Consider the following 120,596-nt stretch of genomic DNA (forward strand, 5'->3'; position numbering starts at 1 on the left):
ACCAAGATTGAGTTTCTGGCTCCTGGCTTTGGCCTGCCCCAGCCATGGCTGTTGTGGGCAGTGGATGAGAGATCTCTGTCTCTCTGTATTTCTCTGCCTTTCAAATTAAAAAAATTAAATGTAGAATTACCATGTTATCCAACAATTCCACTCCTGGGTATATACCTAAAGTATTTCTTTATTTGAAAGGCAGAGTTACAAATGGAGAGGGAGAAACAGAGATCTTCCATCTGTTGTTTCACTCTCCAAATGGCTACAACAGTCAAGAGTAGGCCTGGCTGAAGCCAGGACTAAGGAGTTTCATCTGGCTCTACCGCATGGGTGCAGGGGCCCAAGGACTTGGACCATCTTCTGCTGCTTTCTCGGGCACATTAGCAGGGTTGGAAATGGAGCAGCCAGGACAGGAACCCCATATGAAGTGCCGGTGTCACAGGTTCTCTTTTACCCCACTACACCACAACACTGGCTCTTATTCCCAAAAGATTTGAAAACAGGGTTTCAAAGAGATATTTATGTACCCATGTTCAGAGCATCATTATTCCCAGTGGCTAAGAGGTGTTAATAGGGGGATTGGGGCCGCTGCTGTGGCTCACTTGGTTAATCCTCCGCCTGCGGCACTGGCATCCCATATGGGCGCCAGGTTCTAGTGCCGGTTGCTCCTCTTCCAGTCCAGCTCTCTGCTGTGGTCCGGGAGGGCAGTGGAGGATGGGCCAAGTGCTTGGGCCCCTGCACCTGCATGAGAGACCAGGAGGAAGCACCTGGTTCCTGGCTTTGGGTTGGTGTAGCTTCAGCCATAGCGGCCATTTGGGGGGTGAACCAACGGAAAGAAGACCTTTCTCTCTCTCTCTCTCTCACTGTCTAATTCTATCTGTCTAAAACAAAACAAAACACAATTTAAAAAAAAAATAGGGGGATAATAACAGGAAGGGTATGTATATGCAATGGAATATCATTCAGCCTTAAAAAGGAAACAAATTCTAGCAGAGGCTACAACATGGAGGAGACTTGAGGGTACTGTGGTAAGTGAAATAAACTGGTCATGGGATGGGGCTGGCGCTGTGGTGTAGCAGGTTAAACGGTTAAACCACTGTCTGCGATGCCAGCATCCCATATGGGCACTGGTTAGAGTCCCGGCTGCTCCACTTCTAATCCAGCTCCCTGCTAATACACCTGGGAAAGCAACAGAAGATGGCCCAAGTCCCTGGGCCCCTACACCCACCTGGAGGACCAAGAAGAAGCTCCTGGCTCCTGGCTTTGGCCTGGCCTAAACCTGGCCATTACAACCATTTGGGGAGTGAACCAGCAGATAGAAGATCTCTCTCTGTCTCTCCTGTGCCCCCCACCCCCATGACTCAGTTAAATACATCTTTTTTAAAAAATAAATAAACTGGTCACAAAGAGATAAATGCTGTATGATGTTACTAATGTGAGTACAATTGTCAAATCCACAGAGGTGCAGAGAAGAGTGGCGGCTGCTGGGGTTAGGAGAGGAGGAGGAAATGCAGAGTGGTTTATGGATGCAGGGCTTCAGTTTTGCAAGATGAACAGAGTCTGGAGATGGGTTGCCCAACCATGTGGATGTCCTTAATACTGCTAAACTGCACACTTACATGGTGAAGATGATAAGCTTTGTGTTATGTGTAATCTACCACAGTTTAAAAAAGTCCTGTGCTTGTGGTTCTTACAGAGCAGTGAGGAGCAGACAGACAGCAGCACACACAAGTGCCTGCCATCATACAGTAGAAGGTGCTAAGTGCTCTGGGAATAACAGAGGGGTGAGGCAGGCACTGCTGGGGGCAGAATCTGGATGGGTGCTCAGGTGAGACTCACTGAGGAAGGGGCCTGGGAGCATTTGGAGGAGAAGCAAGGAGCCATGCAGATAGTTAGTTGTATGTAGAAGAGTGTTACAAACTGCAATGCAAGCTATTATGTCATTATTGGGGTGGGGGATGAGGCACAGAGAGAGCAGCGTGGGATCCCACCAGCTCCCAAGCTGACAAGCTGGGGAGAAGGGTGTTGGGAACGTCCCACTTGCTGCCTGAAGCTCCCTCTGTGTCTTTGCTCAGTGCCACCCGCCTCCCCCAGCCAGCTGCAGCTCCCCTTCCAAAATATCCAGCCTCATTCAGCTTGTTGGTGACAGCTCAAGGAGGGGACCGAATGTCGTGCGGAGGCTGGGAAAGGACGAGTGGGGGATGCTACCAAGCCGTGCCTGAGCTGCGAAGGCCTTTACAAGTGAGCCCTGCGCGTCCTAGAAAAGGGGAGAAGGAAGTTGGCAGCACCAGTTGGGTAGGATGTGTGTGAGACAGACAAGGAACTGGGTAAGAAGAGCTTTGGCATGCGCACACTGACTAAGAAGGCAGGCCAGGACCTCCAGGGCTGCTGCATATCCCCAAAGCCAAAGAAAATGGGCCTAGACCTGAGCATTTTTTAAACTTTTATTATATTTGCAAGGGAGAGAGAGAGGGAGAGAGGGAGAAAGGGAGGGAGGGAGAGAGAGAGAGCAATTGCTAATTCCCATCTGCTGGTTCACTCCCCAAAATGCATGCAATGGCTGGGGACGGCCAGGCTGAAGCCAGGAGCCAGAAGCTCAATCCAAGGGCCCAAGCACTTGAAGCATTACTGCTGCCCCCCAAAGGTCTGCCTTAGCAGGAAGCTGGAGTCAGGGCCAGAGCTATGGGTGGAGCCCAGATACTCCAGTACGGGGTGTGGGTATCTTAAACCTGTGTCTTAACCACCAGGCCAAACACCTGCCTGGAATGTGAGTGTTTCTTAGTGGGAAGAGGTGGGGTCATAGAGGGGAGAGGAGATGTAGGGGTGTATGGGCAAAGAGGAGAGCAAACATCACCAAGGAAGGAGTTGGAGGCCATAGTGAGGGTTTCAGTAATACTGACGAATCTGCCCAGACTGACTGTTATCAACTGGCTGCCTCCCTCCTGCCGGCGCATGGCCAGGCCGAGCCTTTCAGGCAGCCCTTACATATCTTCAAGATGGAAGAAAATCAAAATCAATCGGGCAGGCTGTAAGAGACCTCTGGAAGGTTAGCTGGGGTCTGCACAAGCTGCAGGGGAGAGATAAGGGCAATGAAGAGAAAGAGGCCAGTGTGGTTGCCAACCAAACTAAGGAAAACAGAGGCAGGCTAAAAATAGAGTGGGGGCAGGGAGCAAGTGAGCCAGGCCAGCAAGGCAGGGAGAGCCAAGGCAATCGATGCCACCGCAACTCTGACCCAGTTCTTCATCTTTCAGCTTCGCCGAACTGACAAACCAGGGGTGGTGGGAAAGCAGGGGAGGACCAGTGCAGAGGGGAGAGAGCAGGGGGAAGTCGCTGGGGCCCTAGGAGATGGTGGAGAAACAAGTCAGTGTGTCAGTGCTAGGTAACACGCGCTAGTTATAGTACTAACACATTCGTGCTAGAGCCGGATACCCCGGAACAGGCTTCAGAGCTTATGGAGGGTGAGTCTAATTTGGAAGGAGGCTTTGCCACCCAGACAGGCAACAGGAGGGGGCTGGCACTGTGGCTCACTGGGTTAACCTGTTGCCTGCAGCGCTGGCATCCCATATGAGTGCTGGTTGGAGTCCTGGCTGCTCCACTTCCCATCCAGCTCCATGCTAATGCGCCTGGGAAAGCAGCAGAGGGTGGCCCAAGTGCTTAGACCCCTGCACCCACATGGGAGACCAGGTTTGGCCTGGCCCAGCTCTGAACCTGACCCGACCTGACCGGACTGTCGTGGCCATTTGGGGAGTTGAACCAGTGGGTGGAAGATCTGTCACTCTGTTTTTCAAATAAATAAAATAAATCTTAAAACAAGAACAAAAAGGTAAAAGGAGGCAACAGGTAGAGTCAGAAGACGCTGGGCTGGAAAGTGACTCAGCACCTGCATTCCACACCTCAGGAGAGGATTAAGGTGAATTTGTCATTTCAGTGGAGGATTTTCAGGGCAAGGAGGGTTTTGGTTAGACTTCAAGAAATCCACCCCATCAGGTAGATGAGTGAGATGTTAAAACATGCATATTAGCACACTTATGGTGGTTTCTCCTTGGAAACCTCAGAAAAGGAGAAACCATCTATGAAAAAGAATTGTGGGGGTGGGGGAGGGGTCTAGGATTTTCATGACTCTACAGCAGGCGTGGGGAAACTTTTGTCGGCCAAGGGTCATTTAGATATTTATAGCATCATTCACGGGCCATGCAAATTACCAACTTAAAAATAAGCCTGCTATAGATGGATTGAAATTTGAGTCCTGCATGTGGTGGCCTTGGGAAGGCCGGACCAATCAATTTCACAGCCCATGGAGGGGCGCTCCCCACCACTGCACTACTGGCAGGGTCTGAAGGGGGTTCATAGGCTGGAGCCCAAGACAGGGCTAGCGGGGAGCACCTAGGAGAGTGGGAGGTGCGAGGCACATGGGGTCTGTGAGCCTGGAAAAGCAGCCGGGACAAGGGGCCGGATTCTTACAGGCATTTACATAACTTTGAATAATGAATAAGCCCAGCTCTGGGGTTCCTTGTCGGCACTGCTCATCTGCATCTTTATTAAGCTTTATAAATGATTCAGCTCCCCACCCCTTTCCCAGCCCCTGCCCAGCCTGCCCCAAGCATCATGGTCGTTGATTGCTCATTATTTTAGACTAGATTTGTTTCACCAACATTCAGTGAGGCATGGAGTAGGGGACACAGGAGGGAGGAGTGAATCCAAAAGGCTAGCAGAGCTCAGGGTGGGAAACTGAGAGGAGAACGTGCCGCCGCGGGCCTCCTCCTCCTAAATGTTCCTGGGGCCGACATCTTAAGGCAGGAGCAGATTCCCAGATTTCCCAAAATGTGCTGGGTTCAAGTCTCACCCAAATCCCTGGGTTCCCTACATCAGTCGCCAAGCCCCCTGCAGGCCCCTCAGCTCCAACAAAGCCTGAGCCACTTGAGCAGCCAAATGACGGCTACAGCCCCAGGGGAAGTTCTCACTTTTTCCTGAGGCAGGAATTTTGCTATTTTCAAGCAAAAAAAAAAAAAAAAAAAAAAAAAATCTGCTATGCTTGCAAGGCAAGAATGAGCACCAGGCATATTAGGGGAGAACAGGCACTGAATCTGTAGGGGAAATGAATTCTGTGTCCACAGAGTTCCAGCCCACCCTGAAAGAAGAGTCTGGGACCTGGGCAGTCAGCCTGCAGCTTGTGTGGGCCAGCAGGTGAGGGCTGTGTCCCCCACCCCCGACCCCCGCCGAGTGCAAGCGGGCACGTGGGGGCCGGGCCCCTTGAGCTGACTAAACAGGAGAGAGGCTGAAGAGCTTGGATGCAGAGGAGCTGGCAGGAAAATGATAGGGGGAAAGTTGAGCATTCTTCAATCCTGTCCGCCCATCAAACCACCTGCGGAGCTTTAGAAACTGTGCATGCTTGGGCCCCACCCAAGACTCAGTAAATCTGAATCCCTGAGGTTTGAGAAGACCCTGGGCACAGAATTTTTTTAAAAAGCTCCTCAATCTTTTTTGGATACTGCTTTGAACAAACCAACTTTTATATATTCTAATATGTAATATATTAAAATCAGAGAAATTAAAATATTGACTAGATATTTGATATTAAGGAATTATTGATCTTTTTTTAGCTGTGATGAGTATTCTGATTTAAAAAAAATATTTATGTATTTATTTATTTGAAAGGCAGAGCAACAGAAAGAGAGGAAGAGAGAGAGATTTTCTCTCTGCTAGTTCACTACCCAAATGCCCACAACAGTTAGGCCAGGCTGAGTCCAGGCCAGGAACTTCATCTGGGTCTCTCACATGGGTGGCCAGGACCCAAGTACTTGAGCCATCACCTGCTGCCTCCCAGATAGGTTAATAGGGAGCTGGGTCAGAAGCACTGGAGTAGCTAGGACTGCCCAGGATAGGCTGTGGGTGTCCCAAGTGGTGGTTTAACCTGCTACACAAGGCCTACCCCTGACTGTTTTTTCTTTTTTAATTTTTAAAAATATTTTATTTATTTATTCGAAAGGCAGAGTTACAGAGAGAGAAGAGAGAGAGAGAGAAAGAGTTTGATCTTCTATCTGTTGGTCTGCTGGTTCACTCCCCAGTGGCTGCCATGGCCAGGGCTGGGCCAGGCTGAAGCCAGGAGCTTCATCTGAGTCTCCCACGTGAGTGCAGGGGCCCAAGCACTTGAGCCATCTTCTGCTTTCCCAGGTCATTAGCAGGGAGCTGGATTGGAAGTGGGAGCAGCTGGGACTCGAGTCGAGTCGGCACTCATAAGGTACGCTGACTTCACAGGTGGCTGCTTAAGCCACGATTTCGGCTTCCTGATTTTTTTTTTTTTTTAATTTTCTTTTGAGGGATACTCAAGTATTTCTTGATGAAATGACATTGGACCAGTGTCAACTTTAAAATAATCTAGCCAAAGGTGTGGGGAAGTGGTTGGGAGTGTGGATGACGCAAGATTCACTGTTGGTAACTGTGTCCTGCTTGGTGGGAACAGGTTCTCTCTCTAGTCCTTTTACTTTTTTTTTTTTTTTTTTTTTTTTGACAGGCAGAGTGGACAGTGAGAGAGAGAGACAGAGAGAAAGGTCTTCCTTTTGCCGTTGGTTCACCCTCCAATGGCCGCCGCGGTAGCGCGCTGCGGCCGGCGCACCGCGCTGTTCCGATGGCAGGAGCCAGGTGCCTCTCCTGGTCTCCCATGGGGTGCAGAGCCCAAACACTTGGGCCATCCTCCACTGCACTCCCTGGCCACAGCAGAGAGCTGGCCTGGAAGAGGGGCAACCGGGACAGGATCGGTGCCCCGACCGGGACTAGAACCCGGTGTGCCGGCGCCGCAAGGCGGAGGATTAGCCTGTTGAGCCACGGCGCCGGCCTCCTTTTACTTTTTTTATACCAACCCAAGCAACAGCTCCTTGAGTGCTTCTACATGCAGCCAGGGAGCGTACCAGCGAGCCAGGTACCAGGGGGGACAGGAGCCACCTTGGAGGATGGGGCTGCCCTGGCACTTCCAACACGAAGGCTTAGAGGAGAGCAGGCTTGCAAGACCCTAAACGAGGAGCGGGCCCTGGCATCCAGTGCCCTGGGCCCAGGCGGCACAGCAGGGGCCACTTAGGAGAAAAATGAGCAGCAATTGGAGACTGGGAGGCCTGAGGGCTGTGCTAGCTTCTTCCCTGTATCCCACACAGCCTGTGGAGACCCAGAGCCCCTACTCTCGGGACACCGAGCCTGGTGCCCAGGGCCGAGGCAAGCAGCCTTCCTGAAGCACCCAATGCAAGCAATTGGCCGGGCTCTTCTCTCTCCCTCCTGTCTGGCTCCACAGGGAGCAGGACTCCCATCACAGCCAGCACCCCGCTTGCCATCACCACTGCTTCCCTAAGCTGTCACTCCCCTTGAAGGGCTCATCTGCCTCTGCCAGGGAAAATTAGCTCAGCTGACTCCATCAGGGAGATGAGGGCAGGCCAGACGCCAGGTCACAGAGTCACGGGCGCCCCAGCAGCCCCACAGAGTCAAGGAGAAAAGACCTTTGCTTCCTTAGCCCTATTCACTTATCACTCCCCCACCCTGGACAGGTCGGGGCGCCACCCCTTGGCTCACCGGCAGATCTCCTGTTCCTGTGCTTGCCCAGGCCAGGTGAACGCCCCACCTCACTGCAGAACCCAGCCCCGCCTGGGGCACCCCCAGCCCTGGCCTCTCACTGCACTTGGGGCCCTATCAGTCTTCTCTGCTCCATTACCTTCCCCTGATGGCCTCCAGGGGCTGGGGAGACGAGAGGATGGGAGGGGGTCTGTTGAAGAAATTTTTGGAATCGGTGCCTGCGCATCACCCGCTGCCATGAGTTATTTCAGCGCCGATGTTTGTCTCGAGCTGATTATTCCAGCCCGAGAACAGGTGGAGCAGCCTGCGGTGGCTTATTCGTCAGCCAAGGCCATCTGTTCCCAACAAGCTGAGATTTGTAGCTGATTTTGCTGGGGAGCAAGGAGTGGGGGTGGGGAGGGAGATGGCGATTCGGGATGCCCCGGGACTAACTCCTCCCAGACCTTCCGGGGCACCCCCTCCACTACGGATACCTCCTCACTTCCTCAGACACTCACATGTCACCTTGCTCAGCAACAGGCTCTTTTCCTTGGAACTAACGCTTCTCAGATGAAATGAAGTATTAGAAGCAGGAATCTGTCAGCCAGGTACAAAGTCTGGCCAGTAAGCCAGGTCCTCTCTCTTACGGTTCTTAGGGGGGAAAAAGTACAAAACCATGACCCACATATTCTAAATGACCCTCTCAATTCTCGTTCCAGTTTCACCATCAGTCAGTCCCTTTATCAACACAAATGCTCTCACCTGCAGGGCTCCAGGCTGTGAGGGAAGAGAAGGTCGGGAAGCTCACCCCACCCCCACTAAATAGTCCCTTCGAGTTCCACCTTCCAATCTGTTCCTCTTCCAGCTTCCACTCTCAACCATGCCAAGAGACGCCTTGCAGCTTTAAGACTGGCTCTCCCTGAGCAAGGAATCTAAGCAGTTTCTAAGCAGCTTTGCCACCTGGTTTACCCCCCTCGGCTAAGATTTCTATCTATGAAATGCCAGGAAAGAAGCTACTCTTGCAGTCACACTAATACGGCAATTTGGGGCTTATTTTGGTGCTGGTACACATATCTGTACTGACTTAAAAACAAAAACAAGCAAAACAAACCACAACACCGGGGACCAGTGTAGCCACACAGCAGGTTAAGCTACGGCTTGTGCTGGTCCGAGTCCCTGCCGCTCCACTTCCAGTCCAGCTCCCTGCTAATGTGCCTGGGAAAGTCCCAGAGGATGGCCCAAGTACTTGGACTCCTGCACCCACATGGGGGCCTGGGTGGAGTTCCTGGCTCCTGGCTTTGGCCTGGCCCAATCTGGGCTGTTGTGGCCATTTGGGGAGTAAACCAGTGGATGGAAGATCTCTCCCTCCCACTTTCTCTCGCCCTCTCTCTTTGCCTTTCAAATAAATAAATCTTTTATTTTTTTAAAGATTTATTTTATTTATTTGACAGGCAGAGTTACAGAGAGAGGCAGAGACAGAGACAGAGAGAGGGGGTAGCCTTCCATCTACTGATCCACTCCCCAAATGGCTGCCACGCCAGGAGCCAGGAGCTTCCTCCAGGTCTCCCACATGGGTGAAGGAGCCCAAGGACCTGGGCCATCTTCCACTGATTTCCTAGGCCACAGCAGAGAGCTGGGTCAGAAGAGGAACAGCAGGGACTGGAACCGGGGCCCATATGGGATGCCAGCACTGCAGGTGGCGGCCCCACCTGCCACTCCACAATGCTGGCACCATAAGTCTTTTTTAAAGAGATTACATGACAGCTTCCATTAAAAGCACAGATTCTTCATCTATGACCTCCTATAGTTTTCCTAGGTCCCTAGTTATTTGTCGATCCACATTTCCACGTGTGCTTCTGTCATGTGTACACGTAACCTTAGAGACTCGTGAGCAGAGCTGAGGCTGCCTCAGTTTCTGCTTGGTTCTCTAGGCTTAGTTCTTCAGTCTCTGTCCTTTTCTGCTATTAAATCCAGTCCAGTGGCTGAGGTCACAGCTCACCAGAAAGAGCAGACCCCACAGATGAGCTATGGGACCCTCCAAGACAGAGCAAGACACCTGTGCTTCCAGTGTAGCCCCCTCCAGGGAGCGCCCACTCACTAGGGCCACTCCCACTCTCCAAAGGATGGGGGTCCCATGGGAGCCAGAAGTAGCCCTTGAGCCAGGGTCCAGATGCCAGGCCCCAAGGTCAAGACGAACCATGAGAACCAGGTCAGCACATACAATTTTACGTTTGCCTGGCTGCCAGTCCCTGGCCTTGGAAAGATCGGATGCTTCAGAATCCATGGGCTGCTTCTTCCCTGGAAGCAGGATCTTTATTTTTTTCCTCACTCTTTAAAAAAAAAAAAAAAAAATCCTCCACTTTCAAATTCCCTAGCGTCCTCTCTTCCCAAATCCATTTGCTTCTTTTCCTAATCTAGCTGGATCATAGATGTGGCACAGAACATATAAAAATTTATTACAATGTGGAAGCTCTTTGACTCTTAAGCCACCTCAAATATAATTTGCCTGAATGATGTCAAAACTTAATATCCTCTTTAAACTTTTTTTTTTTTATAAAACTGTCATAGCTGACTTTTGATATTGAAAGCAAATTCTATCTTCACATACAAGTATTCCGCTGGGAGAGCTATGTCACCGAGTTCATGCACAAAGCACACGTTCCCCTAGAGAGATGACCCGTCACTGGGACATACGCTATAGAAAAACTCAATTTCTCTGTAAAATTCCTTCTAAACAGATCTAGTATCCTTAATTCCAAGATAGCTATTTCTCCGGAAATCTCTCCTTCCCGATCAAATCACAGAGAAAGGTCGGAATTGTTCTGTTGTGGTTTCGTAAAATTAGACTGAAGCGAATATAGCTTAAAATAAGCATTCTGGGCCGCGTGGAAATGTTATTCATATTGTTGGCACAGTGGGGGTGACGTGCCAACGCGATAATATATGCGACGGAATTTGTAAAGAGCGTGGCAAATGGGTGGTAGGTGTCTCTCCCGCAAATTGCCAAGAAGCGTTTCTTCCTGAGGCCCGGCAGCGAATACCAAGCGCCCAGCGTCTTCTCTCCCGCCTCTCCCTTCCTCTGAGAAGCCCCACACGGCTTCGGGACGCCGGCCTGCTGCTGGAAGCGAGCCAAGGCACTTACGTGGAAGATGACGTCATCAGAGCCTCGGTTATGACGGAGGCCAAAGGAGAGCATGCGAAGTATAAGAGCGCGGCCCACCGCATGGCTGTCACCCTCCTCGCCGTCTGCAGGACACTGCTGCCCGGCTGGGAAGGGCTCCTCAGTCCCAATCATTGCCGCAGCCTCACCTCAGGTCAAGGGCTTTCCAGGACCTCTTAAAAAGGCGGGAAGCAGTATTTCCGCCTCACTGAGTGGGTAGGGCCTCATGCCTCCGCCATCATTAAAAGGGCAACGCCATGGATTGGGGCCCTTGTCAGCTGTTTTAAGACAGAGCTAACACTGCCCTCTTAAGGGGCGTGGCTTCCCAGAATTGTGGGAGGGACCTCAGACGGGGGGCAGGGCCAGAGAGCGCCAAAGCGTAGACATGCAAATGAGATCTGAATATGGTAATGATCTCTCGGTTCCCAGTGAATTGCAAGGACCTGCCTGGACTGGCATGGCGGAGCCCGCAAGGAGAAGGAAAGGAAATGAAAGAGGATGCTGAGGGGCTGGCGCTGTGGCATGGCCGTGAGGCCACCTCCTGCAGTGCTGGTATCCCCATATGGGCGCCGGTTCAAGTCCCAGCTGCTCCACTTCTGATCCAGCTCTCTGCTATGGCCTGGGAGGCAGTGGAAGATGGCCCAGGTTCTTGGGCCCCTGTGCCATGTAGAAGGCCAGGAGGAAGCTCCTGGCTCCCGGCTTTGGATCAGTGCAGCTCTGGCTGTTGCGGCCCTTTGGGGAGTGAACCAGCGGATGGAGGACCTCTCTCTCTGCCTCTCTCTAACTCTGCTTTTCAAATAAATAAATCTTAAAAAAAAAAAAAAAGAAAAAAGAGGATGCTGAGGGGCAGACAGCTGGACAGAAACCAGTTCCAGAGAGACCACACACTGGGAGAAGATGTTTCTCATCCAGTCCGACAATGTTGCAGCTACACTGGTGCCGCCTGGGGTGGGGATGGGGGGGTCTCTCCTGCTCTTTACCAGGGGTTGATAAAAGGTTTGGCTGGGAGATCTTACTGTCTGCAGTAAGGAGTTCTGAATTTAGGAGTCAAAGGATCTTGCCAGAAGGTAGCTTTGTTTTTTTTTTTTTTTTTTAAAGATTTATTTGAAAGTCAGAGTTAGACACAGAGAGGAGAGGCAGAGAGAGAGGTCTTCTGTCTGCTGGTTCACTCCCCAATTGGCCACAAAGGCCGGAGTTGTGCCGATCTGATGCCAGGAGCCAGGAGCTTCTTCTGGGTCTCTCACATGGGTGCAGGGGCCCAAGGGTTTGGGCCATCTTCTACTGCTTTCCCAGGCCATAGCAGAGAGCTGGATCGGAAGTAGAACAGCCGGGACTTGAACCAGCGCCCATATGGGATGCTGTCACTGCAGGTGGCGGCTTTACCCGCTATGCCACAGCACCGGCCCCGGTAGCTTTGTTTTACAGATGGGGAGACTGAGGCTGCAGTGCTAGCTGCTGAAGCAGCACTCAGTTTTGCAGGTTTTTGCTTTGTTTTTGCTATTGCAAGTGCACACCACTCTGGAGGCGAAAGCCAGCAGCCCCTAAGGCAGCTGAACTTGGTACGGAACCAAGCACATAATGACTGCCCACCAGGCTGGAGGTTTTGGAGAAGAATAGGCCCTAGGGGAGGATGAAAGGAGTTGGGGTGGCCGCCAGTAGCAGGCAAGGACAAATGACCGTGGACCGGTTTGGAATGTGTTGGCATATAAAAGGTGATGGAGTGTTCCAGCTTCCCCGAGAACCGGCTCAGAGGAAATGAAAGGGGGAGCAGAAAAGATTCGGGTTAGATTGAAGGCAGCGCTTTCGCTCAGGGATGATAATGGGGCCCTTTACTCAGTAGCCGACGGAGGCCATGGACTCAGCCCCCTTCCTCCCACTCCTGCAAGGCTTTGGGGATCTGTCTTCCTCGGGTCCCATGTGGCCAGCCTGGAGGACAGGGATAAACGAGATGACTTTGAAAAGTCCCCACATTTCAGGTAGGAGATCCTGAACCTTCCCGGGCCCCCTGGGCTGTCTGTGGAGGGTGAGGGGTAAGGACAGCCGTTGCTCTGGCTCCGGGGCCCTGGGGGGGGAGAAACAGCAGTCGTGGCATCTCTTGCAACACGCTCCCTGCCAAATTGATTCAAATTGGCTTGGATATGAACATATGATTAAAGGAGCGGCGCGATTCATTTATCAGGAGAGATTAAAGAGCAGCATCTGCGCAGCCTAGCTGGGGGACAATTAAGGAGCAAATCGCTAAGTGTCTGTGCCACCAGGCATGGGGGCGGGGCAACTGGGATAGTATGCCAAGGGGACACAAGGACAAAAGGAGGCAGTTCAGGGGTCACTGCCCACTGCCCTCCTCTTCAGGCACGCCGGGGAGTCCCGCGGGGCCTCAGTTCCTGCCCACGCTCTCCGTCAGAAGTCAGAGTGATCCTGAGGGTCTGTGATTAGAGAGGAGGAGCGAGCGAGGCAGGTCTGGAGCCTGGCACAGGACAGATGTGCTGTTTCGTGGGAACCACACGCATCTTAGGGACCAGAGCTGAGGGCAGGAGCTTTCAGATTCTCAGGGCACAGCCAAAATGCAGATGGGCGTTGGTGGCCCTGCAGGCCTCTGGACTCTTCTGGGGAGTTGGTGCCAAGATGAATCATCTCCTCCCAAGCCTGCAGCCCAGCGCCCCGGCCAAGAGGCTTTTGCTTGGAGGACGTGAAGCCACGTCCTCTGCCTTCCCTAGGTGGCCTGTGGCACAGCCCTGCCACCATCCATCTTTCCCTGCCTCAGGACCTTGGCTTCAGCTCTTTTCTTCCTGGAGTGGCTGTCCCAGCAATATCTACCTGTGCCGGCATGACCCTTTCTTCATGCCCCAGCTCAAAAAAAAAATCCTTCCCCATCCCCTCTTCCCACCCTAAGAGAATGTCTCCCTCCAAAATATGCCCAAAGCAACTTCTTTGTTCTTTTGTAACATCTTATGCAATGACTCCACAGGAGTCTGCTTCAGCTCCACTCCACAAGTGCCTGGAGGGCAAGCACTATAATTTATTCCCCTCTGCCCACCCAAAGCTTGCACACACTGGCAGGTGCGGTGCCTACTTTGTGTGCCTGATCTCATCCATCCCTGGGACCCAGAACGGTGCCTGGACCCCAGCAGGCAGCTGTGAAATAGTTCTCCACTGCTGAGCAAATGAGTGAATACATGTTCGGACTTGGACAAAGGCCTAGGTCAGGCTAACGGAGGCTGACGTCGGACTTTCCCTGCCACCATGCAGAGGCCTGCCTCTGTGCGGGTGAACAGCAGGGAGCAGGGAGGTTGTCACACTAGTACCTGGGGGAAGCTGAAAGTGCACTGAGATGTTTGGAAGCAGAAGTAAGAGATGTGAGTGACAGAACAGAACATGAGCCAGCAGTTTAAAAAAAAAAAAAGCTTCACTTTTACTGCCTTCTCTGTTCTATCCTGGGGCGGCAGGTGGGGCAGCCCTCATTCAAGATGGAGCCTTTTCACAACCCTCTCCCACTCGTGTTGGGGTTGACTTTCTACCTTCGTGCCTTTCTTGTCTCTTTTGGAGGGGCTGCCATCACTGGGGGTTACCCGCTGAGACCCCTGGACTCCTGCAGGGGTCCTAACAACTCACGCCTCGGTGCAGGCAGGAGACGAGGGGTTGTTTGTTCCTTGCCCTTCCGCAGGCGCCAGGAGCCACCTCTTAGCTGCCACCCAGGGCCAAGGCACGGGCTGGGGCGCGAAGACGAGCACCCCCACTCTATTTAAGTTGCTCTGTGACCAAGGGGAGCTGAGAGCTAGAGACAGTTCGGCCTAATTCTGATCAAAAAGTCACCTTCGGAATGACTAAAATTCAGCCTATAAAAACACTTCCTAACGAGAAGGGTTTAATTCCCTTTTTAAAACATTAAAGACAGAATCTTGGTCAGTGGTAAGATGTAGCTGTTGGCTAGACCTCAGCATGGCCTGGTGCAGGCCGGGGAGGCCAAGGCTCTGTCAACCTGAATGGCAGCTCACAGCTCTGAGCAGTCCCTCATCCCACCGCCTGCCTCTGCCTGCCCCAGATGAGCTGCCAAGGCACTCTGCGGGGCGCAGGCCAGAGAGCAGGGGAGTCCCACGCCCCTCACCCCAGGAGTACATCGGAGGGTCCTTGAGCCTGAAGGAACAGGCAGGAGATTGGCGTCACCAAGGGGAAAAGGGCCTTTATTTCCATACCTCAGGTAAGCAGGGGAGAGAGCACAGCCCAGTGAGTCCAAACCGACTGCAGGAGAGAGGGGGCCAGCAGATGGGAGCAGCACCAGGCACTGCCCTTGGGCCCCCAGATCTGGAGGAGTCAGTGGGACAGCTGGGGTGGGGGGCAGAGGTGCATGGGGGCTGGGAAACTGGAAGGAGAGAGACAGTGCAGGCTCAGGTCACAGGGTGAGGACTCGCGTCCTGCCTGCCTCTGCACTGCCTCTCCAGCTCTCAGCTCCAGGCTTTCCCTCTCAAGTGGAGCTTAGGGCCCAGGAGACCCGACGGACGACGGACGGTGCGGGAGGGAGGCAGAGCTCGGCTAAGCCCCGAGCAAGCGTGTAGGTGGAATGGGTTTTCTCTTAAATAGGTCATTGCACTTCACACGCTGCTGAGGGGGGCCGGGGTGGGGGCTGGCGCACTGCACCCGTCTGTGTGGGGCTCGCTTGGCCCCAACCAGAAGCACCTGAGGGGCCTCCCCAGCCGCCTCTTCACTGCCGGTCCCCAGCTCCGCCCAGCAGCCTCTCCAGCTGCACAGAGAAAAGGCCGCTCTCCCAAGAGTAAAGACGGAGATGAGATTCCCCGGTGGTTCCCGGGGGCCCCAGCTGCCGCCGCGGCCCCCTCCCACTCCCAGGGATGCAGCTGTGATGGAGAGGTTGGGGATTTAAATTAAAAAGTAAAAAGACAGCAGGCACTGAGAAGAGAAAGCCCTCACCCACGCCTCCCCGTAGACCCAGCAACTGAGCTCCGTCCCTGAGCAGGGGCTGAGATGGAGGCCAGCGTGCCAGCTCCACGCAGCGCCAGACCACCTGCCCAGCACAGTGGCCCAGGGTGGAAGCCAACAGCATGGCATCTTCGAGGCAGGGAGGAGCAAACAGTTCTCTTTTCAGAAACTCCTCTTTCTCCCACCTCTTCTGTGTGGAGTCGTTTAACACCCACAGCCTGGAAAGTCTCTGTGACAGAGAGGGTCCGCGTGGCCCCCTGCCAGTTCCGGGGCTGTGGAGCGGGAGAGCTGTGAACCGCTTGCTTCCCAGGTTACGCGTGGGTCTCCATGAGCTTGGCCTCTGTGTCGCTGTCGCTCGTGTAGTTGTGGGAGTACCGGGCTCTGGAGGTGCTGTCGAGAGCGTCGGGCTCCTCATCTGACCGGTCATGGGCGGGGGACTTCCAGTAGCCGGTGGGGCTGCAGGGCAGGAGGCACAGGGTTTGAGTGAACAACCTTCCTCCCCTTCAGCACCAAACCCCGTGGCTCTGGGGGGGCGCCCTCGAGCCTGCCAGACCCCCCACCAGAGCCACACAGAGCCCAGGAGAAACCCTCCCCACTCCCCGCTTCACTGAGAAAGACCCTCCCCAGACAGTAAGAGGAAGGGGCACGCTGTTTGGCGAAAGCTTTAAAAAAACTCCCAGGGAAGGGATGCTGGCAAACTGTGGGGCTCAGACTTGAGCTGGCTTCAGGTTCCCAGTCCTTCCCCTTGGCCGCTCTGATTCGCCAGCTCCTGGGTGGAACTCAGGGATTCTGTGTTTCCAATGCCTGAAGAGTCTGCTGCAGGCGGTCCGTGAATCAAACCGACTTAGAGACTGAGGGTCTCCGTGGCTCCCACTGATCTAAGGTAGGGGCTCTCTCAGGCCAGATGTTCCTAAAGAGGTTCCAGTTCCTTCTGAGGAGGAGGGGTCTTCCTGCTTGAATACTCCCAGACCCCAACCCCTTCTCAGACTCTGCTCTTGGCCCTGGCATCATCCACACACCACAAGGAATGGCAGCTCAGGTAGCAGGGGCTGGCAGGGCCTATCTCAGGGGGCCCAACGGGACGGCCCCTTTTCTTGGCACAACCACCGAGCTCCATGGAGTCTTCATCCAGCCACTGGCTCCACAAGCTGCAGCTGACCTCTGTGTGGGGGAAGCACTGTCCCCCACAGGGAGCTGGATCAGGGCACCCGACCAGGGAAGATGGCACCTCGCCTGCCAGTTCCACTCACCTCCTCACTTCTCTTCCTAACTGCCTCCTCCCCTTGCTACCTCCACTGTCTCTGCCAGCTCAAGTGCCCTGGAGTCACAACATCACTGCAGAAAACACAGCCCTGGCTCTGCACAGGTCCCTGCAGCTGCAGCCTGCCCTGTACTCTGACAGACAGCAGGGCACACACCTGCCTCCAGATCCTACAGAGCTCCTTGGGCACACAGGAGCCCCACTGCCCACAATGCTGACTTAGCAATCTTAGGAGAGCCTTCTGTTTCCTGGCCCTTTTAAAGTTTGTATCCCCATTCCCCAAGAGAAGGAAACAGGGCTCTGCCAGAAAGAACCACATTCTTAGCTTTTTCCAAGGTTTCCGTGAGGTGGCACGGAATCCTGTGTGTGAGACACGAGCCTAGGCACTAGCTATGCCGTCTTATTCTTCACAACAGTCCTGTGAAATATTACAAGGAAGCTGGTTCAAAGAAATGAGGGATCTTGCCCAAGGTCACAGAGCCAGGATATGAACTTGAACCAGACTCAGTCCTTCAAGTCTTTGGAGGGCACCACTCCCTGGCTAGGCTGAACGACCTCGGAAGAAAACAAGACTAGGCCTGAATTCTGGTGCTGGCCTGGGTGAGTCCCAAGTGGTAAGACAGGTCTCTCTCTCTCTCTCTCTCTGCGTCCCGGGGGGGGGGGGGGGTGGCTGATAGAATACATGTTCAATTATGCAAAGTGGTTCAGGAATGGGGCAGTCTGGTTAATAGTTATTGCACTTCTCATGAATGAATTACCATTTTTAAAGGATTCAGAATAGCACAAAACACATTTCATACAGACCAGACTGAACAGGAATGAGTCTCACTTTGACGGGCCAAAGGCACTTAAGGACTCTGGGTGTCTCTGGGACAAAATTACGAAGCTCAGTGATAACTGTGCAGCATTGGGGAAAAAGCGGGGCTATTTTAGCTTTGGGGTTGTTTGATTCTAAATTAGCGGGACCCAGGTCTTGTTTTCATTTTTTATGCAGACCTTCTGGGCACTCGGTATGGGAAGTGTGCTGTTAGGCAGAGGGACGCCTGGCCTATAAGGACAGAGCAGGGCTGCTGGAGCCTCTGCCTCAAGGCCTGCCCCCTTCTCACAGCGGGTCTACAAGGCCTGGATGCACGGCCGGATTTCTACGCTGTCCCTGGCAAGACGCAGAGGAGTGGCCTGGGCGGCCAGAGAGAGCAAACCTCACGTCTCCCTCTCGGCCGCTCCGTGGAGTCGTCAGGTCACCCTGGGGTGCTCTCTCGCCAGTCTCCTCAGTGGCTTCTACTGCTGCAGCCATCAGAGAGCCAAGAGCAGGCAGCTCCCTCCTCCCCAGGGCAGGAGTCGGTGCTGGCAATTTGAACATTTTAACCGGTGCTGGCAATTTGAACATTTTAACCGAATTGTTTAAAAAGCTTTCCTCCCCACAAGCCAGTGTCTCCTGCTCCGCGTGCTGTCACAAACAATTTGGTAAATAAGCTAATTCCTGCTGGGAGAGCCCAGGGTGGCAGCCCCCCTCCCCTCGACTGCTACGGATGCAGTGTTTGGCTGCAGCGTTCATGTTTCGAATTCTCGCTGGTCCCCCTCGCCAGATGGGAAGCTGAGCGATGGCTTTGGGGGAGGGCAGAGCCGGAGAATGTGTCGGCGAGGTACTCCCTCTGTGCCTCCGTGGTTGGCTAGGTTCTCACGGGGCACTCCTCTGCCAGCAGGGAGCCCAGCTCCTGCTCCTCCTCCACCTCCTCCTCGGAGGCGCTGTCCAGGTGCAGTCTCCTGGTGACTGCAAGGGACTGTGCTGGTGGCTGGTGGCAAAAACGGGCTTTCTCTTTTTTTGTTCTTGCTGTGGGCTCAAGGGTTACAGTGGGCTGAGGGCATTGGGGTCTGGAATCTGCCAGTCACTCGTGGGTGTGGGACGGCCCAGCGAGGCCTGTGTCTCCCCCTGGAGGTGAGGGTGGAATGCACAGGAGGGTCAGGCCCTCTAAGCTCCCTAGACAGTCGCCTTGTTCCATCAGCTGACTTCCTGCACCCCAGGGTGTGGGGCACTCAGCCGGGCTGAGAGGGGAAGGCAGAGATGGGAGAACAAACATTGTGCCTCCTGTCTTTCCCACCAAAGAGCTGACAATGGCTGGCTCCCAGTGCAATGGAGATGCTTCCTGCTCTTCTCCGGAGTGCCCTGCAACCATCTGTCACAAGGAGGGCAGTGATAAGGCAGTGCTGATTCCAAGGGGTTGGAACAAGTTGGCCACAAGCCTGTTCTGGGTTCGAGTTCCATGTCCTCCCATTCCATTCCCTGTCTCCAAATAGCTCAGGTCACATTCACTTGGTCTCTTGTGGTAAAACACATCCAAAGGCAGAATACTTGTCCAGCCGCCCCACAGCACAAGCATGCGACAGGTGTGCGTTAGTTCATGCGTGTGGGAAATAAAAGCCCATGCCCCAGGGGGCTGCACTCCAGGGTCACACCTCCTGGGGGGCAGCAGGCTCGCCCTGGAGGGTACCAAGCCCAAACAGCCTCACATAACCAGGGGGATCCAAATGCCACCGCCTTCCAGGGGAACTGGCAACAATGGGATTCCAGTGAGTCAGGCTCTGCCTTTCTTTCACAGTGGGGGTGTGGGCATAAAGGGCCCAACTATGAGATCTCCCCCCTTGACGGGGAGGGGAACCGGCCGGGGGAGGCAGGAGAGCCAGGAGGGGGCTGTCACTCAGCGGGTGCTAATTTCTATCTGTTAGAACTTCATGAGATGAGCAGCACCGAGGTGACGCCCATGTGTGGGCTGTGGGTGGGAGGGCTGGGGAGCGAGGCAAGCATCTCTGGGTCTGCTGTGGGGTGTGGTGCCGCGTGGGCTGCAGCCTGTGAGTCTTGTGCTCCAAGGCTTGCCAGAGAGGAAGGTGGCTTTGCAGGACGGGAGGTGGGGAGCTGAGCAGAAGGCCCCCAATAGCTTATGGCCACTGAGGCACCTGGAGCCAGCCCGTCAGGGACACAGACAAAAGCGCCTGGACGGGTGCCGCCTGGCACACAGTCACATCACATCCCCTACGTGCTGTGCACCGGGCCACGTGGAGACACAGCTCAGGGCAAGGGTAGTGGGGTTAAACAAACCCCATTCAGATCCTGGCAACATCACTCCCAGCTGTGTGAGCGCAGCAAGTGACTTAACCTCTCTGTGCCTCAGATTCTTTGTCTGAGTGAGGGGCTAACGAGACCTCCATCCTGGGCTTGTGAGGTTAGGTGACCAAAGCGAGGCAAGGATCTATGCCGTCCCCAGCCCACTGTAAGGACTGGGTGGGTGGGAGCTATGAGCACCACCTGCAGCGCGGTCAGCCGATCCAGCTCATCAGGGTTCCAAGTGACGAACCCGCTCAGCTGTCCCCACCCCACACCCTGGGTGCCCGAGGTAGCCGGGAGGCTCTCGGAGGCCAGGCAGCCCAAGAAGAAGGCAGGAGGGGTCTGAGGTGGTGGTGGGCAGGGCAGGGAGCGTTAGTGCACACCGGTGGGACACGCCATGCCGCACTCCACGCCAGGTGCCACCTACTGCACTAGTCGCTCTCGGGCCGGTACAGGTACCGCATCATCAGGCTGTCCACCTCTTTCTTGCGCTTCTTCTCCGCCTTCCTCGACTGCCGCTGAGCCTGCCCAGCCTCCTCGCTCTCCGCCCCCGGGCCCTTCTTCACGCTTGAGCGGCTGTGGCTCGAGACCGTGGAGCCGCTGGATGAGGAAGAGGAGGAGGAGGACTCCGACTCGGTCTCGGCTCTCTTCCTTCTTGACTTGGACTTCTTCTTGCTCTTCCGGGAGCGCCCCTTCTTCCGCCGCTTGTGCTCCGAGTCCTCAGAGCTGGAGCTGGAGCTGGAGCTGCTCCTCCTGCTCCTATGCTTGCTCCGGCTCTTGCGGCCGCCGTGGGACCGAGACACGTCGGCTGCGGAGGCCGAGCGGCGGATGCTGGCGGCTCGCTCTGGGAGGTCCAGCTGGGCGCTCCGGGCACTCTGGATGCTCTTCCGGTCATCGTCTTCGGAGTCGGGCTCCAGGCTGCTCCGCTGGAACGGGACGGGTTTGTAGCTCAAGACCTCGTTGATGGCAGCCTCCAGGTCGGGGTCCAGGTAGGAGTGGCGGCTGATGGGGCGGACACTGGCGCCAAGAGGCTCGTCGGCGGCTGAGGCCAAGCCGCGCGGCTGCGGCGGCACCGACAGGCTGCGGGCCAGCGACGGGTGGCTGTACTGTGACTGCGCCTCGCTCAAGGCCACACTGGCTCCGTCGTCCCAGTCGTCCAGGCAGCTCCGGCCCAGGGACAGGCGTGAATCAGGGCTGTCCCGGCCCAGGCCTGAGACCCGGCTCAAGGAAGGGCTGAGGGTCCCAGGCAGGCTGTCGAGGCGGGAGGTACTGCGACGGGCACTTGGGGAGCCTGACAGCGAGAAGCTCAGGGAGGAGCGGGCCCCGTCCTCGCCAGAGCCCCGGCGCGTGGCTGAGGAGGCCCGGCTCACGGGCGCAGAGACGGCCGAGGCACGGTCGAAGTCTAAGCCGCAGCGCTTCTCCAGCCCACGGCCGGCTCGGCTCCTGGCCTCGGAGAACACTGAGCCGCCCTCATCCGGCTCCCCAGGCTTCCCGGCTGTGGCCGGCTCCTGCCTGGGCCCAGCACGGGGCCTTCTGGGGGGCCTCTCGGGAGAGGCGGCGCGCTCGCTCAGCGTGGTGAAGAGCGAGTCCTCATCCCCGGTGCCCCCGATGGAGTCCTTCAGGGTGAGCCGTTTCCGATAGCTCAGGGAGCTCAACACAGAGGCCGGCCTCTCCTCTACCCCCTTGCCCTCCTTGGGGAGAACATTAAGGGTCGATCTGAGGGAAGGAGGGCCAAGCAGGAGAGAACCAGGAGAGAGAGAGAGAGGAGAGAGGAGCAAGCGTTAAACCTGGAGAGTAAAGACCCAGGGGGCGGGAGTGAAGGGAAGGGAAAGCAGCCTGGCAGAGTGGTGGTGAGAGCGTTGGAGGAAATGAAGCAAAATAATTTGCGTCAGTGAAAATAGCTTCATGGAGAATGTCATGTAAATTAGACTATTGTTCTATTTCATCACTTTTCCCCCTCTAAAACGTTTAGTTCAATTTATTTCATTGTCAACTACCTGGAGCCTCGTGCCACGCTGTGGTGAACGGCACTGGGGCGGGGAAGGCGGCACTATCTGCAATAACAAAATGCTGTTCGGCCGAATAAATTAAACCAATTAGAGGGGGCCGCTGGGTGCTTGGGGTGAGGGGCTGGACTTGGGGAAGGGACCTCCGGGGAGCTGGGGAAGTGGGGAGAGGTGCTATTTTCTACCCAGACCACCTGCTGTCTCGGAAGGGGTGGGAAGGTGCTTTGCAGGATCAGAACTAGCCTGAGCTGGGGGGACTCTGTGTAGGGGACAGCAGGGGAGTGGCCAAGGAGGCTGCCATCCTGGCCAGTGGCTGGGGTTGGGGAAGGGGCACCTTCCAGGGGCAGCCGTCTGCACGAACAGAAAGCCATGACTGGGCAGCAGGGAGCAAGTTCTTCCAGTGAGTGGGAGGTTACGGGAAGCATGGGGTGGGAGGGAGATGGCAATGAAAAGACTGGAGGAAGGAGAGAATGGGTAGAGAGAGACAGCAGTGAGCCTGGGGCTAGAATGGGCATCAGGGCAGCCTGTGTCTATGCTGCAATTCCTATTAAGATGGAGAGATCCAGAGCTGGCCAGGGCCAACCCTGAGCAGGTTCATGGGAGCCAGAGTCCCTCTTGTCTCACCCCAGACTCAATTCCAAGGGCCCAAAGCGTCGGGTAATTCAACCAACATTTGCCGAATGGATAAGTAAGAATGAAGTTAAACCTACACCAGCCAAAGCCTCCTGCCTCAAAGGAAGCGTTACCTGGGAAGAATAAGGGGGCGCAGCTCCTGGCTAAGAACTGGATGAGCTCCAGGTGAGTGGCGCAGATGGTGTGAGGCCTGTCCCTTGGGGACCAAGGCACCACTCATCTGTTCCTGGTGACACGAGATGGCTTTTTCCTCCCAACTCAAGGCCATTGCACTCACCTGGAGCTCTTTAAGCTGCCGTCATCGGAAGCTGCCTTGGACGGTCCCTTGTTTTTCGACAACCAGGACTTGACCCCGTCGACCCGGTCCTCCAGCTCCGAGTCCACATCTGAGTCTCCCTCACTGTCAGGAGGAGAAGCAGAAAGGTAGGCAAGGCCAGGCAGGAGGGAGAGCTGAAGGGGGACAGGGTGTCATGGGCAGGGGCGGGATGCAGGTGGCATGCGTGTTGTGAGTTGGGGAGAACGGGCAGTTAGGAGGAGCACACCATTCCAAGGAGCCTGCCCCACTTGGCAGGCCACGCTGTGAGACCACAAAGACCTGAGGAGCAGGGAGTGCCGCGCAGCCGGGTGTCAGTACGACCAGCCCAGGGAGAAGGAGAGGAGACCACCCACTCATCAGTTACAGGAGCATGGTTCTTGGTTAAAAAGGGGGCACCCTGGGCCCTTCAGCGACTTCTTGAGGCTTACTCTGCTGTTTCTCAATGCCACTCCCTAATCTGTGGCTACGGCTGCTACCATGTTCCACGCCTTTGATCAAGAGCTGGGCTGCAGCTTCAGGTGACTTCAAGTTGGCTTGAACCTGGACGTCTCCCTGGCTGATTCCAACACTGACCTGGGCACCAGGTTTAAGCCCAGGTCATAGCCTAGACCCACCCTGCAGCCTCCCTGGACCTTAAGCACACAAGAGGACAAGGGGGGGGGGGGATGCATTTCCCAAGGGACTAACAACAGCTCCAAGAGACCCAGGCTCAGGAAGTCCCAGATGGGGGCTGTCTCTCCAAGTCTCTCTGTCGCCCCCACTGTCAGGCAGCCTCCATCCGTGAGCCTCCAGCCCTTGTTCTCCAGTGCTGCTCCTGGCCACACTGACCCTAGCACTTTCAGGAATTCTGAGGCTGGAGTCAAGGGAGCCCCTCACGACGCAGGTGGGGTCTGGAGACAGCTTCTGACTGTGAATGTTTCTAAAATCCTGCAAAATGCCTGCTCTCCAAGTTCGCCTGCACGGATAGGCTAGGATTTCTCCTTGATGTAAATTTCCTTTCATCTGTGTCAACAGGAGCAGCCCCGTTCCTGAATTATGTTCTTGAATAAATAGTCACATGTGCTCATGTGCGCGCACACACACACACACACACAGAAAACCATCAGACCTTGTTTTGGAAACTGTGAGAGGGCCTGACCCGTGTGATTTTGTGTGTGCGTGGGTGGGGAGCAGAGGGGATAAGCAGGCATATTTTATGGGCTTCCGTCACACACAGAACTGCAACAAAGACGAGGCTGGCTGATGCCCCGGGTAAACAGGAGTTTACCAGACAGCCCCGAAACCACTAATGCAAGCCGTGTGCCCGTGTGAGCCTGGCAGATTTACTGCAGTGCATGGGCCCCATGGAACGCCAATACCACCTGATTTATACACCCGTGCAAAAAACCTCCCTCTCTAGCTCCGGAGCCTGTAATTTATCACCGCCGTTCATAACCATATTGATTGCCTTTAGAAAGGAGGTGCTGTATGCATCGCAAAATCTATGTCTACATGTTAAAAGCGTTTCTGTATAAATCTCCCTTAATACTGCCCTGTTTACGGCTTTCATTAAGGTTATGGCAATAACAACTGTATCTCTAAGTAAATCGAAACATTATTTTTCTGCCCGCCTTAGCACACTGGCTCGATAACTTGGAGCTGGGGCCCAGAGCTGCTGCAGAAGGAGCCGCGCCACCTCTCTGCCATCAGCGGGAGCCCGCTTAGCAATGCACGTCCCCACGCGCCTGCCTGAGTGCAGGCTGGGGCATGTGTGTGCGCCTGCGCCTGCGCCTGTGCACTCAGCAGTGGTTTAGAATGTGCTCTTAAGTGCACATTTTATCAGCCCTCGAAGCTCCCACTGCCCACGGATGGCAAGGCCAGGACCCACTGGGGATAAGATGGTTGTGCATCCAGAATCCAGAATACGAATTTTCCTCCTTGCACTCAGAGCAGCGAATGGGTTGGGAAGCTGGCCTGCCTGTTCTCGCCTTGCCTTCAGCAGCAAACATCTAGACAATGTTTGGGTTCTTTTCCTTAAATAATCAGGCCCGTAAACAAACTCCAGGGGCAGGCAGGCTCAGGGGGCAGTTGAAATTTTAAATGGCCGGAATTAAACCTCGCGTCAAATACAATTTATGTCCGGGCTCATGTGCTATTAGTTAACTGGGAGCCGAATCGCGGGGGAACAAACAAACGGAGACAGAACGGCAGGGGATATTAATTGTGTGTGACAAGCGGGCTCCAGCGGCCCTCTATCACTGTTACACACTATTACATTTATCATTAGCTCTCCTGGAGTCCTCTGCACGGCCGCCAGCCCATCCTGACCAGGGGAGGAGGCCTGCCAGGCGAGAGCGAGTGGGGGAGGAAACCCAAGGCTACACGAGAGAAAACCAGCTCCAAACACCAACCCGGCAGCCCAATCTGCCTGCAGCCCTGTGCCTCTGCACCTGCTGGCCAGCTTCTGCCCAGAGAGAAGGGAAAGACAGGGGCGGGTTTCCCTGGCTTCCTGCCGCCTGACAGCACTAAGGCAATGCCTGGGTCCCTCTGTCCAAGGTGCCCTCAGAGAGCCAGGTAAACACATCTGGCCCTGCTCCCTTCACGGCCACGGCAGAGCAGCGCTGATGAGCTGCCTGAAAGCTCATCCTCCCCACAAGGGACCGTCTGAGCCCCCTCCTCCCACCCTCCCGTGCCAAGAGAAGATGGTGGACCTCTGAAGACAAAGCACACCTGCTCCTTTCAGGAGGCGCCAGCTGCAAAGGAGCCCAGGGATGCCCACAAGGCCAGCCTAGACCCCCGACCCCCACCCTGCCAGAGACCTGGGCCAGGGAGGCAGCTGAGGATGGAGAGGGCTGGGCTCAGGGAGGCAAATGAGGCTGAGCTCCCTTCCCGGTCCTGCCGACCAAGTGTAGCTCTGCCCTAGCCAGGGTCCAGTCTGAGTGTTAGTGTTAGAGACCAGCAAGGGAGGAGAGTGTGGGCCGTGGGGCCATGTGCGTGTGGCATGCAGCGGGGGCCCCGCACAGCACCCAGTGTTAGGGGTGGTCAGACACCCGCGAGGAGAGGCAGAGAGCGCATGCGCTCCGGTCCTCACAGTTTGTTCTTTCTTTTCTGATACTTGGTCACCATGTCCTGCAAACTGGAAACAGAAAGAAAACGGTGGGCAAGGGGGCCGGAGGAAGGGACAGACGGAACAATCAATGGGCAGGCCGAGGCGGACCCTCAGCAAGAGATGGCTTTGGCTGGCCATGGATAGGCAGGGGGAGGAGTGACTGTGCTGTCTTCAGAACCCGCCAGTGCAGCTCCCCTGCCCCTACCGAGTAGGTTCACTGGGCCACCCCAGCCCTGCCTGCGGGATGGGGGAAGGTCTCCAGAGCTTCTCCAGGGCCTGACCCCACCCCGTCTCTGCTGGTCTTCCTACCTCTCGACTCCATCTGCAGCCAAAGACTGCAAATCTGCCTCTCTCTCCTAAACCATTCACTGGGTGAGTTTTACGAGAGCAGGTCTCTGGCATGGTAACAAGGCACCATCACCTTTAAATCCTACTCTCCCGAGAGAGCAGGCGCCACTGGAAATGCGGCTAAGCGGGGGGATAACTCATCTCGGATAGGCGGAGGCGGGGAGCTGGGTCCTCAGGAAGTGTGGGGAGGGGTCCGGGAGGCGCAGGGACAGCATCTGTCTCTGTTCAGGAGATCTGGCAGCCGGGGGAGGGTGGGCTGGTGGTGGTGGTAGGCGGGTAGTGGGAGGTGATGGGGAGACAGGGGTTCTGCCAGGAGGCCCGATTGCAGAGGCGTCAAGAGACCTCGAGGCAGGCTGCAGACGCCACAGAGGCTGCCCCCACCTGTTGATGAGGTCCTCGTTCTCATCACTCTCCATCTCATCCTCGATGGCAGCCTGCAGGTCCCCGATGCGCTTGAACGCCAGCTTCAGATCGGCCTGCAGGCTCTGGTTGGCGGCCTCCAAGCTTTCCAGGTCCATCTCCTAGGAGGGAGGCGGACAGTCCAGGGTGCTGAGCGCCGGTGCCTGCCCCTGCTGCCCCACAAGAAGCCTGCTCACATCTCCCCTGCCTGGAGGAGCTGGGTGGGCACTGCTTGAAACCTGCACAGCCGCTCTGCTCTGTGATGCTGGGCTGTGGGGGCCTAGCCCTCCCTGCTGGAGTCTCTGGGGCACCCCTGGCTCCTTGGCTGCCCTCAGGGCTTCCTGGACAATCCTCTGGTCACACTCCTCCCCTCTCCAGTCTCTAAATGCTCATTTCTTTGCATCCCTACCCCCCAGCAGCCTGCGGGGAGGTGGACACTCAGCAGCCACTCGGGGTGGAGGTGGGGGCGGGCATTACCAGTTCATGCTTCTTGCGGCTCGCCTCGGCCTCCTTCCTGGCAAGCTCGCCCATCTCCTCCTTGGTGTCCCGGAGCTGCCGCTGGAGCCGCTTGTTCTGCTCCTTCTCCCTGTTCTCGGCCGCAATGCGCTGATCCCGCTCCTCAGTCAGCTTCTCCATGTTCTCCTTGAGCCGGCTGGCCAGGCCCTGGACCGACAGAAGGGGCAGGCAGGCCCATCAGCCAGGCAGAGAGGGGCTGAGGCAGGAATCTGGGTCAGGGAGCCTGGGCTCCAGCACAGCTGGCTCCTGTGCTCAGGGGTCAGGGCCTCGCTGAGAGCCGGAGGGCCAGAAGGAGACCAAGCAGGGGCGGGCTCTCAATCCCCACGACTCAGACACCTGAGCTCGGTGCCCGTGCCCTGCAGTGGGATGCTGAGCAGGAAGAGGCTGCAAGACAGGGGCAGGCGGGCTTGAGGGAAGGAGCCTGCATCTGGTTCTGATCCTCTCATCCCACCAGCAACTGTCCCCCAGCCCCCCACCCCCACCCCCACCCCTAGGATAACGGAGCCAGGCTGTGTGGACTGCTAGGGGCCGTTTGTATTGAATGCTCGATAAATCTAAATCATGATCATGCCTTCCCAAGGGACAGCACTGAGGGAAAGGACTAGGCCCAAGAGCAACAGACAGAAGTCCAGCAGGTCGGCCCTGTGGCCACCAGCCCAGGGGCTGCTTCTGCCCCTGGACATCCCTCAGGCCTCACTCAGTCTACGCAGCCCTTTATGTAAAATGGGGATCAGAATATCACCGGCCATCCTGGGGCTGGTGGGGCAGGAATCGAACTACCAAGCTCCAGTTCTCTCCAGTTCTCCTGGGCACGGGGTCCCGACTGGGGAGGCTGTCACTCCGCTCTCCTCCCGTTCCCACCTTTACCCTCGCACCCGCCCTGCAGACCAAAGCGCTGACAGGGAAGGCAGCAGGAGGCTCGGCTCCAACCCTGTGACCACAGCTCCCAGGCCGGGCTGACACAGCCCAGACCCACGTCCCTGAGCCCAAGAAGCACAAGCAGAAGGGTGTAACCAGGGGCAGGGGGAAGGGCGGGGTGGGCACCTGGCTGCCTCACTCCTCCTCCTCCTCGCTGCTGCCATGTCAGGGAGGGAGGGGCCCAGGCAGAGAGGACAAGAAAGGGCTGAAAGCACCGAGGAGCAGAGCTGAGGGAGAGCAGGAACAGGGCGGACAGAAAGGGGAGTCGGGCTGGGAGAGGAAAAATACGACGAGGGGAGAAAACGTCGGGCAGTGGCAGGGCCAACCAGAGGAGAGGAAAAGGCAGAGGCAGAGGCAGGAAGGGTGGGAAGAAGTGAGGAATAAAGGGGATCACAGGCAGGGGAGGAGAGCGGCGAGATGAGAGCAGACTTCAGCCCTCACAGACGCGCTGCCGCCCGCTGCATATTTATGACCCTGCCAGGGAGCAGGGGGACAGGCAGGGGGGAGCGCGTGTGCAGGAAAATATGAAGACGAAAAGCTAAGCTGCTCTGGTCCCTCGGCAGAAAGCAAGCACGGAACCGGAATACAAAGCAGGCAGGCTCCGTGGCGCCCAGAGAGGCCCCCTCCCCGGCAGCCGGCCCCGCGGCTTTGGCAGGGGCCTCGGAGGAGTGCCCAGGGCCTGCCCAGCCTCACGGAGCCAGCCTGCATCGCTCCAGCAGTGGGGGCGGCTCTGCTCCCGCTCCCTGTGGCCGCGGACCCACCTCCAGCCGCTTCACTTGCGTCCTTTCGAACTCCAGGCGAGTCTCCAGCTCCCGGATCTTCGCTTCCTGCCTGCTCACCAGGGACTTGTCCACCATGGATTGCTCCAGGAACTCTACCTGACTCTGGAGCGCTTGCAGCTGGGGAGGAGGGGGCAGGATGGGAAGAGATAACTGAGCCCAGGAAGGGAGGAGGCGGAATCGGGGCAGGCGACGTCACCATGGTGACCAGGAGGCCGGGGCAGGGAGGGACACATGGCGAGAGCACAGGGAGGCGGCTCTGGGTCAGAAGCGTCCCCCACTGGCCCCAGTGCTTGGCACAGATCTTGCCTTCTGAGAGAAAGGAGAGGGCTAAAGCCCAGAGAGGGAGCAGACATGTGAAATGAGGCAGCAAAGCCAAAATGTCTGCTGTGGTGATGTGGCTCCACGCCCAGCTCCTTCCGTGGGTTTACGCTGCCCTGTGGGCTGCCCACGGCAGAGAGGAGCGCCCTCAGTACCGTGAGCCTGGGGCTGTCCCCACTGGTGTGGCCCTTCACCCCCTCTCCAGCGAGAGAGCCCCCAGTGCCCACCTTCTCCTGAAGCTCCTGCTTCTCCTTGTTGGCCTCTTCTAGCTGGGCTTGGAGGTCATTCATCTGAGCCAGGTCCCGGGAGGCCTGGGGAAGGGGTGACAGCGTGGGGTGCAGGGTCCAATCCCCAGCCCCTGCAGATAGGTTCCCATGCTGCAGTCTCCCTGGAGAAACGGCTGCACGGGGGAACCGGGGGAGGGAAGTGGGGAGGCCCGGCAGGACGGCCATTGCGGCTAGGGTACCTGAGCCACGGCCGCCTTGTGCTTCTTCATCAGCTCATTCATGTCCTCCTGATCCTCTTCCAGCCGGTTCTGGATCTCATTCTTCTCACGCTGAAGCCGGCTCAGCTGCTCCTCCAGCTGGACAGAGGCAGACAGATCAGAGGCATCGGGCCCGGCGTGCCTGCCCAAAGGCTCCAGGTGGCCAGTCGGGGCCGCCTCCCATGCCACTCCAACAGGTAGGGGAGGGGCTGGGATGGGGGAAGACGAGGGCGCCAGGCCCACCCCTGGAGCAGCTTCCAGGATCCAGGGTGCTCAGAGAGCTGCTGCTGTTGTGCCCTGGGCCAGGCAACGAGGGGAGGGGCTGGCTCTGCAGCACGGGCAGACCCTGGGCTTCTGGGCTAAATGACAGCTGCTTTCTGGCAGCTCTTTGGAGGCTAATGAGAAGGCAGAAAAAGCCTGCCCAGAACAAATGACCCATCATCCCGGCACTGCCAGCCCAGGCCCCGACCTGCATGCACTCTGGCTGTGTCAGGCCCCATACGTAGAAGGGCCCCTGGAGTCTGGGAAGCTCCCTGGCTCGGATTCTCTGTCCCCTGGGACTGCCCATCCCCTCCTGGCCCCCAGAAGCCAGTCCACTCCTGGTGGGGGAGGGGACGAGACAGCCAACAGCAGCTTCAGGAAATGAATGAATCTATTAGCCTGTAATTCCAAACCAAAATGACTGCGTTGGCTCCTTCTCGGCCCCATCCATCTTGTTACTGGGCTGTGGGGAACTGGGGAAGCCTCTGCCAAGAAATTTATTAACTCGGATTTAAATAAAATGGTAATTTTATAACAGCCTTTTTTAACACAATTAAGGAATTTGAATTACTCACCTGAAAACTGCTGAGGAGCACGAATGTCACGGGCACAAGTTAAGCCCCTGAGACTGGCATCTCTCAGCAGCTGGGTGCCCGGGGCCGGGGGCCCTCAAAGCAGGCCGCCCAGCCCCGCCTCCTCCCCTGCCCCGTGCCCTGCCTGAGGAGGTACCAGGGGCAGCATCCCCAGTGGTGGATCCTCTGCCGGTGGATGGGCCGTGGGAGAGGTGGGAAATTAAAAGGGAGGCATTAAATAAGAGCTCTAATTAGCTGCCGCCTGGGCTTGTCAGTGGGCTGGGCAGGGGAAGGGGAGGGCAGCCGAGCCATCCCGTCCTCTTATCGGTGCTTCTGCTAATCTCCAGGCACCTGTTTACATCCCTCAGCCACATTAGCTGCTTTTATTTATGGTGTCGGGGCCTGCAGCCAAGCTCCCACAGGCAGGTGGTTAAGCAGGGAGATGGGTCCTGGCTGGCTCCCTCTTCCACCCGCCCCTCGACAAGGCCTGTGTTCCGGGGGGGGAGGGGGGTGAGAGGGGAGGCCTGCTCTCCTGGCAGAAAGCCTTGGTGTGAAGGGACCTGTTGGGGGGGGGGCGGTGACAGGCACCGCCATCACGGCTCTTCTCCCCCTCAGTCCCCCGGGCCCAGCCCCATGCCCCCTGCATGCTCACCGCAGTCTTGGTTTTGGCGATGTCATCGATCTGCAGGTGCAGGTCCTCAATCTCCACCTCCATTGCTTTCCGTGCTTTGACGGCTGCCGCACAGGTGAACTCTGACTCCTCCAGCTGGAACCAGGGCCACCCCCACCCCAGGGAGAGACGTTAGCCATTCCCTGGGGGCAGCAGGCTTGGCAGGCTGCTGGAAGGTCAGAGGGAGCCCAGTGGCTCTCCTCCCCGTCCCCCTCCAGGCTTTCAAACCACAGGGCCGCAGTCGTGCTCTGATCATGCATGGCATCTCCTCCCATGATGGGGACCGGGCCCCACCCCCGCCACCCAGGACTCGGTCAGGCCGCACAGCATGTACAGACCCTCGGGAATCTGCCTGCTACAAGTGGCTTCTCCCTACCTCCCCATCGCCCTCCTTCAAAAGCTACCAAGAGGAACAAGGGGGAGACAAAGAGAACTGCGAAAGTGAGGCCTGCCACCCCTGGGTGAGCAGCCTCCCCTCAGTAGGGCACCTGGTTCTTGAGCTGGGCGATCTCCCGCTTGCTGGGCGCGCTGTTCTTCAGGTGGTCCAGCATGACCTGCGCGTCCGCCAGCAGTGCCTTGGTGCGCTTCAGGTCTTTCCGAAGCCGCTTCTCCGACTCCAAGTCTCGCCGGCTCACCTGGGTGGGCACCAGCAGTGAGGACGCCCTTCTGTCTGCCCCAAGCCCACCCCTTACCTCAGCCTCATTCTCAGGGGCCCCCATAATGAGCAACGGCACAGGGAATTGCCAGGATCAGGCCAGCCAAGGAGAATGGCCTGCGTGTGGCAGTGGACAGGGACTGCCCCACCCCCAGTTATGACAATGAGTGCTGAGAGCACCCCTGCCCCTGTGTTCAGCTTCCCACCCCCAGCCCCCCGGCCACAGGTGTCTACCTGGTCGCTGAGTGCAGTGAGCTTGCTCTCCAGCTCCCGCTTGTCCCGCAACACCTTTTGCTTATCCTCGTATTCTTCTTCCAGCTGCACCTCCATCTGCTTTAACTGGGGTACCAAGGGCACAGAGACCCATCCACTGAGTGCCATGCATTCCCCTTCCCTCTGGGTCCCTCAGTGGAGCAGGGCTGAGCATGGACGACCCCAGAGAGGTCAGAACCTGAATTCCAGTTCCCGGGGGTCCAGAGCACCCAGCCACTCACAGTGGCCCCCTGAGCCAGGGTAGGAGTTTTCACTGCAGAGTGGACCTGTGGGACTGCTAGCACAGGGGTGCTGCTGCCGCCCGCCATAGAAAGCTGGTGGCTCTTGTTCCTCAAGGGCCCAAGCTTCTCTAGACTCTGCCAATGCCAATGCCAGCATCCCGAGATTCTTGGTCCAGCATGGCAATGGGAGACCACATGGCTAAGGTAGGAAAACCAAATCCCTTACTGCTGGCCCAGTGCTGTGGCGTAGCATGTAAAAACGCCGCCTGCAATGCCAGCATCTCATATGGGTGCCAGTTAGAGACTTGGGTGCTCCAATTTCAATCCAGCTCCCTGCTGGTGACCTGGGAAAAGCAGTGGAAGATGGCCCAAGTGCTTGTGCTACTGGCTACTGGCCCAGCCCTGGCCATTGTGGCCATCCAGGTGTGAAGCAGTGGATGGAAGGTCTCTCCCTCTCTGCCTGTAACTCTTTCAAATAAACAAATAAATCTTTAAAACAAACAAACAAACCAAAAAAACCCCTTACTGGGGTGGATACTTGGCATAGCAGTTCAGATGCTGAGTTAAGACACCCACGTCCCATACTGCAGTGCCTGAGTTTGATACCTGACCTTGCTCCTGATTCCAACTTCCTGCTACTACAGACCCTGGGAAGCAGAGGTAATGGCTCAAGTAATTGGATTCCTGACACCCACGTGAGAGACCTGGATGGGTTCCTTGCTCCTGGCTTCAGCCCTCCACCAGCATTGCAGGCACGTGCGGAGTGAGCCAGGGCCTGGAAGCTCTCCTCCCCATCTATCTACCTTTCTCATTCTCCCCATCTCCCAAGTGATTAAAATGAAATTAAAAACCCTTACTTTGAAGCAGTGTGGGGGAATAGGTGTTGGTGTGACAGGTAAGTGCCCAGACACCTCACCTTCTTCTGGCATGACTGCCGGGCCTCCTCCACCTCCTCGTCCCGACTCTCCATCTCCTTGGAATGGGTCTGCCTCATCCGCTCCATCTCCATCTCTAGACGCAGCTTGGCCTGCAGTGGTTGGCGGAGGGGTCAGGGTCCCATCCCCAGCAGCCCACTGCCCCTCCCCTGCCTCGGAGCTCTCCTGGGTCTCAGGAGCAGGTGCACCCAGCCAAGGCCCTTTGCTCGCCCCTTGCTTCCCTGGCAGCAGGCTTCTGCCAAGAAGTGTGGCTCCCTTTACTAGGTGTCTGGCACTGGCCCAGAGACAGGCTGCTGGAGGTGGGCACTGTTCTGCAACTTTTCCATTTGGCCTGCAGGCTCTAGCTCCCTGAACTGACTTGAGGGCTCAGTGGTGGGCCAGTGGGGCGGCCCAGGGCTTGCAGGCTGCTGCGCATCCCCCACCCCTCACTACGAGAGCTTGATCAAGATTTGTTTTTGCAGAAAGCTCTGTGAGAGCTTAATTGTCTTCACACTGTGGCTGGCACGGATCAGGTGCTCACTCAACATTTTGCGAGTAGGTGAGAGAGAGAACAAGCAGCTGAATGGATATGGGATCCTGCCCTCCTCTGGCCCACACCCAGGGCTGGCTGTGGGGCTGCTGGCACCTCTGGTGACCCTTCGTCCCTCCCTTGGCCAAGCCCTCTAGCACCTGTTCCAGCATCTGGATCGTCCCCGCCTGCTCATCCAGCTCCTCTTCCTGATCCTTGACCTTGGCCTCCAGGTCCCGGAGCTGTTTCTTGACCTTGGCCAGAGAGGCCTCGTCCTTGGATTCTTGGGAAGAAATGTCCTGGAGCTCAGCCTCTAGTGAGACAACCTTCTGGGTAAACCCTGCGATGTCCATGTCTTTTTCCTGGGGCGAATGAGAAGACCAGGTTGGTGCTGGGCAGTGGGGGGGGGGGGGGGGGCGGGCTGGGGCGCAGAGCACAGGTGGAGGAAGGCCCCGCCCACCTCGAGCTGCTGCTTCAGGCTGAAAGCCTCAGCCAGGAGCATGTCCTTCTCCCGCTGCAGCTTCTCCCGCTGCAGCTTCTCCCGCTGGGCCTCGTCGTGCGCCTGCGAGAGCTCGCTGTCAAACCTGCAGGGGCGGGGGGCGGCTCGGTCAGACACCCAGAAACAGTGCCACCAACGTGGGCAGGACACACGCAGGGCTGGGGGTGCGTGCAGCCCTGATTCGGGGCTGGTGGTGAGGCGGGGGTGACGTTCAGAGGTCACAGGTCAGGCTACGGTCTGGGATGGGGGCATGCCATTGAGGGAGCCCTTTCTCAAGATGGACTAAAGAACCCCTGGGCTGGAAAAGGCAGAGGCGCTCTCTTCAGGACTCAAGGCTCTACATCTTCTGTTTCAACAGAGCAGGATGAGGGGCCAGGGTGAGGGCAGAGTGGGGACCAGAATGGGTGGAAGTGGATGCCCTGCCTCATCCCGCTCACTCTCCACAGTATGATTCAGCAACTGTAGACGAAGCTGCTGGCTCCTGCACCTGCCTCTGGGCTCCAGGCACTGGCCAGGATCCCCTGCCCCAGCAGCACCCTTGTCCCCAAGGGGACACCCATGCCTGGCTCCAGCAGTCCCCAGCAGGCGGTGTGCTCCAGTGGGCACATAGTTCAGGGCCTCTGTCTCTGCTCTTCTATTCCCACACTCCCATCTCCCGCCCAGTGACTCCAAATAAGGAGCAAATGGCTGAGGTTCCTACTAACCCCTTCCCTGAATAGTCAATCAGGTTCCCATGGAAATCGAACCACCCCCCTACCCCCACCCCCACCCCACATCAGAAGAAAGCAAGAAAACTCCAGGTGGCTGAAAACTAATAACCTGCCCAGCGGGGAGCACGGCGACACGGTAAATAGGGCTGGCACTGGCACTCGGGTGCCGGGAAGGGGGTCCCACAAAGGGTGCCTGCCTTTGGGTAAAAGGGCAGGTGGGGGTGAGATGAGGAGGAGGGAAGCAGGTCCTCCAGGTGCCTTCCTGCTTCCCTTCTTCCCAGGTGGCCACCTTGTGAGGAAGATGGCAGTGCGTCCAGGAGGCCAGGGGTGAGCTGGAGTGCTGGGAGGGCTGTGGGTGGAGGGCTGCCCCTCCCCAAAGGCTAAGGGCATCTCTACTGAGAAGCCGCCCCTGCGGAGGGGAAATGGGGCTGCTCCCGCTCCTCGGGGCCCTCCCGCTGTTGCCAGGGTGTGTGGGCTCCTCCGTGTTGCTAATAAAGGCGCCCCATTCCCATCCACAGTCAGGGAAATTAATTTAGATTGGATTTTCTCCTGTGAGGCTGCCCCCCTCCTTGTGTCATTACCGTAATGAGATGGAAGTGGCGCGGTAGTTTAACGACATTAGTCGGGAGAGTGTTTGTGTGGCTGAGGCAAGTGCAGAGCTGGGTGGGGGCACGGGGCAGGGCCGGAGGCAGTGACGGGCACATACGGGGGGAGCATGTCAGAGTGGAGGCCTGCACAGGCCTTCGAGGGGGACCTGGTCTGTGTCTCCCCTGGAGGTTGGGAGTGAACCCTTGGTCACCTGCCAGGACCTGTGACCGTGCCAGCCAGGCCCCTGGCCAAATCCAGGCCCTCCCATGAGGAGGTGGAGGGAGCCCTGTCTGTGGCTGCTCTCTGGGCCCAGGACGGAGGCCCACCCACCTCCTCTGCTTCTTCTCCAGCTCATGGTTGCGGACCTGCTGGCCCTCCAAGTGCAGCTTGGTGTCCTGCAGCTCCCCGGTCAGCCGCTGGCACTTCTTCTTGAGCTGCTGCAGGGCCCGCTGGCTCTCGTCACTGTCTGCCTGTAGGTCCCCGAGCTAGGGTCCAGGGCAGGTGCATGGTCAGCGGCGTGGAGAGGGAGGGGACACTGGGGAGGAGGCATAGAGCCCAGGGCCTCCCGGGAACCCGAGAAGCTGTCCCCGCACTGAGGGGCTCACACGCCGACCTTCCCCGCTGCTCCTGGGGTCTGCCTGCCTCCAGCCGGTCACCAGGCTGGCACACGGCCCCAGCCCTGCCCGTGGCCTCACCCGCCTCTCCAGCTGCCTCTTGCTCTGCTGCTCCACCTCCAGCTTGTCCTCAAACTCCTGCTGCAGCCGCTTCTTGGTGAAGTCCACCTCCCGCACTGCCCGCTCGTACTTCAGCCGCCACTCGCCACCTGCGCGGTTGGGAGCGGGCAGAGATGCTGAGAGCCCCCAGGAAGAGACAGAGGGGGAGGAGGGCAGGGCAGGAAGGAGGCCCCTGGGAAGGTGGCTTCTTCCCAAGGTGGAAGCCATGGGCCGCCCACCAGGAGCAGACTATAGGGGGTGCTGACTTCTACCCAGTGACTGCTAGGCCTCTGGCCCCGACACGTGTCCTCGTCGTGACGATCCCCTGCATTTACCTGCACCTCTACTTTCTCATCTGTTCACTGCACCCTGATCTTAGAGGGGCGTGAGGGCCCAGGGGTGGGCACCAACGCGGGCCTCGGACCCACCCGTGTCATCGTCGTCCACCTCGCCATTGAGCTCGGCCGCCCGGATGAGCCGGGCCTCCATCACCTCCATTTCCATCACCTCCATCTGCTTCTTCAGGGCATCGTACTGGCTCTGTGGGGTGGTAGGGAGGAGATGGCCATTTCACACTCACTCAGAACTACTCAGACAAGGTCCCAAGCAGGCTCAGGGCTCCAGTTCCCCCGGGAGGCCGGGCTAATGGTGAAGATGCCAAGTGTCTCTGGGGGGAGCATGGGGCAGTGGGGTGTGGCGGTCACAGCCCGCTGTCCTCAGCCTGGCCCTGCCCTCACCTGCAGGTCCTTCATCTCCTTCTCAGCGCGGAGCCTCTCGGCAGTCTCGGCGTCCAGCAGCTGGGAGGCGGACTCTCCTGTGTTACGCTCATCCGTCAGCTCCGATGTCAGCTCTGAGATCTGGGGTTGGGGGAGGGAGACACCTGCAGCTACAGCGCCCGCCTTGCTCAGCCAGAACACACGTGGGCAGCGCTCCTGGGCTGGGCTGGGCCAGGCCGGGCTGGGCCAGGGCCAGGCTGCAACGGTGGGCCTGTCTTCCTGGTGCGGCTGGCCACTCACCCGGGTCTCCAGCCGGTCGCTGTTGAGCCGCAGCTCGTTCCGCTCCTTCTCCACCTTCTCAAGCTTGCCCCGCAGCTGCTGGATCTCCTCCTGGGGGGGCAAGGAGGCAAAGTGGCCAGAGGCACTGCGAGCGCTTGGGGCTCTGGGTCTGCACCCCTGCACGGTGACAAAGCTAAGGAGACAGGGACCAGGACTCTAGCAGGGAGGCGTGTCCCCAACAGGAGGGCTGCTGCTGCCCAGGGTTCCTGTCCCCAGACTCTGAGGATGTCCCAGATTTTCTCCTAGGAGATGACCCAGGGGCTTGGCCAGCGCCCCCAGAGGGACGTCTGTTTGACGGGCAAGGTGCAGGAACGCAAGCTCTCTGCACGAAACTGAGCAGCACTGGGGTTGGGGGGAAGGAGCCAGACCCTCGCCCCAGCGTGTCCTCACAGACTTGGCTGCCCAGGGCCGCTCTTACGTCCTTGCTCCGGATCTGCTCCTCTGATAGCTGCACTTCGATGAGGGGCCGCACGGTGGTGAACAGCTTCCACCAGGGCCAGTCCTTCACCCCCCGGTTCTTCTTGATGTTCTTCTGGACGCAGCGGATAGCCAGGTCCTGGATCTGCAGTCGGGTGGGCGTGGCACAAAGCAGGGCTCTCAGTGCCCCCGGGCCCAGCCTGGCACCCTGGCCCCCAACCCAGAGCCCCTCCCAGCCCCTGCCAGCCCCCAGCCACCCGCCTCTCAGGGTGGGGAGCACTGCACTGGGCACTCACCACCCCACCGTCATTAGGATCATCTCATCTGCTTTATTTGCTGCCTGATTATTTCCAGCACCCTGGCCTAGCTGTGCTATAAAACCTAATCTTGCTGAAACACAAGAGGCGGCAGTACTGGCTGTTTTATGGACTTGCTAATAAGAAAAGGAGTCGCTGACACAGCTCCTTAATCTTCATGGAGCAGCCTACGGTGCAGAGCCCACCTTGGCCTGGGCCCTGCTCCCCTAACCCTCGACACAGCCCTCCCAACCAGGCCACAGGGCTCTGTGCTGGGCACACCCACCCACACACCACTAGCACCTGGGAGCTGCCCGTTCCCTGCCCTGGGCCGGAGCATGGAGCCCCTGGGAGTGGGAACCTCTTCTCCCCAGGTAATAACCCAGAGCCCCAGGATCAGCCTCCTCCCCCTGCATTCCTGTGAAGGCCAGCTAGGCCCAGGCAAGGCACCTTTCTTTTCTTGAAGTGCTGGCGTGCGAGGTAGCCCCTGCAGGCCGCCTGGAACAGGGTCAGGTGCCTGCTGGTCTGTTCGTCCCGCTGCTCCTCCAGCCGCGCCAACGTGCCCGCCCGGAAGAACACCTGTGTGGAAGCAGGCAGGTGAAGACAAGAGCCCGGGGCCGGGGCAGCCCTGCTGAGGGAAGCGAGGAGCTGCAGGAACAGGCAGCTGGCCCTGGAGGCTGGCAGGCTGGGGAGTGTGGCCCTAGGTTGGGAAGAGCCTGAAAATCCACTTGTCCAGGAGAGGAGGGAGGAGCAGGAAGAGGCCCCGGGAAGGCTGAGCCAGAGGGAGGCTGTGATGGGAGGTTTGGGAGGGGAGGAGCGAGCTGTGAACGCTGACTTCCAAGAGATGGGAGGAGAGGAAAGGCACAGGGAGACAGACACCTGGGGCACGGAGAGCCATGGCTTCTTCCCTGGGGACTGCAGCGACATGGCCTTGCCCTGTGCCACACCCTACCAAGGCCTGCCCACCGCCCACCGCCCCACCTGCAGGATGTCAGGGGCCTGGGATCAGGTGGAGCGGATGGCTGTGAGAGGAAGACCCAGGGAGTAGCTGCAGAGGAAGAGGAGGGCACACGGCCGTGGGGGGGGGGGGGGGGGCTCCTGCATTCTGACCCCCACCCGCACTCAGTTTCCTGTCAGGCGGGCTCCTCTTTCACGTGCCAGCGCCCCACCCCCACACTCCTGGGGTTTCACCTTGTCATGAAGAAGCCAGCAAGGTGGGCGGGGGTTGGCAGGCAGGGGGACCTGTCATACAGGTTTGGGGGCTGGAGGAGGCAGCTGAGCGCCCCCACGCCCAGCCTTTCCTCATGGCACTGAGTCAGGTTTCCCCACTCGGAGGAGAGGAGTGAGGGGCTGGGAGCAGCGGGCAGGTAAACAAAGGACTCCCTCCGGTGTCCTGGGAGGGGGCAGTGACTCCACCTGGTGCAGAGAAGGTGTAATGGCCAGGGGAAGCCAAGGCTTGCCAAGGACCCCCGCAGGGCAGAGGGATCTGCTGCGAAAGGCACGCCTCTGGCCCGGTGACCGCCCCAAATCCACAGCAGGGCTAAGTGGGGTCTCCCAGGGTCTCAGGCCCTACCTGAATCCCCCTTTCCTTAATACGTGAGTCTGGATTCTACCTGTGGGGGAAGGGAACATCAAGTGCCCCCTGGAGGTGGGCAAGCCTGCCTGGCGGGCACACAGGGCTACCTGAGAAGGGCAGGTGCCAGCACGGAGGACAAGGAAGGGCCCGCAACACAACGGGAAGAGAGAAGTCCTGAGGCTACAGCAGCGAGCCGCAGCTCTCTCCTGAAGCTGAGGACCCTTCTGCTCATCGGGAGCACACTCAGGCTCGTCTCCTCCCCAGCACACCCATTCCTACACAGTTTACAAAGTCAGGGGCCCCCAGCGCCCCATAGGCCTTGCCCGAGCCCTCAAAATCCCGTGGGCGCCGATGAAGACCCCCTCCCTCCTCTGAAATAAGGTGACAGACACACGGGGGCTCCCCGCTCCCCAGCCAGTGCTAACCAACAAGACCCAGGCTTTCTTTCCCAGACCGGATGTCAGCAGCAAGCATCCAACTCTGCACCCTGAGCGCCAGCGGGCCCTGGATTCTTGGGTGATCAGGACACAGAGGGCTGGGATGGCAGCTGGGGAGAGGACCAGCCCAGACAGGCCTCCTCCTGCCTAACTGGTGCCTGAGAACCTGGGCCCTGGCTTGGGGGAGAGGCCACCCCCGGTGTCAGCTGGCAGCAGCCAGGTGGGAGAGTTGAGTGAGCCAAGCCCGGAGAGGCTGGACAGCTGAACAAACCCTTGACTGCAGACGGTCCCAGCAAGGAAACCCAGCCGGCAGACCTCTGAGCTTAGAAGGGCAGGGCAGAGAGAAAGGAGGCAGGCACACGGAGAGGCACAGTGGGAGAACCCAGGGACTCCAAATGCGGCAGAGAGTAGAGAGCAGAGGACTTTGTAACGTACAAGCCTGTCTCGCAAGATCCTGCTGCCACCTCACACTCCCCATGGAGCCTTCAATGCAGAGTTCCTTCCCTCTGCTACCAGGTAGCCAGGTCCAGACCCCTCTCCCTGGCTCCCCACTGGCCTCCCCCCCTTCCACCCAAGCCCTCAGAGCACATACGCAGATGTCCCAGCCTCGGGGTGGGGGTGGGGGGCCACGCAGGGTCCCCGCCTGTGGGCAGACAGCTCCACTGGCCCTGGGTGGCAGCGATGCAGTAGACTGACACCAGGCAGGGATGGGCGGGCCTGCCTCTCCAGCACCACGTTCCATTCCGATGAGGAGTCTGGCTCGTGGGCAGGTAGTGGCAGCACAGCCTCACCACGTCCTGCCTGCTCCTCTGGGACCCTGGCAGCTTTGGCAGCTCCCAAGGGTGCTCTGCCCTCTGCAGCACCGTGCCCATGGCCTCCCTGCTCCTTCTTGCCCACCTCCTCTGAGCCTAGCCCTTCTGTCTTCCCTACTTCCTACACCAGGACTCAGGCCAAGTTCAAGCCCATCTTCCAACACACCCCTTCCTGACATCACAGAGGCTTTTGCAGCACTTAATGAACCAGTTATCCAGAGAGTGGGGGTAGCTCCAATTTGCTGCCCCTCGGAACATCTGCCTCCCTGGCCTGTGGCCTGCAGGAGGCAACCCCGAGGGACTGGTAGGGGTGGAACTGGGGGGCCAAGACTGAGACATGCCCACCAGGGAGGGCAGGCCTGGCTGCCTCTGAGGGGCGACTTACCCGGCTCAGGCCTGAGCAGCAGCTGCTCTTCTCCAGGTCCAAGGACTCCAGCAGCTCCTCCACGGCCTGTGGGGAGAGACCTCCGTCAGGGAGCCCACCGGGGCGCCTCACCTCCACTCAGTGCTCCCCCTCCACCCAAACCATCTGTTATCTGTGCCACAAGCCCTGCTGGTGAGCTCTGCAGTGCCAGGCACCGAGTCAGACTCGGGCAACACGGAGACGACTATGAGAGGAATGAGCTTTCTTGTTGGGAGCAAGTGAACCTGCCAGGTATGGAGAGGAGGAGGTGCTTCGGCCAGACAAGGGGACCCTGGAAGGCACCCTGGAGGAGGCGCTGGCTGTGCTGAGCACTGTGCTAGATGAAGTCGGGCCGAGGGCCTTTCAGGCCCAGGGACCAGCGTGAGCAGAAGCCTGGAAGCACAAGGAGCAGAAGGCATGGAGGAGACGCTGAGCAGTTCACTTTAGCTGGAGGCAGGGGTGTGGAGAGGGGTTCAGGTACAACCAGAGAGGTGGGCTAGGGGCTGCTGGGGGCGGGGGTGCTGCGTGCTCTGGGAGCCCCTCAAGGTTGCTTGCTCTCGGACAAGGACGTGATGAGACTGGCATTTTGCAATCCCACTGGCAAATGGCTGGAAGACAGTGAGCGACTCCTTAGGCAGTAAGGGAGGGAGGCTGCAGCCTGACCCAAGATGACAGAGGAGCAGGCGCCTCACCTGATATGGGAGGAGGAAGCCAGGGTCTCACGGAGACCCCTGCCTTGGGGATGCGACGGACAGTGGCACCACTCCCCAAGGCAGGGAGGTGGAGAGAAGGAGCGGCGCGCATGGGGCTTGAACCTGCTGGGCCTGAGTTCACCCCGTGCCCAGGGAGAAGAGCACAGCCCTGGCTGGATGGGAATGCGCGCCTGGGCAGAGAGGGGCCAGGCAGAGGTGCTGACCGCGAGCCGCGAACAAGCACGCGGGAACTGAAGCGGGGCTGTGGACGCGGCTGTCCGGGGAAGATGGGGCGGAGTGGGAAACATTCGGGCAGCAAGATCCATTGAAGAGGGGGAGCTTTGCCGTGGGGCCAAGTACAAGAAGAGTTCAGAGGGAGTAAGGACGGGGCGAGGAGAAGCCAGCACAGAGGCAGAGCAGGGAACACACAGCCACATGAGCTGAGACTTCAGGGAAGGGCGGCAAAGCACCCGCTGGCGGCAACACCGTGGCAGCTGCTGGGGGTGGGGAGGGTGGCAGGAGGAACATCCGGGTCTGGGGCGGGAGAGACCGGGCCCACCTGCCCTCTGCTTTCAGAAAGCTCTGTCTGCAGAACTCGTCACCACCAGGAGAGGTGGAGAGGCCGAGGGGACGAGCCATGGCTGTGAGCAGGTCTTGGGACCAAAAGAATGGCTCTGGGAGGCCCGAGCAAGGGCCACCGCTCCCAAGAGGACAAGCGCGAAGGAGGCAGAAAGAGAACCTCGCTTTATCTGAGCCCAGGGGCAAGGTCATGCGCCAGGAAGAGGCCCAGGGACGCTGGGCTGTGCAGGCTCAGGAGAAAGAGAGGAGGAAGGAGTAGCAGGTGAGGAGCCGGCAGCCCGGCGGGAAAGGGAAGAGGACGTGGAGGACTCCGGACCCGCCGCCATTCAGGCTGCACGGTTTCCCCCACAGCCCTGGGGATGCCCAGGCTGGTCCTTGGGGCAGGGTCAAAGGGTGGCTGCTCTGGGAGACACGGAGCGTGAGCAGCTGGAGGGTTGGACCAGGACGGCGAGGCTGAGCAGCAAAAGAAGCGAGGTCTTAGGGAGGTGACAGAATAGAGCACACGTGAGATCCACACGGACTCCACGAGCAGGCGGGCACGAGGCTATGGTCAGGGATGGCCACGCTGCCATCGGGGACCTCGGAGGCAAGGTGCCCAGTGCAGCCACGAGCTGGAGGCTGGGGTGAAGCGGGTGTAAGACGGGTCGTCGGTCCCCACACCACCAGTGACGGGCCTGCTGAGGACGTCTCAGGCCTTGGTGGGTGTGGGCAGGGCCTCAGGGGCACTTGGAGAATGGCTGGGCATGGCTGTGGGGCTTCCTGGCCACCTGTGGGGGGGAGCCCCTGGCAGTGCTGGGTGCAGAGCACAGGGAAGCAGGGGCCCTGCTCAAGGAGCCCTCTGCTGCACGAGGAGCTGCTTCTGGGGTCAAGGCGGCAGCATAGGATGCACAGATACCCCGTCCGCAGCCCGGTGGCCTTGAGCTCCTCCTGGCCCCAAGGGGGCTTCCACACCAGTCTTCCTGCCAGGAGGAGAGCTTGTCCCAGACAGGACGGCTTCCTGCTGTGGGAACCTGACCCCACCCCTGAGCCCAAAGCTGAGGGGCCTGGTGCTGTCCACAGGGCTCCCCAAGCACTGGTCCTAACTTGGCCCCGGAGCTCCCGTCCAGTCCTAGGGTCCTCGCCCAGTGTCCGTCTCCACACGGCCACCGCTGGTGCCCCATCCTTGCGCTGGGCACCTCAAACCGGGAGCGTGAATGAGGCCAGCCTAGCTGTGTGGAAGGGCAGCTGACGTAAGGGTCTGAGCAGAGGGACAGGGGTCAGCTGGGGGCCTACCCGCCGTTCGTCCACCACGATGTAGTTGCGTCCGTGTTTCTTGGTCAGGTGTGGGGCCAGGACTTCGAAGCGACGGCGGAACTCGGAGAACACCATGTGGTCAGGGTAACCTGGGGGGAACGGCCAGAGCCGGGTCAGTCGGCACCCTGTCCACTCCTGCACGCCCCGCCTGCAGCTCGTGCACGCGGGTACCCTGGACAGTGGGCAGGCAGGACTGTGGGGATGAGGCAGGCCCGCAGAGGAGCGCTGAGGAGGAGGGGCCGGGTTAATGAGGGTGCCCCACAGTGGGACAGGTTCAGGGCGGGAATAGGCGCCTCTGTGAGGAAGCAGTTCCGAGTCAGCGAGGTGTGCAGACCAGCTGGAAGGAACGCTCTGGGGATCCTGGGTGGTCTCTAAGGTGCTGCGGAGCCCCCAGCTCCGTGACTCTGATGCAACCCAGGCAGAATGGGTCTTGGGGGCTCGATGAGCAAATGGCCTGTGAGTGGCTAAGAGGAAAAGTGCATGGGCTGCCTCTCAGGGCCTGGGATGACCTCAGGCCAGTCACTCAACCTCTCTGGGCCTCAGTCTCTTCCTCTTTAAATGGGCGCCCAAGCATTTATCTTGCATGGCAGTCAGGGAGATCAGGTGAGAAAATACAGGGACGGCCCAGCATGGCTCACCTGGTGGGCACTCAGCATGTCCCCTGCAGCAGGATCTGACAGGGCTCCCCTCCCTGCCCCACCTTGACCCTGAGCCCTGGGCCAGGCAACCAAAAGCACGTGTAGATTCTTGTTCCCTAGAGTGACTGGGCTTGGGGGGGTCAAGAGAAGGTGACTCACAGTGGTGGCAAGTGGGCGGTGACCCCGGGTCACTCTGACCTCACCACCGCCCGCGGTGAAGGACCCGGAGGCTCATGGCTACAGCCACCGAATTCCAAACCAGGAAGGGGTCTTAGACCAGACCCAGGTCATCTTTCAGACACGGAAACGGAGGCCTGACAGGTGGAGCAGCCGGTTTGCCCAAGGGCACAAAGGCCATAGCTGGAGGCAGAACCGAACCCCGAACCCTGGGCTCCTAAGAGCCGGTGGGGGGAGGGGGTGTGCCTGGCTCCGGGAAACCCTCCAACTGGGAGATGAGGCTGATGCATGTGCCTGATAATTGAAACAGGAGGCGGGGGCCGCTGAGGGGCCAAGACAAAGTGAGCTATTGATTGTATCTGAATTGCAATTAAATTGATGGGCCAGGATAGCGGGTCTGGACGCCTGGCATCTTAATTAATCATCAGCGCTATCGACGGTGGCTAGGGGCCGGGGGCCGGGGGAGGGGCTGCTGCCGCTGGCCTCATCGATCTGCTTGTTTGAGTAAAGCACATTGATTTTGGTTCAGAGTGGTAACAGCCTGGTTTTGAAATAATAAACACCAACTCCATATCCAGACGTGGGGACAGATCGATGATTTATTTAGAGCAGGACAGGGAACCCGCTTCCTGGCTTCGGCTGCTGAGGAAGAGGGACCATGCTGGTGGGGATGGCCCTGGGGAATCTGGCTGGGGGGTGGGGGTAGGGGACCCTGCCTGCTCCTCCAGCTGAGGACAAAGGAGGAGACACCCAGCAAACCCACTCCGAACAAAGCCTCACTGGAGGCGCCAGATTCTGCAGCCGAACCCCACAATGCCACTCATGAGCTGAGCTGTGCAACCCTGGGCAAGCTACTTAACTGCTCTGGGCCTTAGGCTCCTCACAAGGCGGTGAGGAGGAAAAGAACTATGGAGCGGGAGGGTCTAGAATCAGCCGTGCTGGCCGGGAGACAAAGGCCTGCAGCACGGTTCCGACCTTCACGTCCTCTCGGCCCCCTCGTCCAGAAGGGCCCATGAAGCGGGCCTATGTGGCCTTTCTCAGGAACTTAACAACGTCAGATAAACTGAGCAGCTCATTCTCCCTGGGCAGGTGGCTCTGAAGGGGCATCGGGTCTGTGGGCACAGCTGACCTGCCCACACTCACACATGATGGGGACTGAGGGCCAGGGCGGGTGTCGGGGAAGAGAGGGAGTGAGGGAAAGCCACAGAGAAAGGGCTGGGAGTGGTGAGAAGAGAGGCCTGCCGGGGGAGGCGGGCAGCAGAGCGGGCAGGACGGGGCAGCACCCCGCCAGCCCCAGGGCCCGACCCTTCGGGAGGAGGAGGGGCAGGACCAGCTAGGAATGGGAGCCAGGGTTGCGAGGGAGGGCGGCCTCACCTTGGCGGTACATGCGCATGGCGTCCAGCAGGCGGGAGCCACGGAGCTGGGCCCGCAGCAGGGGCACATCCAGCCGCAGGGGCCCGGCCTCACAGGGGTCTCCCGAGGGCAGGTCCAGCTCACTGCTGCTGCTGACGCGGCGGGAAGAGGCGGAGCGGGGCTCCCCGGCCCAGCCCTCGGCCACGGGCAGGAAGCAGTGCACGAAATGCATCCTGGACTTCTTGATGGTGTCGATGAGGGCATCCTGCCGGAGAGGAGGGAGAGCTGTCAGGGCAACGGGGCGGCTGGGGCACCTCCCCTCCTCACAGCACAGCAGGTGTCCTGCGCCGGCCAGAACACGCAAGCTAGACACCCCTGCTGGGCTGCAGCATGGAGTCACAGTGGCGGTGTGCCCACAGCTCCCGGGCCTGCCTGCCGGCCTGGCTGGGTGGGGGTAGGGGTCACAAGGGCCGGGACCAGCCCACTCACCACCTGCAGCTTGATCTGGATGCACAGGGACTTCTTCTTGACGGCAGCCATGCCCGTGGTAAAGGTCTTGCGGACGCTGGTGGCCCGGCGCAGCGCCAGCTGGGAGCCGCCCTCTAGCCCCGCGATGGAGCCGGACAGCACGGTGGTGCCGCCCACGCGGCCCAGGAACAAGCTGCTGATGACCTTTCTGCCAGAGGTGGGGGGGGGGGGGCAAATGTCCCATTCAAGGGGCAGGAGAGGCAGTGCCTTCTCCTAGCCCCGGGACACCAAGCAATGCCCCTATGGCCGAGGCCAGGGGCCTGGGTGACCGGGCTCGTGCTGCCGGGCCTGCACCACAGAGGGACTGCTTGGCAGGAAGGGAGGAGTGTAGACGGGCAGAAGCCAGGGGTGGGCGGGGCTCGGGCAGAAGACAGCTGCCTCTTCTCCCTTCTGGGGAGGGCAGGGGGCTGAGGGACTGTTTCCCACGCAGCAGGAGAGCGCATGGCGTCATTTACTTAGGACATAACCAGCTGCCTCCCCTACCAAGCCATGAGCCTACACAGGACAGAGATTTTTGCTTTGTTCACTGCTGACAGCCAAAGCCCTAGAGGTCCCCACCATCTACGGAATAAATGAGTGAATGAATGAATGAATGACGGCTCATGGGGCCCAGGGGTTTCTAAGACCGCTGCTGCCTTCCCTGAAAAAAGTGGGGTGTTACTCAGTTGTAAAACTCCAGGCACCTCTGGCCACCTCTGCCCCCGCTGCCACTCCAGGAGGCCATCCCTGCACCATCAAGGCCACCTGGCCCCACTCTGGGCTCTAGAAGTGGAGGCCCCTCGGGCTCTGAGCCACCTCTGGGGAGCAGGGAGCCCTGGAAGCAGTTGTGGTGGGGCTGGGGAGTAGGCGGGGCTCTTACTTCTGGGAGTCCTGCAGGAGCCGGGGGGCGTTCTGGGTGGCCGGGTTCTGCTTGGTGTAGCCCAGCCAGCCAGCCACGTTGTACTCCACCCAGTTGGTGCCATGGCTGTGGCCCAGGAGGAAATGGTGAGGCTTGCTGCTGCGCAGGAGGGGGCTCTGGCCTGCGGGCGGGAGAAGCGAGGTACTGACGGGCAGGGCACAGAGTCCAAGCCTGGGGGGCGTGGGGAGGTCTCAGCCGTGTCTGGAGAGGAAGCAGAGGCGCCCCCTGCACCGCTGCCCCCTACCTTTCTTGTCGCCTTCCTGGGGGCCGTAATAGGAGAAGAGGCGCTCCAGGAGGGCGTCCTCCGTGGCCCCAGGAACCAGCGCCTCCTCTTCCAAAAGCCACAGCAGGCCCCTTGCCTCGTCCGTGCGGGCCAGCGAGCGCACCTGCGGAGAGGGTAGGAAATCCCAGCTCATCACCCAGGCCTGTGCGCTGTCCCCAAGCTCATACACACGCCCGAGCTCCCGCCACTGGCTCCCTGCTGACACCTGGTGGGGGAGGCGGCAGCAAGGGGAAGGAGAGGCCTGGAAGGAGCTCAGAGCGCAGAGGCCCACCGCCACACAGGCCTCCTGTGACTCAGCTCCAAGGCCACCAAAGAACGAAGGCTTCTTGCATCCAAGCCCACGTCTGGAGCTTCTCTTCCATCCTCACGCCCTTGCAGGTCACCCAGGGCTTAGGTGAGCCCATACTGCCTGCCCTCCCTGGCAGAGTAAACGGGACAGGGCAGGGGGTTAAGCTGCTGCTTGGGAAGCCTGCATTCTATATGGGAGAGCCTCAGAGAGTTTTCGGACCCACGTCTGAGCCAGCTCCCTGCTAATGTGCACCCTGGGAGGCAGCAGGTGATGGATCAAGTAACTCGGGTCCCTGCCATGCACATGGGACATCCAGATGGAGTTCCAGCCTCCTGCTTTTCCTCCTGGCCCACCCTGGCTGCTGTGGCCATTGGAGGAGTGAACCAGCAGATGGAGGATCTCTCTCTCTCTCCCTCTCTGTCTCTCATGTATGTGTGTGTCACTCCACCTTTCAAATAAATAAAAATAAACTTTACGAAAACGGGATAAAGCCTGCCAAGCCCTGTGCAGGTGCCTGGCACCACGGAAGCTCTCAGTAAGTGACGGCTCTGGGGCTGACGCCGATCCCTGTGCAGGAGCCCAGGAGGTGCTGGGTCACTGCAGGCGGGAACTCTGCAGGGCATGAGCTCAGGGACCCAAAACAGAAGACAGGTGACTTCGTGGGTGTGGAAGCCAAGACGGCTGAGCCCAGGGCAAGCTGGGAGGCAAGTGCCCTCCCCCAAAGGAACAAGCACCACTTGGTGGCCGCCAGCGCTATCCTGGAAAAGCACCGTCCGTGCTGCTAAGTCCCAAGTTTTCAAGAGAAGGCGGAAATCTTGGACTCAGATTTCTAATACCCAACGGAGGCCAAGCAAACCAGGCCTAGGGCTGCACCTGTCCCATGGCACCTCAGGCAACAAGGACTGAACCTCCCCTCGATCTATTCTTTTTTGTTTATTTTTAAAGATTTTATTTATTTATTTGGAAGTCAGAGTTACAGAGCGAGTGTGAAAGACAGAGAGGTCTTCCATCCACTGGGTCACTCCCTAGAGGGTCATAACGGCTGAAGAGCCAGGAAATCCATCCAGGTCTCCCATGGGGGTGCAGGGGCCCAAAGACTTCTGCCACCTTCCACTGCTTTTCCCAGGCCATCGGCAGGGAGCTGGATTGGAAGAGGAGCAGCCAGGACATGAGCCGGCGCCCATATGGGATGCTGGCACTGCAGGCAGCAGCTTTACCTGCTACGCCACAACACAGCCTCCCCCCCACCCCCATCCAGCCTGGCCTCTACAGACAGGAGGAAGAGGGAGCGAGGAAAGAGCAAGCGTCCTTCTCTTTGACCCCAGCTGCCCACATCCATGCTCCCAGGGGAATCGGCACGGTTACCAGGGCCGAGTGACAAAGCCGTCAGAAGGGACATGGCAGGCTCACGGCAGTCCCCTTCTCCAGAGGTGCAGCTGCCCGAGTCCAGGGCCCACCAAACAAGGAAGGCCCACATAGGGGAGGAGTGACTGAGCCCCGTTCAAACACACCAGCCGGCCCCTGGCAACGTCCCCCGTCTCCTGGGAGTGGCAAAGGTTCTCAAGGGAGGCCAGCACAGGGGCCCAGGTGCTGGGAAAAGCAGCCCCAGCCTCCCTGGGGAGATGCGCTGCTTGCACATGGTAAGCATTTGTCCCTAGAGGCATGCACTGTCCCCAGGGCCCTGCCACTCGTGCCAGCCAGGCAGGTCCGTATGCAGGGAAGAGCAGGAGGGAGGAGAGCAGCTGGTTCTCACACACAGCACCTGCGCACGGTCCCCACCGGAGGACCATCCCCAGGTGTCCCCAGGCACCATGATGCTCATACAGCAGGTGACAGAGCCAGCCCTCTGGGGGAGGGGCATGAGCTCGCATTCATGCAACCCCCCAAGGCTGCCTGACAGCCGGGCAGCCGTCTCCCTGTTGGATGTGCTGCCTCCTGGCCCGGCTCTGCCTGGCTGCATCGGCTCGGCTCTGGGGACACACGGGGAGGGTGTGGCTATGTCCTTGGGACCCTGGAGGCTCGGCCAGGCACAGGAGGGGGTAAGAAAGGAGGGACGCCTTCCGGCCCAGCTGTGGCATCCACTGCACTGGGCAGAAGAAAGTGTCACCTTCCCAGCCAGATGTGAGCGCCATAAAGTGCTTGGTGGCAGGGCGTGGCTGCCAGGCCCTCCCTCAGCTCACAGCGGCTTGGCAGCAGCTTGCACAGTGAGGGTGGCAGAGCAGTGGGGACAAGGACAAGGGGAGCTCAAACCCCGCCTACCAGGGACTGATGGGACGCCTGGTCCACGACGGCCACTGAGTCATCGGTGGTGGGCTCCAAGTCGTCAAATGCCACCTCAATGTTCTCCTAGGAAGGAAGGAAGGCACAGCGGTGCCGAGCCTGGGGCCACGGTGCGGGCGCAGCCCTGCGAGCAGGCTGGAGGGTTCCTGGGGTCGGTGCGGAGCTGTGCTTCAGCACCCCAGACTCAAACGGTGCCCCGCTCCCGAGGCGACATGCGCGTTCTACAGCTCTCGAGCTCTGCGCAGACCAGGCTGCCGGCCCACTCCCCTGTCACTCGCAGCAGAGGGTCAGAGAGGCAGGGAGAGCCCGCCCGCACCCGCCCGGCCCCACACAGTCATCCCTGGACACAGACGACGGCCGCTGATACTATATGTCCTCGTCCTCGACACTCAACCCAACCCACCTCCCTCGGGAGGTGGCACCCAGGGCTCCTCCCAGCCGGGACACCCTTTTACAGAGGGGCCCTAAACAAGCAGCCAGCAGTAGGAAGGGAGGCAGGAGCGCCGGCTCGCACACACTTGGGGCAGGAACCGCGCTGTGGCAATGCATCGAGCCCGGGGTGGGGGTTGGGGGTGACGAGGGGCTCCTGGAGAGCAACTACCCCACAAGGGAGGAGGGCGGCCAAGGCCAAAGGTCAGGCCCAAGGGGCAACATGACCCCCACTCCAGAGAGCACAGGACAGGAAGGAAGAGGGCGCAGGGACTGGGAGGCAAGCGGCAGGTGAGGCAGGGCCCCCTCCACACCACACGAACCCTCCCTGGGGGGCCGCAGCCAGAGGGGCCCGGTGGGCGCTCAGGGCGAAAGCTACCTCCTTGTATCTCTCCAGCTCCTGCACGAAGGTGCGCTCGTGGAAGAGCTTCTGCAGCCGGTCCTGGGCGTAGTTGTGACACAGCTCCTCGAAGCAGGCTCCCCGGGCCGACCCACCCTGCTCGGGGTTCTGGAATCCCGGCGTGTCCACGATCATCACGGAGCACAGCGAGTGCTGGCTGGACTTGAGGGCCCTTCACAGAGACAGCCGGGGTCACAGCTGGCCCCACTGCACCCTGAGCCAGAGCCCAACCCTGGCCGGGCGCCTGGCTCCCCAGACCTCAAGGACAGCTAGCCCTCTGCTGGGGCGGGCAGTGGGGGGGAACCTCTGCTCCCGGCCAAGGCCCCAGCACACAGGCACAACCCCTCCTCTGCTGAGGCAAGGTGCAGCGGCCCCTGGGCCTTGCCTGGCACAGACCTGTTCACCAGGGAGACGAGGAGGGTGAAGAGTTCGCTGTAGAGGCCGGACGCCATGCCCTCCAAGCACTCCAGTGCGCTCAGCTTCGGGCCTGCGGGGGAAGGGGAGCAGCTCTAGGACCCCCAGGCTGGGAATGCGCCTGTCCTACCCAGGGCCCAGCCAGCACGGTGCTGGGGCCAGGCTTCTCCCTCTGACAGAAGCACCCCTCACTTCTGCAGTCTTGCCCCCCGCCCCAGATGGCTGCGAGCCGGGTGAGCCTGCCACTCATCCACCCCCAAGGGGCCCCAGGTACCGGTTCCATCTCCTCGGCTGCTCTCCTCCGGGCCCTGGCGGAAGGAGGTGGAGCGCTGCAGGGTCCCACCCTTGTGCTGGTGCTTGAAGATGGCCGAGGACAGCTCCTCCAGGCCGCAGCCCAGCAGGTACGCAGCCTTCTGGGCCCACTCATGCCGGGCAAACTGCTTGCGACCAGCTGTGGGTGGAGAAGAGGGATCTGGCATCTTTTTTTTTTTTTTTTTTTGACAGATAGACAGTGAGAGAGAGAGACAGAGAGAAAGGTCTTCCTTCCATTGATTCTCCCCCCAAATGACCACTATGGCCACATACTACGGCGATCCGAAGCCAGGAGCCAGGTGCTTCTTCCTGGTCTCCCACGCAGGTGCAGGCGCCCAAGCAGTTGGGCCATCCTCCACTGCTTTCCTGGGCCACAGCAGAGAGCTGGACTGGAAGAGGAGCAACCAGGACTAAAACCCGGTGCCCATATGGGATGCCGACGCCACAGGCGGAGGATTAACCAAGTGAGTCATGGCACTGGCCCTGGGGATCTGGCATCTTGAGTCTTTCTCCTTAGGACCCCTGATGACCACCATGTACTTTGGCTCCCCCGCCCCATAGGGACTGGTGGGCAAGCATCTTCCTGTGTCCCTGGGCCAGGTGGAGAGGAAAGAGGTAGTTCCATGTGCTGCCACCAGAGGGCACTCGGCTGCAAAAATCCCTTCTCCAGGACACCCAACTTGGAGGACAAAGTCAGAGGCTGAGCCAGCCCACCCAGGATGTAGCTACTGGTGGGAGGGGTGTCACCAAGAGGGGCCCACACCTCCCTCCCCCTTCCTGGGATGCATTAGGACCCTCCCTCTTACTCTCCTCTTACTCTAGGGGAGAAGACAAACGCCCTCAATGGCCCAACAGTAGGAAGGCAAAAAAGCCGCAGGGGACAGGGAGCAGCCCACACAGATCTAAGTGGCGCAGCCAACATGTGTCTAATCACAGCAATTAGGGAAAGCTAACAAGAAACAAGGGTTTACCTTCAGCGGCTTCTGTAAGGCAAAGGACCAGCATGCAGCATGCAAAGAAAAACAGTGTGTTAGCAAACAGTCATCACAGGCCACGGGCCCAGGGAAGGGCCGGAGGGGGCTGGGGCTCGTGAGGATTAGCAGGCAGGAAAACGAGGCCACATTCAGACTTGACAACACGCAGAGAGAGACACACACACTCACAGAGACACACACAGATACACAAACCATTACAGAGACATTCAGACTTGGGAGACATTCAGCCTGGGGAGGCCGCCTCCCCAGGCTCCTCAGGCCCCTCACCTTGGCCAGGGGCACAATCCCAAGCAGAGAGAGACACACACACACACTCACAGACACACAAACCATTAGAGACCCATTCACAGACACATCCACTCACACACATATGCACCCCCCCACAGAGACACACACGGAGAGACCCAGACACACACACACACACACACAGAAAACCATCCACAGAGACCCACTCACAGACACGCACAGACGGTTGAGTGTTATGACAGTGACACAGGCAGAGACTCACAAGGACACTGCAGCACACACACACACACAGCCCTGGGAACAACTGGGAGCTCAGGATGTGACAGTGCTTGGCAACACGCCCCAGAGCCGTCCACCCGTGCGCAGAGCCGAGCAGGGGAAACCCAGGCTGTCACCTCAAGATGCCGCCTGCCCAGCAGCCTGGGGACACTTCCACAACTGCTTGCCAGGGATGCCACCTGCTGGCATCACAAGGAGGCCAACCCTCCACGTACCACCACAGGCTTCTGTGGCCCAGCCCCTTTGCAGCCCCAAGAAAGCAAAGCCAAGATGTGCTTGAAATACCACCTTCCAGGGCAAGCTGGGTGGGGAACCACGGGGCTCTTCCAGGCCCCACCACACCCAGTCATTCCCAAGCCCCAGCGCCAGTGCCCCAGCAGCAGCCCATTCATTACGTGGTGCCTGCTGCCCTCTAGTGGCTGCCACCCTGATGTGCGCGAGGAAGAAAAGCTGATACCAGTGGAAGATGACGCAGGAAGACAGGCCTCAGGGAGTCCCAGGGGACAAGCATCTCCATCCCACCTAAGCCCCAAGGAGGGCACCCCAACAGGCTCCAGGACCCCAGTGCAAAACAGGCAGGAGAAGCAGCAGCTACACCTGGGCCTTAGAGAAGCCCCCCAGCTAAGAGGCTCCCCTTCCATGCTCAGCCCTGGGCTTCTCCCCAGATCAGTCCCAGCGGCCGGAAGAGAACAAGCCCAGCACCCCCAGAGAGAGCCCAGGGCAGCATCAAGACAGGGCCAGGCAGCCCCGACACCCCAGGGCGGGCCACGGTCGGTTACCCGCTGGCTCCTCGGGGGCTTCTGTCAGGAAGGGAACAAGAAGTCGAGTTATTGTAGGGGACGGCCCAAGACAGCGCCCATGTCTCCTCCCAGCCCCCGCGGCCTCACCCTTCCGGCCCCTCCCAGTGCGCCCTGTCGCTGCCAGCTCAGGCCAGGCCTGGGGCTGTCATGGTCATTGGAAGCCTTGTACTCTGACCAGGGAGGCCAGGAGGGGGCACAGGCGGTGGAGGGGCAACTGTCCCAGCCGAGGCTGTGCTGGGTGGCTGGGGGAAGGGCCAGCGCAGGGCGCTCGCTGGGCTAACCTTTGGTGGCGCCTGCGGCCCCCAGGTGGTAGACGGCGGCCAGGATAAGCCAGCAGGCCTTCTGCTCGTCGGCGGAGATGCCCAGCACCTTCATGGCCGTCTGCAGCTTGCTGAACTGCTGAGCCGCCTTCTGCTTCTCCTCAGGCTGCGGGGACAGCGGGGGACACGGCTCTACACCTCGGAGGGGCGGTCCCTCCCGGGGAGGGCTGGGCTCAAGTGCAGCCACCCCCAGAGCACCGCAGACCCCCTCCCCAGGCTCCCCAGGCCCCTCACCTTGGCCAGGGGCACAATCCCAAACACGTTGTTCTCAGCCAAGTGGTTCAGGTGGAGCTCTGTCCTAGGGGTACAACCAAGGCATCAGCACGAGGCTTGGGCCTTAGGCCAAGACTGGATCCTTCCCAGGGCACAAATGGGCAGACTCTGCTTCCAGACCCCGAGCTGCCTGTCATCCCTGACCGCCAGGCCAGCTGCTGCCACCCTTGCTAGGTGGCCTGGGTGCCTGGTCAGAGCGCGGGCCTCCCTCCAGCCAGAGGCCCACTTGGGCTCAGGGAACCTGCCTGAGGGGGAGGACAGCCAGGACAGGGGCCAGGCTAAGCTCTGCTACAGACGGGTGGGAGGGGTGGCGGCCTGGGGCAAGCACAGCAGGGGGACAGAGTGGGGGGCAGCCCACCGCAGGCAGGGAGGGTCAGTGTAGACTCGGAGACCAGCTTGGCCCCATGCGAGCCGTGGGGCTACAGGCAAGTGGGTGAGCACCCCACCCTTCCCCTCCAGACCCCAGCCCCAGGAACATGGAAGGATGTCCTGGTGCTCCTCCTGCACAGCCAGGCCCTGGTAGCCGGAGCCAGGAAGTTCCTGGGCCACGTCTCATTCATCCTGGGCCACGTCTCACTCATCGCCAGGGCCTGGCTCAGACACACAGCCAACAAGTGGTCCCAGTCCACAGACTGGAGGCTAGAGCACCTTCCGTGTCCCCTCTACCCCATCTCACCTGAGGGTGCTGTCCCCACAGGCCAGCAGGTAGTAGAAGACATTGAACGTGGCCTCGCTGGAGGGGCGTCGGGCCACGCGCAGCTTCTCCAGAAGCATCGTCTGCGGCATGGATGCAGGAGTGAGGTGGGCGGTGCCGGTCGCTGGGAGCCAGGCCCTGGTGGCCAGCAGCCTGTCTTGCCCAAAGGCCAGGCCTCCCCAGACCAGACAGGGTAGAAACCAGAGCCAGGTGGGAAACGACAGCCCAGCTCACAGAGGGGTCCCTAGCGCCTGCCCAGACCCCCAAGGACAGCCTTCCTGGGAGCCGGGAGCTGGGAGCCTGTGCCGAGTGCTCCAGCTTGGGCAGGAGGTGGCCTTGGCTGGGCCTCACTTCACGGCCAAGCTGGTCTCTGCTGGGCAGAAGCAGCCCGAGAGAAGGAAGGCAGTGAGCGTGAGTCTGAGAAAGTGGGTGCTGCCAGCACCCCAGCAGTGGGCGGGGGGTGTGGTGGGGGAGAAGTCGGGTAGGAAGTTGAGCCGGGCCCCATGCAGGAGCCGTGGAGGGCGGAGCAGCGGGGGCAATGGGCAGTGCCCAGACACCTTGTGATGGGGGAAAAGCCCAGGGAAGAGCCTGCTCCCTAGGACGGCCCCTCCCCTACTACCCCAAGGCCTGGGTGTATCCCTCACCTGGATTGAGGCCGAGGCCACTTGGCCAGCCTGGTCAAAGTCCAGGGACAAGATCTGGGAGAAGCGCGTGGCATTGCTGTTCATGCTGGTGGGGCAGTTCCCGAAGGCTTCCAGGAGGGTGTACAGAGCCTGCCACTTCTCCACTGCAGGACACGGGCCGTGGGTCAGGGCGGCCAGGAGCCAGATGCGTTCAGCAGACGGAGAGGCCGGGGAGAGACAGAGCCGGCGTCTCGGAGGGGCCCCCCGCCCGCTCCCTCCTCCTCGTCCTGGGTGTCCCTGCCTCACCAGAAAACACCTTGCTCCCGCTGCCCGCGATGGTGGCCAGGTATTGCACCAGGTGCTGGCAGCTGGTGGTCTTGCCACTGCCGCTGCTGCCCAGCAGGACGATGGACTGGTCCTGACGGCTCATCAGCATTGCCCTGTACGCCGCCTGGGCCACGGCGTAGATGTGGGGTGCCATGTCCTCCCGCCGACACCCCTTGAACATGTGCATCACCTTGGGCAAGAGAGGGAGGCTCTCAACTCAGCCCCAGGTCCACGCCTGTCTGCAGTGTTACCCCAGGGCCGCTCAGGGACTCTAAGGCTGGGGCCATCCTGGAAACGCAGACACCTGCCCACTCCTGGACTCCATTACGAGTGAGGAGGTCCTTCCGCCCCCTATCTCTGGAAGTGACCCCTCTTCTCAAGGTCAAAGGGGCAAGTGGCCAGGAGCCCAGAAGAAGTCAAAAGAGCAGGGCAGGTGCCAGGCAGGGTGGGGCCCTGGGGTCAGCACCTTCTCGGAGTACACGGTGGGGGCCCCACGGGGGCTGAGGACGAGCAGGCTGGGGCCGGCGTAGGTGTGCAGCAGGCTGGCGCCATAGCGCTGGCGCAGAGTGTGCAGCACGCTGGACTCATTGAGGTACACCAGCGAGGCCAGATCTTCCAGCCGGTCGCAGGAAGGAGCATTTGCCTGTGTGACAGGACCAGCAGGTGGGTAATGGAGACGCAGGGGCAGGGGTGCCCAGCCCGGTGCACCTCCAGTGGCCTCCTGCGAACCTTCTCTACGTCATCCTCATCCACGTCCAGCACGGTGCCATCGTGGTCCAGCTTCACACGCACCTTCCCCTCCGGCAGGCTGAGCTCCTCTGATCTGAGCTGAGTGGCTGCAGGGCAGGGACCTCAGCTGGGTACAGACCTGGGGAGCTTCGTGGTGCCGCCTCCTCCCAGCCACACCGTCAGCCTCTCCCTGCTCACTCCCAGCTCCGAGACCAGAGTCCCAGGGAGCAGTGCCCCGGCCCCGAGACTCACCCAGCGAGAAGCCGTCCTTATGGGCCAGCCACACTTTCTCCGTCTCACACCAGGCCTCCTCGGCTGCGATCTGCTCTTCAGTTTTCGCCTGCCAGAGAGGGGGGCACACAGTGAGACCTGCTCTGGAAGAGCAGGAGAGAGGGGAAGGGCTGCAGGAGGAGCCACTGGGAGAGGGTGACAGTGAGGTGGCACACACAGAATGCGGGGACATCCGAGATGTCAGGGGAAGAGGCTGGGGAAGCCAGGAGGCGATGGCGGCTTCCGAGGAGCCCTGCAGACGGGAAAACGGGGCCCCAGGGAGCAGGTGCCAGGGAGAGGGTAGGCCCCAGAAAAGCGAACATCCAGGCTCTGCCTTGAGCCACCTCCCTCTCCTGCCTGAGCCCAGGCCATGAAGTCCCAGGCCACAGCAACTGGGACTTCCCAGGCCCAGCTTCCCCCTTCCTGCAAATGACAGGGCCTGTTCACCAAGACCCAAGGGACAGCTGACTCCCTGGGGCTGTGGGATGAGGCAGGCCCTGAGTGCCCTGGCCTGCCCAGGAGCAGAAGACAGCCTCCTGGTCCTCCTCCACGTCACGGTCAGCAGAGGGCCCAGGGCAGGAGGCGGCCGTCACACAGAGCTACACAAGGGCAGGAGGCAGCATGGCCAGAGACACGGGCGAGGCAGCTGTCAAACACAGGCAAGGACTTGATGCCACACAGATGGGCATGAGGGGTGGGTACAGGCACTGCCAGGTTGTAGGGCTATCAAACCCAGCACCCCTGTAAGCAGGACACCCGAGCTGGGGAGACCCGGTGCCAGCGGAGGCAGGACAAGAGAGGGTCCGCCTCCCATAGCCCATCAGCTCCCCTTGTTGTGTGTGGACAAAGCAGCAGAAGGTAACCAGTGCCCCCAACCCGAGACTAGTGCTGCCCCATGCTCTCGGAGGGTCCCTGAGAGTCCCTCCCCACAGGCGTCTCTTCCTCAGTGAAGGTCAAGGCCAAGGCCCAGATGCTGCTTCCTGATGCTGACCCTGGGCGAGGCGAGGGGAGAAGGGGAGACAACACAACAAGTGTGCTCTGGGTCCCATTTCTTGGAGTCAAAAGAAACAGACCAAGGTTGCACTCCCAAGCTGGATTCCGACCTCCTGGCGGCATACAAATCCCTCTAGGGCTGGGCTTGCCCCACCCACCCCTGGATGAGGGCTCGGCTACACCAGTGCCTCCCAGCCCTCTGCCTATCACGGGCCCCGGGAAAGCAGCCTTCAGCAATGTGGTCCCTGGGCAGCTGCCAACATTTTGGTGTGTTAAATAAGAACATGCTGTATTCAAAGAAATGCAGCTTCATTTGAAAAACCAGTACAGTGTTGTACTTCTTTCAGAGCGTGTGACTGGGGACGCTCTTGTGGCCACGTGTTTGGGGCTCACAAACAAGGTGACATCACAGGACCACAGCCCGGTAATTAACTCCACAAGAGGGAATCCAAACGTGGGATTCTCACACTGGCCAGGAGGTGGAGACAGAGACTATCTCATCCTCAGGCCTGGGCTGGGGACGAGGCAGGGACTTGGCCTCAACCTAGGGCTTCAGCGGCTGAGAACCAGGTACACAGAGGCCCGCTCGAGCAGGGACGCTCCAGAAGGCCTTGGCGGGGGAGGGGCGCCAGACACAAGGAGGGAGCCTGCAGAGGAAGGAGGCCTTACACTCCAGCACGAGGCCCGGGCGCAGATGCCAGCCCAGGCACAGGCCAGGGCCGGTGGGCGGTCACCGGAAGAAGCAGAGGGCTCCGGAGCAGGCCGGGAGCACCCTACCTGGCTGTGGGCGGGAGAGGCAGCCTCAGGGTCCAGCTACCAGCAGCAAAAAGAGAGAGAGAGAGAAAAGGGGTGAAGACAAGCACACCGCTGGTTGTCCCCTTCAGCCAGCAGCCCTAGGCCAGCACCGGGGGTGTTCAGTGCCAGGACTGAGAGCTGGCCGAGAGGAGAGGAGAGGCCAGAGCAGGGAGGTGAAGAGGCCCTTGTGAGCACCCAGCCTCTCAGGAGAGGCTCCTGCATGCCATTTACTCCGGCCAGGGCTGGAGTCTGCACCTCTGCCTCTAGCCCGGCTCTTCTGGGCTGGCCATGCTGTCCATTCTGAACTAGGCTCGTTTTCCCTCTACCCATCAGGCCCCTTGGGAGCCTCCTGCCTTAGCTCCAGGGCATTTCTCAGCATAGCTCTCCCATAGTCACCAAACATCGGCACAAAGCTGTCCCTGAGCACCAAACACCTGCCCAAGGGTGCCACTCCACCCCGGCACCACTCACAGCCAAAGGCCACCACAGCTCAAGTCCAGGGACCCTCCCTCAAAGCCCCACTGCACCCTGCAACACCCCCAGGAGGCACTCTGACCCCACAGCCAGCGGGGGTATCACGTGGTGCCGGCTGCCAACTACCCAAGAGCTGAGGGACCACAGGCAGCCCAATGGCCAGCCCTGGCCTCCTGGTCACCACCTGCGCCCTCCAAGGCCATTGGGAGGCAGAGGGGGATCCAGCCAGGCCTTGAAGCTTGTAATAGGTCCCACGTGAGCCTTGAGGGCCTGGGCAACAAACACGGGGTGCATCAGCTCCCTGCCTCGCCGCCCACCAGGTCCTGGCACCAAGACTTGCCCTTGAGGTATGAGAACAGGCCAGAGAAGGAGCCTGGATCCCCAAGCAAGAGGGCTCCGTTTCCCCTGTGCGCAGGGCTGGGTGCTCTCTGGAAGGAGACCCTCCACAGACACAGGCCATGTGGGGGGCCCAGGGATCGCCATGAGCCTCCCCCCACAGTCAGGTTTTCCTGCACACGCGCACACACAGCCCAGCCACCAGCCTCCAGAGAGGAGGGCCAGGGACTGAGGACACACACACGACAGGTGCATTACAGAAGCTGTGAAGATCCTCTCAAGCCGCCGGTGGGCCTCCTCGGCGGGGGTCAGCAGGGCCTCTGGGGCAGCTTCCGCCTAAAGGTCAAACCACCATGAGTCCCGGCGCAGGGAGCAGGGGGGCTCAGCATGCTGGGATCGCAGCCCAGGAGGTCACTGAGACCCAGCGCCAGAGAGGGGAGCAAGCCAGGTGGTGAGAAACGAGGAACGGGGCCTGGGAGTCTGTCCTAACCGCCTGGAGTGCCAAACGGCCTGGTTTTCCCACTCACCCTTCTCACTCCTGCCCCAGGCCCAGGCGACAGTGGCTGGGTTCCAGCTCAGGACATGTCTCAGTCCCCAAATCCGCGAGAGGAGGAGGGACAGGGGAGCCAGAGGGGGCTGGCAGCCGGTCCAGGGACAGACACGCAACACTCCCTGGCTACCTGCAGGTTCTCCTAGGGGCTGACCGCTGGCTCCCGCCCTGCCTCTTCCCGGGTGCCCACTGTGAGCCAGGAGGGCTGGGGGAAGCTGCAGTGCTGAGGATGGGGCACCAGGAGGACCCCAGGAACTCTGGGGCTCAGGAGGAGCCACCAGGCACTAGGCTTGCAGCACCAGGCATGTGCTTTCTAATCTTTGCAGCAACCCTTTAAAACAAGTATTGCCCTCAGTTACGACTCCAAAATCCTCACAGCGGCCCCCAAACAAAGCATTTTCTCTTAACTATTTTGGAGGCAAAAGCTGTTTTTCCTCTGTTCCCACGCAGTGTGCATTTGCATAGGTTTTGCTTTAGAGACACGAATGTGTTTGTTACAGGTTGCTGCTCGCTGCGCACGCTATGACACTCTATATTACATCAGTCACTAACTTCCAAAGTACTTCCAGCCCCAAGGGCTTCATAGAAGACCCTGCTGAGGTCCCGCAGGGGCGAGTGGCTGGGGACGTGGGCCCAGGCCATGCAGCGGGAGCCAGCGCCATTGGCTTTCTACCCCAGCACTGATCTGCTAAGACTCTGATCCTCAGCTTGGGCTCTGGGGCCTTGTGCTGCCACCGTGTGGCTGGGGACCAGGCCCTGAATCCCATGGCAAGTGTCACAGGCCAGCAGCATGCTGGTTAGCAGTTCCCATGGCACCCCGGGTGCTGGCACTCAGGTAAGGGAAGCCATGCAGCCCCAGCCGATGCCACACGGCGTGAGCCAACCTCTCCATCATGCGGGATTTGCTGCGGAGGCTTGGAGGGGGGTGCCTGGCCCTCAAGCGAGGTGTGGGGGGTCACACGGGAGGTTAGTGGCACACTCGAATACCTCCTGCTGGATGCCAGGGGCCGGTGACTTGGACTGCGCCTCTCCGGGGAGGTTCGACTTCCGGGCTGAGTCTGCCGGCGGCACCGGGGAGCCCGGCTCCTGGCTGGGAGGATTCTCCCCCTTCCCAGGAGACTGCTTGCTGCGGGGTTTGTGGTCCTTGCCTTTGCCCCGAGACATCAGGCTCCGCAGGCCCACGGAGAGCTCATCCTTGGCAGTCTCCTTCTTTGCTTCAGACTTGGACGGAGCCGGGGGAGGGGGAGGGGGAGGCGGTGGCGGCGACTTGGGGCCAGGGGCTGTCTTCTCTCCCTTCTTGCCTCGCGCTGGGTGCTCAGGGGACTTGACCCCTCTGCCCGGAGGCTCCTTGGCACTCCCGGGCTCCTCGCCGGGCAGCACCTTGCTCACCACCTTCCTCACTGCATTCGCCACCCGCTTCCGGGACAGGCCCTGCGCCTCCTCGCCTGGGCCCTCTGCTGAGGCAGCCCCCAGCCCGTTCATGGCAAGGGCCGCTGTGGGGCTCTTAGTTCTCTGGGGAGTCTCGGAGGGCCCCGGGCTGGTCGGGGGCTGGGGACTCTTAGCTGCGCCTGTGCTGTCCTTGGAGCTGCCCTCTGGCTACGGTCACACAGATACAGGGAGACATTAGCATCTGAGCCCGCAGCCCTGGCCACCCCACGCATGGAGGAAGTCGCAGGGCAGGGCCTCTTTCTTTACCCACCAGACAACACACAGAGCTAAGAGTTTACCCCAGAGGCCGCTTTGCGCCTTCCAGCTGAAGGTGCATGATCAGGTACAGTTGCCACCTGCTGTCTATCCCCAGGCTTAGCACGGGACTGTGCAATGCCAGCACAGAGTGTCCAGGGCCCGTGAGGCACCCCAGATCACTGGCGTGATGTCAGGGCGGCAAGCAAGCCCCCTTCCCGGCAAGCCCACTCCCTTGAAGCCCAAACACAGCCCAGGTCATGGGGAGAGGGCAGACAGCCCATTCCCATGGCTCCGGGGCTGCCTGCCTGCACGCACCCTGCTCTCCCCATCATTCGCTCCGACAGTCAGATGTGGAGCTGGCCCATCGGAAGAAAGCAGTGGTCAGGCAGCTCCTCCTGGCCCCGAGACACCCCCAGCTCCCCCCCAGCTCCTGGGCTCTGCCTCTGTGTCCGCCCCTCACCTACACTTTCGCAAGCAGCAGAGACCCGGGCTGATGGGCCAGGAAGCGCCCACCGCAGCCTCCTGTCTCAGCCAGGCTCTATGCAGTGCTCCTCCTGCAAACCTCTCGAGTGTTTAGAGCCCTACAGATGGAACGACGGGCAGCAGAGGCAGCTGCGGCCCATGGCTCCCCTCTGCCCTAGAGTGGGGCTCCAGGCTCGGCCAGCCTCTCAGTGTGTGGGCACGCAGGAGCTTGGAGCCACTCCACCTGCTGCTGCCCTTCCTTCCCCGACACGCTGCCAGGGACGGTCCCCAGGGATGGCCACAGGGGAGGTCAGGCTGGCGAATGGTAGGGCAGGTTTCCAGCCATGTAGCCTGAGGGGCACTAGGTCAACCTGGGGCTCCTCGCTAGCCAGGCAGTAATGACCTGCCACTCACTGAGGGGCGTTGCTAGGGCACAGCCAGCATGCCTGGGCACCGGGCTCTGTGGAGGGAGACTGCTCACGCCTCTTTGGATCTGGGAGAGGCCACCCCATGCCCTGAGCAGAGCTGAGTCCAGGGGAGGCCTCAAAGTGCCTCTTCCTGGACCTCTTTGGCCACGCGTTCTCACTGGCACGCCAGGGCACTACGGAGCTGGCCGCTGCCCTTTCCTTCCTCCCATTCCCCCAGGGAGGATGACAGTGACAGTAGCTGGTGGCACTTACACACAACACCTACTACGCGCCACTCTTCCAAGCACTTTGCACATCATTTCCACATATCGCACTCATCCCTCCCCAGCGTGTCTCAGACTTGGCCTTTGCCATCTCAGGCCGGCCCTGTAGGACTGTGTACACACGAGGAGGAAGCCACGGTGCCTGACCAATCAAATCATCCAAGGAAGTGGGAGTGGGGTGGGGGGACTGCAACAGGCACCTTGTGGGGCTCAGAAGCGCCCATCTGTTTTGTGACCCGGCTCTGCCCCAGAGCCCTGGGCACGGCCAGCCCCTACACCAGCGGCAGTTCTCCAACTACACACTTCTAGACTCGGCTATCCAGGAACCAGATCTCCTCATTTGCCTTAAAAGTCCAGCTTTAGTCAAGGCCCACTCCTGAGCACAGTGGCAGCTGCAGGCTGCTCCAGGTCACGGGCACCGAGCAGCTGACGGGGTCCTGGAAGGGAGGGTGGCAGCTGCAGGGAGATCCTCTGTGCCCTTGTCTTACGCCACCAGGGCAGGCTGAAGAGTCCCAGCAGCTGTCACTCAGCCCGCAAAGGGCTCAGGAACCACAACTAAGGGTAGGCAACTGCAGAGGGTCCCCAGGGCACCTTCACATGCCCCAGGCCAGCACCGCCATGCCGCACTTGCTGTCCCTGTACTGGCATTCCTTCCAGCCACACCACATCGGGAGAGCCCCTGGCAGGTGAGCCTGGAGCTGGCGGGGACAGGGGTGAGCCCACCCCACCAGGACAGGGAGACACACACACGCGCGCACACACACACACACACACGGTCTCGGAGAAGCACTTACAGCCCCTTCCTCCTTGCCAAGGGGGCCAGGCTTTGGCAGGATCTTGTCCTCCTCTTTAACCTGGGGGAGCAGACGACAAAGGAGTCACTGGCAGGTCAGGGCTGGCAGACAGCACTCGAGGGGCAGGGAGAAGACACACAAGGGGCCTCGGTTCCCTGAAGAGGAAGAGTTCCCAAGTCTTCAGGGGCTAGGGAACCGGGGCAAGAGCTGGCCCACCCTGGACTGGATCTATCTACAGAGACTTCAAGGATGGAGTCTCTGCGGGGGTGAAAGTCCCAAACCCTGGCCCCAGTGACCTGCCACCTCGCCCACTGGGGCTGTCTCAGGAAGCCCACCCACTAGCGACATTATAGCAGGGAGAAAGATCCAGCTAGTTCAATCATGCTACACTACAGGTCGTTCATAGCTCAAACAGAGCACATGGGAAATGAAACAGAAAGACCTTTATTTTAGTGCAAAAAAAAAAAATCTGAAACCCATGCATATGAGGGCGTCCTGAAAAAGTTCATGAAAAATACGTTCTTTTAATAAGCCCAGCATGGGTGCCCTCTGGGCCCGCAGACATCAGAGTAAAGGGGACAGGTGGCCCCCATCAGGCTGGCGCTGGCCCAGCCCTGCTTCCAGGTCCTGTGTGGGTTTCCCTCGCTGGGAGCCCGAGAGGCCCAGCTCCCCGCTCCCGCCCACAGCTGAGCTCTGGCTGGAGGCAGGAAGTGGGGCACCAGCGGCATTCAGGAGGCCTGCAGAACTGCCAACCACACAGTGGAGGGAGGAAACCCGGGCGAGGGGCGGGCTGTGGAAGGAGAGATGCCTGGGGCCTGGAGCTGGCCCTCCAGAGTCAGAGGGAGGAACCGAGTCAGGGAAGTAGCAGACCCCATAACTTGTCGGGAAAAGGGTCCCATGACGACGTGGGGGCTCTCAGGGGTCTTCAGCTCCCCCCAGCTCAGAGGGCCCCCCCTCTCCCCCTTACCAGCATCTCTGCCCCCAAAGCACTGGCAGTCCTGGGGGGCTTTATTTCTATTCTTGAAGGCCTGGTACCAACCCCACCCCATTGTCAGCAGGCCTTTCTCTCCTGGTGTGATGGAGTAGGCACAGGAGAAACCCTTGATTCCTAAAGGAGACGATCTTTGGAAACATACAGAACATTTCCATTATCCACCTGGGGGGATTCTCTATTTTTAACCAGGGTCCATGGGAAATTCTGAGCTCCAATTAGCAGTGCCTGGGGCACTGGCCAGCAAGGGGCTGGGCTGCTTTGCCCATCAGCTCAACTTCTGTCATGGCCACGGTAAATATTCACCAGACAGGACTGCAGCAGACAAGGGGAACAGAGGGGCTGGTGGGACGACAGGGGAGGTCTGCACCTGCTGTCCCCACCGGGCCACCCATGGGGGGTCACAACATGCGTTAGCTCCAGACACACAGGTTAGAGGAAGAGCAATTCGCAAGCCACACAGACGCACTCGCTGCGGCATGCGGTGCTGAGAGCTCGGGCTGGGAACGGCCCAGATTCAAGTCCAATCCATGTCCTTCACAGTCTCCAAATGGGACCCCAAATGTCCGGCCCTCGCGAGGCACTGGGGCAAACCCCAGCTGCCCCCCAAAGTGTCTGGGACAGCAGGCCCAGCTCTGAGCTCAGCTCTGGATTTAGCCTCAGGCTGACTCACCGGTCCCTCCCCTGCCCCGTGGGCTCTGGGGGTTGGAGCTCAGGGCCTGGCCGGGGACTGTGCACAGGCACAGGGGCCTGCCCAGGGCTGCTGCAGCCTGGGTCACCCTCTGGAGCCAGCGGGCAGCTAGCTTGACTGCCCTTGTCTTGGTCCCTTCTCCCCTGCCCACCTCAGTTCCAGACTCTTCTAGAGGCCTCAGGGCCAAGTGGTTCCCAGCAGCCCCGCCAGAGCAGCCCGCAATCCAGGGAGTGAGTCAGAGCAGCCCGGCGGGCAGGAGGGGTGTGCAGGGTGAGCCTGCAGGGGCATCAGAGGGACAAAAGGCGGCTCAGGTTACTGTGGTGGCGCTCAGGGGAGGAGCGTGCGTGACTCAGCGTGGGAGCCCATGAGGGCAGAGGAGTGAGTTCACCAGCCCCCATTCTCCAGCACCCCCAAGCACACACACAGGCCCCATCTATCTCCAGCCCAAAGCTCCCCCGCCCATGAGCCCATCTCCTGCTGCAGCCACATCATGCCAGACGCGGGGAAAACATAAAGATTCTGAAATCCAACTTTCCTTTTGCTCCCAGAAGGCGAACCTTGACGAGAAGGCCATGGCGCCAAAGGTAGCCTGGCACCCTGGGCCAGAGAAGGAACGGGGGGGACAGGGTCTCTCAGGAACTCGGGGTCTTCCTAAAGGCCAGGACCTGCTGAGACAGACACTGAGGCGACAAGGAGAAAGGCGGGAGGGAACGGAGGAGGCAAGGTTACGGGAGGGGCAGAGGGAAGAAGGAAGGCACAGAGCACAGAGCTTCCTGCCTGCCCCTGGAGGCCGTGCGCCCCTGAATAAGCCCCGTGACCTCTCTGGGCCTCTCTGGGCTGGACCAGTCCAGAAAACAGTGGAGTCCTTTCCAGGCACGGCACCCAGGCACGCTGTGGGCAGAGGCACTTGGGCCCTCCACACAAGAAACCAGGGGGTAGGGCTGCAGGCCAGGAGTGGAGCTAAGGACACTGCTCCCCTCACCCAGCAACTCTGCTGTCCACCGGCAGCCCAGTCACCTGCCAGGGCCAGAGGCCTGGGGAAGAGTAAAGCTGCCCTACATGGGCCTCCTGACCCCCAGCAAGGGGACTCTGCCTCTGTCCATGGAGAGGCCTTGGCCTTAAATTCAGTGGAAGTGAAGAACTGGTCCATTTAAAAAGTGTTCGGTGGGGCCAGCGCTGTGGCTTAGTGTGTAGAGCCACCACCTGCAGTGCCAGCAGCCCATATGGGCGCTGGTTCGAGTCCTGGCTGCTCCACTTCCAATCCAGCTCTCCGCTATGGCCTGGGAAAGCGGTAGAAGGTGGCCCAAGTCCTTGGGCCCCTGAACCCACATGGGAGACCCGGAAGAAGCTCCTGGTTCCTGGCTTTGGATCAGTGCAGCTCCAGCCGCTGTGGCCAATTGAGGAGTGAACCAAAGGATGGAAGACCTCTCTCTCTCTCTGCCTTTCCTTCACTGTGTGTAACTCTGACTTTCAAATAAAATAAATAAATCTTTTAAAAAACAAGTGTTTGGGTTTTTTTTTTTTTTTTCTTTTTTCTTTTCAGACACAGAGAAAGCGAGCATTCCCATCCACTGGTTCACTTCCTAAATGCAAGTGACATCCAGAGTTGAGCTGAGGCTAAAGCTGGGAGCCAGAAACTCAATCCAGGTCTCCAAAGTGGGTGGTGAGAACCCAGTCATTTGAGCCACCACTGCTGCCTCCCATAGTCTGCACGGGGGTCAGGGCTGTGCTGGGTTAATGGAATCCAGGCTCTTCGAGGTGGAAAACAGGCATATTTCATCTTTTTTTTTGTTTTAAAGATTTATGTATTGTTTGAAAGAGTTGGAGAGAGAGAGAGAGAGATCTTCCATCTACTGCTTTACTCCCCAGACAGCTGCAATGGCTAGGATTGGGCCAGGCTGAAGCCAGGAGCCAGGAGCTTCTTTCAAATCTCCAATATGGGTAGCAGGGGCCCAAACACTTGGGCTGTCCCCCACTGCTCTTCCAGACCATTAGCAAGGAGTTGGATCAGAAGTGGAGCAGCTGGGACACAAACCGGTGCCCACATGGGATGCCAGAATTGTAGGCAGCTTGACCTGCTATGCCAGAGCATGGCCCCAGGACACAAATGGTCACTCTCGGTTCATTCTTCTAACTGCTCATAATGGATTTATAGTTTAGAAATTCGATAATTTTGTTTTCAATTACGTTTTTAAAGGTTTATTTATTTTATTTTAAAGTGTTACCAAAAAAGAGGAATAGACACAGAGAGAGAGCTCTTCCATCTGCTGATTCACTCCCCAGATGGCCAAAACAGGACCAGGTCAGGCAGAAGCCAGGAGCCAGGAGTTTCCTCCAGGTCTCCAAGCAGTTAGGCCATCTTCCACTGCTCTCCCAGGCAAATTAGCAGGGAGCTGGATCGGAAGGAGAACAGGAACCCTTTCCAGCCAATGCTTTCAAGCATCCTGGGTGGCCTTGAGAAAATCTCTTCTTATTCCACTGTTAAAGAGGATTCCCTTCCTCTGCTCTTTTAAACACTGGGTGTGACTGGGTTAACTATGTTTATTTGGGGGGGGGGGGACAAAAAAGGAAGTGGAACAGGCAAGACTCAAGCCAGCACCCACGTGAGATGCCGGGGTCACAAACGCTGGCTCCTCGATCAGATATTTTTAATTTGCCTTGTTGACTTCCGTTTCGTTATTCAGTACGCCAGTGATGTTAAGTTTGTTAAAGGAAGCGCCAGCGTTGTAGTGTAGTGGGTTAAGCCACCGCCTGTGACTCATCCCATATGAGCACCATTTCAAGTCCCAGCTGCTCCACTTCTGATCCAGCTCCCTGCTAATGCTTCTGGGAAAGCAGCAGAGGATGGCCCAAGTGCTTGGGCCCCTGCTACCCATGTGGGAGACCTGGATGTAGTTCCAGGCTCTTGGCTTCAGCCTGGTCCAGCTCTTGGTATTATGGTCATCGGGGGAGTGAAGCAGTAGATAGAAGATCTCTGTCTCTGTCTCTGTCTCTTTCTCTTTCTCTGTTTCTCCCTCTAACTCTGCCTTTCAAACAAAGAAACCTTTTTTTTTTTTTTTTTAAGTGCTGCATGAACTCATTTGCTCTGTGATCTCTTGCTCAGCTTTTCCAACTGTGCAGGGTGGTTCTGCAAGGCCCCGGCAGGAAGGACGCTGGCCACCCATAGCTGCCCTGCTCTTCTGTGTCAGGCGCCCCTCACCAGCACCACTTTCAGTACAAATTTGGGCTTCTCCCCAGAGAAAATTCTCTCTGCGGCTTCTGTGTAGAACTTCCCAGATATTTTCCTTCTCTTCCTTATCACTAGATTTTAACCAAGATTTGCTGAGGATCAAGAGCAAGCTATCAGGGCCGGTATCACGGTGCAGTGGGTTAAGCTGCTGCCTATGTGGCCAGCATCTTATATCGGAGTCCTGGTTTGAGTCTCGGCTGCTCCACTTCCCACCCAGCTCCCTGCTAATGCACTCTGGGTGGCAGCAGCTCAAGCACTTGGTCCCCTGCCACCTACGAAAGAGACCTGGATGGAGTTCCAGGCTCCTGGCTTCTACATGGCCCAGCCCTGGCCATTGTGGCCATTTGGGGAGTGAACCAACAGATGAAAGAGTCTCTCTGCCTTTCGATTGTGTGACTACTTTAAAATTTACTTTATATGAGTGAAGTTGAACTTCTTTTCATTGGATAATTGTTTATAGCCCTTGCCTATCTTCCCAATGGACTACAGTCTTTTTACTTTTTAATTGTTGAACTCCTTATTTAGTGGAGCCATTAAGCCTTTGATTATATTAAAAGTGTTATCCCCAACCCCAACACCCCACCCCACCCCACTTCGCTCCGCAGTGGGTTAAAGCCCTGGCCTGGAGCGCCAACATCCGGTATGGATGCTGGTTCTAGTCCTAGCTGCTCCTCTTCCAATCCAGCTCTCTGCTGTGGCCTGTGAAGGCAGTGGAAGATGGCACAAGCCCCCTGCACCCTCCTGGGAGACCCGGAAGAAGCTCCTGGCTCCTGACTTCAGATTGGCTCAGCTCCAGCCGTTGCGGCCATTTGGAGAGTGAACCAGCAGATGGAAGACCTCTCTCTCTGTCTCTACCTCTCTCTGTAACTCTATCTTTCAAATAAATAAAAATAAATCTTTTAAAAAATTATCTCCAAAAATTTTAAAAATAAATTTTTAAAAAGTTGAAAACAAAAGAAAAAGAGCAAGCCATCTTTACCCAAACACTACAGGGAAGAACTCCCAAGATGACAGCCATGTCTCTGCTATAGTCAACCTAGCACTGGGGACTAATGGTCTGTGCAGCCGAGGGCCCAGGGCCACAGCCTCTCCTCCCTGACAGTGTCCACTCCAGAGAGTCCAGCCATTTCCAACAACTGTAATTAGTGAAGCTAGAATGCTTACAACAAGATGGGCCCAGACACAGTACTTAATGCTGATTTTCTAGATAAAATCTTACAAGGATCCCAAGCCATGGGAACTATTACTATTCCCATTTTACTGCTGAGGGGAAAAGACTCAGGAGGGGAAGAAGTCACAGAGCTACTGTGGGTTTGAGCCCAAGCTGGTCACCCCAGGGCCTGTGTTGCTCCACGACTGGCCCGTGGTTCCTGGTGGGCTAAGCAAGCAGGCACCCTGGGGATGGAGTCATCTCTCGCGGCCACATCTGCACGGCACACTTGACCAGTGCCAAGGCTCAGTGGGAGGGGTCGAGTCAAGCCAGGGCTGACTGTGCAGTGCTTACAAGTGGGCAACTTTCCAAATGGGGTTTCTGGACTTGCAAAGGGAGACCCTGCCACGATCATGCGCCGTACTGAGGCTCTGAGCACCTCCTCCCTCGGAGGGGAAGGAAGAGCAACCACCACTCGAGGAATACTAGGGAGAGGCAGCACGGGGAGAGGCCCTCCCCACTTGCCTCCTCATCTAATCCTCCCGCTTTCCGGGTACGGAAGCTGAGACGGTTGGCTGCACGGTGAGTGCCAGAGCAGGGGTCCTCTGCACAGTCCTCCCGTTCCCAGCTGGTCTCTCCTCACAGCTGCAAACTGTGGACAGCAAGCCTGCCGCGGCCAGATCCCTGAGGGTGCGCTACAAAGCGGGTGTAATCTCTAAATTTAGCAACAATAGATAGCAAACTCAATGCCATGGGTCTAGAGGGAGGGCAAGGACACTTTCAAAGTGCTTAGCAGCTCTCTGCGGGATCCACGATAACCACAAAATGCAGCATCCTCCGGTGTGACCGTCCCAGCCTCAGGAATGGGCCTCTGATGTATGGACTTGAAGAAAGAAAGAAAAATACCTGCAAACCTAAGCAAAGAATTTTTTTTTTTTTTTTTGACAGGCAGAGTGGATAGTGAGAGAGAGAGACAGAGAGAAAGGTCTTCCTTTTGCCGTTGGTTCACCCTCCAATGGCCGCTGCGGCCGGCGCATCTTGCTAATCTGAAGCCAGGAGCCAGGTGCTTCTCCTGGTCTCCCATGCGGGTGCAGGGCCCAAGGACTTGGGCCATCCTCCACTGCCTTCCCGGGCCATAGCAGAGAGCTGGACTGGAAGAGGATCAACCGGGATAGAATCCGGCGCCCTGACTGGGACTAGAACCTGGTGTGCTGGCGCCGCAAGGCGGAGGATTAGCCTGTTAAGCCACAGCGCCGTCCTGGCAAAGAATTTTTTATGGATGTATCTAGATGACAGCTCCAAACTGGACAGAACCCAAATGCCTAGAATTGGGGAACGGTTAGGTAAACCACGATACATCAGCTCAACACATTGTTATACTGCCATTCATAGTGACAAACTTGTGGACAATGCAACCATATGGAAAATTCCACATCAAATGACATCACCAGAAAGACTGGAATCTAAACGGTATGCAAATGGTGCTCATAATAATCTTGTAAATTGTGTGAATTAGACACAATGGAGACAGTTGGCATCCGTTTTGTTATGTGTTTGTTACTTACCGCTTATTTTTATTGTAAAGATTGCTAAATAGTCAATAAAAGAAGAAATCGCCAAGGAAGTAATAGCTGGAAACATTTTGTTCGCAAAGAGGAGAAGCCCAAGAACCACACTGCGGACCGTGTACCCCGTCTCTGTCACTCCCAAAGCACCCACCAGGGCGACCTTCCCTCCTTAACCTTCCTCTGGGCCCCTCAGAGGACAACACCCCCGACAGGACGACAGGCCGCCCCTTAGGCAGGGACACGTGCAGAGAGGCCCAAGTGCTCACGCTCGCATGCTGTGAACCCAAGAGGAGCAGGTAATTCTGCGAGGGCCCTGGGAAAGCTCGGCCTCTCCCCTCTGCCACCGCTCGGGCTCCTCGGCTTCTCATGCAGAGAGAAGCCTGGCCTTCTCTCCCCCCTCTCTTTTTTCCCATTCTAGGCCCAGGGGGCAGCTCCCAGGGAGCCCTTTCCCTGTGCAGCCCAGCCTGGGGCCAGCTGTCTCAACTGGGGAGGTGGGGGGGGGAGGGAGGAACAGTCACAGTGGCCAGTCACAGCAGCTCTTTCCTGAGCACTTACCACGGGGCAAGGCTGAACCTGCCACTCGCATTCTCCCCGTTGGGCCTCGCAACGTCCCTGACTCCTGCTCACAGGTGAGCAAAAGATAGCTCTGGAGGGCTAGTGACTCACCTGGGGCCCGCAGCCATGGGTGGCAGATCCAGGATTCATGCCCTGGCCTGTCCTCCAGCCAGAACCTCCAAGGCCCACCATAAGGGACGGAGGCCAGCCCTGCCCCCAGCCTGCCTCCCGTCTACCTGCACTGCTGTTCTTCCGGGCTGGGGTTGCCAGGCCACAGCTCCCCTCCACCCCTGACCTGAGTGTACTGCACAGACAGGAAGGGGAGCTCTGCAGGGAGTGGCCAGTGGAGGAAGGGGCAGAGTTTGGCATGTTCACCCCAGCCCCATGGTCCAGCCCCCAGCCAGGGCCCTCCCCGCCCCAGGGCGGAACAGAAAGCAGTGAGTGCCTGCTGTCACTGCCGGTCTGCCCGGAGGAAGCAGGTGCACTGGGACGGCTTCCTGCTGCCATTGCAGTTGCAGAAGGGCCCGGGTTTCCTCCAACGGCCAGGCCTGCCAGAGGCCCCCCTTCCCTGGGGACCCTCACCACCCTGCTGTAGGGCTCCCTGCCATCCGCCTGGCCATCGTAGTGCAGAGCCCTGAATCTGTGACCTGCCTGGTGCCAGTGGCCTGGAATCTGGGGTGGGTGGGGCGTGAGGCCGGCTAGGAAGCACCCACCTCTCAGGGCGAGAGCTCTCTGCCCAGCCCCTCTGCCCACAGGCACCTTGGCACTGGAGCCAGTTTTAGGGCCAGGGTGGGGCAATCCCTGGGCACAGGGAGACACAGACACTCACATCTTGGGCTCCTGATGCACCTCCGCTCCAAGCCGGCCTGCACTCTGCCAAGTGCTGACACAACCGAAAACCTTACCCTTGGTGGCCGGGAGGGGTGGGGGGAGGGTGTGGAATGATCTGGGAGGCAGCTATGTCTCTCTTCACTTTCTTTTTAAAGGAACTTACTTCTCCGGAGTAATCACTACTGAAAAAGAGACTCACGGACAGCCAGGGCAGCCCCGGGTGCCATCTGTGTCCCATCCAAGTGCCCCACGCACAGCAATGGAGGAGGCCATGCTGGGGCAGTGAGCTAGGACCCTCCTGTCTCAAGCCCATCTCCCCTGTCTGGCAAGAGGAAGAGGGGGTGGGGACACTAACAGCAGCAACACAACCCAGGGACAAGACTTCCCAGGGCCCGGGGGTGCTGGGCTGCAGGCTTGGGAAGAAAATGGTGTTCCAAGGAATGAAGGCCTCCCAGGCACTACAGCATGTAAGGCAGGGTAGCGGGTGCCACCCAAGAAACCTAGGTGTACAAGGCAGTGCCCCCTCCCAAGCTCCCGAAGTTATGTATCAGGCACAGGAGACCCAGGACCTGCCTCCTCCTCTGAGGGGTTTGGAGGGGCTGGGTACTCCCCTTCCCACCAAGAGGCTCCCGGAGGAGCCCCAAGCAGCCCCACCCCTTCCTCCCCACCCACTCCAGCCACATCTGGGGTAAAAAAACACAAAGGCCCCTCCTTCCCTAAATCAGGAAACAGCATGAGCAGGGGACATTTCCGGGGTGGGGGTCAGAGGGACACTCACCCGCATGGCCTGGCTCAGAGCAGCCCAGAGCAAGGAGTCTCCTCTTGCTGCTGCTCCGTTAGAGCTCAAAATAGCTCGGCCGGCCGCAGCCCCGCCCCGGGCACCGCCCTCGCCGAGGCCCCTCCCGCAGCCAGAGCGGCAGGACCCCGGCAGGAGCCGGTGCAGAGCGCGAGCGGCGGGGACCAGGTACGCAGGGTGGAGAGGGCGACACAGAGTGTGTGTGTGTGTGTGTGTGTGTGGTGGGGGGTGGCAGGGAGGAGTAGGCTCTTGCAGTAAGGGCACGGGGTGGGGGCAGGCGGTGTGGGAGGGTCAGGGAAAAGGACAAGGGGGGTGGACTTTTCTACTGACACACACCCAAACTCCCCGACAGCTGGGCTGATATGGTCCCTAAAAATAGCAGGGGAATTTGAGACCAGCAGCCCCCGGCCCCACAGGCCAAGACAGAGACAAGCGTGGTGCAGGCACACACCCCAGCACGCATGAACACTCCATCGCTGCCCGGCGTTCTTGGGAATACATAAATCACAGGCCTGCTCCAGCCATCTGATTACTGTGGCAGAAGCCGAGACAGCCCCTAACGTCACATCCAGTACAACGCACAGGAGCCCCTCCACACTGCCCAAACCGCAGCCACAGAACAGGGTCCGGTGGAGTCCAGCGGGAGTGCAGCCCACACGCTCCGTCAGAGGCCACTGTCCCCGCCTCGCTGTCGTAAGCACACAGTGATCATGCTGAGAATCAACTAACCCCCTCTGTCTACATCCCTCTCCCCCCAGCACGACGGCCAGGCACTGTGTGGACATGGAGGGCGGGGTGGGTGGGCCGCAGCCCTGCAGACAGAAGCCAGGGAGCATCAGCTGCCAGGGAAGAGCCAGAGCTCATCTTGGAGACAACCCCTGTCCCAGCCTGCCCGTTAGCACCAAGGACACCCAGGCCAGGGCTGGGAACCCCGGGCAGGCTGAAAAAACAGCTGGGAGCAGGATGGGAAGGAGCCAGAAGACAGGACCTGCAAGAATTGGAAGCTGTCAGCGCCACAGAAGGAAGGAACCGTCACTGCCTCCCTCGAGGAAAAGAAAAAGGGTGGGGTGGGGCGGAGCTAGGAAGCCCTGGGGCTGAGGTCGCTTGTGTCCAGGCTGGCAGGGACCCTGGGCTCCTAGGCCCCGGCCAGCTCTAAGAACCAGTGCGTCCTGAATGCGTACTACTTTTTCCAGGAAAAGACGAGTCAGCATTGCCGGAGAGGACCGAAGCCAGCTCCCCTCCCACCCCACACTGTGGACCCGGCGCTCGAGCCTCCGCCTTCCCGGAGCAGATGATCTGGCCCTGCAGGGCTGTGGGCAGTGGCGCAGGTCTCCGTATCCCCACAGCCTTCTCAGTGTAAAGGTGCCAACCGCGGCAGCTCAGTGGAACCCTGAGGGACTTGAAAACAGTGACGGCGCAGGTGCTTGTCCCAGCGCTTAGGACCCCTCAGCGTGACCACATCCCCTGTCAGAGTCCCTGGGTTCAGGGCCTGGCTCCGCTCCCACTTCCAGCTTCCTGCTGATGTGCACCCCAGGAAGCAGCCGGATCTGCTCACCCCGTCACCCCATCACCCGCGTGGGAGGCCCAGGTTGATTTCCAGGCTCCTGGCTTTGTTCCGGCTCAGCTCTGATTATTGCAGGCATCTGGGGAATGAACCAGCAAGTGGAAGATCTTTCTCTCTCTCTGTCCCTCTCCTTCAAATAAAATAAATCTTAAAAATACTAATACAGGAATTAGTCCATGCAAAGCTCTAAGAATAGTGCCAACATGTTGGTTTTCCATAAAATGGTAACAATTCGTATCCATCTGGATCATTAGGAGGACAGGAAAGAGAGGCATCGTTGTCACAATTTCCAGGTACCTGAAGCCCAACCCTTAAAGACAGTATTTTCTATTGTAAGTAGTCTTCTAAGTTCTACTACTTGGACAATCATGAACGTAACAAACATTTTGTATACTCTTTATTTTCTTAAGTGAAACACTCTAAATTCATCTGAAGGACTTCAAACTCTGGGTGTGCCCTCTTGCACCTAACCCACTTCCCCTCCATCCTGTGCTGAAGCGCTTGCCCCCACCTGCTGCCCCCGTGACGCCTCCCAGCAGCCAGTGCCCTGCCCCACTGATGCCCCACGCCTCTCTCAAAGGGCACCAGCCCCGTCCGAGGCACCAGTCACCCCAACACCTCACACGTCCCCATATACGGAAGGGCTGATACCCTTTGTGGCCGTTTATCTGCTTTTTGGTTTCTGGCCCCACGCCGTCGGGCCATCAGCTGTCACTCTGTCACTCCACCTGTCGGCACGCCTGTCCCATTTCCTTCTAGCATGCTATTTCTGCCACAGGCTGGAGAGCCCGACAGCCAGGTCTGCTCAAAGAGCAGCCGACGCAGAAGGAGCCAGAGCTTCGCGAGCCTGCAGGTCTTCCTGCAAACAGAGGGCCTGGGGTTTCCCAGGAAGACTCCGTGTCCTCTACTGTGGCTGCCTAGGGGGCCTCCCAGGCCCATGGCCACCTGCCCAGCCGTGCCCAGGAAGGGACTTGTGGGAGACCAAGGCATTACTCTATCTGCAGTCTTCTGGTTTCTTAGTAACCACATGCCTACCCTAGCCGCCTTGCTTTTTCATTTAATTTTTTTTTTTTTTTTAATTTGGAAGGCAGAGACAGAGACAGACAGACACACATAGATCTTTCATTTACTAGCTCACTCCCAAAGTGCCTGCAATGGCCAGGCCCGGGTTAGCCCTAAGCAAGAAGCTCCACCTGGTTTCCAGGTGATGGCAGGGACCCAAGTCCTTGAGCCGTCACCTGCTGCCTCCCAGGGTGTACATGAGTAGGAAGCTGGAATCGGAAGCAGGGCTGGGACTTGAACCCAGTGTCCGCACCAGATGCCTGCCACCACACCTCGTCTCCAGTTGGATGAATGAACCTTGTCCGTTCTGTCTCTGAGTTGGGCATTACCAAGGGAGAGCATTTTAATCCAGTTTCATGTCTCCCAACACAGAGCGCAGGGCTTATGTTCAGAGAACCTGGGCCCCGGCAGCCCACTCCCCTCACACCTGGCCACAAGCAGCCCCTCTGCTGCTCAGGGCATGGCCCATGCTTCAGGAAGCCCAAGTCCTAGCTCCGGGGCCATGCGGGCACTCCCACAGCCAGCTCAGCCCCCCAACCCCCCAGCCTCTCTTCCCTGGCTCCGGGGCCATGCGGGCACTCCCACAGCCAGCCCAGCCCCCCAACCCCCCAGCCTCTCTTCCCTGGCTCCGGGGCCATGCGGGCACTCCCACAGCCAGCCCAGCCCCCCAACCCCCCAGCCTCTCTGCCTGCCTGCACCAAGGCCATCAGCTACAAGCCAGCTGCCCCCCAGGCCAGGTCCTCCCTCCTTCCTTTCCAATGCGGGCTCTGAAACCCAGGGCCCGCCTGGAGCTCTCATGCCAACAGCACAGCCTTGACAGCCACGCACGCCAGGGTCTGGGTCCCAGCTGGGCCTCCTTCTCGCTGTCAGACCTAGGGGAAATTTACTGACTTCTTAGAGTTTTCACTTTTTTTTCTTTTTTGCTTTGCAGTATGACACCTTCCTTTTGGGGTTGTGAGAATAGACAAGATAGTACATGGGGGCCGGCATTGTGGCGTAGCTGGTAAAGCTGCCGCCTGCAACACCAGCATCCCAGGTGGGCTCTGGTTCGAGTCCAGGCTGCTCCTCTTCAGATCCAGCTCCCTGCTAATGCACCTGGGAAAGCAGCAGAGGATTCCCCAAGTCCCTGGGTCCCTATACCCATGTGGGAGACCCAAAAGAAGCTCCTGGCTCCTGGCTCCTGGCTTCCGCCTGGCATAGCCCTGGCCATTGCTGCCATTTGGGGAGTGAAACAGCGGATGAAAGATACCTCTCTGTCTCTGTCGCTCCTTCTCTCTCTCTGTGACTCTACCTTTCAAATAAATAAACCTTTAAAAAAAAAAAATGACCACAAAGTGCAAAAGCAGTGATGCTGGCAACTCGGATGTGCCAAGGAGAAGCCACAAGGTGCTTCCCTAAGTCAAAAGGTGAAATATGGTAAACTGAGAGAGCTCAGAGACCACATGCACATAACTCTTGTTACAGTTAATGTTATAAGCACTGTATTTCATATGATTGTTGTTCCTCTTAGTGTGCCTAACTTATTTTCACATAGCTTTATTTTATTTTTTGTTGAGAGACAAAGACAGACAGAGAGAACTACCATTCTCTGACTCACCCCCCAAACACCTGCAATGGCCAGGACTGGACTAGACTGAAGCTTGGAGCCAGGAACTCAATCCATGTCTCCTGTGAGTACCAGGGACCCAACCACTTGAGCCACCACCTGCTCCCTCCCAGGGTGAGCATTAGCGGGAAGCTGGAACTGGGTCTAGGACTCAAACCCAGACACTCCGATATGAGATGCAGGCATCCCAACCGGCCAAACACCTGCTCCTCTGTGTCTGATTTATAAATTAAATGTGATCACAGGTGTGTATGTATAGGAAAATACATCATGTGTGTAGAGTTTGGCCTTACCCATAGCTTCAGACATCCACTGGGGGTCTGAGTGGCTGTACTACTCTGTCTACACAAAAGCACAGTGTGTAGTCACGTACAACTACAAGAAAGTGCGCATACAATAGTCATGTGGCCTCTCACCCAGCCCTAGAGCTGAATGGGCTGAGGCTGGCTGTGCACATGCCCTCGCCCCCCCTCCCCGGCATGAGTGCATGTTCCGAGTGCTGACTGACTTGTGTCACATGTTCAAGCCTGGCCCGGGAGGGCAGGGGCCATCTCCTGCTTCCTTTGCACCCTATCCCATTGCTGACACTGGGCACGCAATGGGTAGTCAGCCCAAATCCACTGGATTTCAACAACCGATCTGAACGGGTGCGAGCAGAATTAGCTAGGCGGAACAGAATGGGGAGCAAGAGGACACCCACGGAGGCGACAGCTTCAACTGCTCTGCCCTCCCCCATGCTGGCGGAGCAGCAGAGCGGCTAAGCTACGCTGGGAGCTGACCAGACAGCAAGCTCGGAAGGGCCGAGGAAGTGCTGTGTAATGCCCGAAGGTGGACGCTGTGGGGCGCACCACGCCTGCCTCCTCCTCAGTCTCCCCGCACTGGACCGCTTGCTTCCTGGGGCTGCGATCCGTTTCCCGCACCCACCCAGCACCGGTCCCTGCGGGTACACGCTTGAGCCGTGAGTGAGTGAAACGACATGGAGGAGACACAGTCCCTGGTCCCAACAGACACACAGGGGCAGCAGAGGGCACAGGAGCCACAGACGTACCCTGCGCACTAGAAGTCAGGCGAGCCAGCGCTCAGGGCAGGGACAGCGCGGCGGGGCCGGTGCGGAGTGGAGATCTGGCCCGATTACAGACGGGAGGCCAGGTCAGTTGCTCACGGCCAGCGTGGAGTAAGGCTGAGAAAGCAGGCACGAGGGGTGCAGCCATGAGGTCACCAGGGAATGTCAACACAGGTGGCGGGACACTAAGCTTGCACGAAGCGTAGGCCGTGACACCCAGCCTCCCTCTGCTCTTCCTGAAATCAGCTCACTGAATTGAGGGTGGTGCCAGGCGCTACAGGGTCCCTGAACACGAGACTCAGGCGGTCATTTGTCTCCTCCATGGACAGCATCCTGGTGTCCAGTTTGCTCTTGAGGGGTTTCCCAGGAACCCCAGGCCCGGAGCAAGAAGGCATTTCCACCAGACGGACAGGGGCCTGCTTTGCCATAACTAACATTCCCAGAACATGCTAAACTGCTGACCAAAGGATGGCCATGAGCGGCACAGACCAACTGGGGACCTGGACCTGAGTAGAACAGGCCCTTCCCAACGCCACCTTCAGTCTTCAAAAACTGTTACCCTTAACCCCTCTGGGAGCCCAGGAATTAAGCAATGGCTGCTGGGTCCCAGGCTCTGTGCTTTGCAACAAACACCTACGTTGTTCCCGGCCCTGGTCCTATGACCAGCTTGCTGCATGGCAGCAGGTTGGCTCAATGTAAGGGTTCTACAGCAATTCCTCGAACCAGTTTTGGGGAGTTCCATAACAGACACAGCTAGAAAAGCAATGAGACCCAAAGCTGGAGAGGCAGGCGGACCCGGGGAGCTTCTGCTGCCTACGAGCTGGTCCTCCATCCTCATGTGACTGGTGCTGGCCAATAGGAGGAACCCACTCCGGGCTCCCTGGTTCATGGGGGCAGGGGACACAATCAGCAGCAAGAACGTGCTTTGGGATTGCTGAAATCCGGGTCATACTTCTCTTCCCATATGATTTATCTCAGCCTAGAAGATGAGCTGAGAGACAGGAAAGGCCTGGGGCCTGGTCTCTCTGAAACTTCCAAATAAAGCTGAGCCACAGCCAGTTCTACCCTGTGGAGCTTTCTGTCACTCGCAGCTGGAAGAGTTGGGAGCGGTCCACGGACAGAGAGGCCACGTCCTGGGCAGTAACTGAGGCAGCACCGGGCTCCCTGTCTTCCTCCCAAAGCCCTGAGCGGTAGGTGCCGGAAACAGGACCTGTGGCTGGGGAAGCAGAGGTTAACACGGCTCAGAGTATAACCGGCAGGGTCCAGACCCCAGGCCGCTGCTCCTATCCCCACCTGGGAGACAGAGGGAGTCACGGCAGGTGTCTGGGGGGCATGATGCTGCTGACCGAACAGGGGCACAAGGAGACCACACAGACCACCAAAAGTCAAAATGATGGCCAGAGGGAAGTGGGTTATGACGGGAGAAAGAGTCTGCTGGGCTCAACGGCTGCCGGGGTGGGGGGGGGAGTGGGGCTTTGGAAGAGGAAGCAAAGACCTGAGGCTTCGATCCACCATGCAGAACACGGAGGCTGAAGCAGAAGCAAGGGGCAGTTTGGAAAACACTGAGAATAAAGCTCTATTCAATATCTTAACAGAAGATGCTCCTCCAACCCACCGGTCCCTTGTGGTCCCCGTAAATCAAAACTCCTTTAAGAAAAAAAAAAAATGGCTATGGACACGGTCTCCCTGCATGGGTGCTAACTGCAGGATATTCGCACTACCCATTTGCAAGGTATGGGCTGTCCCTAAGTGAACTGTGCACCTACAGAGGTTGGGGTGAGTCCTGTTTTAAGCCCTCAGTCCTCAGCAGTGCGGTAGGCACCACCAGGGGCCCCATGACCTCTGCAGAGGCACCTCGGCCAGCCAGTCCACCTGTCCGCCAAGAGAGGGCCAGGGCCAGGGGCCTCCCCTTTCCTGGGGGAATTAGCCTTAATTCCCATGTGTGTAATGAAATGTCTCCTCTTCTGTGGAATCAGTGTCAGCAGACAGTGACTGGCACTCCATGTGGCACCAAGCTTTACATTTGTTTGAGATTGTACTGGGCAGTGATGACCAGCAGATCCTGAAGTGGGAGAGCAAAGCCTTGGGAGGAAACCTGGACTGGCCAAAGGCGCACGCCCAGGGCTGGGTCCAGACACTCATCACCTCCCAAAGACGGGGGGGGGGGCGCGGGGGGGGCGCGGGGGAGACGCGGCCCCTCCCAGACCCACACGTCAGGGGTGTGGGCGGGGCCAGACCGGCACATGCGCCTGGAGTCCCGGGATGCGCCACCCTGTAGTGCCGCTAATGCCCAGCAGAGGGCGACCGCGCACTTCTCGTGGAACCGCCGAGGCCGCGGATTTCACCTCCGCCGGGCGGGCCTCCGGGCCCCACCCCCAGGAGGCGTCCCCAGGGAGCTGCAGGCCCGAGGGGCTGCGGCCACAAGATGGCCTCCCGGCTCACTGGGGAGGGATATGGCACGAGGAGGCGGGGATGGGCTGGACATGCACTTTGTTCCCAGCACCGCCCTGTCCACAGAGCCTGGGCATTCAGTAAATGCTACTGATGGGGTCAAATGAATGAACGAATACATGGAGCCTGCGGGAGGCCCCGGGCCTGTGATGTGGGCAGGGGACCAGGACCAGCCATCAGGAGGGCTGGTGGGCACGAGCTGGCCGCAGAGCACTGCCCGAGGAGTGACGGCTGCGGCGTTGGGGCTCAGGCACTGGCAGCCCCTCGGTCCCCCAGCTCCTGCCCAGGCACGGCCCCAGGTCTGCTCCGAGCTTGGCGCCACATCACCCCACCTTGCGGGCACCTTGAGGTGACCTAGGAGACTAGGTCGCGGGGCACTGGAGGCCGCAGGGACTCCCATGGGGGCGGCTCCACTGGGCCTGCTGCTCCCTGGCACGGGGCAGCAGGGGTTTTCCTCACGGCCCCGGGGATTTCCAAACTGCCCCCGCACAAACAGCTGCCCCAGGGCCCAGCTCCGGGAAGCAGCGTGGAGGGCGGGCGGCGGACCGGGGCCCTCGGCGCCCCTGCGCCAAATCTCACTTCTGAGTCCAGCAAATACCGCGACAGGAAGCACTGCTCTCTTTTTCACGCAGAAGCAACATGGGAAACCGGGGCCGGTCAGAGGCATGGCTTGAGGCGAAAGAAGAGCGAGGCCCTCCTGGGGCTCCCCTCACCCTGCAGGGGCTCCTTCCACTCAGACATTCAATTGGGGCCTGAAGACCCTTGCGTTCACCTCTGGAGGCCCCACGTGCGCTTGTTTCTAGAACTCTCTTAAGTCAAAAGACATCACAACGCCAGTCTCCACAGAAGCAGGGAGGAGGGGGAGCGCGCACCGCTGCCCCCGCCAGATCGGCCCGGGCATGCGGGCACCTGCGTGCCGGGTGAGGAGGAGGAGGAGGAGGCAGGCACTGCCCGGCTGGGGGTGGCACACAGCCAGGGGCCTGCCGGCCCTGGGGCTGCAGGATTCCAGAGCTGGTGAAGCAGAGAGACCGCGGGCCCGGGCAAACCTTCCTTCCCCACAGAAAGGGGAGAGCGAGGCCGGGTGCCCAGCCTGGCCAGGCCTCTGCAGGGGCAGCCCCTGTCCCCCCTGGGGCCTGTCCTGCTGCACTCTGCAGTAGTGCGGCTGCTGGCCGTGTGTGGCTATCGAGAGTGAAGCTACAACAGTGAGTGATATTAAAGGACAATTGAGAATTCTATTCCTGCGGGATTGAGACACCAGCGGGAACTTTCCGTCCCGGAGTCCTGGTGCCGGTCCTGGCTCTGCTCCCCATTCCAGCTTTCTACTGATGCAGACCCTGCGACACAGTGGTGCCGGTGCTAGCAGCTGAGCCCCTGCCACCCTCGGGGGAGACCTGGGTGGAGCTCCTGGCCCCTGGCTTCAGCCTGGCCCAGCCCTGGCCACTGCGGCCATATGGAGAGTGATCTAGTAGATGGAAGATCTCTCTCTTTCTCTCTCTCTGCCTTTCAAATAAACAAAAATTTTTAAAAAAGGATGAAAATTCAGTTCCACAGGGGCGCCAGCCACACTCGAAGCGGGTGGCTACAGTATATGTCCATCTGGGCCATGCGTGCCCCTGGACCACGTTGCCAAAGCCTCCTTCAGGCGATGCCCCACCCCTTCTGGGCCCTCCCCACACCCCACCCCAGAGTCTGGTCGGCCCCCCTACCTCCCTACCCCCCTGCATCCTGCCTTATGCCCTAGACCTCAAAAAGCAGCAGAGGAGGGGGGCTGCGGTCACAATTTCCCACCCAGCCTGCGAGCCGAAGCCAGATGCCACGGGGCTGAAAAGGCAGGGCTGAACAGGAGGCTGCCCCCACCCAGGGCGGCCCAGGGCTGGGAGAAAGCCCCTCAGTGCCGTACAATCGTCCCTTGTTCCTGCACTCTCTGGGCCACGCCTGGGTAAGACATCTGGAATGTGGTGGCCTGAGGGCTTCCCAGTCCCGCAGCAGCACCCATTTGATGTCTGCGTCCCCAGAGAGAGAAGCCCCAATGCATCGCTGAACTCTCAAGCGCAAGTAAGGTCACAGGAGCCTTGTCGGGGGCAGCCTTGCCAGGAGCCCTGCCATGGGGCACAGGACTCCTCCCTGCATGTACGCGGGGTGAGCCAAGCGAGGAAGAGGAGTGGGGGACTGGTGGAGTGGACGCTGGCATGCGTGGCCTGCAGGCTCGCCCAGATAAGTGCCAACAGCCTGGATCCACAGGAGAACAAGGACCAGAGCACGGATCTGCCCACTGCCACAGCGATCACAGAGGCTCCGCCTGAGAGGTTCCACTCCGGGGGTTAGAAGTCCAAGCGGGAGAGCCGGGGCAACGTGCAGAGAGTCAGGAACTGGCCGTCAGGGTTGGCCCTCTGCTCCGAGCCCCGGTTCTGCTGAGCCTGACCGAGACAGGCTGTCAGGAGCAGGACAGGCGTGAGGAAACCAGGGGAGCTGTACAAGGACCAAAAAGGATGCACTGGTTCAGTGGGAAAACAGTGGCTGGGGAGAAGCAGGCACTCCATAGCTCCTGGCATCAGCTCAGACTGACTCAGGCTAAGTCACAGAAAAAGCAGGTTGAACACTGCATTGAAAAATAATCTTAAAAACTGGCATCAAAGTACAGATCAGATGGGAAATTCAGCAAAGCCATCCCTACCCCTGAGATGGCCTTGAGTGACCTTGGCCCATTTCCTTGTCTCCACCTGAAAGCCAGCCTGGGGACAAAAGTCAAGCAGCCCTGCACCCCACCCCCACCAGCAGAGCTGAGTCATGGACAGGAAGAGAGCAGGTGTCCCTGCCACCAGGCACCGAGTGCTCCCAAGGTGTCAGAGACAGGCTAATGAATGTGCAGCTGAGGCTCGCTTTCAAGTCTAGAGTAGTCTTTCCGTAGTTTCAATCACCCACAGTCAACCGCAGCCCAGAAACATTTACATGGAGGGGCTGGGTCGTGGTGCTGGGGGTTAAGCCGCTGCTTGCAAAGCTGGTGTCTCATATCAGATCGCTGGGTCAAGTCCTAGGTGCTGAGTCCCAGCTGCTCCGCTTCTAATCCAGCTTCCTGCTAACGAGCCTGGGAAGGCAGTGGAACATGGTCCAAGACCTTGAGCCCCTGTCACCAATGTGGGAAATGTGGTTGGAGTTCTTGGCTCCTGGCTTCAGCCTGGCCCAGCCCTGGCCATCTGCAGCCATTTGGAGAGTGAACCAGTGGGAGGAAAATCTGTCTCTGTCACTCTGCATTTCAACACATTTTAAAAAGATATTTAATGGAAAATCCCAGAAATAAACAATTCATACATTTTAAATAACTTTTAATGATAATATACTATCACATTCTGCTTTATTCTATTTTGCTGTTACTGTTAATATACTAAGCTTAATGTATAATTAAACTTTATCCTAGGTATGTATGGATAGGAAAAACATGGGATGTAGGGGGCTCAGCACACTCACAGCTTCCAGCATCCACAGGGGATCTTAGAATGTAACCCCATGGATAAGGAGGGACCACTGTACTCACAAGGCATAATTTGGAGGCACTGCTCTAAGTGACTGACAGCTGGACAGACAGAGATAGGTTCATTTAATCCTTAAAACCACCATGTGGGACTGATGTGGTGTAGAGGCTTGGGCCGCCACCTGCAATGCTGGCATCCCATATGGGTGCTAGTTCGAGTCCTCGGCTGCTCCACTTCCAAACCCACTTCCTGCTAATGTGCCAAGGAAAGCTGCAGAAGATGGCCCAAGTACCTGGGCTCCTGTCACCCACACAGGAGACCCAGAATAAACGTGTGGCTCCTGCTTCCTCCTGGCCCTGCCCTAGTGGTTAGGGCCACTTGGGGAGTGAACCAGCAGATAGAAGATCTCATTCTCTCTTTCTCTCTAACTCTGCATTTCAAATAAATACATACGTCTTTATTTTAAAAAAAAAAAAAAAAAAGCAACCATGCAATGGAAGGACTAGAATTATTCTCATCTTACAGATGAGAACAAGGCACAGAGAAATTTCGTCATTTGTGCAGAGTCACTCAGCCAACAAGCAGCAGAGCCAAGACTCAGATCAGGCAGTGGGACTCACCCCGTGCATGAAAAGGCATCACCCCACCACGTGGGTAACCCTGTCTCCTGCCCGTGGGACCTTCCCCCGCTTTCTTCTCCCCAGCAAGCAGAGAGCAGCCCCTACAACCAAAACCAGCCCTGGCACCCTCCCACCCATCCCCGTATCCGCCAAGGATCTGCTTCTACAGCAGAAGTGAGGAAAATGGGCAGGGATGAAGGGTTGAGGGCCCATTATAGGAAGGGTCCCTGTCAGGAGCAGAGAAGAGAGACCTCAAAACCAGTAGCCTTCGGAAGACACGGGGCCGGGTGGTGAATCCATGACCCTGAATGAAGCAGCAAAATCCTGCCTTCCCCTCTCCCGGAGCCCAAGTCCTCTGGTTGAAGCCAGCCTTGCTCTGGACAGAGGTGAGGACACGCTAGAGACTGGAAGCTGACGGCGGGAAAGCTTGGCAGAGGCCTGGGGAAGAAGACAACTCAGTCTAAACTGGAAACTGCGGGTAGTGCTGAACCCCCTTCATCCCATGGTTTTTCCTATTCATACATACCCAGGATGAGGTTTAATTTAGATATTAGGTCACTATATTAACAACAGTAATAACAAAATAGAATACAATAGAACGTGATAGTATATTATCATAAAAGTTATTTTTAATGTTAGGAAGTGTTTATTTCTGGAATTTTCCTTTGAAATATCTTTTTTGAATGCACTGATTTACTTCATTTCATTTGCGTACATGCATGTGTGAGTGCACGCATGTGTGCGGTACCCAGGCCACAGGTCATTCCCAGGCTAGGTGTCTGTGGTTCTTGTCCCCAAGCGGAGGGCAAATAATGATGTGTGGAGGAGAGACCAGTAAGGCAGCTCTGGGAGGGGAATACAGACAGGCATCCACGATGCACAGCGCAGCTCATCTCCCACAGTGGAGGCGAGGGCGTGGGGGGGGGGGAGCCAGGTTAGCACCCCTCACCTTCTCTAAGCTACAGCCTCATCCCTGCCTTCTTTTTTTTTTTTTTTTAACAGGCAGAGTGGATAGTGAGAGAGAGAGGGACAGAGAGAAAGGTCTTCTTTTTCCGTTGGTTCACCCCCCAGTGGCCGCTGCGGCCAGTGCACCGCACTGATCCGAAGGCAGGAGCCAGGTGCTTCCTCCTGGTCTCCCATGCGGGTGCAGGGCCCAAGGACCTGGGCCATCCTCCACTGCCTTCCCGGGCCACAGCAGAGAGCTAGACTGGAAGAGGAGCAACTGGGACAGAATCCGGCGCCCCGACCGGGACTAGAACTTGGTGTGCCGGCGCCTCAGGCGGAGGATTAGCCTATTGAGCCGTGGCACTGGCATCCCTGCCTTCTGTCTCCTGTCCCCAACCTCACCTAAAACAGAAACTCCTGTCACTGTGCAGAAATCCTGAGACCAGACTCCCGGGCCAACGTGCGTGGGGTCTCTGCTGGGCAGAGCCAAGGGCTCGGGTACGGGGATGTTTGCGGGTCACTGGATTCCAGGAAGTCAGACCACAGCGGTCCCCAGCTTCTCAGGCTATGGGCCCAGTTTCACTCTGGCCTCTATTGATCTTGACTTGTGGCCAAGTGCAGGAGACTCGCCCTCATGCTGTGTCTGGGTCCTCGGGGCGACCTACACGCCTGCTGAGGAGGGTGCAAGGCTGTGCCAGGCTCAGCACAGGCCAGTCCCCCCGGAGCCTGGAGTGCCAGGCACACAGGCTGCCAACCCGGGCAGCTCCGGGGAGGGCGAGGCAGCCGATGCCAGGGCTTCTGCCGTCAGCCCCACCACCAAACCGGTCCACCAGCGAGGGAGGCGGGGCTTCGGAAGAGCAGGAGGCAGGGCCCCCAGCAGGAAGAAGCCACATGGGACACAGTATCAGGCCCTTCCCTCTGCCTTGTCCCTACACATTTCCACTGGACTCTCCAGATCCTCACTCCCTCGGGGCATGAAACTGGGGGCCCCAGGGAGCCCTGGCAGGTGCACGCTGCTGGCCACCAGCTCGTGCCACCTGGGGATGGGACTAATCTGTTCACAGACGTCTTCTCCTCCAGCACAGGCCTCTTGATCCCAGGGACAGCATCTCAGCCTTTCTCCTGCATGGGACCAAGCCCACAGGGAGGCACGGAGCAGGTGCAGAGAGAAGCCCCCCCAACATTCACCCGGCTGTGCCCAGACTCCACACCTGGCCCTCCTCCCCCGCTTACACTCAGCCCTCTTTCCAGAGCCAGGGGCACCTCCCCGTCCTGTTGCCAGAGAAGAGGGCCGGGGAGGTGCCCTGGGAAAAACCTCCTCCCTGTGTGTCCCCTGCTCGCCACAGGGCCTGGCAGAGAGAGAAGCTGGGGAGAGAGGAGGAAGTGAGTCAGCTCCTTGCAGAAATGGGAAGGGGAAGGAGGGGCCAGCAGAAAGGACATCAGGGGGCAAAGGGCACAGGGACCGAAAAGGTCACAACGGGGGAAGCAGGCCCCAGAGGCGCTCCGAGGCCCACAGAGCAGAGGACGGTTATGGGGGACAAATTCAGCAGTGCCACTTCCCGCCAAGGTTGAGGGGCCCCTGTAGGCCCCAGAACCTGCTTCTGGCAGACCCGGCCCCACCTGAGGATGGAATCCAAGGCGCTCCCTTCCTGACTCATGTGGGGCTGGAGGAAGTGAGGCCTCCCCTCTCTGCCGTCCCAGGCCTCCTCCCACTGCCTCTCCTGAGTCCTGCTGTGCCACAAGCCCAACCTGGTCCCACAGAGAGGCAGATGCTGTGTCTCCTGCAGGGGACTGCAACGGGGGTGAGCCCCCCCAGAAGGGAAGCTGGGGCTGCCCCAGCCACGCCCCTGCCCTCACAGGGAGCCCCTGCCCGTGGGAGCTGTCCCCAGGCTTCAGCTGGGATCTGTCATTCTGACCCAGGACAGCGGTTGCTATGCAGATCCCCAGGCTGCTGACAATCCAGCAGGCAGGCAGCCCTGGGAACTCGGCCCAAGCGAAGAAAGAGCCTTACCCCCTGCTGGCCACACTCCCGCCCCTCAGAGACCTGCAGCTGGACGCTGTGGTTCCTGCGGAACCCTGGGTCTCCTCATCCAAGCCTGGCGCCCTTACTGGGGCTCCCGTGCAGGGCAGAGGGCAGGCTGTCCCTGAGACCCCTCTTCCCCAGGGCCTGGATGCCTACAGAACCCATCTCTCATCCACACCTGTGGGATGCCAGTTCTCAGGCACACAGGAAACAGAGTCTGTGGGTGGGAGCAGGACGTGGTCATGTCCTACAGACAAGGGACCAAGGCCAGGAGCCAACACTGAGCTAAGCGAGGTGGACCAGGCAGAGGACAGGAAACGGCCCTCACTCCTTCAACAGATACCCACAGCTCTCAGGCTGCAGCTGCTCAAGTCATCGGATAACTAATTATAATCCTGAGAGGGGTGCGGTGTGCAGTGGGAGGACCAGGCAAGGGTGCCCGGAGGAAGTGCCAGGCAAACTGGGGCCAAGGTGTGTGGGCGTCCACGCCAGGCAGGGCAGAGCAGCTCAGACGGAGAACAGCACGGCGGGGAGAGACAGAGAACCCACCACCCACTAGGCCCTCTGCTGGGCTACAGTCCCCGTCTCTGACCTCGCATGCACAGAGGGGAAACCACAGAGCACAGACCTGTGCCATGCAGAAGAGCCTGACCTGGGTCAGAGGTGACCCCCGGCTGGGTGGGGCCTGGCCGCCGCAAGTGCCAGAGAGATCAGCGAGGGCCAAAAAAGGCGAGAGGGGCAAAGTCCTTGCCTCTCAGCCCAGATGAGTCAGGGGCAACAGGGCATCCCTCCTCCACCCTGTGGGGACCGCACCCAGATGCTGCCGGGGCAGGTGCTCCTCCCTTGCTAGGGCTTCCCTCGCCTTCCTCCACTCCCACCAGACCGAGTCCTGCCTGCTGCCACTCGGGCTCCCCGGCTCCTGCTCCGGCTGAGCCTCTGGAGCACTGAGCGCCCGCACCATCCAGAGGGCTCCGCCCTCCTGCCTCCCGTTTCCCTGGCGGGAAAGGCCTCCTGACTCCTGACCGGGGGGGGGGGGGGGGGGGGGGGGTGTCACAGGGCTGTCCTGATCCTGCCTCCTCTCTCCTACCCAACAGGCCAGCCTGGGTCCCAGCCCCACCACCTTCGTCATGCCCTCCTCACCTGGGAAACAGCCAGCACAGTAATGCCTACTTCAGTGCGTGGCTGGGGAACTCAGCAAGTAAACATCAGAATCCTGCCTAACACGGGGGCGAGCGCCAGCCAGCTCCTCGCCCCCCATTCCTTCTCAGGCCTCTGAGCAGGCTGGCCTTCGTCAGCTCAGCAGGATCTCACGAGTCCAGGCTGCTTGTGAGAAGGCCGCGCCAGCACCCTCCGCTCCTCCTGGGCCCGAGCGAGCCTGTGCCAGGGCAGCGCAGCCCCTGACTGCGAGCAGCGCATGGGGGGACAGGAAGGGACCAGAGTGACGGCCCAGGTCTACGGAAAGTTTCCCAACCAGCTGGGGCCAACAATTAAAAAAAAAAAAAAAAAAAAAAAACACACAAAGCACAATCTTGCTGACACTGTCCCCTGTGCTGAGGACAGGAGTCGCTGCCAAACACCCTGCGGATGGCTGCCTGCCCCCCAAAGCTGCACGGCAGGGGGTGCAAACGCCACTCTTTCACAGTGCCCATCTGGCGTGGTGGGCACCCACGGTGCTGCCAGATGCCTGGGGCACATTGGTACCCGCTGTGCAGGACTGACAATGCAGGCGCCAGGCAGCCTGCAGGCGGCAGGGGAGCCCCCACCTCATCTGGGTCACCAGTCCCGCTGCTCCCCGCCCCCCCACCCCCCTCCCAAGATGCTGCGCTCCACCCCAGGCTGCAGGGAGGGGAATCCAGCAGCTTAGTGCAGCGGGGTGGCGGGAGCCCTGCTGGCAGGCAGAGCGCGTGCTTGTGGCTTCTGGGAAGCGCTGTAGAGATTTGCAGCATTTTTAAAATACTTGTGTTCCCACCCGCCACCCACCCCACTTCACCCCACTCCAGGCACCCACCCCCAGTCAGGGTGTTTGCCTATCTGGTATTTCCCAGAACTGTTTCAATATAAATAAGAGAGATTAGAAGGGAGCAGAGGGCAGGGTGGCCAAGGGTGCAGGGACAGTGGGACAGTCTGGAGAGGGGGGCTCCCGCCAGGGCAGGCCACCTCTGAGACCCTGCCTCCAAGCTGCCTGGGCAAAACAAGCCAATGACCATGACATGTGCCCACACCCAGCTCCATGTGGCTTGGGCACTGTGCCCACCACCCACGGCTGGGTGGCCAGGGCACTTTGGACTGCAGTTTGCCCAGCCTCTCCCAGGGCAGAAGGCAGAATGAGGCTTCCGGGGCCATGAAGAGGGGCCTGGGAGAAGACAAATGACATTATCCATCGCTCTACCTGCCAGCCCCGTGTGCCCCGCTCATGCAGGACAGAGACCCCCCCCCAAAATGCTTCCAAGGACCTTTCACACTCTGGACCCCTCCCCACAGACCCCTCATCACCACAAGGACTGAGTTAGAGTTCCATGCCCAGCCCCCAGCCAGGGCTCTCGTGCGGCCAGACTCTCTGAAGCCAGAGGTGCCTGAAGCTTTGGCATAAAATGAAGCAAAAATTTCCTGCTTACAACAAAAACAAAAAACAAACCCAAAACCCCTCCGAGGATCATTTGGAGTAAAATTAGGAACAGAAGCATTCTAGAACACCGAGCCCGGGCAGCCCCCAGCTACGCCACCACTGCCAGAAGCCCAGCACTCACGCCCCGGCCCGGCAGGCCTGAAGCAGCTCAGCTTCCGGTCCCCACTCTGGACGACAGCCACAGCACTAGGGACAAGGTGGCCCAGGCTCATAGCGTTTTCCCCCAGGGGTCCAAGCTGCCACGGCAAAGGGGGCTCACCTGCCCCCATGCAGGCAGCCCCCTGCAGGGCCACGATGGGCAGCCCAGCAGCTTGAGAAGCTGGAGAGGATGGGGACGCAGCGTCCACCTCTTCTTCCCTCAGCTGCCGTCCTTAAGCACAGAGCCACCGAAGCAGCAGGAGGTCCCACCGGACACACCCTGAGCAGGACCCAGAACAGGGGACACTAGCAAAATCACCTACCCAGCTGGCTTTAGCGACAGGGCAGAGGGAAGGGAACCAGTGAGCATGAACACTTAAGCCTGCCAAGGTCTTGGAGAGCTCACCACGCACACATGTGTTGTGTGTAAAGAGCCACAAAGCACAGCACACAGGATAAAACCAAGTCTCCACTGAGCCCCAGAGATAACTGGCGTGAGGACGGGATGAATCCTTCTCCAGCTCGGGGAGGAAATAGGTCCACTTCGCGGAGCCCAGGGTCACCTCCCGAGGAGCCACCTTCCTGAGGCGGACCAGGCCGCTTCCTCCCTCCTAGCCCACTGTGCGCCTCCTTCCTGCCCCATACCGTGTACCTGTTCAGACTCCTGTGATCGCAGCCACGGGGACCTCCGCACCAGGCCTCAACCCGCCCAGCCCGCCTCCTAGAGCCTGGGGTGGGGGTATCTTGGACCCAGCCGGTGTTTTCAGATCCTGGTCTTCACCAACACCTCCCTCTCCTCCTCAGACTCAGGAAATCCTAGACCTGATCCAAATACAGAAGCCCCCCACCACCACCACCAAAAAAAAGGAAAGAACAAAGCCTCTCCCCCCAGCCTGGCTCCCACACCAGTCAGCCAGCTCCGTGATTCCAGTCCATCTCTTCTCTCCAGGCTCACGGATTCTACCAAGTTCAGGCCTCCATCCGAGTCCTGGCACAAGCCACCTTGCTCCTCTCCCCATAGCTACCCTTGCTGTACCCTAAAGCACTCTCCATAAGCGGCCAGAGAGATTTCTAAGATCTGTTTCAATCATTCCCAGATTCAAGGGATTCCTTGCCCTTAGTCCAAGTTCCCATTGCCTGAGTGGCCTGGCCCCTGCATCGCCTCCCCCCACTTTAAATATTTACTTGAAAGGCAGAGAGGGAAAGACACACACAACACATGCACACACACACACACACACACACAGAGAGAGAGAGAGAGAGAGAGAGAGAGAGAGAGAGAATCTTCCTACTTCTAGTTCTCCAAACAGCCACAAAAGCTAGGTCTGGGCTAGGCAAAAGCCAGGAGCCAAGAACTCCATCTGGGTCTCCCACACAGATGTCAAAGGCCCAGGTACTTGGGCCGTCCTCCACTGCCTTCCCAGGTGCATTAGCAGGAAGCTAGATTGGAAGCGGAGCAGTTTCCAGTCCCAACTGGAAAAAGCGCATGATATGGAACCCAAGCGTAGCAAGCTGCCCAACCCGCTGTGCCACTAATGTACCCTTCTCTCTCCAGCCTCTAGGCCTGTGTCTCTTAGAAGCTTTCCCTTCCTCCTGCCTCCCAGCCACTCATCTCCTACCCAGCTGTCAGCTTTCGCTGGCCCACCCCTTCCTGGAAACCCCTCTTCTGTGTCACCTGGAGCCCTGGACTGGCCCCTGTCACTGAGTTGTTCAAACGCACTGTTGTCGCCTGCTACTTGACCACCTCTCCCCTCAACTCCGAGTTCCTTGGGGGCCAGGATGATGCACTGCTCATTGCCAGACCCCAGGACCTGGCACATAGCAGGTGCACAGCAAGTGCTTGTGTCACAGGGAGGTGGCTGCAAGGGTGACTGGCAGAAAAAAGAGATGCTTCTCTCAAGCCTGTTGGCAGACCTGCCAGGCCCCACGTCTATCCAACCGCTGTGGCTCACCCCTCCTCCTGACACAGCCTCATCCAGCAGCTATGGGGACACAGAAAGGAGACGCAAGCCCCACACTCTGGACCCACACCACGTGAGAGGGAAACACGAGGGCTGTCTCTCCCTTGGGCCTCCTGAGCCAGCCATGGAGGGAAGCCAGAGGCCCTGGTCCTCATCCGTGTGCAGGAAGAGAACAGATGGCTAGTCAATCCCATGGAGCTCCCTGGGGACAAGCAGTGTGTGGACACAGTTGATGGATGGCCTGACGGTCAGGGTGGCCGCCAGGAGCTGTCCCTGTGGAGCTACTGTCAACAGGGGACCGTGCCCAGCAGCCTGGAGGAGGCAGAAAGTCCTTGTCTTGGTCCAGAACTGGGAGCAGAAGTGACGCCAAGAAAAGAAGCAGGAGTAGGAGTGTGAGGAAGAGGAGGGGACGGAGGCTGAGGGCCGCAGAGCCGGCTGCAGCACTCCCACGCCAACTCCCGGGATCTGGCCCAGGAAGCTGGAGATGCTGGTCCCACCCTGCCCCCTCTGCTGGTGGCACGAGTCCCCGCCCACCATCTACCCTGGGGGCGGGGGCGATGCAGGGCTTTTCTCAGCCTGTGCCTCTTGTCCCACTAGATGGCTCTAGGACACGCAGGGGCATGGAGTTTTCTACTGTGTTCCCTGCAGGATCTCCAGGGTGATACCTGGGGAAGAAGTCCTCTGGGTACCAGCTAACCCTGTCCCCTGGGGGCCAGAGTGAGCCAGCATGTCAGGCAGCAGGTGTTACAGGGAACCTACCAGGCCTCTCCAGCCCACCACCCACCTCTCCAGCCCTGAGCTGGGAAAGGAAATGTGAGCTATCAGGGCTGTAATGAGAAAGTGCCAGCAGCAGCTGGGATGCCAGGCCCCACAGAGACCTCACTGCGGTTCAGCAGGGAAGCTGCAATAAGCTCCCCAGGGCAGTCATTCTTTACAAAGAAAATTCCAACTGTGAAAAGCAATGCCAGCCTGGGAGAAAGCAGATGGCCATGGTGATAGGTTAGGATCTTTGGTTCTGAGATAAAGACCTCCCCTACCTGCCCTCCCAGCTCCTTCCCCCTACACCCCCAGCCAAGTCATGGCTCCTGGGTTCAGCCTAGCCTGGTGGCCAACCCACAGTAGGTGCTCCACATGTGTTTCTGGAATGAATGAATTCAGGTCCTTTCCTGGATTCCACATCAGCTCCCTCCCACTCACAACCACTCCCTGACCTGCAAAGCTTCCTAACCCCAACTAGCCTCACGGTAAAGGAAGGCCAGGAGCCCAAACCAGCGCTTCCTGCCACTCCCAGTCCCCCAGGCCCCACATGCCGCTAGGGTGAGTGGCCATCCTTGCACCCACTTCCCCCTCCCTGGGAGAAAGCTGGGACCGGACTCTGCCTGCTTCCTCTGCACTTCCTTTTGTTTCTGGCTTTGACACATCTGGCCAGTCATTTAGTGCCGAGAAATCTTAGCCAGGCTGTGTCCCAGTCAGGCTGCAGGTCTAAAGTCCACAGCTAGGAGGAAGGGATGGCCAGAGAGGTCAGCTCGTCCTTCCTGCACTATCACAGGCAGGACATTCCAAACTGAAATCAAAAAAGCTTTCGAAAAATGTATGTATTCGGCGCCGCGGCTCACTAGGCTAATCCTCCGCCTTGCGGCGCCAGCACACCGGGTTCTAGTCCTGGTTGGGGTGCCGGATTCTGTCCTGGTTGCCCCTCTTCCAGGCCAGCTCTCTGCTGTGGCCAGGGAGTGCAGTGGAGGATGGCCCAAGTGCTTGGGCCCTGCACCCCATGGGAGACCAGGAGAAGCACCTGGCTCCTGCCATCGGATCAGCGCAGTGCGCCGGCCGCAGCGCGCCAACCGCAGCGGCCATTGGAGGGTGAACCAACGGCAAAAGGAAGACCTTTCTCTCTGTCTCTCTCTCTCACTGTCTACTCTGCCTGTCAAAAAAATAAAAATAAATAAATAAAAATTAAAAAAAAAAAAGAAAAATGTATGTATTTAGTTATCGAGAGGCAGAGAGAAAGAGCTCCCAACCACTGGTTCACGCCCCGAAATGTCTGCAGCAGACTGCATCGTGCCAGGTCAAAGCTGGGCGCCAGGAACTCAACCCAGGTCTCCCACGTGGGTGACAGGGACCCAACTCCCCGAGCCATCACCTACTACGTCCTGGGGTCTGCATTAGTGGGAAGCCGGAATCGGGAGCAGAGACAGACTTGCATGTGGAATTGGATGTGTGTGTTTCAACGGGCAGTTTAGCTGAGAGGCCAAACACCTAGCCCCTGCTTCTCCACCTTGCACTGCTGTTTTGTGTGGGCAGGGTACTAGGTGGCGTCTCAGGAATGCTCACGCTGTGCCTGTGGGCTTGGTCCCTGTTCTTTCCCAGAGCTCTGCTTCTCTGCTTCGGGAGCTGTAATTCGGATGCTAGGAGCCAAGCGCTTTTTCCTGTATCGGGAACAGACACTCCGCTGCGCCAAACCCTCCAGGGGTGTCATGTCCCTGGAATAAAGTCTAAATGGCAACCACGATGCCCACGGCCCTGCACGATCTGGCCCTCGCCGTCTCTACGACCTCACTCACGAGGAAGCCGTCTCCCTGGGCGTCCCAGATGCTCGTGACAGCCCTGATTGGAAATCGTGTGCCCTTTTTTTTCACCTCCAAGACCTGAACAACATGGCAGTCCTGTATTCTGGTGTCCAGAGTGTCTCTCGTGGCCAGAAGTGGCACACGCTAGCCTACATAGCCCCATTCAGGGTTCAGGAAACACAGTGCCCGAGCCCGCCGCCCTGCTCTTGGTATCACGAAGCTGAACATTCTGCCCACAATCGCCAGCCCACATCAAACCCCTCCAGAAGGCTCCCAGATGCAGCTGAAGTCCAGCCAGAAGCTGGCCTCGCCCCGGACACTGGAGAAAAACATCATGCCTGCTTCCATCCATCAAGTCACCCTGACACCCACAACACAGAAAGCCAACAGCAAACCATGGGCCCGGCTGGGCAGTGAGAACTCCACTGGACAGTGAGCTTTTAGGGACTCTGGGGGACCTGTCCCCAGCTCCTCAGCAAGGCACAGCTATAGACTCCTCGGCACAGCCCCAGGAGTGGTACAGCTTCCCCTCCACTCTACCCGCCAGGCTCCAATCGCAGCACCCTCTAAGTACGACAGCGGCACTTGCCAGTGCTCCTGACCCCCACTCACCCCCGGTGCCCAGGGCAACACTCACATCGGCTGGCTCCCTGCGGGCTCCCTTGCCGCTCCGCAGCCAGCTCCGGCTCAGCTCGCTAAGCTCCGGGATGGGCTGCACCTTGAGCCGCACGCTGTCCCCGGACTGCCGGATCATCTCCACAATCTCATCCCTGGACTTGCTCTCCACGTTGTGCCCGTTAATCTCCACCAGCCGATCTCCTGGCACCAGCCCCAAGGCCAGGTCCTTGGTGCCCGCACCAGGCTCAGCGAAGTGAACAACGCGCCGGTAGGCCTGGCCCTCGGGGCCGCGATCCAGCATGGTGGTGCGGCGCAGCGAGAAGCCGAAGTCCCCGGTGGGCCTGCGCTGCAGCTCCAGCTCCCGCAGGGCAGGGGGGGGGCGGGGGCACCACGGGCGGCAGGCGCAGGTCAGCTGGGAACCTTTTAGTCACCAGCTCAGGGACGCGCGTCCGGGGTCCTGGGCGAGGGATGCCTGGGCCCGGGTACTGCACCAGCTGTCCCTCTATCGTCCTTGCCTCCACCTGCGGCGAAGGGGCGGCCGAGTGCTCGGAGGGGGTGGAGGTTTCTGAGGCGCTCTCGTCCCGGCTACGCTGGGAGAAAGAGAAGCGCTTGACAATCATCTGTGAGTTCTGCTTGGCCAGCGAGCCGAACTTGGCCGCCCGCTGCAGCACAGAGCCCCGGAAGCTGCCTTCCTCCCCCTTGAGGTCATCGCTCGAGCTGGCTGTGCTCAGGTGGCCCGAGTCCAGGATGACGCTGCCCCGGTTGCTGTCCGAGTCGATGTCGGTGAGGTGCAGGTCGGAGCCACTGGCCACCTTGATGGGGATGGGGTTGGAGATCTCCAGGCGCGTCTTGGATTCGCGCTTGGAGGAGCGGTTCAGGTTGAAGAAGCCGCGGCGCAGGCTCATCTCCTCCAGGCTCCGCAGCTCTGCCGCCGACATGCGCTCCTTCTTCTCCTTCTTTTCTTTCTTCTCCTTCCGCCCGCCATCTTTGTCCTTGTCTTTCTTCATTAGATTAAACATGGTGAGGGTGCTGTTTTAGGGGTGGCACCCCCGGAGGACTACGGGTGCTTGCCACAGGGCCTGTGTACCCCACCTCGCTGCTGCAACAGAAACACACACAGAGCAAGGTTATTTGAGCAGTCACTGCCTGCGTCTCCAGTCCGGAGTGCAAGCTGTCACACAACAAAAGCTCAGCTAACTAAATCCCCACAGCATTTCTACAGCTGGGTACTGTTATCATCCCACTTCACAAAGGAAGGAATCTTGAGGTCTGGACACAGTGGTCAAAGTCCAGACTTCCAAGCCTGACTTCGCCTTTAAGCTCCGAGAGACCACGGCTCGGGTGTGGCCTCAAGACCCCTGGCCTCCTGGCAAGAGGATGCGTCACATCAACCTGGGACCGGAGTGAAGGTTCAGATGTGAAGGGGAGAAGGCACCATCACACCCACCCACCACGGCCACAGTCCCGAAGCAACAGACACCACGTGCTCTGGGGCCCCCTAAGCCTGTAATCCTCGGGCAGCATCCTCAGCCACTGCCTAACAAGACCTCAAAGGAACCCGCGCTTATTCAGTGCCCAGTGCCAGGCACTGAACACACAAGCTCTCATTTGACCCTCACAGGCTCCATGCAAGGCAGGACCATTCTCTCCTTTTTTTTTTTTTTTTTTTTTTTGAAAGATTTATTTATTTTATTTGAAAGGCAGAGTTACAGAGAAGCAGAGAGAGAGAGAGAGACGTCTTCCATCCACTGGTTCACTCCCTAGATGGCTGGAGATAGCTAGAGCTTTGCCAATCCAAAGCCAGGGGCCAGGAGCTTCTTCCGGGTCTCCCACGCAGGTGTAGGGGCCCAAGGACTCAGGCCATCTTCGACTGCTTTCCCAGGCCATAGCAGAAGGCTGGATTGGAAAAGGAGCAGCCAGGACTAGAACCGGCGCCCTTATGGGATGCCGGCACTGCAGGCCAGGGCTTTACCCACTATGCCACAGCGCCGGCCCCAATTCTCTCCATTTTCTAAGCAAGAAACACAGAGCTCAGAAAACAGACTTCATGTCCGTGGCCACCCAGCTGCCCAGTGGCAATGCTGAGCTTCGGTGGCAAAGTCTGTGCTCTGTCCAGGCCCTGGGTGCCCGGAGTGAGGCAGGGAGGGAAGGAAGGGGAAGCCCCAGACTGAACACAGGACAGGCAGCTGTGAGGTGGGGGCGGAGCGGGGTCTGCTGCATAAACAGGATCCTGAAAAACTCACATCCTTTTCCCTAGCCCAACACCTAAATATAGCCTCGGGAAGAAAGTTGTGGCGATGCAGAGAAAATTCCAGCTCCGAGACAGGCACCTATGGCGCCAACCTACCCACACCCCATGCACACCCGAGACGGGCACAGGAATGAGAAAACCCTGGTCGGGGTGGAGTTGGGAGCCTTTCTTGTTCTGACCAGCAGGGACCAAGAAGCAGACACAGGCCACACCGTCAAAGCAGGAATCACATGGAATTATTTTTTTCTCTCTCCAGAGAAGCCACCCCCCACACACACTGAGTTCCAGACACAGGGTCTAAACAGAAGCGCTTCCAGCAATGGCCTCTTGCCAGGCCCTGTGTTCCCCACCCCCACACCCAAGCAGGGCCTTCCAGGATCCTCATTCCACGGGGAGGGACCCCACACACACCATCCAGGTACCAGGCCCAGGAATTCATCAAGGGCTCAGTGCACTGGCTCATTGCCTCGCCTTGCCCAGCACCCCAAGCCCTGTGGTTCCTGGCAGACACATACATCTTCTCTCTAAAGCAGCACCATCCACAAGAAACACAACTCAAGTCACAGAGGTAATCTGTAGCTTTCTAGCAGCCAGGCTAAAAAAAGGTACAAAGAAACAGGTGACACTGACTTTAATTATATATTTGTGTAATGCAGTAACTCCAAAATACTGTCATCTCGACATAGAATCCATATAAAAACACTGGGATGTTTTTCATTCTCTCTTCCATAGTAAGTCTTTAATACCTGGTGTGTATTTTACGCTTAGAGCACATCTCAATTCAGACTAACCACAGTTCAAGTACTCAACACACCCAAAGGGGCCAGTGGTTACAAAACTGGATGGTGCAATTCTGGAGAATTCTCCAAAGAGATGGAAATCTGGGCTGGTTACTGGCTCCCCGTGGGCCTAGCAAGAACCCCTTTCCCTCTCTGACCTGTTTCTACTTGATAAAATGATGTTCTCTCTAAATGTTTTATTTTAAATGCTCCCTGCACAGTCCCTGGAAGTTAGAAGACAGAAGGCTGGGACTCAAGGGACATACGGGGCAGACATTTAATCCAACACTCAGGCTGCAGTTGGGGATGCCCACGGTGCACATCAGAGGGCCTGATTCAAGTCCCAGCTCCTCCACTGCTTCTTTTTCTTCTTCTTCTTTTTAATATTTATTTCTTTATTTGAAAGTCAGAGTTACACAGAGAAGGAGAGGCAGAGACAGAGAGAGAGGTCTTTCATCTACTGGTTCACTCCCCAACTGGCCACAACAGCTGGAGCTGTGCCAATTCAAAACCAGGGGCCAGAAGCCAGGAGCCTCCTCTAAGTCTCCCATGTGGGTGCAGGAGCCCAAAGATTTAGGCCATCCTCCGCTGCTTTTCCAGGCCATAGCAGAGAGCTGGATTGGAAGTGGAGCAGCCGGGACTCGAACCGGCTGGCCCACACATGGGATGCTGGCACTGCAGGCTACAGCTTTACCAGCTACGCGACAACGCTGGCCCCTCCTCTGCTTCTAATCCAGCTTCCTGCTAATGTAAACCCTGGGAGGCAGCAGGTGATGGCTCAAGGACTTGGGTTCCTGCTATCTACATAGGAGACCTGGGTAGAAGTTCCAGGCTTCTGGCTGTAGCCTGGCTGTTGTGGCTGTTTTGGAACTGAAGCAATGGATCAAAGACCTCTTTCTGCCACTCTCTGTCTCTCTGCCTTCCAAATAAAGTGGAGAAAAAGATTCTTTAAAAAGAGGTGCACAGGGGCCAGCATTGTGGTGTAGCGGGTAAAGCTACTGCCTGCAGTGCCGGCATCCCATATGGATGTCAGTTCGAGTCCTGGCTGCTCCACTTCCGATCCAGCTCTCTGCTATGGCCTGGGGAACCAGTAGAAGATGGCCCAGTTCCTTGGTCCCCTGAACCCATATGGAAGACATGGAAGAAGCTCCTGGCTTCGGATCGGCCCAGTTCCAGCCATTATGGCCATCTGGGGGGTGAACCAGCAGATGGAAGACCTCTCTCTCTCTCTCTCTCTCTCTCTCTCTGTCTCTACCTCTGTAACTCTGCCTTTCAAATAATTAAGTAAATCTTAAAAAAAAAAAAAAAAAAAAGGTACATAGGGCAGCCTTGCCCAGCTGGGTCTGGACTGACTGGGGCGGGGCAGTGTCTGACAAGCGATACCTTCTCTTCAGGGCTCCCTCTCCTCCTGGACATGAGGCAGGAGTGAGGTACAGGCCTGCCACATAACAGGACATGGGATTTCAGGCTGGTCACCACCCTCCTCCCCCTTCATCTACCACCACCCACAGTCATAAAGGACTTATTGAGAAGATGGCTCCAGGGGTGGCTCTGGGGCAAATAAAGGCAGAAACCCACCTTTAGGGCTTCGAGCGGGCAAACAAGAACACCTCCACCACAGTCCCACCATGAAGAATGAACCAGCTCCCCACAGCACTGTCCTGCCAAGATGCCCAGTCCTCCCTCCACGATCCTTACCCTAGCCTGGCTGGGGGACTGAAGAGCTGGGCAGTCTCAACGGAAAGCAGTCTCCAGAATTCTAGAATCTCTGGGCTGGACAAGTCCCTGAGGAGTCATTTTATCCCAGCCTCAATGTCCCATTGCACAGGCACAGCAGCAGCACAGGGGTGCCCTAGCTGGGAAGCTTGGAGGACCCTAACCTGCCACTCTGCTCAAGGCAGAACGAGATGATCCAGGCTTCTTCTAGCTCTCAGATTCCAAATATCTGAGTCTCCTGTGGACACAGGTTAGTCATTAACCTTCTGCAAAGGCACCCGTCTCATCCCAGTGCTGGGACCTTCAGAAGCTGAGCTGAGGCCACGTCAGCCCTCCCCTCATCACTCCTGCCTGCCACTGTTCTCTGCACAGCTCACAAGCCAGCCCCTCTGCAGGGCCATCCCACAGTCTCCAGGCCGGGCTGTGGACCAGTTCTCTCCTGCGCCGCACGCTGGAGCCACCTGGCTGCCTGCAGCCTCTCCTCCCAGGCCCAGATCTGCAATGCAGCTGCAACAGCAACGGCCGCTCCTGTGCTTCTGAACCCCCGAAGTGCTGGAGAGCTAGGCTCCGTCATCTTTATGTCGACCTTGGACTTGCCAACACCTTCTGTCCTCGAGTAGTCTCCTGCGGCTCTGACCCCACCGCCTCCTCCCTCTTCCCCGTCTCACGCTGCAGTTTCTCCCCTCTTCCCTTCCTCTCTCACCTTCCCCCTTCATGCCAGTGAGGGTAACTGGAGGATTCTTTTGACCTCTTTCTCTGCCTGTCTTTCCTCACCCTACTCCAGGAAGCTTCTCCTAACTTTAAGTGGAGGAAAGATGTGCATGTAAATTAGGATAGGTACCTAAATTATCTTGACCCCCTCATCCCTAAAAAGGAAGCTAAGTGCAATCTGTCAACTCAGCTGTTTTATCATTTTATAAGGATCTTGAAGCCAAGGAACATTCCACTCAAATGTGCGTCCAGGTGTCAGCAACAAGAATGGACACATGGAATACTACTCAGTAAGAAACAGGGAACAATGACCAATACACTCACCAACAGCAATCAATCTTAAAAACATGATGCCAACACAAAAGGAAAGAAGTCGAGGAAAAAAGCAGATATTGCTATGATTCTGTTCTTTTTTTATTATTATTATTTTATTTTTATTTTTTGACAGGCAGAGTGGACAGTGAGAGAGAGACAGAGAGAAAGGTCTTCCTTTTTGCCGTTGGTTCACCCTCCAATGGCCACCGCGGTAGGCGCGCTGCGGCCGGCGCACCGCGCTGATCCGATGGCAGGAGCCAGGTGCTTCTCCTGGTCTCTCATGGGGTGCAGGGCCCAAGGACTTTGGGTCATCCTCCACTGCACTCCCTGGCCACAGCAGAGAGCTGGCCTGGAAGAGGGGCAACCGGGACAGGATCGGTGCCCCGACCGGGACTAGAACCCGGTGTGCCGGCGCCGCAAGGCGGAGGATTAGCCTAGTGAGCCGCGGCGCCGGCCATGATTCTGTTCTATGAAGTTCTAGCGCAGGCAAAACTAATCTAAGGTGAAAGGAAATCAGAAGAGCGGTTCCCTTTAGGTGATCGGGGGGGGGGGGGCACCTCAGAAGGGGAGGAGGGGACTATCCGGGATGCTGTTCATGTCCTGTATGTTGACAGCTACATGCCTTTGTCAATTGTCGTCAAATAGTGCACAGAGTGGTCCGTGTCACAGTTTAGCAATGCCAGCAACCTTCATGGATGCCAGTTCATGTCCCAGCTGGTCCACTTCTGATCCAGCTCCCTGCTAATGCACCTGGCAAAGCAACAAACAATGACCCAAGTGTATAAATCCCTGCTACCCACCTGGGAGAAGCTCCTGGCTCCTGGCTTTGGCAGCCATTTGAGGAGTGAACCAACAGATGGAAGATCTCTCTTTTTGTCTCTCCTTTTCTGTAGCTCTGACTTTCAAATAAATAAATAGATTTACAACAAACATTGTGCAAGGGCCAGCACTGTAGGGTAGTAGGTTAAGCCTCCACCTGTGGTACCGGCATCCCATATGGGCTCAAGTTCCTGTTCTGGCTGCTCCTTTTCCAATCCAGCTCTCTGCTATCGCCTGGAAAAGCAGTGGAAGATGGCCCAAGTGCTTAGGCCCTTGCACCCATCTGGGAGATCTGGAAGAAGCTCCTAGCTTCTGCCTTTGGATCAGGCCAACTCCAGCCATTGCAGTCATTAGGGGAGTGAACCAGCAGATGGAAGACTTTTGTCTCTGTCTCTCCCTCTGTCTATAACTACCTCTCAAATAAGTAAATAAAATCTTTTTTTTAAAAAAAAAGGTGCACATAAGATTTGTGCATTTGTTGCATGTACATAGTCATCCAAAAGTTTAAAAAAAAAAAACTATGAACAAATATTGGATTCCAGGTAATGTTAAACCATTTGGGCTAAAGTGTCCTGATGATGGCAATTTACTTTGGATGTGTCCTAGCTTGATAGATGGATCAAGAGCTAAATAAACGATAAAGTGGGGATAGGAAAATGTTAACTGCAGGATCCAGGAGGATGTGGTAGGGAATATTGGCCATAAAATTCCTTACCTTTTCCAGATGTTTGCAGATCTTTGTGACAAAATGTTGGGGAAAATTATGTAGCTCTCAAGCACCTACCAAAGGGAAAAGATTTAAAGGGAAATAAGCCTAGTGAAAGAGCTCAGACGTCAGGCCACAAACTTGAGAACAAGCCAAGTTCATGGCTATGCAACCTTGGGCAAGTCACTGAATGCCTCTGTGTGCCTGCACTTCGGCATCTGCTGCATCAGGAGTGGGCGTGGAATGAAATGTGTGTGCGTGTCTTTCGCACAATGCCCAGCCCATGGGGGGTCTGGAGAATGGTGCCAATAGCAACCAGGCACACTCTGCGACTGCACGGGATGGTAGGGGCGATAACAGAGCACACAAGGAGCATTAGCATCACAGTCACAGGTATGATGAAAATAGAAAGTAGAGCCCACAGAAGTGAGGGTGGCCCAGTGAGTACGCGGCCAAGCTGGAACACGCTGGCGGGGTCCAGAGGCCCACGTAGCTCCTGCCGAGGGTGCAGACGGGTAATTCACAGGGGAAGAAATACAATGGCCTCAGTAGCGTTCACAGACATATGAAACAGAAGTTACTGTGTTTCACTGGGCAGTTTAGTAAAAGCTATCAAGGTTGATAACATCCAAAAATTAGGAAAATGGGAAGCAAGGAGTTACCTTGTTGGTGAAAATACAAACTGGGAGGCCAGCGCTGTGGCATAGTGGGTGCCAGCATCCCATATGGGTGCCAGTTCAAGTCCTGGCTGCTCCACTTCCTATCCAGCTCTCTGCTATGACCTGGGAAAGCAGTGGAAAATGGCCCAAATCCTTGGGCCCCCACACTTGTGTGGGAGACCCAGAAGCAGCTCCTGGTTCCTGGCTTCGGATCGGCACAGCCCTGGCTGTTGCAGCCAACTGGGGAGTGACCCACGAGTGGAAGACCTTTCTCTGTGTCTCTCCCTCTCACTGTCTGAAACTCTGTCTCTCAAATAAATAAAATCTTTAAAAAGAAATAATAAGGTAGATTTGTATACACTGACCTGGAAAGATTCTATACTACATTGTTGAATGAAAAAAGTCACAAGATACTATATAACATTAAAAAAAAATGATGTAAGCTGGCGCTGTGGCTCACTAGGCTAATGCTCCGCCTGCGGTGCCGGCATCCCAGGTTCTAGTCCTGGTTGGGGTGCCAGATTTTGTCTCAGTTGCTCCTCTTCCAGGCCAGCTCTCTGCTGTGGCCCAGGAGGGCAGAAGAAGATGGCCCAAGTGCTTGGGCACTGCACCTGCATGGGAGACCAGGAGGAAGTACCAGCTCCTGGCTTCGGATCAGCGCTGCGCTGGCCGTGGTGGCCATTAGGGGAGTGAACCAACGGAAGGAAGACCTTTCTCTCTGTCTCTCTCTCTCAGTCTATAACTCTCTCTGTCTCTCTCTCTCTCTCTCTCTCACCGTCTAATTCTGCCTGGCAAAAAAATAAAAATAAATAAATAAATAATGTGGATATGCATATCACCTACAACATTTGCATTTGGTTAGGAAAACAGATGCTCTGGGAAGATATTGGGATTTGAGAAGGGCCAAAGCAAATTTGGGTTACATATACATTGTTTGGATTTTTTTTTTAAAGATTTATTTATTTATTTGAAAGTCATAGTTACACAGAGAGAGAAGGAGAGGCAGAGAGAGAGGTCTTCCATCTGCTGGTTCACTCCCCAACTGGCCGCAACAGCCAGAGCTGCGCCGATCCGAAGCTAGGAGCCAGGAGCTTCCTCCGGGTCTCCCATGTGGGTGCAGGGGCCCAAGGACTTGGGCCATCTTCTGCTGCCTTCTCAGGCCACAGCAGAGCTGGATCGGAAGTGGAGCAGCAGGACTTGACCGGTTATCTCTGGGGCATGGAGGAAAAGGGCTAACACCTGCTTCTACCTAACACACCTCCTACTGACTCAACTGTTTCCCAGCACGTGCCTTTGGTGATTTTAAAGATTAAAAAGGAAAAAGCTGAAAGGTGGAGGAGTGCTGACAAGGGAGCAGGCAGCGCTGGCATCGGCGCTGGGAGTGGGGCGGCAGTGGCACGTCAAGGCTGGCCTTCCTGTCTGGAAACTTTCAGCGACTTGGGGGACTCAGCTAACTGATGGCGCTGTTGTCCCGAGGCTTTCAGTGGGGACACTTTTAAATGGGTCACTCTGCAGCAGGCAAAGCAAAAGCTCCAGGAAGCGGATCCCAGGACGGAGGAGGGGGAGGACTGGGCCCCCACCCCCACCCGCAGACCACACTCATAAATAAATACAAAGGAAATGCTTTCCCAAAGAGGGCCGGCCTCGCCCCCTCGGCCTCTGACCTCCCAGAGTGGCAGTTTCCTACAGTCCGAGGGCCGGCGCCGGGGGTTGCAGAAGCGGCCTGCGGGGGTCGTCCCGCACCTGGCCTGTCCCGGCCCCGCCTGGCCCAGCCCCGGGGCGGCGGCTGCCGAGCCTGCTCCCGCGGTTCTGCTGAGCTCCGCAGCGCCCCGTGACTCACTGCCAGGTCACACGGAGCTTATCTGGCTCCAGGTGTGCTCCGACCGCCCGCCTCTCACATGACAGCAGCCGGCCCGCCCGCCGCAGCGCCGGGAATCGGGGCGGCCCGCGGCCTCTCCGTGCGGCCGGCGCGGCCCGCGGCGCCTCCCGCCGCGATACGGTCTCCCCTGGAACGCGGTGAGCCCGCGGGTCCCGGGAGAAACAGCGCGGGAGAGGCGCCAGCAGCCCAGCCAGGTCCCCTGCGGGCCTTCCAGGGCGCGACTCCGGGCCCGCCGCCGCCCGCCGCGCGCGCGTCTCCCGCACCTCTCCCCACCCCCTCCCGTGTGACCTTGAGCGCGCCCCGACCCCTCTGCTGGCCTCCGCTATTTCAACTATAAATCTCCAAGGGCCGGCGAGCTCAGACTTGGCCCCAAGCCTCTGCTGAGAGGTTTTCTGAGCAACCACAAACTACAGGTTCTAATCCCGTGCTGCCTCCCGCGCACTGTGTGACCTTGAGTCCCTCTTGCTACATCTCTGAAAAACCAGAGAATAATAAAAATAATCCCTCGTAAATGATGATAAAGTACCTGGAAGAGGGCAGGGGCTTTGGGCCCTGTAAAATCAGCAGCCCGCAACTTAAAGTGCTGTGTGGCCCCAGCCCAAGACAAAGGGCAGGGGAGGGGGGGTGCAGAGTGGCAGCCCCCCTCCCTCGGCCAGCACCCACCTCTGTACACCAGCTTCTCATCAAGCTACCTCAAAAATTGGCAGCGGTACCTCAATAAAGGGGGAGATGGTGCTGGGGTGGGGGGCACTGGGCAGATATAAAACCCCCAGGCCTGGCTCAAAGCAGAACTTAAAACTCCATCAAGATGCATCCTGAGTTGTACAAGCACTGGTGGGTCACAGCACACGGTGGGCTGGGCCCACACCTCCACTCAAGAAAACCACCTTTAAACCAGAGCCCCCAGCGTCCCCCCACCGCACCCAGGAGAGGCCGGGGAGGGGCCCTGTTCACATGGATGCTCTGGCTCCTGTCTGCAGTGTCCATACCAGGTGAGGGGTCTGCCTGGGATGAATGTCTGGACTGCAGGAGCCAGAGCAGCCCCGCTGAGCTCCAGGAACTCCCTGCTCCTCCCCTGCAGGTGCACTCCCAGGTCTGCTCCACCCAGTGCACCTCTATGGACACTGTCCAGACCATCCAGGAGTGTGCTGGACAGCCCAGGCAGGTGGTCAAGGAGGCCATAATCCCCAGGAGTCTTCTGGGAGAGTGAGGGTTGGAGGAGGTCCCTGGGCATGTGCCCTGGCACCTGAGCCAGAGCGGCAGGGAAGAAACAAACCTGACCCTCAGAGCTGCCAGGCATGCCGCCATCAACTCTCCCAAGTTCACAGCTCCCAAAGGAAGTGCCCACCAGCCTCTGACCCCTCCCACGCCCACCCTCCGCCCCTAGCCACAACCCTTCTCAATCCCCTGGGAGTCTTCCTCTCATAATAGCTTACCCCAAAGCCATTGTCTTCCTAGAATCCAGGCCCCAACCATTATGTCCTCAACCCCAAATGGACAAGCACACCTCCACCCACGGCTATATATAACCAGTCGGGTCATGTCCAGCAACCAGGAGGACGTTTCCTGGAAAGTCCTCATCACAAAAGGACGAGGGGAAGCTGAGGAGGTGGCAGGCCACTGACGAGGAGCCAGCCAGGCTTCTCAGGAAGCCAGAGATCTCGGGAGAAAGACTTTCAATATCCTCAAACAGAAAGTAGCCCCTGAACCAAAAAATAAAATAAAAGAGGTGGGAAATGGTAGGCCAGGCCTGTTGCCATGACAACAGGACACCAACCTGCTCCAGAAAAAGGTTCCAGAGCTGGTAAGCAAAGGAAAGGCACTGATTCAATGTCCTCCAGAGTCAGTGTCCTGCTGAAGTAGCCTCAGCCAGGGTGACCGCTGTCCCTTCCAACACGGCCACAGTGCACAGCGCGCACACGCACACGCCCAAAGCTGCCTCAGCCACAGAGAGATCAGGGACTCCAGAAGACAAAATGAAACCGAAGCAAAGGATTACAGGTCACCGACAAGGCGGAGTGGGGTCAAGGGGCCAAGACTACAATTCTAGGGGGCCATCCGTGGGCAGGAAGGTCCCAGCCAGGAGGGTGCTTAGCAGCCAAGTGTGAACCCACAGCCAAACACATGCCCCACTGGCCGAGTGACCAGGCAAAACGAATCCCAGCTCAAAACACAAACGGGCTGTCTTGGCCTCCACCTTCGCCCCCACAGGGCGGCAGCCTTTCCAACTAATCAGCTGCACACATGTGCCTTGAAACTGGGCGACACCCCTCTACCCCCACCACAAAGCCCCACCGTGCGTGCGTCCCTGCGGGCCTTATCTCACCCAGGGACATGACCCACTCCTCACCAGCTTTGGTACCAAGCTTCGTGCCCGCCTCCCATGGCACGGGGGTTGTCGGCGGCGGGCAGGGCAGGGCGGCTGACCCTGCTACCTCCCCTTCCCATTGGCGAAGCAACTGGCATGACAGGTTCGCAGGGCGGGGCGTCAGGGCGCGCTCTCGCAGAGGCCTGGGCCGGGCAGGCGGTCCGACCTTCCCACACGCACCCCACCCCTCTGCAGGCAAGGTGAGGTGCGCAGCCGGCCCCAGGGGAGCGCCTGCGCTCCTAAGCTCCCAGGCCTGCCGTTCGCCCACCCCGCCCCCATCGCCTGCCCCCAGAGGAGGGGGCCGGGAAGCGGGGTCTCCATTGTTTTGCCAGCTGTCTAGCAGCTGCTCCTTTGAGCGGAGCCCGCTGGCGGCCTGGCAGTGAAAGGGTGAAGGCCACTGGGAGGGATAAAGGGCTCTGTGGAGGTTTCTCGCCTTCCCCACTGCCTTCCTCAGCGCCTCGCTCGGTCGCTGTATCTGGGAGTCCCGGGCCTGGCCCTGGGAAGCCCCCCACCCCTGAGGCGGCTCCCTCCACCCCGTAGCTCTGGGCCACCTGGGTTCCTCCAAGCCTCAAATCCCCCCACCCCCAAACTGAAGGCCACCCTGTCCTGCTGCCCCGCGTCCCCCATGCTGGCCAAAGGGGGCCAGCGCTGCCCTCGCTGCCCCTTCGGGTCGGCCCCCACCCTCAGGCGTCGAGCTCTGCGGCGCCACCAGGGACGGGAGCCGGGAGTCCGGGCCGCTGCTTCCAGCGGCCGCGGGAGGAGGAGCCGGCGGGCCCCGCCGCCCGCCTGCCCGCCCGTCCGCCCGTCCGCTTGCCGGGCTGGAGCTCACCCCGCCGCCCCACCCGGCAGGGCCCGCCATCGAGCGACCGCCCCCGCCGCCCCGCACTCACCGGCCGCCGGAGCCCGCCGGGCAGGCAGCAGCAGCGGAGACGCGGCATCCAGCGACCCCGGCCCGGTCGGGGCTGGAGCGCGGCGCGGCGCGGCGCAGCGCCGCCCCCCGCGACCGCGCGAGCGGAGCCGAAAGGGAGCTCCCTGCTGGCGGCTGCGGGGATAAACGCCCGGCAGGCCTGGGCAGCGCGCGGGCGCGCCGCCAGACGCGGGCCAGCGGGCACCGGTGCCGCCCAGGGAGGCTTCGTCCGCAGTGGGCTCCAAGGCTCCTCTCGCTGTGTGCGAAAGGCCCCGCCCGGAGGGTCTGGTGTGCGTTTGGGCCTGGAGGCTGCTGGACCTGTCCAGGGACCCTGCTGGCTGTACCCAGGGCAGTCTTGTCCAGAGCCAGCTGCTTCCCAGGTGGCTCTGCAGGGGCACACACAGCTCCCTTCCCTACACTGTCAGTGGGCTCAGTCCAGAGCAGGTACTGCCTGCCCTGTCCAGGGAACCCTGCCAAGACACACTCCCCAAGATGGGATCAGGCTCGGAGCGGCCTGGTCTGAGAGAGCTCTGCTTGGTGTGGAGCTGCTCAAGAGGTGTACTAGGACCCAGGGGTCATGGCTATCAACGCACTCACTCCCTGAAGGAGCCCAGCAATGCCAAGATCAACAGTCTTCACCAGCTCTTCGGAATGAAGTCCCTCTCGGGGCAAGAAGAGATTTTAGACCTCTTGGGAGATGCCGAGGGGTACTGAGAAACCAGGCTTCCTAGATAGGTGCTAAGTCCTGAGCGGGGGGGGGGGGGGGGGGGGACGACGACAGAGAAGCAGACACGTCTCCAGGCAGTGTCTGGGGTGGGGTGGAATACTCCAGAATGGGGGAGAAGCCAGGTGGAGAGGTAGAGGAGAAAGGGTGTAGCAGACAGGAGCAGCTACATCCCTTCACAGACCAAATGGAAACTTCTCCAGGCAAGGGTGGCCCAACCCGACAGACCAGGGAAGGCTGGGGTGAGGCAGCACAGGAGCAAAGAGCTGAGTAAGAACCAGGGAACTCCTGGGAACCACACGGTGCCGTGCACATTGTGGATGAAGGACTACCGTGCTACTCAAACTCAGCAAACTGTTACTGATAAGCTGCCAAGTGCCAAGTGCAGCCCCAGGCACTTGGGGTGATGCCGGGAGAAACCCACCTGGGTCCTGTCTCCAGAGAACTCACATGGGGAGCAGGGGGAGGGTAGCTGTGACAGCTGGAGACAGCAGGCTGTCACAGGTGGTGACACAGGTGCTGTGATGGACACGGCACTGAGCAGAGCCTTGGAGGGCCAGGCAGGATAATGACCATCACCACTGCTTCCTGAGCACCTACTATGTGCCAGACACCGTCTCTATCCCTTACAACAAACCCGTGAGGGAGATATTATTATAAACATGATTGAGTATACAGACTCTGGAGCCAGGCTGCCTGGGTTCAAATCCCAGTTCTGTCAAATATTCTGCTACTCCAGACGGTTCATAAAAATCTCTCAGTTCTTCAGTTTCCTGATCTGAAAAGTGAGGATAATAATGGTGCCTCCTACCCTCAATGTTTATTTTGTGAACTAAATGAGCTTAGTCTTTTTAACAGATGATGCTAGAACAACTGGACACCCACAAGCAAAAGAAGGGAAAAAAATGAATCCAGAAACAGACTTGTCAACCTTCACCAAAAATAAAGCACATCACACATCTAAGTGTAACATACAAAACCGTAAAATTCCTAACAAAGAACACATAGGTGATTGTGAGTACAGCAGTGATGTTTTCAATAGATCACAAGGCATCATGCGTGAAAGAAAGAATTAATCAACTGGAATTTGTTAAAATTCAAAATGTCTATTCTGTGAAAGACTGTCAAGAGGAGGACAGACCACAGACTTGGAGAAAAAAAATTTTTTTTTTTTTAATTTGACAGGCAGAGTCACAGACAGTGAGAGAGAGAGAGAGAGAGAAAAAGGTCTTCCTTCCATTGGTTCACCCCCCTGGTGGGCCCCTGCACCCACCAGGGAGACCCGGAAGAAGCTCCTGGCTCTTGGCATCTGATTAGTGCAGCTCCAGCTGTTGCGGCCAGTTGGAGTGAATCTGCGGATGGAAGGACTCTCTCTCTCTCTCTGCCTCTCCTTCTCTCACTGTGTAACTCTTTAAAAAAATTTTTTTTAATTTAAAAAAAAGCTATGTCTGCACAAAAGTCTGCACACAATGTGTAATTGCCAAAACTCGGAAGCAACCAAGTGAAATGCACTATGGTGCAACTAATTAATGGAATATTATTCAACACTAAAAAGAAATGCACTACCAAGCCATGGAAAGATGTGAGGAAACCTTAATGCATATTACTGAGTAGAAGAAGCCAAACTGAAAAGTCTTCTGTATGATTTCAGTTACATGATATTTCGGAAAAGACAAAACCCTGGAAACAGTACCAGGGTAGAGGGGAAGAGAGGGGGATAGGCAGGATTCCGTACGACACTACAGAGTTGGGTCCATGTCACTATACATTTGTGAAAATCTATATAATATACACCAGCACAGTTAATGTAAACTTACAGGCTTCAGGTGATAAGGATGTGTCGGCCGAGATTCATCGATTACAATAAACACACTAGTTTCATGCAAGATGACTGTGGCAGAGGCTGTGGAGGTACACAGGTACATGGGAACTCTGCACTTCCCACTCAGCTTTGCTGTGAACCTAAAACTGCTTTACGGGGCAGACGTCCCCCCTGGGCAGCTGGTTGAGTCGGTGCTTGGGACACCCACAACCCATTTCAGAGTGCCTGGGATTGAGTGTCATCTCTACTTCTGGCCCAGCCTCCTCTTAATACACCAGGGAGGCAACAGACAATGGCCCAGAGAGAGCCCCTGGCTACTTGTGTGGTGCTGGCCCAGTCCCAGACATTGAACCCATTTAGGGAGTGAACCAGCAGATGAAAGATATCACGCTCTCTCTGCCTTTCAAATAAATAAATCTATAAATCTCTACAAATAAGGAAGAAGCATGATAAGAAAAAAAAAAACACCACTTCCAATAGAGCTCTCTGCTCTCTGCATCAGGTCCTGTTCCTTGTCTTAGTTAATCTCCATAATTACTCTATTAGAGAGGTACGAGTATTAGCCCCATTTTACAGATTAAAAACCAGGCTTAGAAAAGGGAGGTACGTGACCCCAGGCCACATGACTAATAATTAGCAGAGCTGAGAACGAGTGCCCTGCACCACCCCTCTGGGCTGCACCCTGGGAATGATGTGGAGCGGACAGTGTCCGGGCTACGGGGTGACCCAAAGAGCATGGTTGACTCCAGCAGCTGCCCACAAGTTCCTGAGCCTCTTGAAACCTCAATTTCCTCATCTATAAAATGGGGATAATCATAGTGCCTACCTCGTAAGGATGTGAGACGATAAAATAAGCAAGTTCATTTAAAGCAATTAGCCCAGCACTTGAAAGACCCTTCGTGGTTAACAAATGATAACTATCATTAATATCTCTGGACCTTCATCTCACCATCTGTGAAACGGGGGCTGGAAACACGTAGGACATGAGTTTGCTGTGAGGCTTAGGAGAAATAGAGATACAAAAGCATGTAAAATGCTATCTGTTACGAGGTAAACTGTCACAATGGGATCCTTCAAGAGAATGGTAAATAAGCAAGCCTACTTTTTTAAAAGCACGCAAATCTGCCTGCCAGCAGGTGCTGTTCGGATGACAAAGATGTACCTTTGAATATTGCTCTTCAAAATGCAGTATTAGGCCGGCGCCGCGGCTCACTAGGCTAATCCTCCGCCTTGCAGCGCCGGCACACCGGGTTCTAGTCCAGGTCAGGGCTCCGGATTCTGTCCCGGTTGCCCCTCTTCCGGGCCAGCTCTCTGCTGTGGCCAGGGAGTGCAGTGGAGGATGGCCCAAGTGCTTGGGCTCTGCACCCCATGGGAGACCAGGAGAAGCACCTGGCTCCTGCCATCGGATCGGCGCGGTGCGCCGGCCGCAGCGCGCCTACCGCGGCGGCCATTGGAGGGTGAACCAATGGCAAAAGGAAGACCTTTCTCTCTGTCTCTCTCTCACTGTCCACTCTGCCTGTCAAAAAAATAAATAAATAAATAAATAAAATTATCACAAAAAAATGCAGTATTAGCTTAAAATCTTTTACTCCTTTGCATAGAAGCTTGAAGGATGGGTGAAAAATACTCTAGGAAACTTAAAGCTAAATTCTTAAGAGATGGTACCTGCTGAAGCTCATGCCAAAATGAGTGAACACATTTCTAAAGTGTTTTCTCTTGGGAAGCTCAAAACACATACAAAAATAAGCCCAAAAATTCTAACCAACCCCCATTTCACAACTTCAACAGTTGTCAACTCATGAAAATCGTGTTTCAACTGTCTCTCTACCTACTCCCCTTGATGTTCAATACAGCTTGGCAGCAAATCCGGGATATACATTATTTCATCGGAGAATATTTCAGTAGGCCCTGCAGCCATGAGCCCAGCACTCCCGCTATGGCTCAAGCCAGAGACAGCCAGCCCAAGCGCTTCTGGAGCCAAAAGCCTCAAGGTAGAGCCCTGCCTTTACTGCTTAGGTGCTTCCGGAGCTTAATCAAATGACTTAACCTCTCGGCTTGTACTCCTGTGAAACTGGGGCTACAAAGCCCTAGTCCCCAGGCTGTTGTAAAGATTGAGGGAGGTCCTATGATGGTCAAGCATTGTACAGAAAGAGAGCTTTTCATTACTCTGCTCAGGCAATCAGCCTGGGAGTTAGTAATCTTCTCATTGGAACAGTGATGCCTTCAAAAGCGAGCTACTCTGCAACCTAAGCCCTTCTCCACACCACTCTTGGTAAGGTCAGCTGGAGGGACCAACTGTCCTGGTTTGCCTGGGACCAAGGGAACTCCCAGGATGTGGATTTTTCTGGGCTAAAGCTGAGAAGGTCCTGGGTATGAGTGGAACACCCAGGCAGTGACCCCCATTAGCCAATTCTGGGGACCGCCTCCCCGTGGCCTACCAGGTTTGCCTCCTTTCTAGAACTTGGCCTTCGGAACCACATCTTCAGAGTCTCATTGCTGAATATGCTTCCTTCCAATGCTGTCACTTCTCAGTATTTCTTCCTTCGCCTTCTGCTCTTACGCTCCTACGCCCCTCCCCTTAGGAGATCTTGTCACTCCCAGGATCCCCAACCGCTCTCACACAACAGGTAGCTCCCAAGTCTCCATGGCAGACATCATCTCAGGCCAGCTTGGTATCCGCACCATCACTCACAAATATCCCAAACCCAAGTAAATGTACAACCTTCTTCACCAACTTCTTCCTTTTGCTAATGATCCAGTTAATGAGGCCAGAAATCCGCTCTCCCCGCCTCTTCCCACTCCTACAGCCCCCATTCACTGAGGCACTAAGCCCTGTTGGTCCCTGCTCCCTGAAGGTGCCTCCGTCTGCATCGTCTGCCCCTCACTGCCGTCCCCTCGATTCAGGCCTTGTGGTGGTCACCTCTTTGCATTTCATCCCCTCCAGCCTGTCCTCCATGTCACCGCCCGGGTGATTTTCCTAAAATATCAATATGATCACGTCATTCCCAGGCTTGGAATTCTTGAAAGGTTCTCAGTGGCCTCGCATGGTGGTCAGTGAACTTTGTGAAGGACCAGATAATAGTCTGAGCTTCCCCAGCCAAGGGCTTTGTGTCTCCACATTCAGTCCTACTGTCATAGCACAAAAGCAGCCACAGCCAACACAGAAATGAAGGGGGCATGAATGTGCTCCGATAACATTTTACTTATAAAAACAGACGGCAGGGCCGGTGCCGTGGCTTAACAGGCTAATCCTCCGCCTTGCGGCGCCGGCACACCAGGTTCTAGTCCCGGTCAGGGCACCAGATTCTGTCCCGGTTGCCCCTCTTCCAGTCCGGCTCTCTGCTGTGGCCCGGGAGTGCAGTGGAGGATGGCCCAAGTGCTTGGGCCCTGCACCCCATGGGAGACCAGGAGAAGCACCTGGCTCCTGCCTTCGGATCAGTAGGTGCGCCGACCGCAGTGCATCAGCCGCGGCGGCCATTGGGGGGTGAACCAATGGCAAAAGGAAGACCTTTCTCTCTGTTTCTCTCTCTCTCACTGTCCACTCTGCCTGTCAAAAAAAAAAAAAAAAAACATGAAAAGTAACTCTCTCTTCAGGAGAGACCTCTGATTGCAGCTGGGGCAAAACAGGGGCCAAGCCCTCTGATTAGCTGATCAGGAGTATGAAGGAAAGGGGATTTGTGCCACATCTGTCCACGGTGTGCCAAGCACAGGGCAAGACGCCCTATGAATCAGTCCCATTGTAACCCTGCCGATATGCCTGCAATCCTCAGATTATAAACTGGGCTAGAAGAAGCCAAAGAGTTTGGTTAGGATGAGCAGCTGGGTAGGGTCAGAGACAATAAAACTCAGGGCTCAGTGACTCCAAAACCATGAGTAATTTCCATAACTCCACTCTGTTCCAAAAGAGAGGGCCAGCAGAGTTTCCTGGTTCCCCATATCGCACCCAGCAGATCACGTGGCCTGTGTCTCACAACTGCCACCCACGAAGGGAAGGGAAAATCCTCCCAGCAGGGGGAGGAGAAAAGTAAATTATGTTTCTATTATTCTTTTCTTGGAAAAAATCTCCATATAAAAATTGATTTAAACTGTTCACTTTAAAATGGTTTAAAAGCTACATTTTGTGTTACATTTTGTGTTTACTGTTATTACAATAAACAAATAGGAACAATCCATTTGGTACTATTTGCTTTAAAACTGTAACACAATTCAGAACACAACACAATATGAATAACACAATGCAGCTACAAAAACGTACTATTCCACTTAAGTAATAAAGTTATCACTCAAACTCGGTCTGAACGCCCAGTGGTTAACACCTGTGTGGCTCCCCCCACACCCCCCAGCAGCAACCACTATTCTGAATTGGGTGTGTATCATTTCCTTGCACTTGTAACACACTTTTATGACATAGCAAATATCCTCAAGCCATTCAAAGTATTATTTGGCCAAGTTTGTAAAAATAATACTACATTGTTTTTACTCTTCTGAAGTTTGCCTTTTCTCATCATTGATTCATATTAATACAATTGACTCTAATTTATTCCTTTTCACTATTGTATAATTTCTATTATGTGAATATACCACAATCGAATTATCCATTCTTTTGTTGATGAATATGGTTTCTGTTTTTAAGCTATTGAAAACATTGCTGATGTGAACAATAAAAACATATCTTTTTCATAACTTTTAATTAACTTATTTTTATCTATTGAAGGAGAGACAGACAGAGGGAGATTTCCCATCATCTGATTCATTCCCCCAAATGCCTGCCACAGCCAGGGCAGGACTAGACTGAAGTCGGGAGCCTGGAACTCCATCCGGGTCTCCCACGTGGGTGGGGGACCCAGGTCTTGAGCCATCCTCTGCTGCTTCCTGGGATGCACATTAGCAGGAAGCTGGGATCAGGGGCAGCACCGGGACTGGGCATTCCAGTGTGCCACACAGGGGTCCCAAGTAGCATCTTAGCTGCCACGCTAAACAGCTGTTCCTTGAAACATTCCTTTAGATGTTAACTGTGCAAGACTTTCTGGGACATATATGAGGCTACTTCGAACAGTTGGTGGACAATGAAATTAAAACTAAGCTTATTCTGGCGCAGAAATTTTTTGAAATTCATGCATACCAAGGATCTTCAAAAATTCATGAAAATAAGTTTTATGAGAAAATGATGCATGGGTTTAGGAATAGAATTGCTGGGTCACAGGAGGGTCACAGCTCTGGTTATACTTGATAGCACCTCCTCAGGTTTTAAACATCAGTAACCTGAAGCTCAAGGAGGGCAGCTTCAGCTGCAGCCAGTAAGATTCAGATTAGACCCGGGGAGGAACTTCCTTGGTTGCTAAGGGATTGTTAGGAAGTGGCGCCAGCTGTGGAGGGAGGTAGGCGACTGGCTATCTCAGCCTGGTTTTCTGACAGGCTTCAGGTGTGAGTTGAGCCAGATTCCATGCAAATTGCCAAGTGAGGGGCCCGACTGCAAAGCACATCCTCACTACCTTCCTCCTTGCAATGAGACCTGCAAAGCTACAAAGCAGGAGGGGATTTAAACAGGTGCTCCTGGCTGCCTGGCAGGGGAAGGGTGAGGGCGGGGTCAAGGCAGGCTTCACAGAAAGACAGGAGGGCTCGATGATAATCGCAAATAGCAGCATCTTCTGCTTGCTGAGAAACACTGCGGGCCCTGCACTTGACCCACGCTATCTTGTGTGATCATCACAACAACCCTGTGAAGTAGGTATCGTTAATCTCTTTATGCAAAGAAAACTGATCCCAAAGCACCAAGTAGCATGCGCAAGTTCACACAGCCAGCCAGTGGCAGCACAGGATTTGAACTCAGTTCAATTCGGAAGACTTTCAAGTCAAAGATCCCCAGGAGGAGGCAACGGATGGGCAATGTAGAAGCCTATGAGAGTCCCAGGCACGCTCCCCGGGGCACAGGAAGGGAGGGCTGCCAGGCAACAGAGTGGGAGTCAGGAGATGCTGGGTCATAGGCTGAGTGGCTTGGGAACCAGTTGCAGATTGGAACAGACAGAGGGAACAGAACTGGCACTGACGTACAGGGGAGTGAGAATGCGATCCCGAACCAGAGAGGTGGCACAGGGGCCAGGAGGCGGGGAGAGGCATGGGAGATACCAGGAAGATTGGTATCAGGGATTGGCTACATAAAAGCAAGTGACAGAAGGGTTGACAGCTGCTTTCCTGATTTTTTTTTTTTTTTTTGAGAGAGAGAGAGAGAGAGAGATGGACAGAGAGCTCCCATCATCTGATTCACCCCTCAAATGCCTTTAACAGTCAGGTGGGCCTCGAGCCAGGAACTAGAAAGTCAAGCAGGCACCCAAGCACTTGAGCCATCGCTGCTGCCTCCTAGGGTGCACATTAACAAGAAGCTGGAGTTGGAAGGGAGCCAGAAAGTGAACCAAGCACTCCAATGTGGGATGAAGGCATCTTAATGACTAGGCCAAATCCCTGTTTCCTGGAATCTCAGGGGACCAGGCAGCAAGGCAAAAGCGAGCTCTGGGTGGCAAAGGATAATAAAATGACTGGTGCTTATTGGTACCAGTGATTAACTCGTTCGTCTTCACAACACTCGGAAGAGATAGAATCGATTAGAGCTCCCATTTCTCAGGTAAAGGAACTGGTTGCAAACAGGTTAAGCAATTTGCCCAAGATTAAACAGCTGGTCAGAGGCAGAGCTGGGATGTGAACCCAGATGGTCTGATTGCAGAGGCCTCTGTCTTTTTAGATTTTTTTTTCCAAAAGGTCTCACATATTTATTACTGAACCAAGCCACTGGTCGCACGTTCAGCTGTCCAGACGATGGGGACATGTTTAGCTTGATGCTCAGAAGGCAGCCCTGCTGGCGCAGCAGGGATCTGTGTGTCATCCATGTACGTGCACTTCCTCACAGGCTCAGCCTGCTGCTTCTCCAGTGTCTGCTTTTGTTACCAGTTTTCATGCAAATCCACTGGGGAAAGGGGCAGTCCAGGAATCTCTTGATTCTGAAGGTCTTGTGAGAAGACATGGCCAGGAAGAGTCAGGTATGCACACCCCAACAGCAGAGGAAGGGAGAAAAGCTCGATTTTCGTTGTTGTTGTTATGATTTATTTATTTGAAAGACAGAGCAACAGAAGGTGAGGAAGAGAAAGAAATCTTCATCCACTGCTCCACTCCCCAAATGGCCAGGAGCCAGGAACTCCATCTGGGCATCCCACAGAGGTGGCAGCACACAAGCACTTGGGCCATCATCTGTTGCTTTCCCAGGTGCATTAGCAGGGAGTTGGATCAGAAGCAGAGCAGCTGGGACTTGAACCAGGGCTTCACTATGGGATGGCAGCATCACACGCATCAGTTTGACCCTCTGTGTCACAATGCTGGTCCCCAGAGGCCTCGGTCTTAATCACCTCTGGAATACCATGTCTTTTGAGATACTGGGTACTTCAGAATGCTCATAAAAATGGAATTAAAAGTTAAACTTATTTGGGTGCAAAAAAATGAAATCCATGCATAGTGCCTTCAGAATATTTTCATAAAGTTCTTGAAGACCCCTCATATGCACGGATATCAATTGGTTTTGCACCAAAATAAATGGATCTTTTTTTTTTAAAGATTTATTTATTTGAAAGTCAGAGTTACACAGAGAGAGGAGAGGCAGAGAGAGGTCTTCCATCCACTGGTTCACTCCCCTGTTAGCTGCAACGGCCAGAGCTGCGCTGCTGGTTCTGTGGGTGAACGTGGTCAGCTGGTCCCACAGATAGCGTCTCCTGCCACGGCAGCCAGCTGGGTGCAGAGGACCCGGAGGACAATGAACCACCCTTGCCAAGCACACTGCAATGGTTCTGCACCACCAGCCACGCCCTAGAGACAGAAATCAGGAACCTCGAGGAAGAAATTAGATGGGGGCAGCAGTGGGGGGAATGAAAGCATAAAGCTCCTCAGCCAGATAATTGCAAAATGATTTCTGGCCCATGGCAAGAGCTCCAGTTCCCCTTGGCCTGGCTACTTGCTGCCTCACAAGGGTAGGGAGAACACGTGGGCTGAGGAAGAAGGGCTGGGAGCAGCAACTCCCAGAAGGAGCCCCAGCACAGCCCCAGATGAGCCGAGACAGGCGGGGCACCTCTGTCTCAGTCAGGCATC

General features: G+C 57.7%; 1 protein-coding gene across 1 annotated transcript; it reads right to left on the bottom strand.

Moving 5' to 3' along the window:
* Positions 1-14,083: 14,083 nt before the first annotated feature.
* On the bottom strand, positions 14,084-109,955 carry MYO18A (myosin XVIIIA). Its single transcript, XM_062215844.1, is given in 43 exon segments — positions 14,084-16,072; positions 22,894-23,016; positions 26,003-26,047; positions 26,750-26,889; positions 27,245-27,430; positions 28,963-29,100; positions 29,529-29,612; positions 29,768-29,884; positions 31,271-31,384; positions 31,777-31,923; positions 32,178-32,282; positions 33,354-33,464; positions 34,042-34,242; positions 34,341-34,464; positions 36,008-36,162; positions 36,373-36,500; positions 36,819-36,930; positions 37,128-37,247; positions 37,407-37,496; positions 37,864-38,007; positions 38,609-38,737; positions 41,369-41,434; positions 43,930-44,039; positions 46,140-46,383; positions 46,608-46,794; positions 47,506-47,665; positions 47,789-47,930; positions 50,376-50,462; positions 51,205-51,397; positions 51,622-51,712; positions 51,914-52,090; positions 54,553-54,697; positions 54,826-54,889; positions 55,541-55,641; positions 56,203-56,345; positions 56,488-56,698; positions 56,975-57,151; positions 57,238-57,344; positions 57,490-57,577; positions 96,833-97,198; positions 97,200-97,912; positions 104,120-104,184; positions 109,907-109,955. Coding segments are annotated over 41 exon segments (6,150 nt in total). The 5' UTR covers positions 97,833-97,912; positions 104,120-104,184; positions 109,907-109,955; the 3' UTR covers positions 14,084-15,927.
* Between the last annotated feature and the right edge of the window lie 10,641 nt (positions 109,956-120,596).

This window comes from Lepus europaeus, chromosome 18 (genome assembly GCF_033115175.1).
Source record: "Lepus europaeus isolate LE1 chromosome 18, mLepTim1.pri, whole genome shotgun sequence".
NCBI classification, from domain to species: Eukaryota; Metazoa; Chordata; class Mammalia; order Lagomorpha; family Leporidae; genus Lepus; species Lepus europaeus.